Below are 144,179 nucleotides of genomic sequence, written 5' to 3'. Positions count from 1 at the left end.
CGACTTTGTAGTTGTGTCATCGGACTTGCGGCCTTATGTGTTGGACACTCGGGTTAAGAGAGGGGCGGAGCTGTCAACTGATCACCACCTGGTGGTGTGTTGGCTCCGATGGCGGGGTAAGATGCCGGTCCGACCAGGCAGGCCCAAACGTACTGTGAGGGTCTGCTGGGAACGTCTGGCAGAACCCCCTGTCAGAAAGAGTTTCAACGCCCATCTCCGGCAGAGCTTCTCCATTGTCCCGGGGGAGGCGGGGGACATTGAGTCCGAGTGGACCATGTTCCGCGCTTCAATTGTTGAGGCGGCCGATCGAAGCTGTGGCCGTAAGGTGGTTGGTGCCTGTCGTGGCGGCAATCCTCGAACCCGCTGGTGGACACCAGCGGTAAGGGATGCCGTCAAGCTGAAGAAGGAGTCCTATCGGGCCTTTTTGGCCTGTGGGACTCCGGAGGCTGCTGACGGGTACCGGCTGGCCAAGCAGAATGCGGCTTTGGCGGTCGCTGAGGCAAAAACTCGGACATGGGAGGAGTTCGGTGAGGCCATGGAAAACGACTTCCGGACGGCTTCGAGGAAATTCTGGTCCACCATCCGGCGTCTCAGGAGAGGAAAGCAGTGCACTGTTAACACTGTGTATAGTGGAGACGGGGTGCTGTTGACCTCGACTCGGGACGTCGTGAACCGGTGGGGAGAGTACTTCGAAGACCTCCTCAATTCCACCAACACGCCTTCCTTTGAGGAAGCAGGGTCCGGGGACTCTGAGGTGGGCTCCCCTATCTCTGGGGTCAAAGTCGCGGAGGTGGTTGGAAAGCTTCTCGGTGGCAGGGCCTCAGGGGTGGATGAGATCCGCCCGGAGTTCCTAAATGCTCTGGATGTTGTGGGGCTGTCGTGGTTGACACGTCTCTGCAGCATCGCGTGGACATCGGGGACGGTGCCTCTGGATTGGCAGACCGGGGTGGTGGTTCCCCTTTTTAAGAAGGGGGACCGGAGGGTGTGTTCCAACTTTAGAGGGATCACACTCCTCAGCCTCCCGGGTAAGGTCTATTCAGGGGTGCTGGAGAGGAGGGTCCGTCGGGAGGTCGAATCTCGGATCCAGGAGGAGCAGTGTGGTTTTCGTCCCGGCCGTGGAACAGTGGACCAGCTCTACACCCTCAGCAGGGTCCTCGAGGGTGCGTGGGAATTCGCCCAACTAGTCCACATGTGCTTTGTGGACTTGGAGAAGGCGTTTGACTGTGTCCCTCGGGGAGTTCTGTGGGGGGTGCTTCGGGAGTATGGGTTACCGAGCCCCCTGATACGGGCTATTCGGTCCCTGTGCGACCGATGTCAGAGTCTGGTCCGCATTGCCGGCAGTAAGTCGAATTTGTTTCCTGTGAGGGTAGGACTCCGCCAAGGTTGCCCTTTGTCACCGATTTTGTTCATAACTTTTATGGACAGAATTTCTAGGCGTAGCCGAGGCGTTGAGGGGGTCCGGTTTGGTGGCCTCAGCATTGCATCTCTGCTTTTTGCAGATGATGTGGTGCTGTTGGCTTCTTCAAGCCGTGACCTCCAGCTCTCACTGGAGCGGTTCGCAGCCGAGTGTGAAGCGGTTGGGATGAGGATCAGCACCTCCAAATCCGAGACCATGGTCCTCAGTCGGAAAAGGGTGGAGTGTCCTCTCCGGGTCGGGGAGGAGGTCCTGCCCCAAGTGGAGGAGTTCAAGTATCTTGGGGTCTTGTTCACGAGTGAGGGTAGGTTAGAGCGGGAGATCGACAGGCGGATCGGTGCAGCGTCTGCAGTGATGCGGACGCTGTATCGGTCCGTTGTGGTGAAGAAGGAGCTGAGCCGAAAGGCAAAGCTCTCGATTTACCGGTCGATCTACGTTCCTGCCCTCATCTATGGTCACGAGCTGTGGGTCATGACCGAAAGAACAAGATCCCGGATACAAGCGGCCGAAATGAGTTTCCTCCGCAGGGTAGCCGGGCTCTCCCTTAGAGATAGGGTGAGAAGCTCGGTCATCCGAGAGGGACTCAGCGTCGAGACGCTGCTCCTCCACGTTGAGAGGAACCAGTTGAGGTGGCTCGGGCATCTGGTTCGGATGCCTCCTGGACGCCTCTCTGGGGAGGTGTTCCGGGCATGTCCTACCGGCAGGAGACCCCGGGGACGACCCAGGACACGCTGGAGAGACTATGTCTCTCGTCTGTCCTGGGAACGCCTTGGGGTCCCGTCGGATGAGCTGGCTGAAGTGGCTGGGGAGAGGGAAGTCTGGGCTTCCCTGCTAAAGCTGCTGCCCCCGCGTCCCGACCCCGGATAAGCGGAAGAAGACGGACGGACGGACGGCGTCAATAAATTTGGCAATCCGTCAATGATGGCCGTCCCATTTTGGTGACGGATTGACGAATGACGATTGATGGCGGAAACATTAAAGCTTATTTTGCTGAACAGTCGACGAATGACGGATTGAAATATTGACGGATTGACGATGACGGAAGGGTGTGCCGACTGTTAACAATTGCCGAATGACGGACGCTCAAAATTCATTGACGCGCCCAACCTCACTGTAACTAAAATAAATGTTCACGTAAAACCATCTTAAAGGGTCTGTATCAAGGTATTTTAGGCACAGCTTGCAATAGGCATATATACAGTATGATTATATCTTACCTTTGGCATAATGGCGATGATTTTGGCGGCTCTTCTTCCAACCAGGACGCCTGGTTCACTAAAACCCCGCCTCTGCTGTGTGGCTGCCACACCCCATTAATAACGTCACCCCCCCAAAACGGTAAATATGGAAGAACATATTGTATTATCTAAGAGGATCAGGCCAAGCAGCGAGCTAGCAACAACTCTTGACTTATTTAATGACAATTTGGGACAGTTACTGTCAGCCATTTTGGTACTGGGCAAAGTTAACCAGGCAGTCCTCTGAGAAATGATGATCACAGACAAACAGCTGCCGGGGGATCTGCCGTTGAGGTAGCCGCGTCAAAGCACCTTTTTTCCGGTTACGCTTGTCAGGCGTACTGCCTGACTTGGAAAAAAAAAATCTAATGAGTGGAACTCCAGCCGGGGATGCCGGGGCTTTAGACAAGGTGGCCAAATCATAGTGCCTCTTTTCTGGATACACTTGTTTGGCTGCTTGGAGAAAATGGCTGTGTTTAGTCTGCACGGACTGTACTGGGGTGGGTCTTCACTTTTCTACGTAGATAAATGAAGACCCATTAGTTTTCTTGGGTTGGAAGGGGCTGGTGCTTGAAGAGCAGGAATGCTCAGAGATGGGTAAATGGAGGAAAACCCACTTTGGTGGTGTTTTTAGTGAGGAAATAACATTTTATTATGGCTAAAGGCTCAAAAAAGTTGATTTTGCATACTGTAGGATATTTAAATGTGAACAAAAACTAAATCACAGCTATAATCACAGCAAGCATGGTAACACATTTTATTTTGAATAAAAAAACATAATATTGACAATATTTACTTTTTGACATTAGAAATTGTAAACATCAAAAACCTTTGCATGATAGATCTCACAAAATGTAGTTGAGATGACAAAAAGCAAAGAACAGTATAATAGTGGTAAGACTACTGTATATCAAACCAATGTTTGTATTAACCTAAATTAATCAAATTCAATATTTGACACATTAATGTTATTCAATACAAATTTTGGAGGGTTTGGAAAAGTTGTTGAACATAGCAGTTTCGGTAGTTGAATGTTAAACATCAGCCTTTTTTTGTACATACATTGTTGTTTGTGCTACTACATACATACTTCATTTGGTTTGTTTGTTGGTTTATTCCAGCCTGCAGAATGAATTGGAAAGTGAAAAAGATAACAGTTATGCAGTTATGTTATGCCATTCATTTGTACTCTGGACGCATTTGCATCTTATTGGGGAGTCTCAGAGCACCAGAAAAAGTTGCTAGATCTGTTGCTAGTTGTTGTTGTATTTTTAATAAAGAGATGCTCGAGGGTTCTATTTCCATTTTCCAAACTGATTATTCCTCACAAGGGTCGCAGAGCTGCTGAAGCCTGTCCCAGCTGTCTTCGGGCAGCAGGCGGGGTACACCCTAAACTGGTTGCCAGCCAATCGCAGGGCATACATAAGTCAAACAACCATTCACACTCACAATTACACATAGGGGCAAAAACACATTTTATCATGGTTTATCAGTAAATCTTTCATCCCTGTGGCATGAGACAATAATTCTTCAAACACAATTTGAATTTCCTTCTTCTCATTGCTTTTCTAGATGAGGTCATCCGGCCACTGCTTGAGCCTGTTAACGATCCTGGGTCAAGTAATGTCTTCATTCTTGGTGAAGTAGAAGAGGAGATCAAATCTGAAATCATAGAGCCACACCTCCCTTTGAAGCCTAGAGGCCTTGTTGAATGTGTGGCCATTCTCAACAATCCAGAGGTAAGACATCTCTGCTTAGTTCGAAACCCAAATGAAGTGTTGGTACATCTTTTCAGGGTGGGTTGACTGTTAAATATCTGAAAACAAACCGTTTTGAAATTAACTGTAACTGTATTGTACTTAAAAGTTAGAAGTGAAGTGTACTTAACAAATGTATTGTTCTGGATTTAAAAAAAAGTTTTCATAATGTTTGAAATGCACAGCATATCTTGAGGAGACCCATGACAAATAACGACATGTTTTAACAGCAAGGGCCTCATTTCCTGAGTGATGCTGAGGTGATGATGCTGGTCTACTCCAAACACATTCCTGCTTACAAACTGGAGGCAATCATGGAGAGGCCTGAGAGAGGTGTAGCCATACGGAGACAAATTATATCAGCAAAGCTTTCCTCTCCCTCTGCACTCTCGTCATTGCCATTCACTGATTACGACTACTCCAAGGTGAGATCATTCACATGCAACACAGTCAACACAAGTCTTCTTTACTGCATGTTTTACAAAGCCATGACTGTGTCTTGCAGGTTATGGGCACCTGCTGTGAGAATGTGATTGGATATGTGCCCGTGCCGGTGGGTGTGGCTGGGCCGCTACATCTGGATGGGAAGCAGTTCCAAGTTCCTATGGCAACGACCGAGGGATGCCTTGTAGCTAGCACCAATCGAGGATGTCGGGCAATTGCAGTAAGTTTTGTAGTGATATTACACACACACACACACACACACACACACACACACACACACATATATATATATATATATATATATATATATATATATATATATATATATATATATATATATATATATATATATATATATATATATATATATATATATATATATATATATATATATATATAGCACATTTGGCGCTTCACAAAGGGGAAGGTGCAACAAAGAAAGCCCAAGACAGTTGAACAGTTATAGCAGAGAGACGCGTGTTAGACAAGAATGGGACAGCATTCCGATTTCTAAACTTGAGAAACTTGTCTCCTGGATCCCCAGAAGTTTGCAGACTGTTGTAAGAAGAAGAGGGGATGCCTCACAGTGGTGAAAATGGCCTCGTCCCAACTTTTTTTTTAGATTTCTTGGCACCATGAAATTTACAATCAACATATTTTACCCTTAAAATTATACATTTTCTCAGTTTAAACTTTTGACCTGTCATCTATGTTCTATTCTGAACAAAATATAGAAATTTGGCACTTCCACATAATTGCATTCAGTTTTTATTCACAATTTGTCGAGTGTCCCAACTTTTGGGGAATTGGGTTTGTATGTATGTATATATATATATAAAATAGTGCTGTCAAAGGTAAAGCATTAACTGATTAATTAATCACAAAAAATATCGCATTAATCATGAATTAACTTAATCACACTATTAATTTTGACCATAGATTATCCTTTAGCGTGACAGCGGAAGGATATGTTTAAGGTAGCACAGGTTGTTTGAGCAATAAACATAATTACATGCATTAAAGTAAAGCATTTAATAAATGTTTGCATATAACATTTAGAATATTTGTTTACGTCAAAATGTTGGGGTAATTTTTTCCCCTTTTAAATTATGCAAGTAATTCATTGATTAGAAAAAGAGGAGGATGAGCGTGTGCAGTGGATCAAAAAATGTTGAAGACGTCCTCATAACATTAAATGTCAAAAGGTTTAACACATAACCGGTGCTCTTCAAATTTGGCGGGGAAAAAATATTGATAAAAAAGTTTAAAAAAAAAATTAAAAAGTAAATTTTTTATTAAGTGATTAATCATGATTAATCAAAATTCTAAAATGTGATAAATCTGATTTAAAAAAAGTGATTGTTTGACAGCTCTATATATATATCTATATATCTATATCTATATATATATATATATATTTATATATATATATACAGACGCTCCCCACCTTACGAACGAGTTACGTTCCGGACGATCGTTCGTAAGGTGAATTTGTTCGTAAGTTGCTTCAGTGCTATATTTTGTATTATAATTTATGTTTAAAGCCTATATAAGTATATTGAAGGTTTATATAAGTATGTTTAAGGCTTGTACAAGTAACCTGCATTGGTTTGTACTGAAAAAAACTTAATAAAATGGAGAGAATACGTACAGTACTGTACTGTACTACGTATGTTAGAGAGAGAGAGCGAGACACACACACACACAGTATGTACATGTACGTAATAAGATAAATAAAATGAAGTTTAACTTACTTTTGGAAGATGTACTCGATGCTTAAGGAGATGATGGAGGAGGAGGAAGAGGAGGATTTTATATCATGAGAGATTCTTCGTCGTCGCTGGAATCGGCTTCAAAAGTTATTTCCTGCTTCATGGGGACCGGCGTTTCTTCCTCCTCCTCCTCGCCACGTTGCTCAGCCTCCAATGAGCTCTCACAGCGCCAATCGTCGGTATTAGCGGCGGAAAGAAGCACTACGCGCAATACAAAATCTAACTTACAGCATTTCTTTCTGAACATTTTTCGACATACTGTACGCGCAGAAATGTTCGTATGTACCGTTGTTCGTAACTCGAATGTTCGTAAGTAGGGGAGCGTCTGTATATATATATATACACATATACACATATATACACATATATAATAAGCAGGTTCGTATCGCAGTTTGCGTGGCAAATTTTGTAGCTTAATTCACATTGACTCACAAAACTGCGCAGAGACAAAAGAATTGTTGTGTCTGTCAGATGCGAATGAAATAGAAGTGAACGCGAGCATTTTTGTCATTCACTTCAAAAGGCCTCGTTATACTTCAGCGTCAGGCTACAGCGGAGACGTTACGACGGAGCTCCGCTCGTGCGTTTGCCTTCATACCTGTGCACAATACACATTACAATACACATCAGGTTCTGCTGCAGTTTCACTCCAAGTCGGGGTGTCGCTCCGGCTGCTATTGGCTAGGACTCCACAGAGTGGAGATTCCTCTGCATTTTATGGCCAATTTTCCTTTCTGTAACAAGTCACACAGCCAAGGGGAGCGTTGGCTCATCACCATGCCAATTATTTAATGCCAATTTGCAACGGTTAATGTCGGCCGTACCTCGCCAAAACATAAAAGCCCCGTGCTTAGAGAACACAGTTTTGTTTTTTTCGTCAACACATACATACACAATCCCACACAAACGTGATCTCCCAGTGGGTTTGCGCCTCCTTCGCTTACACAGTTGCCTTCATGGAAACTATCCGGGGGCAGAGAGAGAAAAAAAGCTGAGTACGCCATCAAACGGACCAATCACGAGCGATCTTACGACCCGCCATCTACGGTGTACCAGAATTGGAGACGTGTGCGCAGCACCCGGCCACGAGTTACGTGGCACTTCAAGTTAATGACTAGCGTCGATCACGTGATGTACGCCGGTCATTAACGGAAGAGCAAACGCAGAAGTATAAACCAGGCTTAAAAGCCAACACATTATTGTCAATTAGTCTCTGCCTGCAGTGCACGGGTTCAAGTGGTCAGTATGAGCACAAGGAGAGAGGGAAGGAGTAGAGGGGGGAAGAAAGAGAACAAGTTGTTTGCAAGGGAAAGCAAAACATATTTGGAAGCAATACAGAGAAAAGTAGTAACTTAGAAAAATTACTAAAAGGACATACATTGACGACAATACAATAAGTTGAAAGTCAAAGTTTAACTGAAAATTATTATTTTTTTTATTTTGAATTTTTTTTAAACTACATATACAACAAATAAAGGAATGTTTTTAAAATAAATTTACCTTGATAAAATTACATTGAAGCAGATCCATTTAGCTTCACTTCTAAACAAGAAGATATAGTTTACTGCTATCAACAAAACATTTATGAAACAAAAAGTATTCTTGAAAAAAGAAAAACAATTGTTCATTATGTTGTCACATTTTTATCGTTTAATACAACTGTAAGTGTTGCTCTGCAACTATTAGATTTGTTGATTAATATTCATAAAAGTTTATTAGTTTGTTGCTAATGATTTTCATGTTGTACATTGCTAAATTATTTTATATAATAATAGCTAATGTGTTAATGTGACCAAGAAGGTATATGTTAATTCATATGTTAACTTTGACAGTGTCGTGTTGTGCTATTATTTTCACCTGTTAATGCTAATGCTAGAGCTCATTCTCCGAGTTAGACTGACATTACAGAGACGATAAAAAGAATGAAAGAAACTTGGTGGGTATTACCCGACATTTCACCTCTTTTCATGGCAAACGGCCAACGAGGTATTTATTTGTTGTTCTCTTATTTACGTTGTTGACACTGTGCGTCTAATTCAGACATGGGCAAACTCCGGCCCGCGGGCCAAATACGGCCCGTTATGCGTTTCAATCCGGCCCGCCAAACTTATCCAATAAGGCTCGAAAAATTTATGTATTTTTTTTTTTTTGTTCAGCTCAGTGGATGAGTGGTTAGAGTGTCCACCCTGAGACTGGGAGGTCGTGGGTTCAATTCCCGGCCGGGTCATACCAAAGACTATAAAAATGGGACCGATTGCCACTCTGCTTGACACTCAGCATTAAGGGTTGGAATTGGGAGGTTAGATTTAGGTAAGGTTTTATGGCGTTATTTCGCTTCTTTAATTACGAGGGCGCAGAAAATAAAATCGCTGGCGCGGTCTCACGTAAAGTGAAGGACTGCTGTGAGTGACGGGTGCAGCTGGAGAACGCGCTCTCCAGCTGCAGCAGTACGAGCAGTGGATGACTGGTGTTGGGATCCACTTCCCTCAGACTCCTGTGCAGATTATGTTTTACACCAGAGTCACTGCTGTGTAACTTCTACACACCCAGAAAATATGATCACTGGGTCGGGGTCTCACTGATAAGCTCGTTTACGCACAGAAAGGGGACAGAAAGATACGCAGGGCACATTCATAACAACGTTTGCAAATTTATTAAAATAAACGGGAGAATGGCAGTAAGCTTAACTCAAGATAACTGATTCATAAAATACAATTCTTCCTGGATTTGGACATTTACAGCAGGAGACGGCAGGGTTTTGTGTTGAACACAGCAATAATGTCCTGATAGTCCAGAGAATCGGTCAATTCTTTTTTGAAAGAAAGCAGGGACAAAGAGTTCAGTCTATCAGTCAACATTGTGGCACTGTTGCGTGTTTTGATCCTTTTGACTGCTGAAAATAGTCTTTCTACATGTTGTCATGGGTGAGGTGAGGAGCGCGCATGCAGGAGACTGTTGATATTGGTGAATACATCCCCGGGGATATATGAGCGTTTCCTCATTGGCTTTTGGCTTCTTTTTGAGCTGCCGCACAAACACCGTGTGCTATGCGTCCCCCACGGAGATGGAAAAGTGGTCAGAGGACGGATTGGATGTACGCGCTTTGTCCTCAGCGCGTGACAGGCAGCAGCGGCTATCATGCAGCCGCAGGTGTCACACGTACTGTGGGCCCGGGTTAAAAATGGGTGGGCCAATGGAAAAAAATTCTTTAACTTTACGCCTTGAATTGAAATCTATTAATAATAGATGCAGTCACCAGGTTTGACAGATCACAGTGTATGTGCTATTATAATCTATTTACATTTCTCCTCCCACTTTGCCAAATAGTGTGTAAATGCCGCATCTTATTCATTGAGGCAAACGTACTACCTGGATTAGGGCTATTTTATAATAATCATAATAATAATAATAATACATTTCATTTAAAAACAGCACCTTTCAGAACACCCAAGGTCACTTTACAAAGCATAAAAACACAGCAAAAGTTGAGCTAAAACAATAAAAATGAAGCTATTGGAAAAGCTGTTTTAAATATGTGGATTTTGCACATTTGAAAAACGCAGTCCTGAGTGCACACTATAAGTAAATTGGGTTGTACATTTATCTGTGTGTTTTTACTGTGCTATGAGGTCCAAATGCTCCTGGTCCGGCCCATCTGTCAAAATTTCAAACCCATTGTGGCCCGCAAGTCAAAAAGTTTGCCCACCCCTGGTCTAATTTGTAGTTTTGTTGCTCAAATGAAGCCATTAGTTAGGTTTCTATCCAAATGTTTCGATGTTTTATGTGAATTTTGTGAAAATGTGCAAAAACGGAAATGCGACTTATGCGCGTTTCCATCCGCTCTTCTTTTGCGAATCTGCGCCGCGAGATAACTTTGTAGTGACGGAACTTTGGGGAGTTCCAGGTGGGAATGTTGGTTTTGACGGACTGAACGGAAGTAGTTTGTCTTGTTGGCTTCCCTCCCACATGTAAGTGAAGTGTGTCGTTACATTGAAAGCTGATGTTAATAAAGCCATCTAAAATTGCATTGTTTTTTTTCTTTAATTAATTATAAAAATAATCGTGTTTCTTCATCTCCCCAAACATATCTTACTATATCATCCGGCATTTATTGTGACTACAAACGTGCGTGTGATGTAGTATCGGTCAAAACGTGCAACGTAGTGACTTATTCGCAAAACCTGTTTCCATCACCAAAATGCGCATTGTCTTTTTTTCCGATACGCTTCAAAAACCACCCCCACCAAGCGTCAAAACTTTTTTTGCGAATTTTGGGCCTTTTTTCGAATTGCTGGCATTTCAATTCAGTTTCGTTTTTGCAATTCTTGAAAATTTGAATATAAATAGGTGGATGGAAACCTAAACTGCTCCGCAAAGAAAAATAATGATAAGCCTAGTTTTTGCTGGAAATTTTTGAATGTCAAATCCTCTTCAACCCTGCTTTTGACTCCTATACAAAGCGACAGCTTTAGGTTCATTTTATAGTTTATGTCTTTAGGCATGAGTTTTTTAGTTTGGAAAAAGTGGGATTTGTGTTCTATAAACACAGCGAGGAACTGGGACACTGTACAGTAATTGTTTTATCTATTGCTCTTGCTTTCTTTTTATATGTGTTTATATTATTTTAAAAGTATGAATTAAGAATCTTTAAAAAAATATTTCATTTCATCAAAATTTCACTATTCGTGGATTGGCCTCCATGAATAGCCAGGGTACACTAAATATTGCGAATTTAACTTATTGCCGGAGTTGTCTGGAAGTCTGTGATGGAGGGGGAGGAATTACTGTAATTCAGAACCCGAGGTTCAACTGAATACCTTTTGGGAGACCAGTTTGGGGACTTTTCTTGACAGACTTTGTATAGCAATGTATATAAGGATACCTCTTTGCAGCACGATGGCTGACAGCTGAAAACATGCATGGTAGGTTAATTGAACACTCTAAATTGTCCCTAGGTGCATGGGATAGGCTCCAGCACCTCTGCAACCCTTGTGAGGAATAAGCGGTTTGGAAAATGGTTGAATGGATACCTCTTCACGTCATTATCATTTGAACAATGAAAGAATAGAAGGGAGCCAGTTATTACTGTTGTATTTTGCATGTCTGACAGGCTGTGCCTTCTGTACTCTGTAGCTTGGAGGCGGAGCCAGGAGTCGCATCCTGGCTGACGGCATGACCCGAGGACCTGTGGTGAGGCTTCCTTCTGCCTGCCAGGCTGCTGAGGTTAAAGCCTGGCTGGAGAGCAGAGATGGTTTCCAGGCCATCAAAGAAGCCTTTGACAACACCAGCAGGTAAACTGAGCACTATTGCCGACATGTACAGTGACGTCTCTGTATTTGGGGCCAGTGGGCCGGATCCCACCAGGTGGCGCTGTTGAGCACTCTGCAGGCTCATAATCGGTCTTTATAGCTAATAATTTAGAAAATTAGATTTTATCAAGAAGAAGAATATTCAAATAAATACCAATCATGTTTGTAAGGTAATTACGTTATAAACATGTACCTGTATGTATAATACAAAGCCAAGTTCAATGGTCTAACTTTCTAACAGGACTGATAGGGCCGGCCCATGTGCATGTGGTTTAAGTGGATGAACCACTCAAATCATAGTGCGTATGTCCAAAACGGCACTCAATAGACAGCCATGGGGCCACATTAACTGGCACCATCATTCAATTAAAATACAGGACTGATGTCACGTGACATCAAGACCCAATCAACACGCGCTCAGTTTTGGCGGATTGCAGTATACAGCAGCAAGCTAGATTTGTTTTCATCGGGAGCAAAAAGACTATACTATACGTAATAGCAAACCAACAATATGAATGAAGTCGATTCGCTCAAGAGCGAGAGGCAGCGCTGAATGAACGGAGGGGGGGTTGGGGGCACTGCTATAAGTTCCTTTTGGAGCAAACAAGATTTATTAAATTAGTCTTTTTAAAATTAAAAAAAGTGCAAATATATCAATTTTACCAACTCAAAATGATTATTAATAATCTTTTATTTGTGTGTATAATTATGCCAATTTTGTAATTGTAGAGTGTAATAATTGAAATTGTAATTGGATTTTGATTAATTGCACAGCCCTATTTTGAACCATTCATTCAGCACTTCATTTATATAGCGCTTTTCCGCCGGATTGTGATCTTAAATTGAATTTGAATTTATTGTGTAGGCTTTACTGCTTGTGAATGTAAAGTGCTGACTGTTGTGCCCCACTCGACTTTTCATGCCAGAGATGCCACTGGTCATGTACACACATGATACACAAGTTGCGTTTTCCATGATAAAGCATATCTGTGGGTGACGTTTTGGCAGGTTTGCTCGCCTCCAGAAGCTGCTTGTGTGTCTGGCTGGAAGAAATCTGTACATTCGTTTTCATTCTAAGACAGGGGATGCAATGGGAATGAATATGATCTCAAAGGTAAACTAGTAAATGTGTGAGATTCATTATGTCAGTGTCAATGAAATTTTGTCGTGACATTGTTTAAAGCAGTCTGGCGTGAAAAATGTATGAAGTGTACCTATAAACACACCCTGAAAGTGTGCCGTGCCCTTTTGCAGGGTACAGACCAAGCTTTGAACAAACTTCAACAGCACTTTCCAGAGTTGAATGTTTTGTCTGTCAGTGGCAACTACTGTACAGATAAGAAACCAGCTGCAGTCAACTGGATAGAAGGCAGAGGAAAATCAGCAGTCTGTGAGGCCACCATCCCTGCTAATGTAGTCAGAGAGGTAAGTTGAAGTCCACCTTGTTCGCTAGATATTTTGCCTCTGATAAAGTAGTCCATTAAAGAAGATATACAGTTGCAATAATTGGTCATAACATGTGATCTTCATCTATGACAAAGACAACAACAACATTTGCTTATATTGATACCACACACACAAACAAATGTATTTCCATGTAAAGAAAAGACCGCATCTATGGGTCATTTGCACTAAATAACTATACAGGACACACAGTTATAATGCCAATGTGTGTGTGTGTGTGTGTGTGTGAATGGTTGTGGGTGATAGAAAATAGATTTGTTGGCATTTACTTAGGTTGACCACTGTATTGCAGGTTTTGAAGACCTCGACAGAAGCTCTGGTGGATGTGAACATAAATAAAAACCTTGTTGGCTCAGCTATGGCTGGCAGCATTGGTGGATTTAACGCACATGCAGCAAACCTGGTAGCAGCCATATACATTGCCTGCGGACAGGTAAATAACATTACATCTCTCTATGATCATTTGAATTGCAATCCTATAGTGTACCTTTATGTGTGCACCCCAGGATCCCGCCCAGTCAGTGGGCAGCAGTAACTGCATCACCCTGATGGAAGTGGCAGGCCCGACAGGTGAAGACCTTTACATCAGCTGCACCATGCCCTCCATAGAGCTCGGCACCGTAGGGGGCGGAACCAACCTGCCTCCCCAACAAGCTTGCCTCCGGGTATGCTCACATAGCATTAGTATAATGTAGCTCAGACATGTTAAAGTCCGGCCAGCGGGCCAAATGCGGCCTCTAGTAAAATTGTATCCAGCCTGCAGCCTCTCTCATCAAATTAATAACATTTGGTACGTAGACCTGTCGAACAGCGTATAAAATACATGCTAAATACAATTTCAAATGTATTTTTTATTTACAATGTCTAATATAAAAAAAATCTCAGTTGAGTGAATAAAATTTTGTTTTATTACTCAGGATCGAAACAACTTCTGAATAAGATGACTTACTTCCTTGATTTTTAACTTTAAACTTTTTGCAAAGAGGGCCAAATCTGGTGAGGTGAAAATGTGTGGAGCCTACCATTCGGCTTTAGCCTGGCATTCTTTTATTTATTTATTTTTTACATGGAATACCAATAAATCTACACATTTAGCAAACCTGTCTACCTTTCATATTTGACTTTTGGGTACATTTGAAACACGACATATCACTGTTTATCACAATAAAATAATTTTTGGCTCACCAGTGCAAATTACATTTCAAACACTGGCAATTAAATGTTCTCAGAGCATTTTATTTCAATAACAGGGAAACATGTTTAAAATAAATCACTTGACACAGTGCAGGGTTCATTTGAACAAAATTCATTTACTGAACTGAGGGATTAGTTTTATTAATTTTATATTAGTCGTTGTTAATGACAGACAAGTTGCCTGCATTAATGTGAAGGGTGATACTGAGATCTGGATTGCAGCACAAAGCCACCATCTCTTTGCAATTGAGCCAGGCAACTATTGCATGTTTCAGTGAAAAAAAAAAGGTCAAATTTTCACCTTTTCTATAACTGTTGGCCCTTGCTGTTAACTTATTCACTGTAGCCGTTTTAGAAATTGTCCAGAAATGGTCACACTGGGTCATGGAGCTGGAAAGCATGCTGCTTCCTTCTTGTGGATACATGGGAAATTGCATTTAGCATGTATTTTATACACTGGTCGACAGGGCTACGGGCCAGATGTTATTAATTTGATGACAGAGACTGTAGGCTGGATACAATTTGATGACGGGCTGCATTTGGCCCCTGGGCTGGACTTTGGATATGTCTGACGTAAGACTAAAGTAAGAAAAATGTCTGTGGCTTGAAATCTGTTGTTGCCGTGAGGGGTCACCATGAAGTGTGTGTTGTGCAAATGTAGTTACACACATTTTTTTTTTTTAATCCCTCAACGTAAGAGCGCATACGATGACAGTTGAGTGAAAGCATTGTGTTATTACTATGTTTTTTTAAATTAAAATAAATTAAGAATACACGTTCATGCATGACATGCGCATTCGATGATGTCGCAATGCGTCCCCGCGCACAAAATGGGGCCCCACACGGACAATGCTGCCCCCCACAGATAATGGTGCCCAACGCATTATGCATACTCTGCCGATGTGGTCATTAAGAATCTTCGACTCTGAAATTTTGTCTGTGCGTGTGTCCAGATGCTGGGCGTACAGGGGGCCAGTGAGGCTTGTCCAGGGGAGAATGCCAGGCAGCTTGCTAAAGTGGTGTGTGCTACTGTGCTAGCTGGAGAACTGTCACTCATGTCTGCTCTGGCAGCTGGTCACCTGGTCAAGAGTCACATGGCACATAACAGGTCAGTGTTTGTTTGCGTGTGTTATTGTTTCATTGTTTAATATGGGTAGTTTGCTATTAACTCTTTGACTGCCAGACGTTTTCAGAAACGGGATGTCGCCAGTGCCAGCCGATTTAAGCATTTTGACTGATCTTTCAAGGTCCACAGAAAATGTTGTGTTTGGACTATGGAAACACACATACTACCAAATGAAAGATTGAACTCTCATCTTTCATCGGAAAAAAAAGTTTGTTTCTACCTTATTCCGTTCTTCAGTAATCAACAATAGAAAATGGTTCGTTTCACCGAAATGCTCTGTTTTGAAACAAAAAGCGGAGAAAAAGAGCTTTTTGTGAAACGAGACGTTCCACTTTCCACCTTTTTTCCGGGGAATAGCAAGTAGCAGACTGTACCCATTACTCCGATGAATATGCATTGGACTCGGGGCACTCTTCGTCGTCCGATTGAACGTCCGCTTGAGCGTACTCGGTTGTGCTCCGCGTTTTCTGGTGTTAGCATCGCTAGCCCGTGAACCTTTATGACGTCGTCATAGCCGCCGCGTCAGCGCTTCCAACTTCGGCGTCAACCTCGGAGTCACCATCATCATCATCATCGATGATGATCATCGTCGTCATCAATGTGCTCTTTAGCGTTGGTCGATGCCTTTCGTCTTTGAAAAAAATTCCCAAGTGTGAGCTGCTTGCAACCGGTCGCCATTGTTCGCTTCTTCAGCCATCTAGCTCCGCCTCACGTCTTCTACTGCCGCGTCAATGCTTCCAACCTCGGAGTCACCATCATCATCATCGATGATGATCATCGTCGTCATCAATGTGCTCTTTAGCGTTGGTCGATGCTTTTCGTCTTTGAAAAAAACTGCTCGAGCGTGAGCTGCTTGCAACCGGTCACCATGTTCTCTTCCCTTCCCAGCCATTGTCCCCTCTAGCTCCGCCTCACGTCTTCTACTGACGCCTACCCAATCTTGTCAAAAGAGAGTCATTGCTGCCATCTAGCATCTAACATCGTATGTTGGGGCCAAAAATAGTCATTAGGCTAACTTGATCTGCTTGAAACTTTCACCACAGCTGGCCAAGGCTTTCCTCCACCCGTTTCAATTTTTTATTTTTTTTAAAAATGGATGACATCTTTTAACGTCATTGGCGGCCCTCCGTAGGTTTTTACTTGACGTCTTTTAACGTCCATGGCAGTCAAAGAGTTAACATTAAAACAATTTTAGTATTTCAATAAATTCGAAAGGACATCACAAGCCTCTTAAATCCTAAACTTATTTTAAGTTGGTGAATTCTGTCTTTAGATCCAAGGTGAACCTCCAAGAGAGTGTGGGAACCTGCACCAAGCAAGCCTCCTGAGAGCATAAAGGCAGCATGGCTCCCCTCCGTGAGTCCTGCAACTGGCTGAATCAGCTAGTCCAGGATCATATGGGGGAAAAAAGGGACTGAAATGATTGCAGACTTAAAGTGCTTTGAAAACAACACAAGTATTTTTTTGTCTGAACACGCTGCCGTCGGTTTCTCTTTGACCATGAAATGTTTTTATTTTCATCTGAATTGAGTGAGGTCTTGTAAAAAAATATACAATAAATGCACATCATCACCTTTATTAAAAATAATAATAATAATAACTGTGTGAAAGTTGAATGTGGGTTATATCAAAGGCTGCAACGGACAGAAACACAATGAACTGACATAAGGTATAAATGCAATTTGCTTTAGTGCTGTGTGATATTGACATTTTATTTTCCTGTGCTCAATCCAACTGATACAATTGTGTAACTGTTCGATTGATCGTAAATCGATTACTCGTACCTGAAGAGTAGTGTAGTGAAATAGAAAGGTAACTGTTATGTTACCATTTTGGACACAAAATTAGACTTCTAAAAATAATAATAATTAAGTCGTTTTTTTTGCGCCCTTAATTAGCGATTGAACTTGATTTCAGAATGACGTGCTGTTGACATCCAAGACACCGCAACCAGAGTGACTAAAAAAAGGAGTCAAGTCGGCAGTCACACTGCGAGACAATCCTGGGAACAATTTCAAATGTCAGCGTATTTCAGCATTTGGAAAGATTTTATTTTGAAGCTGGCCTCAGCACTGGCTACCTGTTTCGTCATGGATAGCATGAACAATTGTTACTGCTTTTAGGTTGAGTAGTTTTGCTCACAGTGTCTACACAGAAAAAAATTCTGGAAACAAAGTACTTAATTACATCGTATGTTGGGAACGTTTTTTGTTGCCGTTACAAGTACCCCCCTGTTAGAGAGTCCTTCGTCAAGGAAGTTCGGCAGACTGTGTCGTAGTATAGTAGTTCAATCAGACGATTGGGCAGGCGGACCAGCGCGGGTCGTGGCCAGTGGCGTGGGTCGATCGTCCTCCAGGTAGACGGGTTACAAGCGGTCGATGGATACTAGGGGTGTGCCCCCAAAAAATCTATACTCATAAAAATCGCGATTCTCATTTAGTTCGATTTTAAATCGATTTTGCATGCCCCAAAATTGATTTTATTTAAATTATTTTATATTTTCTTGCCCTTGTTTGTGTGTGCTTTTATTGAGAGCGCTGTTCATGTGGTACACGATTTGGTCACTTGGGGGTAGTGTGTTTCCGCATGTTCTGATACACTGTTAAGTTGTAGCCACATTACAGAGAGAAGGAAAAACGATCAAGTTATTCCAATAAAAGTTGTTGACTTTTGCAGCGTAGCAACAGCATATGCGGTGAGTAATGTTAAGATGCTTCTCTGTAAACATTCCTTTTTTTTCCCTTCTTTTTTTTTTGAGAGAGCTCAGTATTGTTCATTCGGTATTTTACCGATTCGACATGTCATCATCATTGCTCTCTTTTTTTCTTCTTTTTTTAATATTGTTTATTCGGTATTTTACCGATTCGACATGAAGTCTAATTTATTTTTAAAAACAATGTCATCAGACAGACAAAAAAAAAATTGTGGAAATGTTGACATCTTCAAATCATTAAATAAATAAATAACATAACTTTTTGAGCTCGAACAACAGTGCAAGCAGACACGTTAGCCCACACACATTGTTATGGCTCGAGTTTGTCTTTGTTTATTGAACATAAGACCACAGGTCATAAACCTGGAACAAAACAAATAAAACATTACGGGACATTACGAGAATTGCGCCTCAATGTGTCCGCGGAAATGCCCCCACACAGTCAAGTGGAGCGCTTACGTGAAAATACGGTAAATCTAATACATGACTGGGGCGGCGGGTAACGACTCTAGTGAGCCCAATGTAGCGGAGTAGCGTTTCTTCTTCTCATATCTACTCAAGTAAAAGTATAAAGTATTGTGTAGTAAAACTACTCTTAGAAGTACTTTTTTCCCCGAAGTAAATGTAACTCGTTACTACCCACTTCTGCCGGCCGATGCACGTACATATTGATGTTCTATTATAACAACAACTGTTTTACCTCCGTATGTGTACCTAGATTGTGGAATGTCACGTGTTGTTATGCAAACCCCAGCATAACTTAAACATAAACTGACCAAAAATAAATCGATTAATTCTTCACAGACATGACGCAACTGAAATAGGGATGGTTAAAAACAACAATAACTGAAAATATCATGTATTTGTTTTTAACATTCAAGTAATTCAAAAGCACCTAACTATGATGATGAGGGAGAAAGAAAATGGTACAAGCAAGCATCTATGCACAGCACAAGGCGATTTACGTCTTGCAACGTACCAAGTGACAAGTCTTGCCCTTGGGGGAGAAAAATGGCCAGAGCGTGCACTGGATCCTTGACTCAGAGCTGTTTGGATTGAAGTATCATTTTGGGCATAAAGTACATAGCTACAAGACGGCAGTGCGTTGTATACAGCGTATGCAGTGTTTGCATAACAGCATGAAGTTAACCGCATTCAGCAATGACTCATGCACCCTTCCTTGTTATTGTTTTGCATACATGGCAATTCTGTGGGGAAAATGAGTATTCAATATTAAGTAGTCAGTGTTATATCATTGAATTTTGAAAAAATATGTACTATTTAAGTATACATATAGTGTAATCGTATATATGCCGTATTAGGTTTGGTCACTGGAACAATGTAAGAGTTTTTTCATTTTTTATTTTTAACACCTTAGATTGGTCATTAATTTTGGAAAAAATAAAACACCCATATACAATTTCAAGCTTCCCCCCCCCCCCCCCCCCCCCCACACACACACAAGTCTGGTCAGTCCACACGTGTGGCAGTGTTCCAGCACACCTGTCACTGAATGAGGATAAGCGGTACTGAGATGGATATCAAGATCTGTTGCTCCTGAAAAAAAAGAATTACTGGATGACAGCGATAATGTTTGTCAGTTCTTCCTACAATAAACTTGATTTTCCAAAAAACATTCAAAATTGACATTTGTACAATAGTTAGTACTAAAGAGAAAAATGTCCAGCCACTGTCAACTTTTGTGAAATGTAATGTTGTATGAGAGCCATTGAGCGGAGCAATATGGCCGCCATGACGGTGGTGTGAGTGTTTTGCTGGAGGCTCAATCTGCATTTATGTGACTCTAATAAGTATCGTTAAGTTATATCTTTAATCTTGATTGATCAGTTACTTAGCTACTATAAAACATTGTCAAATCACAATTGAGCTTACATTAGTTACGGAGCGTACCTGCTCTTATTTGCTAAGTAAGGTGATGGATCACAGCGGGGGACTCCCATGTCCATTTGCAGGATTGTCTTGTGAGCTTTCTCAGTGGTCCTGACATCATTTGATGAACGTCAAGAAACTTCTGACTTCTGTCGCATTTGTGGCCGTTTGTTGATAGATGTCGGGCCTACTTAAGACTCTTTGGTGTCTGTTTGGCCGAAAATTTGTGAAGCAAACACACTGAGGAAGGAAAAGTACTACCAGATGTGCCCAGACAAATAAATACTTGTAATTTTCAACCCCCCAAAAATAGTAATCAAGACAAAAATCAACACCTTTTGTCTCTGTGCAAAGAGAATATTTCTTGCCTTTTTGAAGTCTTCCTCCCAGGAACAGTCAGTCTGCAACGAATGACAGATTGACTGATGGTGGCGCATTGTGTATGTCAGCTCAAACTGAAAAAGAGACATAACATCTCGGCAGACAGACAGGCATGTATGCCGCATGTCAGCATGGAGCGTCCCAACAAACAAATTGGGCTTGTTTTGAAGAGATAAGTGCCGCTGCCTGCTGAGATCAGAATAAATATGTCTCCATTCAAGCCCATTTGCTTGAACTTTAGGTGAGGATTCATTGTCTATGGAGAAATGATTCCTGCTGCGTTCCCCAGGAAGCTCAGTGGAATTATTTTCTTACCAGAGGCTGGGATTTCACCCATAAATCCACAACCTTTCGGAATGTCCTACATCTTGCTGCTCTTGGAGTCGCTGCTCCATTTTACGTTCTGTCCTCATCTGCTAGGTGTTGTAGCTTTTTACAAACCTTGTTAAATTATGTCCAAATCAGATGAGTGAAGTGGCATTCACTTCTGTGTGACATCCTATTTGTAGCTCTCAGCAAGAAAGCCAGCATGCTGCTGAGGCATACTTGCAATTCAGTAACTGGTCCAGTTTTGCCTTACAAGACAGTCAGGCAAAGTCATAATTTCAAAATGCTGAAAAGTTGCAGTACAGACACCAAGTTTTCCGTTGCAGTCAACTTTTAGGCATTTTTTAACCATCTGGACCACGGGTGCAATGCTGAAGGGCAAAGAAAAGACATTTGCACTGACATTTACAGATTTCCTTTCCCCTCTTCTCCCAATACGATTGACCTGGAATTCTGACCTAGTTGGAATAATCAGGAGCAAGAGCGAGATATTTCTAATTATCATAGCTGATAAATAATACAAGCGTTGAACTGCAGATTCACTGCCTGAACTCATTCTAGTGCAAGACCTTAAACGATGCGATTTAGCTTTTTGGTCTTGGACCCAAGCACATACGAACGATTACATCATGATTTTCGACTTCATTCTGTTGTGTTTTGATTCCGGTGAGTCAGTTGTTTGATTGCCATCCCACCACAGACGTTTCCAATGACCACAACGCAGTGGGGCTCATGGTGCCTGAGGGTTTAATCATTTGTGAGTTATTAGCAGCAAATACTTTTTGTAATTGCTTTGAAGGGAAAATGTCAATTTCAACACATCACAACATGAGAACAATTATTTTGGTCGCTTGTTTAGAAAATAACTGCTCTGGAGAAGCAATATATAAATGTTAGGGTTTCAATATATAAATGTTAGGGTTTCAAAGCGAAAATATAAAAAAAACATTCTTTATGGTATCATTTTGATGATGTTTTTGGTTGTATGTAAACATTTCAAGAAAAGCAAAAAAAAAAGTGGCTACTATATTTTTACAAGCTCATTCATGAGTAAACTTTAGGGCTTATATTATTTGTGTTTTTTTTATTATTATTTTTTTTATTATTAATAATAAAAACAATTTTTTACATCTTTGCATGATTTCTGCCACAAAATTGTTCAGTGAACAGGAATTGTAGACAAAAACTGTACACTTAAAAATGTGTAAAAATGTGCACAAAATGGACAGGTAGTCCCCGTCTCTATCCTGACTGCTCAGTACATATTCCAAATAATTTAGGACAGAAAATACCCTAAAAAAGTGAGACAGCTTCTCCCACATTCTCCTATATTGTTATATTCTCAACTGATTCAATTAATATATATATCTTTTTTTTTACATCTTCCACAGTACTAGTTTGAGGTGGAAAACAAACTGTCCAAGTCAGTATAGTAGTGGACATTTATTTTAAACATATATTATTATATCAAATTTTTATATTATAATAGTATATAATTGAACGCCATTTATTGTCATTACACATTTTACAACGAGATAGGAGAGGTTCCCCTGTCTCTGTTCAGTGCATACATCAAGTATATTAGATATAGATTATAAATAAATAAATAAACAAAGTGCAAATTGTTCAAGTGCAAAGTAAAAAATAAATAAATAAATATATGTAAAAAACCTTCCTTTTCAGAAAGGCATATCAACTTGATTTTTATGATTATTTTATTTTATTTACAGTGTTTTTATTGGTTCTACTGTTTACTGCTTTTTAATATATTGGTTTTATTGTTATTATGTTGTTGTTTTATATTGTACCAATTTTAGCACTTTGAGGTTTGATTTCAAATGTAAAGTGCTGTACAAATACAATTTATTATTATTATTATTAAAAATAAAAGATACCGATGACTTCTTAAAATTATCGCTTAAGTAGCCCCCCCCCCACACTTCCCCCCAGATTATTCAGGAAACATCATGAGGAGATGATTAAGGCAAAAAAACAAACAAACAAAAAGATTTAGGCAATTATTTTAGGAGCGTGACGATATGTAAGATGGAATGTATAAAAAGTATCGCACAGGATGTCAAGTTTAGCATATCTGCAGAGTATTACCCATTATAGAGAAGCTTCACTTACAGAATGCATGGCTTGTATTTGACCACTGTTGTCAGGGCCAGCCCTGGGCATAGGCAAACTAAGCGCTCGCCTAGGGCGCCATCTAGTGGAGGGGGCGCCAAATTGCAGGGCAAAAAAAAAAAGATAGGGTTTTATAAATTCATGAAAATGTCTGATTGGTATTGTGTGACTAATAGGAGGTGAAGAACACTGTGTAACTGCGACTGGTACCACAATTTCAAGGCAAATGTCCTCTTTTTTTCAAAAATGTGAATATGGTCACCCTAGTAAATGACTTAAATACGGTAAAAGGATACACAAAACATACCGTTTGAGTTATTAACAGCATTTTTTTGTTTATTTGTATTGTAGCTCATACAGTTTGTTCACATAAAGGAAGGTTGAATAAAAGTTGTGAACCATCAGTTGGAGAGACCACCTTTATTTCAACTGAGGATGCTACAAAATGTTATAGAGCATATATATTTTATTTATTTTACATTATTACATTACATTATTTAAATATGTTATTTAATACCGCATATATATATTTTATATAATAAATATTTTTTATGACTTCTAGTCCAAATAAATATGAGATCATGACCTGGCACCCTGAATCTGACCTGCTGCTGCTGTTTACAGTGAATGGTAGGGGGAGGGGTCGTGCATCATCTCAGAGTGTTAGCGCTATTGATAGATGGATGGCTTATGTTGTTGTCTAAACATCAAAAACCTTTACAATGACAAGGTCCAAGCCCTCAGGTACTGCATTAAGAAAGCGGTGAAAGGAGGAGGAGGAAAAACGGGCCCAGGGTAGAGAGAGGCATGTATGTCAGTCAATCAGAATTGTCTATAAAAATAAACATCAAAATAGCATAAATTTCCGTCAATTTTTCAAAGTTTCCCGACAATTGTTAACAAAATTGGCGTCCGTCATTGACCTCATTATTATTATTACTTTTTATATATATCTTACACAAATATATTGTACATAGTTTGAAAACATTTTGTAGTTAATAATGTCAGCACAAATCGCACTAAACAGTTGTATTTCACTGTACTACTTATGTACACTGTTGTACTTATGCTATTTATTTGTATTACTTGTAGTTGTCTGGGGATGGGGGTGGGGGGTGGTCTACAATCTACGCTTAACGCCTAGGGCACCATATCACCTAGGCCCTGCCTGTTGTACTCAATCATTGCACCTCTGAACACATTAACCTTAAGAGCAATATTTGGGTATGGATGAGCTAAACAATGTTTAAAGCGATGTAATGAGGCAACTTGAAGTCTGGACTGGCGCGTGTTGATGAACGGTTGCAGCCAATAGGAGAACAGGTGGGCGGGGCATAGCGGCTGATTCATTGTACTATAATGTAGTACGGCTGCTGGGAGTCGACGCATCTCCCGCTCACTCTGTTGGCGTCCTGGAGGCTCTGGTTCATGGATTATCTACTTTCCCTTCAAGTACGACATCAGCTGGCGGTGTTCCCGACACATCTCAGTCAGAGTTACAGCGTAGAGTTACAGGTACTGTTTGTACCGCTTTTTCCTTCTATTTAGCCCCTTTTGGCATCAGTCACAAGAGGCATGCAGAGCAATGATTGGGACTGAAGGGAGAGCCTACCGCAGGGGAAAAGCAAGCATGACTGTCGTGTTGCATGCTTATTTTACACGGCGACATTCTTGGTGTGTGTTGCGGAGAGTTGCGGTGCTGCATGCGCGCAGGCGCTGCATAGTAGTGGCACATGTTTTCAAAGTAAGAAGAGCACGCAGGTGGAGATTAAGCTCTCAGCACCGAAGCAAAGAACCTGCGACCCACCACTTCTCTTCGTTGGGTCTTTGTTTTTCCAGTGTATTCTTTTCTAAATAGTCTGGGCAGAATTCTGCCATATTTTATCGCCCCCCCCCCCAATTCTCCAACACATTAAAATGCTAACAATAGAATAATAAAAAAGAGCCCTGCAGGTGGAAGAGAACATGACTGTCTCAAGGTGACATTTAAAAGGTTGATGAGTAGAGGCAGCTCCCTGAGACCTGGATACACCTCACACACCTTTGTGGGAGAGAGCTGTGCATGCTTGCCCAATTGGCCAGATTTTCATTTCAAGTTATATTTATGAGCAGTTTTAAGTAGCAAAATATTGATATTATTTATTTTTGACAAACCCATCAACAGTGGGTTTTGCTTCCAACTGGATGATACCTGTTCAAATATTTTACTCTGCTGTAATCATCAGTAACCACTCTTTGAATTTAACTTCATCGCTTGTGATGTATAAAAGTCTCACACTGAGGTCTAGACCTACATCATGTTGAAAGTGCTTAAAATATATTTTTTGTTGTGATTTTAAACAAATTAGAAAATGACTAAATTGGAATGTCTTGAGATGAGTGCAGGGTGCATCACCACTCACTGTAATTTACCAGCTTACTGTGATCCTATAGGATAAGAGTAGAACAGTGATGAAAGGAACTTAATTTTAGCTACCATCTTCTTGAATTTTGGCCTCATGTAAAAAAGTCACTGCACCATCAAAAAAAAGGCATCCTCATCACCAACTTCTTTCACAAACCACAAGAGGGCCCCATTTCGGTTCAATTGAGTTTTGCTTCTTGGACTGCATGTACAACTTCTGATATATATTACAAGCACGATGAGACATTTTTCCTTTACATTGATTAAATTATTGTATATTCTACTTTCTAAAGTTGGAAATAACATCTCTCACCATCTTCATTCGGTATTTAAAGAGCATACTCCAAAACTTGTCATGTTAAACATAATCTGTACACTTTATTTATTTTTCTGTCCTCCACCAGTATTTCCATCTCTCGGTATTCATTCATTGCTCAGCTGAGTTGGATTTCTTTGAGAAAGACTTGTAATAATCTGCGCTGGCATCACCTTGTTATGATGACAGCTAAGCAATGTCTGATGCAGACGGGAATGTGTGTTTTGCAAAGGTGCAGACTACAGTAGTCTGGCAATATACTGCACATGCACTGTCAAGTGATATTAGGTGGATTTGTTGCCATCTTCACCACTGAAAATATAATGGAGTCATAAGTAAATTTCTAATTCAGGTCCTTGGCACACTGAATTCAGGAATGAAAGGATTTACGGCAAGTTATAGTTATTGGCTGCTTGCAAATACAGAAAGTATGGTGACATAATGTTGTGACATGTAAATAGATCAGACCTTTGATTTGAAGAGGTGTCTTTAAGTCTCACTTTTACATACAAGAGCATCTTTTCAAATGAGGATAACGTCTTCGAGTGGTGCTTTCAACGAGCACTTGGCTATTTCCTAGTTTTGTTGTGGGAACTGCATCAAACATGTGAGCGATTCGACCCCAATGCAACCACAACAGATTTTGACATGTTTACATCATTTATTTAACAAAAGCTGCACATAAATGTGAAACAAAAAGGTCAACAAAAAGTGACATGACATATAGGTTGACTTGAAAAACTCAATAACTAATGATAAAATAAAGAAAGTAAAGAAAGTGGACGGAAACCTCAGGTGGAAGACACCGAACAAGCTAGAAAAACAAAACACTCTAACCTGTACAAGGCATAGGAACAAAACAGTAAAGCACAGTAGTAATGTAAGCAATTGCTTATTAAATATTGTGATTGTTTTTTTTTTTTTGTTTGTTTGTTGTTTTTTATGATTGTTATTATCGCAACCTATACTCAGAAACTAACAAACCTAACCCTGAGCATATTGAGGCATTCCTCAGTAGCTTAAATATGCCTCAGTTAACTACTGAATATAAAGATACGTTAGAGGCGCCACTTACTATAAGCGAGTTGTACAGTGCTCTAGATAGTATGCCTAATGGCAAGGCACCTGGCCCAGATGGTTATCCGGCTATATTTTTTAAGCACTACTGGTTAATGCTTGCTCCGCTATTCTTAAGAGTAGCAACAGAAATGAAAACTGATGGTTACATACGTCCACACATGAATACAGCAGCAATTAAACTTTTATTAAAGCCAGAAAAAGACCCCACCCTTCCATCAAGTTACCGTCCGATTTCACAAATTAACACTGATATTAAAATGATCACTAAGGCTTTCACATCTAGACTAGAAACAGTAATCTCGACAATCATTCATAGCGACCAAACAGGCTTTATTAAAGATCGTCACTCTACTAATAATATTAGGAGGCTCTTTAACCTTATTAGCATGTCACAGCGGCATGATAAGAAGGCAGTTATTATATCGTTGGATGCAGAAAAAGCTTTCGACAAAGTTAACTGGTCCTTCCTCATTGCTGTTTTAAATAAATTTGGCTTTGGGAAATCATTTATCCACTGGGTGTCAGTATTATATGATTCTCCCAAAGCTACAGTTACTACTAATGGGATTATATCTAAGAGCTTTATTTTACAGAGAGGCACAAGACAGGGATGCCCACTATCCCCTTTATTATTTGCAATATTTATTGAGCCACTTGCAATAGCCATACGCCAAGAAAGAAGGATTCAAGGAATTCACTCTGGGGTAACAGAACATAAAATTAATCTATATGCCGATGATATTTTACTTTATTTAGAAAACCCGGCGATTTCGTTAGGGGAAGTATTTAACTTAATAACTAAATTCTCACAGTTATCAGATTATTCTATTAACTGGACAAAATCAACACTTCTACCTATTACAGAAAAATTCATGGAACCCTGCAAGCCAGGACCCACACTACTCATTTCCTATAGGTAATTTAAAATACTTAGGCATAAAAATCTCACCTAAATTAACTGATTTAATTCATTTAAACTTTTCTCCACTTCTGGATAACATTCATAGTGACTTGGAACGCTGGAATAATCTTCCTATTTCTTTAATAGGACGAATAGCCCCCATTAAAATGAAAGTATTTTTTCTCAATGATTCCATTTAAACCTACGGCTAAATGGTTCCAGTTGTTGGACTCAGCTGTTACAAAATTTTACTGGAATAAAAAAAAAAGCAAAGATTAGTCTATCTACTCTTCAGAAAAGTAAATCCAAAGGTGGTCTAGAGGCACCAAATTTTATGTACTACTATATAGCCAACCAGCTACAATATATTGTTCTATGGGCACAACCCAACAGAGATACTAACTGTTGGCTGGAACTAGAACAGAAGGATTGTAATAACCTCAGACTTCTAGATTTACTCTTTATTACAACATCAATTAAGCGACATAATTGTTTTAAAAACCCAATGATTTCCGCCACCCTGACTGCTTGGTGGAAGGCATTAGAAATGACAAAAGCCCAAGTGGAGCCCTGTGGGCTTTCTCCCCTATGGCATAACCCCGACTTTCGAATTAACAACCAATCGTTTTATTTAGGTGTGTGGGAGCAGAAAGGAATTACACATCTCCACCATCTCTTCTCAGATAATATGTTTATATCATATACATCCTTGCTCCAAAAATACAAAATAACAAACGGAAAATTTTTACATTATCTGCAAGTTAAAAATATGATAAAGAAACAAATTCCAACACTTCAGGGTACGCTCCAACCGCCGGTTTTAGCTAAAGATATTACCAAGCTTTCTCCGACAACAACAAAAAAACTTTCAAAAATATATGTTACTTTCATATACGGATAAAATGTCTTTACCCATCTTAAAATGGGAGACAGACTTGTCTATAGCTCCGGAATCTGACTTTTGGATTCAAGTTTGTGAAAATGCATTTAAAATGACAAAACACACAAATTTACAACTTATCCAATATAAAATTATCCATAGAACATACATTACTCAATATATGATGAAGAAAATGGGACTCTCCGACTCCGACATTTGTCTCCAGTGTTTACAAAACACTACAGACACTTATTTTCATGCTTTATGGTTATGCACTCCGGTTATGTATTTCTGGACTAAAGTCTTAGAAAAACTTTCCGCTATTTTGGACTGTAGGATACCTTTATCTCCAAACTTGTGTTTGCTAGGTGACCTAAAAACAACTGACTTACCACATAAACAATTTCAATCTACACTTGTAGCCCTTACTATCGCAAAAAAAAAACAATTCTTGTTAACTGGAAAAATAAACAAACTCTGAATATCGACCAATGGTCTAACCTCCTCATAAATCACATTTTAATGGAAAAAATATCGGCCTCAAATAAAAAACAAATATCAAAATTCATAGAAATATGGTCTACGTATATAGAATATTTTAACCTAATTCTGGTTATTTAATTCTGCCTGTTAGCGAGAGCCACCACATCGTGATAACTTACATTGATGTCTCTGCATTTGGCAGTTTGTGTTTTTATAGTCAGGAACCCAATTGCTGCCAACAGGATCGAGCAGATTCACCTCCAATGGGCACTAAGGGCTAATATTCGGATTCACTGCATGCCAGGGGACTAACTCTACAGGTGCTGTCCCCCTCTGGCTGGGCGTGGGCGGGTCTGCCCCTCTGTTGGCTGCTGGGTGGCGGCTGCGTCTTGGTCGTTCCCTGGGTCTCGTAGTGGGTGCTGTGTGTCTCCCTGGTGTTCGGGGCGGCGCCGCCCCGGCGCGGTGCGTCGCTCTGGGCCCGGCGACGCGGTTCGGGGCCTGTGGGCCGCCGGGGTGCCCCGTGGTTCCCTCTCCCCTCCCCCTTCCTCCCCCTTGCTTCCTCTCCCTCTTCGCCTCTCCCCGCCCGTCCTCCGCCTCCCTGTCCCTTCTCCCTCGTTGCCCTTCCTCCTCCTCTCCCCCTCTCTCTGCGGCCCTGCCGCTGCCCTTCCTGTCGTCTCCTTCCCCCGTCCCCTCCCCCTCCCTGTCCGCCCTCCTCCCCCTCCCCTGGGCCGGGGGTTCCATCCGTGGCCCGGGTCTCGGCGCTCCGGGGGCCGGGTGGGTGGTTGGGGTTGGGGTGGATGGCGGGGGTGGATGGGGGTCGTGGGGGGAGCGGGGGTTGTGGGCCGGTGGGGTGCCTGGTGGGCCTGCAGTGCCCCGTCCTGCTGCGTTGGGTTGGGGGCGCGGGCCGCGTTGGGATGGGGGGCGCTCCTGCTCCTGGGTTTGCTCTCCGGCCAGTGGCCCCTGTGGGGCCCGGGGGTCGTCCTTTGGCGCTGCCGCGGCCTGGGGGGCCCTGAGGTGTTGCGCTTGCTCTGTCCTGGCGGGGGTCGACGGCTCCCCTCTTTGGTAGAGATTTTCATGCATGCCAGATCCACCAGCATCTATCGAAACTCAGACACAATCTGTTTCTCCCTCAGGTCATTGAATCGGTGCAGGCTGGTGTCTGTGGATCTCACTCTGCTTCGTATGTCCTTTCTACCTTTCCTCAGTTTCTCCTTTGGGCCCTTGAGGTCTCCCTAATTTGTTGGAATTTAGATGTCTCTGGGGTTGGTGAAGGACTCTGGTTAGTGGCCCGGTGGGTGGTGTCTGGTCGGTGCTGGGCTTCGCTTTTCTTTCTTTTCTTTGGTCCCTCTTTGGGTCTCCTGGCGGCCCCACGACTCTGGCTGGATTTTGAAGTGTTCGGTTTAGGTGAACGGTATGGGATTTTTTTTTTACACGCACACACGCACGCACGCACACACGCACACACACACGCACAAACACACATCCACATACAACAACAACAAAAAAAAGGGAGAACAATGATGATGACATGTCAAATGATCAATACTGAGCTCTCCCAAAAAATAAAAATAAATAAATAAATAAATAAATATTATGATTGAACTGTGAAGTGCATTTGTGGACAGTGTTTTCAATTTTATTGATTTATTTAACCTTCATTTAACCAAGAAAGGCAATTGAACAGATTCTCATTTGCAATGCCAACCTGGCAACAGACAGCAGAGTAAAACAAAGTCAAAATACAAATACATAGTCAACTAACAGTACAGTGTGATATAGTTACATTATATTGGACAGTCACATTACATCATAATACATGGCCAATAAAAGGTTCAAAACATGCTAAAAGAAGGTGCAGCAAAATGGAATCAGTGCACAGAGTGCTTTGCTGAATGAAAGCAACGTTTTTGACATACTCATGTAATATTGCGGTCGTGACGTTATCCCAAGTGACAAGTACATGCATAGGTACATATGTTCTCTTTTGCACACACTACATTAATGTCTGAGGGAAAAGTAGCAGCATGTCCGCCACTGCTGCAGATTATTTTGTCATTCATTCAAAAATGAGAGTAACTTAAGCCACTAAAAGGTCTGTGAATCACTGTAATTTCAAATACAGTACCGACAAAAGAGTGCAAAAAAATGGAAATGGGTGCACCGTTAAAATCGTTATGTAACTGAAAAGCCTCTGACTACAATGTCTGTTGTAAGAGTTCAATGCTGCGTTTTCCTTGACTAAGGAGATTTCAAGCTTGTGCCCACGTTGGCCAACATGAACCTCATTAGGCTGACTAGTGTCATAATTCGAGGATCGCAACATTTACCCAAATTGCCTGCACTGGCTTAAGACCAAGTTGATTATTGTACTAATGTGTAGACAGCCTGTTTTCACCCAGCAGATTTGTAGGCAGTGCATCGTCGCACAACATGAAAACAAGTACAATAAAAAAGAGACCGAAACAGAATGATGAATGCACATTGCTCTTTGGTTTGGAATTTTGGGTGGTCAGAGTCACATGTATCCAGTCTAGGTAATGTGCTTGCTTACAGAGACATTTTCTGAAATAGTCTTTACAAATATGCACTGCACACTATCGATTAAGAAGCCAGTTTTCCATAATATGCCCCCTACAAAGCTTTGTCTTTTGTTATAAAGGTCCTGAAAAAGTCCTGTACATCAATATCAAAATAAAACTCACACTCAAGTACAGTAGGATGGATGTGGCGACCCACAAGGGATCGATTCACCTGGGACCAGCTGTACCTTTAAGGGAAGGGTGGGAGTATGATGTTTCTTGGATCAAAAAGATGATAGAGATCAAAGTGTTGTAGCTTGTTGCTTGCTATGTGAACTTTTTTTTTCTTTCCCCCCTGCGGAGACTAAAAGAGACATGACTTACCTTCATCTCCTCAAAAATCCTCATATCATTGATGCCCATTCAAATGCATTGGAAAATAAAAAAAGATAATTACTCCAAAATTGACGACAAAATTCGACTACGTGTTTTTCACGAAGAAAGGGTTGGCTCCTCCAACAGCCCAAATAAAAAAAAATATGGAACAACAAATCTACAAATAGGTCAATATGTGCAGGTCCACTATATAAATAACAAATAGGGCATAACACATAGCCCATCTGTATCTGAGGGGCTTAAATGCTGATTTTCGTGCAAGCACAAGTCTCTCACAGTGCGTTTGCCAGTTTGGCAGATCGTTTTCTAGGCTGGGCATTCCAGCTCATTGGTAAGCTCACTAGAGGCCTGTCCTGATAATGATTCTGATCATTTAAATCAGGTGTGATGGAGGATGGAAACATCTAAAACATACAGGACTGAGACCTGTGCCTTACACAGTCAGAAAAATGGTGCTAAATTTTCACCTTTTACTCATTCACTGCCATAAATTCATTAAAAACAAAACAAAAAGAATTAAAAAATTAGAAGCAACAGGTGCTAATTTTTTTACGTTATGTTACGTTTGTACTTTTAAGAACAAATTTATAATTTGGGATTAATTGTGAGTCAAACTAGTGAAGTCATGCGATTAATTACGATTAAAAAATGTAATCGGCTGTAAAAAAATTATTGTAATTATTATTATTATTTTTTAATAATCTTTTTTTAAAAAGTGTCAGGCGATTACAATTCTTAATTGTAATTAATCACATGACTTCACTCACGATTAATCACATATTTTATATCTGTTCTAAATGTACAATAAAAAAAATCTAGGTTTTCATACTCTTGTTAACAAAAGTGGGAAAAAAATGTTAAACTAATAGAAAAAGTTCAAATGAATTTTTGACGTTTATAGCCGTTAATGGCAGTGAATGAGTTAAGGGTCCAATGGTTTGTCACTTGGACAGTATCCTAAAGGTACACCTATGCCGCTTTCCATTAAGCACAAGCTATTGACTCGGAGAGGCAGCCAAATGAATGAGACTTCCATTTGAGCTCCTCATACAGAATGAATGAGCGCTGGCGGTGAGCTCCGTGTACTGGTTGCAAAATCATGACTGCAATATTTCATCCATGGTCCATATTAAATTGTAAATATTAAATATTCAATGCCGATGTAAAATGCCTTTATTGTATTTTTGTCTTGACGGTGGTTGGCCAGAGGTCGCCTGTGTCTCGCTGGTTTAAAGAGCTTCTGTGTATTTGATGGGCTGTCCTTTGTAAGCTTCTTAACCTTTGTCACCACATCATGTAATGGCAATTCATATTTTGAATTCTCGCAAAAACCGTGGCAGTAACTTACCACTTGTGAAATGTTATGGCAGAACCCCACACGCTGCGTGTGTGCAAGTTTAGGCAGTTCAATTGATTCCACCCTCATCCCACTGCACCCCTGTCATAGAAAAACAACGGAGATACTATTGTAACCTTTAAACTGGGTACATAGGACCCTTAAGATTTGTACCATTTGAAGGCAAATATTGTATGTACCATAGGGTACTTTCTATGTACCATAGTGTACATATTTGTACTCTTTATAGGCAAATATGTACCTAAGGGTACGTATTTTCAGTGATCACCGACCACTGAAGAGGAATAAGAATTTAAGTGACACCTGGTATAACTGCAATTGAAAATGAAGGGAAAATGGTTCTTTGTTAAAATGTCAAAGTCAGGCTTCTTATTTCAAGACAGAAGCACAACCCTGTGAAGTCAGTAATACGAACTGAGAGTCAAAGAGACACCTCGTACAAAAAGCCGGTCAAGCTGGTCATTGCCTAGTTGAATGAATTACAAGTGATGGTTCATTGCCTCAACATCTGCTGGCCACTTGCTGCTGTGACCCTTCCACAACGCGCAACGCATCGCCTTGACTCATTTGCCTCTAGCTGATGAGCGTTCCAGGCGCACGTTAAAGATTGTTGACTAGGTGTGACATTCAGACTGGCTTGCCGCTAATTTGATTGCCAAGATGAGAAGTGCCTTCCACTAAAGCAAAAGGCCACCTTCTGTATGATCTTTGCCAACTGTTCTGTTTAAACAGAAGGTGACTTTAACGATGTTGACAACTGCTGCTCTGATTAGATACAGTAATGACGATTAAATTATTTGAAGATACCCCTGTTGGGTTACAATTGCCTTGACTTCCAATATCCAATTACTCTGGGTGAAAATTTACATTTTTCTTCATCCCATTTTGAAGAAATGTAACCCTTGTAGCTGTGCATTAGGCAGCAAAATCCATTAGCCTAATGAACTGATCACCAAGGGCAGCGGCATTCTATTTATTGTAAATGTAGAACTTGTACTTTTAGAGACCTGTACTTCACATTCTGCGGGACTTTTCATACTTGAGTAACCGACTGTTGAGACAGATTCACCAGCCTCCGAAGGTGGGATGTTAAACGAGGCGTCATCTGGATCACATCCATTTGGCACATTTGGTAGTAATATAAACATATGGAAAAGTCATTTAAAAGATTAAATGACTTTTCCATTATATATGATTAAACCTGAGTATTAAGGCTTGTCGAAGTATGCACTCACAGTCCTCTTTATTAGGTTACTATCAGAAAGGTTTAAAATGTTTGCATGATGGAAATATGACACCATTAAACAGTTTATGTTTATAATATATTGCTGAAAGCATTTTTTAAAACATGAATAGCACGTGCTTTATATACTTCCTCTTTGCTTTCCATTATGAAACAATTTCCACAATCCATAAACAAAATGGTTAGGATGTTTAAAAAAACAAACAAACAAACAAAAACTTATTCATGTGCTAATGAATGAATAAGTCATTTGATAAGACTACAGGCCCTATTTTCATTCCTGGCACAAGTTTAGTGTAAAGCGCATGCTAACTGTGCACATACGTGGACTTTTCTTTCTTTTGGTATTTTAGTAGACTTTCCGCAGGTAGAATTGGGTGTAAATTGTGGGATGATAAGTAGCTGAATCCCGGCTAATCATAGCAACAACCCAAACTTAACTTTGCAGAAGCAGAAATTGACTTGCTGGTCTGTGCATGACATACATACTGACATATTGTGTGTTTATACTGGTAAACTGCAAGATCTTCCCTTTTCAGATGATGTACTCGGTCGGCTGTGCATGTGATGTGGGCAATTGACTTTTCGCAATCCACGCCCAAACCACGCCCCCAAACAGCCATGGTTCTTCAAGCTCATTATAAAATCAACTCCCAAAACTTTTGTGAGCTTCAATAAAACCATACCAAACAAAGGTCTAACTATGAAGGTAGAATTGGTGCAAAAGAGACACATACCAGTAACATGAGGCATGTGCCCGTACATTAGTGCTGTCAGTAACGACTTAAAAAAATAATAATTAGTCGCCTATTGATTATTCCATCGATTAATCGACTAAACGCTCCACCCCCCCATAAAAATTCAATATATATGTATATTTTTAAGTCCACTTAGGTTGAACGTGAGTTGAATTTAGTGGATAGAAATACTCACTGTTCCTTATCTTCTGCACACATATGCACATATTAAACAAACACCAACAAAATTAGCATTAGCCCTGAATAAACTTGAATCACTTACTTATTGTACTTTTCCTGAAAATCACTTCATAGTGAAGGTATTATTTGATTACTATATTAAGTGTAATCTTTGCGTGTTCAAAAATAATTGAAAAATGAGATCTGATGAAGAAGCTTCTTTTGCAAAAGATTTATTTTAGGAGCTCCTAAAAGACACAAGACATGCTTACATTCAAAGGTGATGTTAAGCCTCGAGTGTGTCCATATGAAAAACACACAGTCGCTTTATAGATGAAAAAAGCATACTCCTCCTCTGAGGCTGGACAAAGGGTTAGCAATTATAATAGACAGACAAGTGATTTATTGACATGTTTACTCCAGTTTCGTCCAAAGCCGGAAATATATGACTAGACAGGTATGCGACCTAGACTCCCTCAGACCCACAGTGTTATCAACTTGAGAACATGCCTCCCATGTGCATTCCTATCTCACCAGCTGGAAGGGAGTGAAAAGTGTTATTCATTACACTACAGTTATATGTCCAATATATTTCACACAAACATTATCAGTTATATGGCATCTATATACTATAAGTAGATTCATAAACAGTAAAAATATGCATAGAAAATGTTAAATGTCTTCAGCCCCTCAATGAACAAAATATATTTGTTCAAAATAAAGACATTAAATCCCTTAGAAATAGTCTAGAGAAAAATTCCAGCCGGATCTTCATCTGATGTCGCCACCGCGGTCATAGCTTTAGAAGTTACAGATTCTACCATCATATAAGACGACTTGTTTTGTACATCTTGCTTTTCAATGGCTGTGGCAATAAGCCGCGTGCACAACGATCTCAAACCAGGAATACAGCAACAACCGCAAGTTGTCAAAAAAGCTGAAACCAAATTTTTATATCTTCCAAAAGCATCCATCCAGTTATCCAAATTGACGTATCGATACCGGACTGCTCTTTCATTTTTTTTATTAAGTGTCCGGAGTCCCTCAATGGCATTGGTTAAACTTCCACCCGGTGCAGTGTTATTAGGAATAAAAGTACAACATTGTTCTGCGAACATTGAACAAACACCACCCCTTTCTGCAAGTAACATATCAAGGGCTATATGATTCTGATTTAGTCATTTTAGGTTGTTCTGTCTTACTCATAGTTTTATCAATGCAAATTTAAATTGGAAAATAGGGATCAGTTCCAGAGAACCATGCCCACAGCATTAGGCCCTAACAAAAGGTGTTATTTATGGTTACATTAGGTGGCCGGATATTACCTTCAGGAAGAACAAAAGTTAATTCGAATTGATGTCCCATTCTTCTCAATGTTACTCTCTTGCTAAAAAAAAACTGCCTCACCACTGGACGGCCAGTATCGGCCACTTTGGGTGGTAATGAAGGTGCTCCAGTCCAGTCGTAAAACACTACCTGTCAAATACCACCAGTACTTGAGCCAAAGGCCCCCCTTCGTCGGCCCCCCACTACTAAATCCCTTCAAAGATTTAATGGGGAGTTTGACAGATGTGTTTGTGTTAGGAGCAACGGTCAGGACAATTGAGTTATTATACGCCCAGTTCATTATCCATTGGAATTTGGGTAGAAATAACATTTCTTTTATCACGATGTGTTGTATTCAAACTCACGTCAAGGGGTTTCATGAAAAACCAAAATGGCGCAACAATTAACAAGAGAAAAACCGTCATAATGCAGCAATTAGTAGCAGAGTTCTTCATCGAAGCCATCTTGAGAAGAAGTTCTTTTGTCAAAGGAGAAGGATGTTTGTCAGTCGCTGGTTGATTTTTTTTTTTTGAGGCGTTGTCAGCCTTTTTCAGAACCCTGGCTCACTGCCAGAGATCGCAGGAAAGGTCACGGGACTTCATTCCCAGTGTGACTCTATCCTTGTGAATTGATGAAAAAGGGGCATGTTACTCAAATCACCATTGAGTGATTTCTCCTTCATACAGCAGATTGACACTTGGTCAGCTTTGCCCATGGAAAAGGCACTACAATGAATCTCCTTCCAGGACCTCCTACGCTGCAGCTTCCCTCCTTGGACAGCTTGTCAGGTAGACACTGGAAACGGCGTGGTGGGGCTCGGTGAGATGGCTCCAACTGGTGTGGGCGGAGATCATCAGATGGTTGCCCTTGGTGGCATTGTTGAACCAGAAACAGCCGGCCTTGTAGATGAGAGATGATACCAAGTATCTCCTTTCCGATACAAGCGCACCGCACAGGATGTACGCTCCTTGACCTTAAATGGACCTAGCCAACGAGGACAAGACCATTTCGGTTTAGTTACTTTCAACCACACATATTCACAATCATTTATTTTTGAAGGAACATCTGTTTAGCTTAGAGAATGTAGACACTATCTCCTTAATTACTGGGGGCCTCTCAACGTGTGACTCCCCAGCGGAACATTGGGGGCGGGAAACAGCCTGTTTTTATGACCCTCAAAAGGAGTCCAACCTTTTTATATCTTAGGAAGTTTTTGTTTTTTCAAATGGGTTCGTCTAATCCAATATTCCTAAGAAGCCCTTATAATAGTAGATAATGATTAATCAAATATTTTACCATGATATTTACTGTTGTAGATTTAGCATAAATGTACTTTTTATCATACATCAAATTTCTGTATTTTTTACGCTGTTTTTTATTATAGCAGTGTAAATCATTTAAAAACAACATCATCTTAACTCAGAACTATTCATGTCCGGCCGGGCCATAAACAGTCTGAGAAGAGATTTATATATATTTATACCTTTAATAAACACTGCAGTCCTACAGTTCATTTTTACAACTTGTCTCATAAAATAATGTCCACCAGGTGTCCCAATGTTCCTTCCACACCTAAATGGCAAATTCCATGGGCTCTAGAAATTATACTTTTCAATTGTTTCTGAAATTGAATATACTTACCTTATTTTCTGCTATTCGGGTTGTCTTTTGTCATCTTTGTAGAACTTACTTCCCTCCAAGTCAAATCCTCTCCATTCTCCATCTGTGAATTAATTCACTCACATACTATAGAAGTATCACCTCATTCAGACTAACTTATAGTCCTATATTGATTTAATTTAACATGAACTGTTTGTGTGCATACCTTCCTTCGTGACACACACAGACAGACCAGTAACTGATTCCCTCATCTGACAAAGATCAATTTTGATCATTTCAGACCTGAATGTGAAAACTGCAGCCGCTTACAAATTGCTGCTTCAAAAAGGGAAAAAAAACTGACACCTTGTGTCCTGTTGATAATAAAAATAAAAATGGGGGAATTTGGCCAACACCAAGACTACAGGAGCAGATCCTGCTTAGTCTTGCAACAATTCCTAAAAACAAAACCCTTGGAGGCGCAAATTTGAATTCTGTCCAGGCAACACAGGGTGAGGAAAAAACAAACTAACTGTAAAATAAGATAAAAGATCAAAATACCTACTTCAAATAAACCAAAAAGTAATCTTAAAATGCTAATTATCCTCCCCTCTTCTACATAGTAGCGGGGCTTGTAAAACACACTAGGCAACTTTGCAGATCATGACCCAATTAAAAATCAGTGTCTCCTTAATCAAAATTAAAAAAATTTAACCAGCAATTTTGCCGTAAGTGTTCCACATCTGAGTCCAATCCAGAAGCTAAAATTTAAAAGGAAAATGGGCAAAAAATTAGAAGACCAAATTCAACAAGCATCAAACAACGCAAAATATAGTATTAAAGATTAGAATACATTTTATACTACCCTAATTCACATAAGCCGTTCTCAACTTCCGAAACTGCGTTGCTATAGATCACATCTCCTTTACCGACACAGTACAGAGTGCAAACTGTACTCAAAACAGACCAAAATATGACTCAAAGGCCGATCTCAGATGACTCGAACTTTGAGTCCACACTGGAGTTCATATTCCTTCCTGTCCTTGTTGATAGCAGTTTATGCAGGGCAAAGTTCAAAGCAGGCCTTAGCTGTCACTGGAGACCGCTGACAGTTTCATCAGGACGGCTGTGATGAGAGTTTGAGATGTCTGCTCAAAGAGTTGATGGACATTTTGCTCAGATAATTCATAAGAGTCATTGAACAGTCTCATGGCGAGCGGATTTGCAGTATACCATCCTTTTCGCAGTCCGTGTGATCACTTCCCCCCCCCAAAAGTGACCATTGTTCAGTTCGCCGTCCACTCTGTGCCCAACAGCCAGGTTATTCCAGCACGTTGGAGACACCCAAGAACAACACCTCTCGTCAAAGATTGAACCTGCCTGAAACACTTATACACTCGGAACAGACAGAGGGAGATGAGATCATAGCAAGAGATTTATATGCTTGTTATAATCAAAAAATAATAATAATTTTCTCAAAAAATATGTATTTTGTAGTTTCATCTAAATGTGTTCTACATTATAGCAAGTAGTATTACTATATTTACGCATATGTCTACCATAGACTCCTTCTTCATTACATGTTACCTTAAATTATGCCTCCACATGGAGGGAAGTCTCAAATTCCAGGACTTCTCAGACTTCTAGAATGGGACTCAGATAAGGACAAAGGTTAAATCATTTTCACACCTACGAATAAGTTATCAGAGATGCAGGGGAAATCAAAAAATCAAAAATGAAAAGTCTATTTCAATTAAAATTTGGTTTTATTACTTATTCAACTATATTAAAATTTGGTTTTATTACTCATTCAACTATAAAAACACAGACCAGATTTAAAATAATAATAATAATAATATGGATAGTGGCCTGTAGTTATCATCTAGACCTCTTTATCTTTCCGCATTCTTCTCTTACCTAGAAAAAAGAAAAGCTCCCATTACAGGACACATTGCCCTCTGACTCCTATTTTCCACACAAATCCCCCTCCTCTCTTCCAAGACACAGGGAAGGAGCAGAAAAAAGGGGGAGGGAAAATCACATTCAAAACCTATTTTTTTCTACATTCCTATACGAAAAACAAACGCCATTATCACACCAGTCTTTTCTACTCAAAAACAACACCAAACATACAGTTAAAGATTTTAAAGAAAAACAAATGAAATATCCATCCACACATTTCTTATTCCCAATTACAGATTCAGTTAACTTCCAAACCACCCGGATAGCCCCCACTTTCCTTATCTAGGTCTCATTCGATTACTCAACAATTCTCTCAACTTTTTCAAACTTTTGGGGCACATACGCACACACATATCAACTAGAAAAATTCCCATTATAATCACACAATTGACCCTAGTCATTTTATAACAAAAAAAAACATTCTCTCCTAATCACACAAGTCACACATGCTCCAGATTAGTACGCCATCTAGAACCAATAGACTGTGGAATCTCCGCATGCCGAGCCAATTCCAATCCAAAAATTTTTGCCTTATTTAATCTATTTTCCGGGTCATGTCTCATTTCCAACAATTTTAAGCTGGCGGAGATTTTAGCCTAGCATTCGCCACGCGTTCATCTAACACGTTGACGTTAGCCGAGCCGTGGCTAGCGGACTCGCTCAACAGTTTTACGAGCAACTTTCACAGAGCTACCCAACGCAAGCATTCTAGCACAAACCAACATTTGGTCCACGACCCCACACCGTCTAACTTTTCTTCCATTCGAAGAAACTATAGATGTGTTTTTCACGGAGGTAATCAGCATCTGGCGCTGTTTACACAATCAACTTCTACAGACTTCATTAATGCAATCAGACATGTCTCAGATTTTAACGGTGGGAACCAACCTTTATCACAATTAGTCCGCATCCATTCATTTAAAAGATTTTTCATCTTCCGCCGTCGCCGTGGTGGCAGCGCTTCAGCCATGACGAGTGTTGCGGCCGTGACTTGTTCGCTTAGCGACAAGCTTTGAGTATGGACCGGAAGTTTACGCAAATCAAACCACCCTGAGTCTCGTTCAAAAATGTCGTCCATTATATGTAGTAATTTAGTCGTTTATAATATTTATAAAGTCAGTGACGTCTCACTTATGATACTACAATACAACAGATCAAAACTATTCTCATTAATCCCCCCAAAAAAATATTATATATATATATATATATATATATATATATATATTTTTTTTCTTAGAAAAAGAAAAAGAAAAAGAAAAAACGAAACAGAAATTAAATATCTTTTTGCGCGACTTAATAAATACTTATCCGGATCTTCGCGGGCGGCTTCTTCACAGCTCTCGCTTCCAATGTGAATGACATCACACGAGCGGCTTAATTCATAGCTCTCGCTTCCAATGTGAATATCACACGAGCGGCTTAATTCGACACAACACACACACCCCGCGGAATTATGTCCCACGGTTTTTAATAACCTACAGCACACACACCGTGTGAATGATACCACACGGGCGGCTTATCCTCTCCGCTCACTCCGTAAAATTATTCGGAGGGCTTATTCATACCAAAATAAAAATAAAAACAAGACAGCCTATTCCACCGCGGAACCAATCTCATATGCCGTTTCCGAACGGCGGAGCGCTCCCACTTGACGTCACTTCCGTATTCAACGGGCCAACCCATGCATGGTTCAATGTCGTAGTAATTGTCAAAATCGAGGACTTTCGCGTCCCTCCGTAACAAATACGACTTTAAAACCCCCCTAACTTGTTCACAGATCTCAAATACAATTTGGTACGGACGTAATGCAGCTCTGAGTAATCCCAAACAAACAGAATTTCTCTACGTGGATAATTTGTCCACTCACCTTGTTAATATTTGCGCATTTAGAAATTCAGTTGTCCAAGATCATCACAGCTGTTGCAAAAACGTCCCAATTTGTCGCCGTCGAGGGTCACCAATTGAAGGTATTATTTGATTACTATATTAAGTGTAATCTGCGTGTTCAAAAATAATTGAAAAATGAGATCTGATGAAGAAGCTTCTTTTGCAAAAGATTTATTTTAGGAGCTCCTAAAAGACACAAGACATGCTTACATTCAAAGGTGATGTTAAGCCTCGAGTGTGTCCATATGAAAAACACACAGTCGCTTTATAGATGAAAAAAGCATACTCCTCCTCTGAGGCTGGACAAAGGGTTAGCAATTATAATAGACAGACAAGTGATTTATTGACATGTTTACTCCAGTTTCGTCCAAAGCCGGAAATATATGACTAGACAGGTATGCGACCTAGACTCCCTCAGACCCACAGTGTTATCAACTTGAGAACATGCCTCCCATGTGCATTCCTATCTCACCAGCTGGAAGGGAGTGAAAAGTGTTATTCATTACACTACAGTTATATGTCCAATATATTTCACACAAACATTATCAGTTATATGGCATCTATATACTATAAGTAGATTCATAAACAGTAAAAATATGCATAGAAAATGTTAAATGTCTTCAATAGTCCAACATATGACAAATCCCATTAGGTCAAAATATTAATGCACTTAAATAGCGCTTTATCTTCATTCCGTTTACTAAGTCTGACGCATTCGCTTGTCTTGTTCAAACATATTACGTTGTTGAAGCCTACAATGGCCATCGATGCAGCATGCTAAGGGTACCGCACACACGCACAGAAAGGTTTTTCAAATAACTTACTTTATGCTCCAGAATCCGACGCTGTCACTCTGATGTAATTTCTTTCGTTTCATCCCATTCAAATCCATAAACGTCACAAAGTGAGTTTGTTTCTACTGCCAGCGTCCGTGTTTTGTTTGCTAACTCCCTTGCATCTGTTGTTAAATGCATTGTGGCCAACTGGGTCAATTTGGCTTGTTTTTTGCACATTTGGTGGCGTAAAACCATAGTACAATAGTCCAAATAAAGATGACTTGACTTATGGCAAATCCTGCATGGCCGAGGGCAGGAGTGAAAGAAAACAACAACTCGGCGGAGTCGCTTATCTGGAGGAGTCTTGCTGTATGTTTAACATAATAGATACCGCCTTCCTGTTGCTGACGCACATAGTGCCACCATTTTATGTGTGTCAAAGCGGCGCCAATAAATTCATTAAAGCTCTTTTATATATTTAGCGATTTTGACGTAGATTGTTTTGTTACAAACATAAGACATGTAGCGATGCTAATTTTCTGCTAAGAGGATTCACCAGCGAGACTCATCATCAGCTGTGTACTTCAGCATCAACGGGTGTTTCGGCCATTTATCACAAGACACGCAGAGGCAGGCCTTCCACAGGTTGATCAAACTTGGGTGTGTATCTCAGCAGTATTAATAGTCTCTTTAATACCCAATGGCGTTAGCAAGATCTAAAAACATCACATGGAGGTCTCTTTGATCCATTTTGGTTGCTGTAATCTGGTGCTAGATGATATTGGCATGTTCCAAGCATCCTGAGAAACCCTGGATACCAGCCTTCGGCACTGACGTGTCAATAAAGTTGTTTTTTTTGCAAGAATGAAGACGGGACATGGATGATGAGTTCTTCTCCTTGGGGATCAAGATACCTCCAGCTCTTTGCCATGCCATTGGCATCACTCCCTTCAGCCATACTGTCCTCATCAACTTCTATAGGTACTTCAAAGTTTTAGTAGTGTTCTTATAAAATCTGTACGGGACTCCGTTGGGTCCTGGAGCTGATGCTGATCTTAGCTGTTTCACCGTTTTTTTCACCTCATTCCATGTGGGAGGCCTTGTATCCATTTGGTGTTACGGTGCCTGAATGGGCGGCATGTCCTCAGGGATAGTGACTGGCTCTTGCCTTCGAGCATCGGAGTAGGTTTTCTTCAGGTGTTCTTCCAGGTCTTTTATGGGCACATGAGGCTCCCACTATTCTCTGGGTCAAAAAGACTTTTGACGAAGCTGTAAGGATTATTGTAGAAGAGGATTCATGTCCGTTCTTTCCGTTTGTAGTCGTCTGAGGTACTCTGCTCTTCGCAGCCTGGTGAGTTGTTGCTTGATTTCTATCTGCTGATCTTCAAGCCCCACTCTTTCCATCTCTGTGGCTTTCCTCAATTGCCTTCTCTCTTTCACAAGTCTGTCAATTTCCCACTGCCTCCTGGACTTTGGTTGGTTTAATGGGCCTTTCTGCTGTCTTGTTTCTTTTTCGCCAACCCTTTTGGCACCATAGCTGTAAATAATGTTTCCTATATTGTCCAATTTTCTTTCCACAGGGTGCCTCTGCTGTTCCAGAAGAACAGGTCAGAGTCTATAGTTTCCGACTCTCTCTTCTCACTGGATCGGGGCCTGGGGTTTCCTCCCTTCCATCTTTCTTTCTATTGCCAGCTGTACTTATCCAGGATCTGGGCTGGAGGCTGATATTGGCTGTGATTGGTTGGGTTCTAGATAAAGCCCTTCTTTTGGCTGTTGCTGCTTGGGCTCTGCGCTGGGAGATGACAACTTTTGCTGGCTCCACTCTGAGCTGGAGCACGCTGGTAGTAGTGGATGTCTGGTCTGTGGCCTAATGGTTGCAGTCCGATCTGTGCAACACTGAGCTTCACCCATGCTACACTGCCAAGAGGCTTCACCAGCGAGACACATCATCAGTTGTGTACCTCAGCATCAACGGGTGTTTCGGACATTTATCACAAGACTCCCTCTGCTGAGGCAGGCCTGCCACAGGTTGATCAGACCTGGGTGTGTATCTCACGGTTATTAGCTACTTTAGCTGCCCAGGTGGTATCGTTTCTCTCCAGCCACAGCCAGTGACTCGTCCTCTCAGCAGTATTTATAGTCTCTTTAGTAGCCAGTCAATGGTCTTGTCCTCAAATTCCAAGTTCCTTCAGAAGCTTCAAGGCCTCAAGTCAGTAATATTTTTAAAGTTGATTTAATTTATAGTGCCTTTTGACCACTAAGCATGTAAGCAAATGTACGTGTACAGTGGTCCCTCGCTACTTTGCAGCTCACTTATCACGGATTCACTATATCGCAGATTTGTATTTGGGTCCAAAATGTATACGTTACGGGGTTTATCTTGGGTTGTACCTCACTATTTTGCAGGTTTTTTCAGAGATGATGTTGAAAAGAACATTTGAGTTGAGCTTGAGTGTTCCAAGTTTCCCAGGTTCCTGTTTTTGCTTGTGCTGCTGTTTTTGCTGCATCTGCTTCTCATTATTTAAGATTGTCAATCATTTATTTCTAACATTTGTGCAGCTTTAGGCAGTGAAACACAATAATTCGTATGTTTTGTATCACATAAAAAGTTTAATTTAATGCCAAAAGTGTTTCAGGAATAGTTTAATGAGCTAACATCATGCATCGCTAGATCACTGGGAAAATGTTTGTGATGTAGCCCAATAATGATTTGCTTTCTTCTTCAGGTTTAAAAAAACAAAAAAAAAACCTTTTCAGCCAACCAACAAGCTATCTTTAATTCAAATTGTTAAGCTTTTTGTATTTTCCAATGTTATATAATTTTACTCATCATTTCTGTCTGCACTTTTATTTAAATTTTTTCTGAAGATAAGTTAAGATAACTTTAATAAGTCCCACAATGGGGAAATTTGCAATTTAACTGTAGGCCAGGTTAAAACCGACACACGAGGCTACAAGCCTCATTAAGCAGAGTTTATTTGCACATTTACTCATCAGGGCATAATGTGGGAAATAACCTGCGTAGCTCACAGCGTCCATTATGTTCAGCTTCATTAAATGACAACAGAGGTTTTTACTCAAGCAGTTAGTGTCAAAAATCTGCTAATGTATTCACAAAGAGCCACTCTGATTAAGAAAAAAAGAATGTCAGTGCTTTAACAGGTGAGAATTAGATACCAGCAGAAAAAAAACTTGTTTGGATGAATATGGCTAATAAACATTTTAGGCAATACTGTAGCTTAGTTTAGCCTCCAACTTTCTCTCTGTTTTATTGAAGATAAGCCTGAATACTTTTTTTTTTGGTGGGGGGGGGACTCTTTATTTTAAGCCTGAATACTTTGTGCAGTATTTTACTTTCAAACAAAATGTAACAAAATTTGTAATAGTTGTTTCAGACATTTCCCTGGAAACTGAATAAGTGCTTTAGTTGTCAGGATGAGTGCATTATCTTTGTTAGTCATTTATTTGGAAATGGAATTTTGTCTGTTGTTGAAGTTTCTGTGGGGATGTTGGTCCTCTGCGGATGTTTGATATTTAATGTCTTTTTCCAAGCCATTTCATGGAAAAGCTGCTCAGCATTTGTCACTAACTGAAATGCAGAAGCGGATGAAATATTAACAGCCTTGAAATTATGAAACAAGATTATTGTTTACTTGCTCCGTTACAGCTTGGTTGGCTTGCTGCTCCCAAACCCCCAAAGTAGATCTGGGGATGGCATAAGATTAATTTCTCTTGAATTGAAAGTAAAAGTGAATAAATAACTTTTGCACCTGCAATGGTACCCAGTAGGGTAGAGAAGTTCACCAACGCCCAAAATCCCGACTCTACATCAGGCTCCATGCATTATTTACTAAGAAAATGTTGAAAAATGCCCTACAAATGAAAACATTTCAATTAAAAATTTAACTCCTTGGTGTATATGACCAAATGTGGGTTTTATTTTACTTTTTTTTTGTCTGTTAGCAAAGCTACACAATAAAAAAAACTAAACCTTGATGGAGGTTCACTCACGGAATCCAATTCAAGTAAAACAATTCTCTCTTTTTTTTTCCAAGCCATTCTTTAAAAATAAGTTCACTTGCCACAAGGTATTATTCCTGTAAGCTAATATTTGGTCTCTTTCTAACAGATGAAGTCTACAGAAGTGGACCAAGGGCTTTTCACAGACAGCTACTGCAGAGTGTGCAGTGCTCAGCTCATCTCCGAGTCCCAGAGGGTCGCTCATTATGAGGTGAGGAAGACTCCAATAAGACACACTTACAGTATACAGTGGTTCTTAACCTGGCTTCGATCAAAACCAAGGGGTTCAGCAGACCTCGAGACACACACCTGAATCAAATGATTCGTGATGGTACACCCTGCTTAACCTATCTGTGTTATAGGGAATTAGGTGAACTTAGTAGCCTTGTGGCTTTTGTGATGGTACATCGTGTGATTTCTTTATTATTGTAATCCTTTCTTACTATTTCGAGCAATAAAAGAAAGTAGCCAGACAAATATGTGCAATATGAATTCACATGTATTATGGAACGTATGGTGTTCCACAGGGTTCAATTCTGGGGCCTCTGCTGTTTTCATTGTAACTACTGCGCCTGGGTTCCATCTTCAGAAAACGGCTTTGGTTGTCGAACAATTCTAGTCCAGCACAACTTGCTGTCAAGCAAAACTAAAGGAACACTTTCTATAAGTGTTAAACGGCATGAAACTGGGGAATACAAGAACACAACACTTTTCGTATTCAAGGTAAAGAGAGCCAGATTCAATGAAAGGCTACTCTTCCTGTTCATTTTGTTCACCAGTAAACCCTACACCTATGTATTGAATTTGAAAAAATAAATAAATAAATAAAATCCACATTTTACGGGTTTGGTGAATGCGCATAGGAAACTTGTGGGGTTCCATTCCTCCAAGAAGGTTAAGAACCACTGATTTAACATCATACATCTTAAGGTTATCTTCACCTCTAGTAGGTGCGCAAACACATCAATCACCTCTGATCTGCAATGATGCCGAGTGTAACATCTTGTTGGTCTTCTTCCTTCTGCTTCAGTCTTGACAATTTTCTCTGCAGCTGTTGCCACTCACTTGGCTAGCCACTTGAGTCAAAAGAGTGAGTGGAAAGATTGTGGGAAATTTTACTGTCAGATGACTCCAACTACAGTATGCACACACTCACACAAAGAAAACCTTTAACAATCATTACGATAGATACCCACATATAAATTGATTAGCTGTGAAATCTGATCATTGAGAAGGAGAAACAAAATAATTGTGTTGTTTCAGGCTCTGAGCTTCTCGCTGGCCTTTGTTTGTTGCATCCTGAGTCAACTTGCTTATTTTATCTATTTATTTTCTTAAACTTACTTTCCTGCAGAGGTATGTGCTCATTTCTATTTAAAGTATAGTGGTGTGAAATGTCCATTGGTAACAGGAGAACTGCTTTGTTCTTCAGGACTTTGGAGGAGACAGGGAGTGGCTGTGCCAAACTTAGAAATTAAATATTCATTTTGTTATTGTGTGATGAATGCTGAACACAGGACCTGGCCTTTTGCCTCCCGGAACAGAGGCTTTTTGGGATTCTGTTTGAACACAGTTTGGATCTAATGCATCTTGACATTATTGGGTCATGGTGGTGATGAGCAAAAGTGCAAAAACAAAACAAAACTTTCTTTGTTTTGTGTTTCTGTTGTTTGCATTCATTTGCGTTTTTCGCAGAAAATAAAAATCAATATAGGCTAACATGTACAGTATAACAGAGCGCTCAACTCAAAGATTTCAATAGCAACATCAGTTTTTTATTTTAGTTTTTTTTTTTTACATTGTACTTTCGCAATTAAGCTTGTCTGATGTAGTGACAGTCATACCACATCTCTCACCCAAGAAAGATGGGATGGGTTCCAGCTCACCTTGTGAGAATAAGTAGTATAGAAATTGTATGGACAGATGAAATAAAAGTGTTCAGGGAATAATACATTCACCAAATTTCATCCTTCTCTAACGGCCACCATATTGGGCAATGTTGACCGCTGTTGGAATTAACATCACAGCTGCTCATGCTTGCATTGAGAATGCCATGTAAGGAGCAGAAAGGAATTACACATCTCCACCATCTCTTCTCAGATATGTTTATATCATATACATCCTTGCTCCAAAAATATAAAATAAACAACGGAAATTTTTTACATTATCTACAAGTTAAAAATATGATAAAGAAACAAATTCCAACACTTCGGGGTACGCTCCAACCGCCTGTTTTAGCTAAAGATATTACCAAGCTTTCTCTGACAACAACAAAAAAAACTTTCAAAAATATATGTTACTTTCATATACTGATAAAATGTCTTTACCCATCTCAAAATGGGAGACAGACTTGTCTATAGCTACGGAATCTGACTTTTGGATTCAAGTTTGTGAAAACGCATTTAAAATGACAAAACACGCAAATTTACAACTTATCCAATATAAAATTATTCATAGAACATACATTACTCAATATATGATGAAGAAAATGGGACTCTCAGACTCCGACATCTGTCTCCAGTGTTTACAAAACACTACATACACTTATTTTCATGCTTTATGGTTATGTACTCCGGTTATGTATTTCTGGACTAAAGTCTTAGAAAAACTTTCTGCTATCTTGGACTGTAGGCTACACTTGTAGCCCTTACTATCGCAAAAAACCCAATCCTTGTTAACTGGAAAAATAAACAAACTCTGAATATCGACCAATGGTCTAACCTCCTCATAAATCACATTTTAATGGAAAAAATATCTGCCTCAAATAAAAAACAAATATCAAAATTTATAGAAACATGGTCTACGTATATACAATATTTTAACCTAATTCTGGTTCCTTAATTCTGCCTGTTAGCGAGAGCCACCACATCGTTATAACTTACATTGATGTTTCTGTATTTGGCAATTTGTAACTAATGGTTGTGTTTTTATAGTCAGGAAACCAGTTGCTGCCAACAGGATCGAGTAGATTCACCTCCAATGGGCACTAAGGGTTAATATTCGGATTCACTGCATGCCAGGGGGTTAACTCTATAGGTGCTGTCCCCCCCTGGCTGGGTCTGCCCCTCTGTTGGCTGCTGGATGGCAGCTGTGCCCTGTCCGTTCCCTGGGTCTCTTGGGGGGTGCTGCGTTGCGGGGCTCTCCCTGGTGTCCGGTGCGGCGCTGCCCCGGCGTGGTCCGTCGCTCTGGGCCCGGCGACGCGGTTCGGGGCCTGTGGGCCACCGGGGTGCCCCGTGGTCCCCACTCCCCTCCCCCTTCCTCCCCCTTGCTGCCTCTCCCTCCTCGCCTCTCCCCGCCCGTCCTCCGCCTCCCTAGTCACCCTTCCTCCTCCTCTCCCCCTCTCTCTGCGGCCCTGCCGCTGCCTCCTGCCCTTCTTGTCGTCTCCTTCCCCTGTCCCTTCCCCCTTCCCTGTCCGCTTTCCTCCCCCTCCCCTGGGCCGGGGGCTCCATCCGTGGCCCGGGTCTCGGCGCTCCGGGGGCCGGGAGGGCGGGTGAGTTGGTGTTGTGCCCGCCCCTCCTGGCACCTCGCAGAAGGCATTTCCCTCTGCTCCGGTTCACCTGCTCCCAATTTTAATGCACCACACGCACACACTTGTATATACACTGGGTGGGGTCACATACAAGGTTTAGGGGTAGAGTTCGCCAGTCGGCGAGCTGGCGAACTCAGTAACAGGGTTAACTCTCACTATTTATGCTGGAGTGACGACCGGGGCCTTTCCCTGCTGGGCCTGGGGTTCGGGGGTGCCGCCCGTCCTCCGGTGCCCCCATCTCCCCTTCTGCCCCCGGTGTTCCGTCCCTCCACGCGGTGGGGGATGGGGTGGGCGCGGATGCCCTCTCCGCTCCGCTGCCCGGCCCCTCTTCGGCGCCGGTGCGGGGGATCTGGGGGTCGGGGGCTGGGGGGCTGCCGGTTGGTGGGAGTGGGGTCGGGGGGAGGGGTGGCTTGTTTGGGGGGTGGTGGGGGGGGGGCTAGGTGGGGGGGGGGTGCTGGGGTGGGAGGATGTCTGGGGATTTGGGGGCCTGGGGGCGGCTGGGGCTGGGTTGGGGTGGATGGGGGGCGGGGGGGTCGTGGGGGGAGAGGGGGCTGTGGGCCGGTGGGGTTCCTGGCGGGCCTGCAGTGCCCCGTCCTGCTGCGTTGGTGTGGGGGGCGCTCCTGCTCCTGGGTTTGCTCTCCGGCCGGTGGCCCCTACGGGGCCCGGGGGTCGTCCTTTGGCGCTGCCGCGGCATGGGGGACCCTGTGGTGTTGCGCTTGCTCTGTCCTGGCGGGGGTCGACGGCTCCCCTCTTTGGTGGAGATTTTCATGCACGCCAGATCCACCACACCAGCATCAATCGAAACTCAGACACAATCTTCCTCAGGTCATTGAATCGGTGGAGGCTGGTGTCTGTGGATCTCACTCCGCTTCGTCTGTCCTTCCTTCCTTTTCTCAGTCTCTCCTTTGGTCTCTTGAGGTCTCCCTGATTTGTTGAAATTTAGATGTCTCTGGGGTTGGTGAAGGACTCTGGTTGGTGGTCTGGTGGGTGGTGTCTGGTCGGTGCTGGATTTCACTTTCCTTTCTTTTCTTTGGTCCTTTCTCGGGTTTCCTGACGGCCTCACGACTCTGGCTGGAAGTGTTCGGTTTAGGGAAACGGTATGGGATTTTTTTTTTAAAGGTTTTAGGTGAACTAATGAATGCCCGCATGCACGCACGCACATACACATACACATACACATTATCACCCACATACAAAAAAAATAAAAATATATTTATTAAAAAAAAGAAGAAAAAAAAAGGAGAGCAATGATGATGACATGTCAAATCGGTAAAATCACCGAATGAACAATACTGAGCTCTCTAGGAAAAAAAAGAAAGAAAAGAAAAAGAGAATGCCATGTAACCAAAACTGGAAAATCAGTTACGTAGCTATGTATGCTGCAGCAACTAGCATAGCTACGGATTGATGACATGATGGTTTGAACCCAAAAAGGGGAAAAATGTGTTCATACAATCATGACTGATTTCAGAATATTGTGTTTAGACTAGTAGGGGTAGATACAATGTGTTGTTAAAAAATGCATTTAGTTCCCTTTAAAATATATTTTATTTAATTTGTTAATACATGCCAATTAAATAATAACACCAGTAATCAAATGTCTTTAACTCTTTCTCATTTTACTCTACTCTACAGTAATTATCATAAGTGACTATGAGGACCATTCACAAGAAAAGTTAACACTATTTTGCTTGGGGCCCCAAATTGGTCAGGGGTGGCCCATGATATACGTAATTACTGTATGTGTAATTAAGACAATGCTGCTATGACACTTCAGTTAATTAACTGAAAATATTCAACTTCAGAAAAACTTCTTTTTGAAACCCATCAAACCTCCTGCAGCTTCCCATAGTATATCCGAGTAGCCTCTGGATCATGACTCAAACACTTACTGTATGACTGATGTTAATTTATGCATCTGTCTTGTTGCATGTGCTCAGTTTTGTGCTCTGAATCCTCTCAACAGGCCGGCCCACTACAGGACTGCTTCTTTTGAACTGGTGCTTGTTAATAGAAGCAGGAGCGTCGTCATGTAGAACATGAAGTGCGGGTTCAGTAATGACCTGTATGGTTGCTGGTAGAATATTAAGCAACACTTAATAGTCACTCCCTTGAATGTAAGTAAGGGCAACCACTGAGTTTTAGACTTTTACCACTAAACTAAGATTAAAGTTGGATGAATGCTGATGAAAGTATATTTAAGTGCTACAATATAACAACGGAGCTGCATTTTGAAACGCCTCAACTTAGGTGTACAGAATGTTCAATTGTTCATGCAGGCACACTGCACTTGCTTATGCATGCCATATTGACATTTCCATTTTAGCAGGGTCCTGTTATAGCAGGGCTTACAGAAGTAGACATACTGAATGCACCTTTTAAACCTGCTTACCGTTCAAAAAGGTTGAAATAAACCTCTGGAATAAACACCCTGATGAGGCGTCCAGGGTGTAAGTCAGCTGGGATAGGCTCCAGCAAACCAGAGATTCTTATTGAAAAATAGTGGTACAGGAATTGGATGGTTAGATGGAATAAATCTTCTGCCACTCTTTGGAATTTTATACTGATGGTATGGATGAGGTGGAAAATAGTGTCACAGTACATGAAAACATCCATCCATCCATCCTCTGTACGGCTTCTCCTCATTCAGATTGCAGATAAGATGGAGCATATCTCTCATGATTTTATGATAAAGGTGTTGTACACCCTGGACTGGTCATGAGCCAATCACAAGGCACATACAAACAAACAACCATTCAAACCCATACCAATGGAAAAATTTGGGTCTTCAATGAACCTGACAGCCATGTTTTTAGAAAAAGTACAAAGTACACAGGATTTTCATTTCATTTTTGGGTACTTATACTTAAAGGTGGTATCTAACTAAGGGGCGAAGGCTTGCGACGGTGTGTACACAGCGAATGTTGTTTTTTTCGTCAGGGTTTGTTAAAGGTTGCAAAGATGTCGCCAGACACTCGCTCAGTTTTTCTTGTTGCAAAGAAATTTTGAGCATGTTCAAATGTTTCAGAAAATTTGATTTTGAATATTAATGGCATATAAACTTAGTCAGTGTTAATAAAGTTATTTTTTTGTTATAAGTTGATCTGTATTTATTTCTATTTCTTGTCAAGTTCAAGTGTGAGGATCCCCAAAACACGGAAACGCAAATCAAGTTTAAGAAAATTTATTGCGACACACAGCTGCAATAATACAATACAATGCAACAATAGTTCACTTGCGAATGCGAGGACTAACGAACAAACGTATGCTAACAATTAGCGGAAGTACTTAACATAAGAAGCTTGCAATAGCAAGAATAATAAACAACAGAAAACGCACGTCACCAAACACAGAAAAGCTCTAACAAAAAGAGCTTGCAATATGGCAAGAATAAAAACTACAGAAACAGAAATCTTACAAAAAAAAAATCAAACAAGCACAAGGTCGAGGCGAGACGGGAATCAAAGGCGAAGATGAGGAACAGGTAATTGGGAGGTCGAGACTAGAGGGGATCAGCATGAAGATTAGTCCGACAAACTGGTGTACTCTCAGCTGATCGTAAATGTGCAGGCTAATCAACACAAAACATAAAACTGGTGTGTGGATGGCCAATGGTCAGACAAACAAACACAAATACTGAGAGCAGGCCATCCAACTCAAAACATAACGTCTCTTGTATTTCATTCATGTTGATAAGGACACAATGTTATTTAGAGGTCTACGTATAACTATTTTATTGACAAATACTATTCATGGTGGCGGCGGATATTTGGGAGTGTGAAATATTTTCTTCTTCCTAGGGGGCATACCAGAAAATAAATAATTGAGAAGCACTGCTCTGGAGTTCAGACATTTATCAATTTGCTTGCTATTTTGCTGCAATGTCAAATGGTAAATGCGCTAGCCGTGTCAATCTTAGGTTAGCTTAACAATTAGCATGGCTATCTCCCTTCATCAGAACAATACTTACCAGAAATTTTGCAGTACAGTACAAAATTTGACTGCAGTCATTGTAAGAATAAAAAGTTTTCAGTCAAATGATTTTTTTTTTTTTTGCTTTAACCCATACAGCATCCAGGGTCTAAATTTGTTTCTCTTGCCTCTGCATCTTTTGATAGTCTGCTTTATATATTTTACAACACATATAATTGTACATTTATCAAATAAGAGCATGTGGCTTTGGAAGTGTTGGAGCATGTCAACTACTGACTGTTAAGCTAATCTACATTTTCGTGACTACTCTGTTTAACCTTTACAATTGTTAGTTTGTGAGGATTCGTGAAGCACAGCTGTTCGCTACTAGTAGTTGGGCTTATTTTATATCATTTTGTAAGCACACACAAAGTAATCTCCGCTCCGAAGTTCTGGTTGAAATAAACTGACTGAAATTGTGCATTTATATTACCTCAAACAAGTTATTAACAACCTAGCCAAAAATATGCAGCATGCAGGGACTATTGATTTGTAAGCATATCCAGATACCATAACTGCTTGCTGTAGTGGGACAAGTAGTAATAACTCGAAACGTTGTTGGATAACCATTGATGAGAACGAAGTTGCTCAAATTGTCCGCCCCCCATCCGACTAATGCCCGAACCCAAGTGCATAAGAAAGCAATGTTTTAGCCACAACCCACCCCGTCCCCACAAAAGGAAAACTGAAATGTTTAAAAATATTTTAACCCTATATCGCCACAACTGTGTACTGTACTACACAGTCCTTGCACGTGTTTCAGTAATTTATTTGAAGCACACGGCAAATTCTGTAAATAGAGTAAATTTAGCTATTTAGGGTGGTACCAGATCAACTCAATTTTAGAGTAATATTTACACTTGGAAGAGAGTAAAATAAAGAATTGGAAAAAAATAAATAAAAGTCACTCAAGGGTTGAGGAACGAACTCACGACCTTCAGCTTGGGAGACTGCCGATCTACTCACTGAGCCACACAGCTCCTGCTGTGTGTTAGTATATCTTAGTACTGTATAGTTAGTATATTATATATATATATATATATATATATATATAGTTAGTCTACTCAACCCTTGGGTGACTTTTTTTTTCTTTTTCAAATCTTTATTTTACTCTTTTCCAAGTCTAAATATTACTCTAAAAGTGAGTATATTTGGTCCTACTTTAAATAGAGTCAAATTTACTCTAAATAGAGTTTATGGACTGACCTGAGGGAGAGTCGGATTGCTGGGACCTTTTGTCAGTGATGAGAAAGATAAAAAAAAAAACAGTGATCAGTGATTTAGTGAGTGTATGTCGAGTTTTATATACATTGGACTTTATAATGGTGGATGTGTTACCTAGAAGAAACTGTTGAAAACCATCTTGGAGGGGATGAGGGCCTGGACGAAGGTTTCTGCCATAGGCATGAGGTGAGGGTGAGATTAGGAACATATTGACCAAATTGAGTTCACCTTTCAGCTTCACCACAACAGACCAACACAGTTTGTTTCACTGCAGATGCTGCACCATCCCATGCGTTGAACTTCTTCATTTTTCCCTCATTTGTGAACAAGACCCCAAGATACTTCAACTCCTCCACTTGAGGCAAGATCACAGCCCCTTGGAGAGCGCACGCCACCCATTCCGACTAAGGACCACAGTCTCTGATTTGGAGGTGCTGGTTCTCATTCCAACTGCTCCACACTCAGCCACTAACCACTCCACAGAGAGTTGAAGATTGCAGTTTTATGAAGCCAGCAAAACCATATCATCTGCAAAAAGTAGAGATGCAATACTGAGGCCACCAAACAGGACCCCCTCAACGAGTCCATCCCACGCTGGAAAGAAATCTGACTTGCTGCCGGCAATGCAGGCCAAACACGTGGAGTGAACATACTTTCTCAGGGGGGTTTGGTACCCCATACTCTCTACTCCCGTCCCAACTCCCCTCAAACGTCTTCACCAAGTCAAAACACATGTAGACTGGTTGGACGAACTCTCATGAACGAGATGGCCAGTGACTTCCAGTGGCTTCACTTCTCCCGACAGCGAGAAAGCAGCATTGACTGTCCATTCATATGTAAGTTGTGTTCATAACCACCTAAGTCAGTTCAAACCCAGAGACAGGAGATCCTGCCTCATAGTTCCCAAACACTGTTTCCTCATGGGAAGTTGTGTTTGTGTAATTTAGTAATTCTTCGACGTATCTGCCGCACCGATTCACAACGTCCTGAGTCGAGGTCAGCAGTGACCTCAAATGTTAACAACAAAAATGCAATATCACTGCAGTCTGTTGCAAATCCATCCCATTTGTCAGATGGAGAATACAAACCTCATTTCCCTGATCACCTCTCGATTACTTCCTATGTATCATTAGCCCTCTGAGGTCTGCTAATAGCTGCAAATGGATAGAGTGAAAGAGATATTATATATGCGCTTGTCTGCATTTGCATGAATGATGCTAACACTGCTGCTATCGATCAGATTTATTGGCTTGGGAGTTAATGGACTGGAAATATTAGTCTAGCAGCTACTGTTGACACAAATCTACAAAAGTAAAAACTGCTGGTGTAATGAACATGCACTGTATAATGGAAAACATAATCAAAAGTAAAGCTATATGCTGCCATTTTCTAAATATTTTTCTCAGTTGATAAAAATGGAAAAAGATAATTTCTCTTGAGGTATCTGTGTTCTCATGACTAGAACGGTGGAGAGAGCTGGTTCAAACATTTTGGTATGAAGTGGTTGAAAAGGTAAAGCAACACCACTGACTATGTAGACTTTTTTAACTAACTGTATAAGAAAGTGCCAAAGTATACAAAGCAATTGAGAGCAATTTTTTTTTTTTTAAATAAAATTAGAAAAGGTATTTTTCTCAGAAAAGGCGGTTAGTGCCTCAACCAGTTTTTTCTGAGGATGTGTTTTTCCAAACCTATTTATTCCACTTTGGTGGAAAGAAAAAAAGTATAGATTTTAGTGCAGCCTACTCTTTTTTTTTTTTTTTTTTTTTTTTTTACATTACCAAAATCTAATTTTTCATCTCACTGACTTTTGGGAGAATTCACCGTGAGATTGAATGAAAGCTTTTAAACCTTTGAGAGATACGGATGAGATATAATATTGCGGGCTGTCAAAAACCAAACTCAGTGGAATGAAAAGTCCTCAGGCTTAGTAGGTTGACATGGTGATGTTCTTACAGAAACATAATACATTTACACAACATGAATTTCTCAGTGTTTACCACCTTTTCATGTCTACATGTCATGAATGGGACATGAATATGTCAAGTCAGTGAACATTGAAAGTGTCTTTGTTCTAACATGTTAAAATTGTCAGTCATAAGGAGGCAGAATCAGCCTGCCATGCAATTTTTTATTTATTTTACTAATTTGCTTACTGCTATACGCATACAACAATACCATCATTATACAGTAGCCCTTTTTTGGTCGCATGAAAGTACTAACAACTTACCTCACTTTTGTGGAGAAAATAATAATCATATTGCATTGTGATATACAGTATTGTAGCTCAGTGAATCTGCTAAAACTGCTTTGACTCATGGTGGATGGTTATTGCTTGTGAGGGTTTCAGTTAAAGACAAATGCTGCTAAAATTGGTTTGTGAGTTTGGAGTGTTTTACGATTGTATGGGAAAAGGAGAAATCAAGTGTAGACCGTTCACGTGTGAACCTGGGACTTTGTTGAGGACTGGAGCATGGCAGTCTCCTGGGAAGGAACAGAGGATATTGGTTGTTCAGCATTAGAATAGGCAAAGGACCAAGTAGTTGTCTCCATGGTAAGTCACCAGAATCATGACAAAGAGCTGCAGGGGTAGGCACAGGATGGGGAGGACTCAAGCCTAGTAGTTAATGAAATCAGATCCTCATATCTGAATAGAGGTAAAAGTAAAAGCAGTAAAAATTGTCTGAATGTTGCTGCAGTTCCTTACAAACCTTAGGGAACACTCACACTAGGGCCATTTCTTCCATACTGTACTGAAGCAATTACTGACAATTATTCAAGGCTTCAGAGACCGGTGGGGTTTCCCCCAATGTGGAGGGGCCATTGATGAAACACACATTGGGATTTTAGCCTCAAATGACAGTCCAACAGATTACTTCAACTGGAAAGGATTCTACTAGTTTTGGGAAACTCATCCGTGTATGAGAGGGGGTCAGAGTGGTACACTGTTCCTCCATTTCACAGAGAGGTTTGGAGATGTTAATGTGCCCATAACAATGCTGGGAGATGCAGCATATCCACTTTTGCCATGGCTACTGAAGCCGTACCCTGAGAACCAACAGACAACACCTGCGCAGCTTTGTTTCAGCAGCCGTCTCAGCAGAGCCCGAATGACTGTGGAGAGGGCATTTGGGCGTCTCAAAGGCAGGTGAAACAATATGACTGCGACATCAACAATGTCAACACTGTCATCACTTCCTGTTGCGTGCCTCACACTTTCTGTGAGGAGAATAGTGAAGTGATACAGATGTGCACAAAGACGGCAGTGAGGGACGGCTGTGACCGTGTCAGTGTGTCAAGCTCAGAAGCCAGAGATGGTTTGTGCGAATAATTTGCAAGTCTATATGCTGCTCAAAAGTTATCTTGTGACCTGACCATAACAATGTGCATTGTGTACCTGTGTTTATGCTGCAAATAATATGCAATTGAACCATGAGAATGTATCTTGGCTGGTTCTTTAAAGGTCCCATAGTATGAAAATGCACTTTAGTGGGGTTTTCTGTCAATAATATGCATCCCCGGCCTGTCTACAATCCTACCAGGCATGAAAAAAGTAAGTCCGCAACTTCTTTAGCTTTCTCCTCCATTCTAAAATGTCTGCTTCAAACGGGCAAATTTAACTTCCGTGACTTAGTGACGTCAGAAAGACACGGAAAGACCCACCCCCTCGGGTTAGTGGCACCACCTCTGGTAAAGGTTTGTCACGCCCACTGAAATTCGAGAAGCTGGCTGCGCCTTTCTTTTTCTCTCCCTGCTCGCAAATGCTCAGAGGAGAGGGGAAACATTGATCAGGAAAAAGTGGTTGCTTCCTTCGTCCCATGTCATTGAGAAGACAGTGGATTAATTTTATTTTTGAAGGACGTGTACCAACACCATTTCTCAGAGGACTGTTTCGTTAGTGAAGGCCTGCTCAGAGCTGGATTTGCAACACGTTTAAACATAATGGATCGGTCCCAACAGTGTGACACGACTTCAAACGGGAAAGATGTAAGTTTTGATACAGCCCTTCTTCATAACTTTTCTAATAAGAGATGTGCACCTTCTACCATATTACTGGTGTATTTTTAGTGCCCAAAGTGGGAGCTAAATTTGTCGTGTGGAGGTTGTTTGGGTACAAGAGGTCAGATATGATAAAGTAGACGGTGGTTGGATAATATGAAGCGGTTGCATCTTGTTTTGTCAAGATACAATTCGCAGTGTTTAATTTGCTGTGACTGGCAACTCGCCACCTAGTTGAAATGACTTTGTGATGCTAACCGGCCGCTAAGTGGTCTCGACGAGACGGCTTGCACGTTGCGACCGCGCAGTTGCCTAAATGTGCACATTTTTGTTATTCATAACCGCTTGTAAATGCCTACAAGCATTCACGGCAAAATAACGTTCGCGGGAGGTTTGCCGGTTACGGCATAATAACCATTGCCTAAACAATCACAAACTAACACCACAACATAGTCTCTGTAGTAACGTTATGCTACTTTTTCTCATGGTACAACGTTATGCCACTTTTCCACATATTAAAATAGTTCTCAAATGTGTAAAATACATGACTGTATTTTTCTTTTCTTCTGCTCCTATGGCCAGTCGTTTCCATTCACAACATTAGCCCGCGGCTACCATGACCGAAATCACTGCCCCTTCGAGAGAGAAGGGTATGGCTTAGGCGTGGCCTGGTGCAGCTATTTACATAAAAGGGAGACACCCGTAAAACAGGCTGTTTTGAACAGAGCGTTTTTTGGCTGATTTAGGGACAGCAAAAATATTAGATCAAAAGTCAATTTTGACAAATGCATGTCACAGACATGTCTTTTACACATTTGAGAACTATTTTGGTATGTTGAAAAGTTGAATAATACGAGACTTTTAAACATTTTTGTGTGAAAGATTTGGTGAAACTGGTCTTTGCTTAAGATACAACAGTAATGGAAAAAGGTTAAAGACAAATGTTCTCTTTGTCATTAACTTGATGACTTCACTGACTTGATATATTTTTCTACTTTTCATCTTGTTTATTGGTGTCACTGATTCTTATTTTTACATTATATTATATTATATTTTATATTGTTTTATATTACAAGAGAATGATGGTGATTAAGGGAATACGGTGCCAAAAATACTTTATTGTGCAAAATAATACAAATAAAAACAGTGAATCTAAACAGTCACAAAGATTGATAGGTTACGTGCGCCTGTTGTCCATGGCCGAGAAAATATTTTCCAGAGTGGTCGACGGCTCCCCTCTTTGGTGGAGGTTTTTTATGCATGCCAGATCCACCACACCAGCATCTACCGAAATGCAAACACAATCTGCTTCTTCCTCTGGTCGCTGAATCGGGGGAGACTGATGTCTGTGGCTCTCACTCTGCTTCATCTATCCCTTCTTCCTGGAAAGCATCGGTGATGTTCTCGTAACATAAGTCCAAGATGTTTCCCCTTCTTGTTGGAATATCCACATACTGTTGGAATGATGGTAATACATTTTCCAGTCTGCATCCGTTAAAGTCCCCTAGATAAAACAGTGGAGCCCCCGGGATATGCGGCTATCATCTCCGCTGCTGTGTTGATGTTAGCACTGGGGGCTACATAGATACAACTGACCACAACAGTGGGAAATTCCCGGGGGAGGTAGAAATGATGGACGGACAGGCTCAGCAACTCCAGGTTGGGTGTGGACAGGGTCAGCAACTCCAGGTTAGGTGTGCACACTTTACGGTGTGCTTTGATGTTGTTACACCACCTGCTGTTGATGTAAAGGCAGACCCCACCGCCTCGCGTCTTCCCCGAGTGCTTCGTCCTGTTGGACCTGATGATGGTGAAATTGTCGAGGCTCACCTCCGAGTCGGGGACAGAGTTATCCAGCCAGGTCTCACAAAGGGCGATGATACAGATGTCCCTGAAGGCCCTTTCAAATTGGCACCTTGCGTGTAGTAGGGCCATCTGGTTACGGAGTGAACGTACATTGGACTTGATGATGGTTTGAAGAGACATCTCCTTATCCGGCTCCGGATACCTCCACGCTTTCCCCTTTTCCTCGGGCGAAGCTCCGATGGTAGGACCACGACAGGCTTGGTGTTACTCCACAGTGAGGCTCGATGTAGCAGAAGTTCATCTCGGCTGCAGGTGAGTAGCCGGTTGCCGGTGTTGGGATGTAGTGCTAGGCTGTCGCAAATCAGCAATAGGATTGTAAGGAAGGTGGCAATCACCCTGCAGCTTGTCATAACTGATCAGTCTGTCTTTAGCCCATATATAGTGTGGCAGTTAACCATAGAACACGCACATCAAAACGCAGATAAAAAGACGTAGAGTACAGTCAGTGCTGTCGCAGCAGCCCGTGAACTATACAGTATTGTATATGTTTAGACTTATATGCAAATGTTTTTCTAGATTCTTTGGAGTACCTGAAGCACATGCTGCCCATGCTCAGAGGAAGACAGGAAGAAAATAAGAATGTCATCCAAATTAAGGAAAAATCATATGTTGACCACACTGTCCTTTACTACGGCATGCTCAAACCCAATGGCATGCCAAGAAATGCCACAAAAGAATACATGTCATTGATGTGCGATGACGCTCATGACTGGTTAGACACTGACTTTTCTGGAGTTGGATATAAAAATATGAACCAAAAAAATTGAATATTAGCCTTTATTTAAATTAAAATTAATAAAAAATTTAATTAATAAATGTAAATTTATTTTTAAAATTTACATTTTTTTGACTTTATTGAAATGTTTGTTTTCAAAGTTTTACACTGTTCAATGTGTGAAAAAAGGCTTTTTAACTCTTTGACTGCCAAAAACGATAAATAACGTTTAGTAAAATCCTACGGAGGAGCGCCAAAGATGTTAAAAGACATTCACCAAGTTTTTTTTTTGGAAACGGGTGGAGGAAAGCCTTGGCTAGCTGTGCTGAAAGTATCAAGCAGATCTAGTTAGTATAATGACTATTTTTGGCCCCTAGATGGCAGCGATGACTCTCTTTGGACAAGATCGGGTAGGCGTCAGTAGTAGAAGATGTGAGGCGGAGCCAGAGTGTTGAGGGGACAATGGCTGAGAAAGCGAAAATGGCGACCGGTGGCAAGCAGTTCACGCTTGATCGTTTTTTTCAAAGAAGAGAAGCATCAACCAGTGCTAAAGAGCACATTGATGACGACGATGATGATGATGGTGACTCCGAGGTTGACGCCGAAGTTGGATGCGTTGACGCGGCGGCTATGATCACGTCATAAAGCCTCACCTGCTAGCGATGCTAACGCCGGAAAACGCGGAGCACAACCGAGCAATTCTGCTCAGGTGGACGTTCAATCGGACGACGAAGAGTGCCCCGAGTCCAATGCATATTCATCGGAGGAGTGGGTACAGTCTGATCACGGAGAAGACACTGGTTATGGACTACGATGCCACCATGAATGGAGCGGATAAGATGGATCAGAACATCTCTTACCACCTGGTATAGGAACTGAAGGACAATGAGGAAGCCAGACGTAACACCACCGTAACGTCACCGTAACGTCACCGTATCATGATCCTGAGAGTAGACTTGATGGCAACATGGCCAAACACACACTGCAGTATATACTTGCTATTCCCTGGAAAAAAAAGCCAGCAAAAAAGTGTAGCGTCTGCAATCGCAGTGAAACTAATCTGTTGTGCAAATCCTGCTGCGTCCCCTTGCACGCAGGGGAGTGTTACAAAAAGAAAAACTGTATTTGAAACATCCACACAATTGTAAATAGTACCACGGTTGCACACATTTGTAAATAGTTTGCAAAATTGTTTTGTCAAATTGTTACACTGTTGAATGTAAATAAACGTATTTTGCTATCAAAAAACACTTTTTCATTGTTGGTGGTAGTGTTTTACAGATGTAAAGCACTGTTTAGGTGTTTGTGGCATCATTCATGGAAAAAAAAGGTGTCAAATTCAGTAGATTGCATGAAATAATATCGTTTCACAAAAAGCTTGATTTCTCCGTTTTTTGTTTCAAAACAGAGCATTTGGGTGAAACTTACCATTTTCTATTGTTGATTACTGAAAAACGGAATAAGGTAGAAACAAACTTTTGTTTCTGATGAAAGATGAGAGTCCAATCTTTCATTTGGTAGTATGTGTGTTTCCATAGTCCAAACACAAAATTTTCTGTGGACCTTGAAAGATCAGTCAAAATGCTTAAATCGGCTGGCACTGACGTCATCCCTTTTCTGAAAACGTCTGGCAGTCAAAGAGTTAAGATCAAGTTCATTGTTGTATTTTTTTTGATGATCTCTCTCTCTCTCTCTCTCTGTCTCTCTCTCTCTGTCTCTCTCTCTCTCTCTCTTGTCTTGCCGTTCGTTATATTTAATATGTAATTCAAGCCCTAATTATAAAATTACGCACGTCTGGTATCACAACTGCATGTCTGATGTTCTAACAAACCATTCTACGAGTTACGATTACTGTAATTTATTGGAGACAAACATAGTTATCTCAATATGAGTGAATGGAAGAGGTCACCCGGACCGGTTCAAGATGGTAGCTAAGTCTGGACATCCTCAACCAGCCAAGGCTTAATCTAGTGGTTATGTAAGTCTACTTTGCTTCTACTGTGCATTGCACCAATGGAGCGCAGCACAGCAGCCTGCCGGCAGCAAACTTTTTCCGGGCTGACTCTCGTCACTGCTCGCTACAGAGCCTGCCGGCCGTCGCCAAAGTCGTGCAACTACAGTGTATACAATAAATTAAACATTAAGTGTTTACGTAATATGTACTAGTGGATGCATTTTTAATGATTGTGGTAAAAAAAAAATATATTGTGATTCCACGCATAGATCGCCGGGTCATGTGTTCCCATTCACTTGAATGAGAGCTCCAGCCACAGCCCTCAGCCTGGAGCCCCATCACCCCAGCCCATGGTCATGGCTACCGCCTTAGGGATGGCGGCTTTGTTGGCCGCCGGAGGGCTTCGGACGTCGGAGATTGAGGATGACAAGAGAGAGAGGCGGCCAAATGAATGACAGTGAGCTCGCCATTCTGAATGAATGAGCGCTTGCGGCGAGCTTTGTGTACAGGTCGCAAAATCAGGATCGCAATATTTCATCCATGGTGGTGCATATGAAATATAAACATGATTCAGTGTTGCTGTAACATGCAAAGTGTTTGTACTGTATATATTATAATTTTGTCTTGGTGGAGGCCTGTTGTCTCAGTGGTTTAAACCCGGAAATTGATTTTTCATCTACTATATGTGAAAGCTTCTGTGCATTTGATGGGCTGTACTTTGCGAAGTCGCCGCATCATGCAATGGCAATTCATATTTTGAATCCCCACAAAAACAGTGGAGCCTTACCACTCGTGAAATGTTATAGAACCGCACATGCTGTGAGTGTGCAAGCTTGGACAGTACAATTGATCCCGCCCCCATCCTGATGCGTGCCTGTTGTCATGTAAATGCAATGGAGGCCGTCTGGTGTCATGCCGGGCCATGCGGTGTAGTCTGGTGCTGTGTTGTTCGGGAGTAGTGGAAAAGTGGCATTTGAGTTGCTTTTTCTAGGTGACAGTAAGACCACATATTTCATACACAATTATTAAATATATTAGACGTACTGTTGAACGTCAACATGCACAGTACTTGAGTAATTAAACACATATTGTCGATATAAAGGTAAACATTTTATGTGTGTGTATTTACTGGAGGTACTCAGTGCAATACTTCTTCTTACCCATGTATTTGAACAGAAATTGCACAAGTTCAGCTATTTTACTAATTTAAGTGATGGAATCATTGACAATATTGGATTGAAAAAGAAAATGAATATAAAGCACTGACCAGATAATTAAATGGAAAATAATGCATGATCGTGGGTGATAGGCGGTCTGCAATTGTCCAGGTCACATGGACGGCCGACTACAGCATCTGAAAGGGAAGAAATTGACCCCAGCGAGCCAATTTCTACTTCCACAATGTGCGTGTCCACCACTCTGATTTTAATGAGAATAAGGGGAGCCGCTTAGATTGGCCAGTTGCTGCATTCCATCTCACAATGGAGCACGACAAATCAAAACGCTCTATTCTGTCTGTGTTAGTCAAGCAAAAATACCAAAAGAAAGAGAAATAACCCATTTAGACTGCACTTTGTGCTAGACTTGCACTAGGCATGAAAATCAGGCTCTTAAGTCATTCTGCGCTGTACACTCGTCATCTCACCAATCCCCTCACAGCTGACTGGGGGGGGGGGGGTTCTGAGTGAGAGCATCTGCACAATTGAAGCATATTGCCGTGATGTATGTATGAAGTCTTGATCGCCAATGTGTGGTTCACATGAGTTCACATTCACATGAGTTCTTGCAGCCCCAGCTGCCTCGCGTCGATGCTTTGGCTGGCTCAGGGCGACGTGTAGCACCCCTCTTGCCCCTCTGTAATTTTGCTCATGTTTGACAAAATGTGAGTTACGTAATATAAGTCACTTCGTCCTGCATTTTCAATCTGTTTGCCTTCTAATATTTACCACCCAAAAGATAGAATATTAATGTTTCGCATCATCTTAAGAATGTGAAATTTACTGGGCTAGGTAAAGTCCTTAACATCCTTTTTGAAGATTATTATCTACTTGTAACAAGTGAAGCATCCCAACCCTTAATAACATTATACAACATTTATAATTTAATATTGTTTATCTTATGTGTTTATACTCACATATTGTTGATTAAAAGCATCATTTATGTCTCACTTCACATCATATCATTTGTATTATAAAATAGCAAAGATTGAAGTCGTAATTTATGTAAAAAAAAATACTGTATAATTATTACAAAATTCCTATTGACTACTTACATTGATTTCTGGACAAGTCAATTTGGGCCAATTCATGACATAAAAAGTCATACAAACTCAGGCTAATTTTATTCATAGTACAAATCTCTATCCAATTATATCATCTGTTTTGATATGTAGGTGGTTTGAATTTTTTTGTAACATAACTACAGAACATCATGTAACTTGTTAGGAACTCAGATTTTGGAAAGGTGTGATACTGTTTTGGCTGTTGTGTGCAAGCCTGATGTTGACAAAGAATGCTCAGGGAGTTTGTGTGTACTCAGAGACATAAAAAATAAAGGGAGAAAATTGGTAATGACTGTATTTTCCAGACAATAAATCACACTTTTTTTCTTTTTTTTTTTTGGGGAGATCTCAGTATTGATCATTTGAAATGTCATCATCATTGTTCTCCCTTTTTTTTTTTTTTTTTTTTTTTTTGTGTGTTTGTGCGTGTGTGCGTGCGTGTGTGTGTGCGTGCGTGCGTGCGTGCGTGCGTGCGTGCGAAAAAAAATAAAAATAAATAAGAATTCCCATACCGTTCACCTAAACCGAACACTTCAAAATCCAGCCAGAGTCGTGGGGCCGCCAGGAGACCCAAAGGGGGACCAAAGAAAAGAAAGAAAAGAAAGAAAAGCGAAGCCCAGCACCGACCAGACACCACCCACCGGGCCACTAACCTTCACCAACCCCAAAGACATCCAAACTCCAACAAATCAGGGAAACCTCAAGGGCCCAAAGGAGAAACTGAGGAAAGGTAGAAAGGACAGACGAAGCAGAGTGAGATCCACAGACACCAGCCTCCACCGAATCAATGACCTGAGGGAGAAACAAGTTGTGTCTGAGTCTCGATAGATGCTGGTGTGGTGGATCTAGCATGCATGAAAATCTCCACCAAAGAGGGGAGCCGTCGACCCCCGCCAGGACAGAGCAAGCGCAACACCTCAGGGCCCCCCAGGCCGCGGCCGCGCCAAAGGACGACCCCCGGGCCCCGCAGGGGCCACCGGCCGGAGAGCAAACCCCGGAGCAGGAGCGCCCCCCACCCCAACGCGGCCCGCGCCCCCAACCCAACGCAGCAGGACGGGGCACTGCAGGCCCACCAGGCACCCCACCGGCCCACAACCCCCGCTCCCCCCGCGACCCCCCCGCCCCCCCACCCCCGCCACCCACCCCAACCCAGCCCCAACCGCCCCCAGGTCCCCAAATCCCCAGACACCCTCCCCACCCCAGCACCCCCCACCCCGGCACCCCCACCACCACCCCCCCACCAACCAAGCCGCCCCCGCCCCCCGCCCCCACCCCCACCAACCGACAGCCCCCCAGCCCCCGACCCCAGACCCCGGGGACACACCGCACCCAGGCATCCGCGCCGAAGAGGGGGCCGGGCAGCGGAGCGGAGAGGGCACCCGCGCCCACCCCACCACGCGGAGGGACGGAACACCAGGGGCAGAAGGGGAGATGGGGGCACCGGAGGACGGGCGGCATCCCCGAACCCCAGGCCCAGCGGGGAGAGGCCCCGGTCGTCACCCCAACGATCTAAGTGAAAAACTAACCCTGTTACTAAGTTCGCCAGCTCGCCGACTGGCGAACTCTACCCCTAAACCGTGTGTGTGACCCCACCCAGTGTATATACATAAGTGTGTGTGTGTGGTGCATTAAAATTGGGGGCAGGTGAACCGGAGCAGAGGGAAATGATATCCCCCGCTGCTCCGATCCATCCGCCCCCCAGGCATGTCAATGAGTGTATGTGGTGCATTAAAATAAATTAATGGGGGGGGGGGGGGTGCACACGGACAGGCGACCGCAGCACTGCTTCATACCGCGGCCGCCCCAACCGATGCCCCCGCCCCCCCCAGTTGTGTGGTGCATTAAAATTTGGAGGGGAGCTGCAGGGCGGAGACGGTGTCTCCACCCCACCCCACTCCCCCCCAAAGTGTGTTATGTGCCCTAAAATGTATTGTGCAAAACTAGTGCAGTGAGTTAAGAGGAGCGACCAGCTGGGCCCCCCCCAACCGGGCGGGGGGGGGGAGGCGCACCCGCCCACCAAAACCCCCACCCACCCCACCGGGACCCCGGCGGGGCTTGCCCCCCGGATACCGGGGCCCGCCCGAAGTGCCCGGAGGCCCACCGGAGCGGGGCGGGCACAACACCAATCCCGCCCACCTTCCCGGCCCCCGGAGCGCCGAGACCCGGGCCACGGACGGAACCCCCGGCCTAGGGGAGGGGGAGGAGGGCGGACAGGGGAGGGGGAGGGGACGGGGGAAGGAGACGACAGGAAGGGCAGGAGGCAGCAGCAGGGCCGCAGAGAGAGGGGGAGAGGAGGAGGAAGGGCGACGAGGGAGAAGGGACAGGGAGGCGGAGGACGGGCGGGGAGAGGTGAAGAGGGAGAGGAAGCAAGGGGGAGGAAGGGGGAGGGGAGAGGGAACCACGGGGCACCCCGGCGGCCCACAGGCCCCGACCCGCGTCGCCGGACCCAGAGCGACGGACCGCGCCGGGGCGGCGCCGCCCCGGACACCAGGGAGAGCCCCGCAACACAGCACCCACCACGAGACCCAGGGAACGACCAAGACGCAGCCGCCACCCAGCAGCCAACAGAGGGGCAGACCCGCCCACGCCCAGCCAGGGGGGACAGCACCTGTAGCGTTAGTCCCCTGGCATGCAGTGAATCCGAATATTAGCCTTTAGTGCCCATTGGAGGTGAATCTGTTCGATCCTGTTGGCAGCAACTGGGTTCCTGACTATAAAAACACAACCATTAGTAACAAACTGCCAAATGCAGAGACATCAATGTAAGTTATCACGATGTGGTGGCTCTCGCTAACAGGCAGAATTAAATAACCAGAATTAGGTTAAAATATTCTATATACGTAGACCATATTTCTATGAATTTTGATATTTGTTTTTTATTTGAGGCCGATATTTTTTCCATTAAAATGTGATTTATGAGGAGGTTAGACCATTGGTCGATATTCAGAGTTTGTTTATTTTTCCAGTTAACAAGAATTGTTTTTTTAGCGATAGTAAGGGCTACAAGTGTAGATTGAAATTGTTTATGTGGTAGGTCAGTTGTTGTTAGGTCACCTAGCAAACACAAGTTTGGAGATAAAGGTATCCTATAGTCCAAGATAGCGGAAAGTTTTTCTAAGACTTTAGTCCAGAAATACATAACCGGGGTGCATAACCATAAAGCATGAAAATAAGTGTCTGTAGTGTTTTGTAAACACTGGAGACAAATGTCGGAGTCGGAGAGGCCCATTTTCTTCATCATATATTGAGTAATGTATGTTCTATGGATTATTTTGTATTGGATAAGTTGTAAATTTGTGTGTTTTGTCATTTTAAATGCATTTTCACAAACTTGAATCCAAAAGTCAGATTCCGGAGCTATAGACAAGTCTGTCTCCCATTTTAAGATGGGTAAAGACATTTTATCCGTATATGAAAGTAACTTATATATTTTTGAAAGTTTTTTTGTTGTTGTCGGAGAAAGCTTGGTAATATCTTTAGCTAAGCCAGGCGGTTGGAGCGTACCCTGAAGTGTTGGAATTTGTTTCTTTATCATATTTTTAACTTGCAGATAATGTAAAAAATTTCCGTTTGTTATTTTGTATTTTTGGAGCAAAGATGTATATGATATAAACATATTATCTGAGAAGAGATGGTGAAGATGTGTGATTCCTTTCTGCTCCCACACACCTAAATAAGACGTTTGGTTGTTAATTCGAAAGTCAGGGTTATGCCATAGGGGAGAAAGCCCACAGGGCTCCACTTGGGCTTTTGTAATTTCTAATGCCTTCCACCAAGCAGTCAGGGTGGCGGAGATCATTGGGTTTTTAAAACAATTATGTCGCTTAATCGATGTTGTAATAAAGAGTAAATCTAGAAGTCTGAGGTTATTACAATCCTTCTGTTCTAGTTCCAGCCAACAGTTAGTATCTCTGTTGGGTTGTGCCCATAGAACGATATATTGTAGCTGGTTAGCTATATAGTAGTACATAAAATTTGGTGCCTCTAGGCCACCTTTGGATTTACTTTTCTGAAGAGTAGATAGACTAATCTTTGCTTTTTTTTTTTTCCAGTAAAATTTTGTAACGGCTGAGTCCAACAACTGGAACCATTTAGCCGTAGGTTTAAATGGAATCATTGAGAAAAAATAGTTTATTTTAGGTAAAACTTTCATTTTAACGGTGGCTATTCGTCCTATTAAAGAAATAGGAAGATTATTCCAGCGTTCCAAGTCACTATGAATGTTATCCAGAAGTGGAGAAAAATTTAAATGAATTAAATCAGTTAATTTAGGTGAGATTTTTATGCCTAAGTATTTTAAATTACCTATAGGAAATGAGTAATGTGGGTCCTGGCTTGCAGGGTTCCATGAATTTTCTGTAATAGGTAGAAGTGTTGATTTTGTCCAGTTAATAGAATAATCTGACAACTGTGAGAATTTAGTTATTAAGTTAAATACTTCCCCTAACGAAATCGCCGGGTTTTCTAGATAAAGTAAAATATCATCGGCATATAGATTAATTTTATGTTCTGTTACCCCAGAGTGAATTCCTTGAATCCTTCTTTCCTGGCGTATGGCTATTGCAAGTGGCTCGATAAATATTGCAAATAATAAAGGGGATAGTGGGCATCCCTGTCTTGTGCCTCTCTGTAAAATAAAGCTCTTAGATATAATCCCGTTAGTAGTAACTGTAGCTTTGGGAGAATCATATAATACTGACACCCAGTGGATAAATGATTTCCCAAAGCCAAATTTATTTAAAACAGCAAAGAGGAAGGACCAGTTAACTTTGTCAAAAGCTTTTTCTGCATCCAACGATATAATAACTGCCTTCTTATCATGCCGCTGTGACATGCTAATAAGGTTAAAGAGCCTCCTAATATTATTAGTAGAGTGGCGATCTTTAATAAAGCCTGTTTGGTCGTTATGAATAATTGTCGAGATTACTGTTTCTAATCTAGATGTGAAAGCCTTAGTAATAATTTTGATATCAGTGTTAATTAGTGAAATCGGACGGTAACTTGATGGAAGGGTGGGGTCTTTTTCTGGCTTTAATAAAAGTTTAATTGCTGCTGTATTCATGTGTGGACGTATGTAACCATTAGTTTTAATTTCTGTTACTACTCTTAAGAATAGCGGAGCAAACATTAACCAGTAGTGCTTAAAAAATATAGCCGGATAACCATCTGGGCCAGGTGCCTTGCCATTAGGCATACTATCTAGAGCACTGTACAACTCGTTTATAGTAAGTGGCGCTTCTAACATATCTTTATATTCAGTAGTTAACTGAGGCATATTTAAGCTACTGAGGAATGCCTCAATATGCTCAGGGTTAGGTTTGTTAGTTTCTGAGTATAGGTTGCGATAATAGTTATAAAAAATTTGATTAATTTCTTCTGGTGATTGTGTACATTCACCAGTTGTCCCTTTAATAGCCGTTATAAGAGATTTTTCCCGATTGAGTTGAAGTTGGTTTGCAAGAAATTTACCTGATTTGTTATTATATTCAAAGTTGTTGTATCTCAATTGTTGTATTATAAACTCTGTCTTTTTAGTTAGCATATCGTCTAACTGTATTTTTGTATTTTGTAAGTCAGTCCATATTTGGTCATTTGGGTTTATTGCGTACTCATCCGTCAGTTGTTTAATTTTATCTTCCAAGTCATTTTCAAATTTTTGATCCTGTTTCTTTTTATAAGATGAATATGATATAATTTTACCTCTAATTACTGCTTTCCCAGCTTCCCAGAGAAGAGATGGCGATAGGCCTGGAGAGTCATTTATTTCCAAAAAGTCTGCCCACTCTTTCCTTATAATTTTATCAAACTCTGCATCGTTTAGCAGAGAGATGTTAAAACGCCATGTTGGTGGTGGTTTAAAGGTAAAATCAACTTGTAGGGAAAGTGAGACTGGTGCGTGGTCGCTAATAATAATAGGATGTATTTTTGTAACAGTCTTATCAGCAATAGAGTTATTTGTAAGAAAATAATCAATTCTTGAAAAAGACCGGTGTACAGCGGAAAAGAAGGTAAATTCCTTCTTATTTGGGTTTTTAAGTCTCCAGCTGTCGACGAGGCCAAAATCATCCATATATTCCCCTATTACTTTAGTAGATTGTAATCGCCTTATACATGTTGTGTTATTAGAACGGTCTATTAATGGATTTAAGACTGTGTTAAAGTCTCCTCCAATAATAATAGTAGAGTTCGCTGCTAAATCAAACAGCTGAGAGAAAAATTCATGGAAAAAGGCCGGATCATCATTATTAGGGGCATATAAATTGCCAAGTGTATATATCTTATTAAATATAGTTATCTGAATAATAATGTATCGGCCCTCTGGGTCTGTTATTGTATTATTTAGAGTAAAGAGTAAATTCTTATGTATGAGTATACAGACTCCTCTTTGTCTGCTGTTATAAGGGGCAGAGTATGCTTGGCTAAAATTCTTATCAATAAGTAATTTTTCTTCAGATTTTTGTAGGTGGGTTTCTTGCAGGAGGCAAATATCTGCTTTTAATTTTAAGAGATGGTCTAAAGTTTTTATTCTTTTTGCCTGTGAGCGAGCGCCACAAACATTCCAGGAAACCAGAACTAATTTATGCATACAAACAATATAGGCTCAGTCCTGTGTAAATATCTGCATAGGCCATTTGTCAATACTGGCATGTTATAGGATAGAATCAAAGTAGTTAGGTGATTTATATAATTTGTGTAAAATATAAGGAAATGTGTAAGTAAATGTAACAGTGAAAAAACGGGTAGGGATGTGAAAGTGAAGGACGTTAGTGGGGAGTTAAACAACATTATAATACACCAGTAACTGGTAACCCAAGCGAGATTTTTTTGTTTTTGTTTAAATCTACTTTTAGATATAGTTATGTATTATTATTATATTTATAATATAGCGTAAACATAATGAGTATTCATATTTTAGGTTTTATAACCACATATACATTATATGTATATGTATATGTATACGTATACATCTAATAATCAAACAAAGTTTAGTTCCATCGATGCTAATTAGAACAGCCAGGGAGTGGAGTTGGGGTTCCGGAATAGTTGGCCATCGATGTATAGTTTATCAACGACCATCATAGTCCGTTTACCCTCCTGCCTATTTTGTTTCATTATAGGAAACAGTACCTTTCGCCGCTCATTAATCTCTCTAGGGAATTGGTCATTCATTCCGAATGAGGTCCCTTTAAGCTCCCGTCCTTTACTTTTAACAAATACTTTTTGTTTAAAATGCTCAAATTTGGCGATAATAGGACGGGGTCTATTGCCCCTACGGGCTCCAAGCCGATGTACCCGGTGAAAGGAGATGTTATTTACCGTCTCCTGAGGAATTTTTAACGATGTCGTCATAAATTTTTTTATCTCAACCTCTGGATTGTCAGAGGTGTTCTCGGATATACCTGAGAATATTAAATTATCCTGCATGCTACGGGATTGAACATCCAGAATAGTTTCTTTTAGCATTTTATTTTCCTTTTTAATGGTTTCTAACTCGGCTGAAACAGTCACGAGTGTAGCGTGTATCTCGGCATTGTTGCGTTGGAGATCATTTATTTGTTGGCTGAAGAATTCCATACTTACCTTAAATCCTTTCACCTCCTCGCAGATTAGGGAGAGGACCTCTAACTTTTTATTTATGGACTCCAGCATACTGACCGAGACCTCCGTAGTAGTTAGGTCGTCCGTGTCCGTCGCTGAGTCATTCTTTCTCTTTTTAGAGGGTTTCTTAGACGGTTTCTCGACGGAAGAGTCCTCCATCGCGCAGTTGTAAAAATAACCGTCAATGAAGCGTTCGAGGTCCTCCACGTTGGATGGTATTCCAAATCTGTCGGATGAAAGAGAAAAGAGAAAAGCCAAGATATATGATGGTTAAACTCGAATTAGTTTAGCATAATAGAGCTAGTTCTATCTTAGCAGCAGGGCGCTGCCATGTTGGGGTGTCCCGGTCTCGCTGTAGGTCTCGCGATAATCACAGCATCTCGCGCATGCGTCTCCGTCTTAGCAATCACACTTTTTTTCATCGGTTGGCTGTTCCTGCGACTTACACTCCGGAGTGACTTATACATGAAAAAAATATACCAGGGGAATATAATTTCACAGACAGCCACAAGAGTATATATATATATATATATATATATATATATATATATATATATATATATATATATATATATATATATTTACTTAAAATGTATGCGACTTATACTCCAGTGCGATTTATGTATGTTTTTTTCCTACCTAATTATGCATTTTTGGCCTTGTGCGATTTATAATCCGGTGCGATTTATAGCCCGGAAAATATGGTACTTAAAAATAGAATGTAAATAAATTAAGCAGTTTTTACCACTTTTCTGCTGCGTCAGCATACTGGTGTACACACTTTGTGATATGTTTTTAAAAGGGTGAATATGAGGCTTTGTAAAGCACTTTGGACAACGAATGTTGTAGATGAAGCACTAAATAAGTGCACACAATTTATTACTTACCATTTTGATTAGATTTTTGTTTGTTGGATTTGATGTGTCTTTTGGGAAAGGTAAACAGTAAATGGACTGAACTTACATAATGATTAACTCATTCGAGTTGATCCAGAACTTCTTTTTTAAGTTAACATGAATGGCAAATGTCGAGTTTGGGGGCGAGTCCGAACATAATGCTTCTATAAACTGAGCCGGCCTAAACCTGACAGTAAGCCACCACGGCGCCACAATATTAGTTATTCTTAGCAGATGATAAAGAATACATGCTCTTATTGTTATATTATTTGTTGTTCGGCCATATGTTTTTAACTATCCATTGCACAAAGTGATAAACACCATGACACAGATGCTGTTTGTTAGCCCGTCTATGGCTTTTTACATTATGTATTAATATAAAAATAGCAGACTTTAAGGCAAAGTTACAGTGTCATGAATAAACGAACAGCCGGCTTGCAAATATTACACCAAGAGCACAGCGATGACTCACCAAAGAGGTCACAACGGAACCTAGGACAATATCTAAAGAACTGCAGGCCTCCTTTGCCTCCATAAATGTCAGTGTTCATGACTCAACAATAAGGAAGAAAAATGACATTCATGGCAGAGTTCCAAGATGAAAACCACTGCTGACCCAAAACAACGTAAAGACTCGTCTTAAAAAAACAATGCAGTATATCTGAATGATTCTAAGACTTCTGGGAGAATATTTTATGAACGGATGAGACAAAAGCTGAACGTTTTCAAAGGTGAAAGTCTAGATATGTCCAGCCTAAGTGTAATACACCAGAAAAAGTCATCATACAAACAGTCAAACATGTTTGGTGGTGGTAGTGTAATTGACTGGGGCTCAATTGCGGCTTCAGAACATCAACGACATGCTATGCATTTCACTGGGTGTCAATTACATGCACATTTTTGCTTTCCGTGGGCCGGCCCGGTCCCTATCACCCACAAATAACATGCATTAAAATGACGGGGAGGTCGCAAGGAGTGCCAGATCCGGTCAGAGTTGTAGCACAGGGAGGAGCGACAGAGGGTATAACAGAGTGAAAGGTCTTGGACAAATGGGTTCAATATCTCCTACTGTCACTGATACAAAAATTGAAGGCTGGGCTGATGGATAAGTCAATTTCAACTGGATCTCAGAGGGAGACACTTCAATTAGTCTCCCACCACTTCCCATGAATATAAATAGTTCTACAATAAATATTTCCTCAGGGAGGGATAGCAATAGTAGGCTATAGGATCACATTTATGCTCCACCAGCTTCTATTTTTGAGGAAATATTGAGGTTTAGAGGGGTTTTACAGTATGTTTTCAAATTGAAAGCAAAAATAATACGAGGTAAAATGTGCCTGTTCAAAAAGTCATTTGAATGTTCAATTTTAGCAATTCTATGCAAATATGGTAATTCATCAGAAACCCTTAAATGATGGATATTTATATAATATCCATATGTCATGTCAACAGTACCCAAGGGGGAGTTTTCAGTAAGTGGAGATGAAGGCTGTTAACTTCACATTATTGGTATGTGTCTTCAGGTTAGATTCTATTTTCATTTTATTTGGCAGTTTAATTTATGGCCTCCTAAAGGAAATCACCTAATTTACATATAACTTTATCTGCAAATAAGAAGTTATTTGACCTGACACTCAAAGTCCCTGATTGACACTGTGTGTGTTTGTGTTAGTGCACTGTTAGCAGAAAGGCATGGAACATTCTGGATACATTTTGAGGGTTTTATGGTACAGTTGCGCAAACAGTCATAGTTTGAAAATGTTTTCAAATTGTTTTGACAGCATATTAGATACAGTTGTGCTTGATTTATGAGCACAACTGTAAATGTACAAGGCTAAACGTTGCTTAATGACCTAAAAATGCTATGAACAGTCACCAAAATTCACATGCACATCTCTACTCATGTCAACTTCAATCTCTCCAAAAAAAAAGAAAAAGAAAAAATGGTCACACTATTTGGGATTTTATGGGCATTAAGCCTTTTTCTTACCATCCTGTGCGCTCATAAGTGTATGTAAACGTTCAAGCACAACTGTAGCAAGAGTATATGCAAAGCAGAAAATTCTGCTGACCTCATCTGTTTAAGGCTTAAAGAATTGTAAATCAACTACTGTTCGTAGGTAAACTTTATGAAGAACTCTGGTTATTCCATCATTTGAAAAACATAGTGTTTACCATTTAGCATTGCATAGTACACTGATATTTTTTCCTTGTTAATTCATGAATTATGTTTTGTACCTCAGTGGCATAATATCTAGTGCAGACAGCTCTGTATAGAGGTACGGTTGGAGTTAAGCCAATTTTTTTGGGGGCTGTATGGTGGCAGTGAAACTTAACTCACTTTCACAACAAGCAACAATTTGTCAGATGGAACTTCAGAAAAAAATCTTCCAAAAAGAGGCTTCTAGATGTATTTTTAAAATGAAGTATTTACACTAAAATTTGAAGTTTACTTTCAAATTAAACATAAAACAACCAGAATTACACAATTTCTATTTAAAACAAGCAAACAACATTGCCTTAAGAATGGCCCGCTAGCTTAATGCTAAACAGGCAGGACAAACACTGACCCCTGCTTTTGACAATCTGACATTTGGTAGCGAACGTGTACATTCTGTTTTTGCTTTCTCGCGTAAAAAAACAAAACAAGGAAAGACCTCAAATGTCTCCTTTCCTCACTGGACAGAACGTGTCACTCTCCACAACATACGACCGGCAATATCGGTGTCTGCCTGAAAACGTGTTAGGAGTTGTCGCACACGCCAGAAAAAGTTTAAATGAATTAGTTACAATGCACATTACATTTTATTTAAGTAGGTTATTCAAATAAATATAATAGCATGCTGTTTGTTGAAACCGGGTTGACTTGTTTGCATCGCTGCCAATCCGTACTTAGATAATTAAATTAGTAGTTATATTTGTTATGTTTCATCCCACAGTAAGAGATAATTTTTCACAACTCATATCAACTTTAATTTAATCCAAACTGTTTGTATCTCACCTTTGTGAAGTTTGTGAAATGTAAAATTTATATACAGTAGATAGAAATGTTTTCATTTTCCAAGATTGCACTACACACTAGTGTACAAAAATATTTTTGTCAACACACATTTTTAACCAGACTAAAACTAGACTAGACTGGACTATAACCCTCATTAATAAACAATAACTGGGACTAAATCAGTATGCATTTTTGTCGACTAATGAAAACGAGAGGAAAATGTACGTCACTTAATAAAAACTGGATTAAAATGGACATTTTAGTATATAAGCAAAGACGAAACAAAAATTACATGATTTTGTAAAATCTTGTCTGTGCTAATCTGTCACTGTCACTTGACACACGCCCTTTCAAATCTGCAAACAAGTGCAACATTCACAAACACAAAAGCAAACTATAGTTATAACGTAACATTAATCCAACGGCTATAATGTTACAACAATAATGTTAACCCAACCGCTAACTAATGCTGACTAATTTACTAGCTCGTACCATGGATCCATTGTAGCCACTTTTGATATACTGTAATTGTGTGTGAAGTTGTTTTTCATCAAAAAGATGAGAGAACATTTTATGTGATATAGTTTTAGATCCAAAATTCAACATTATCTGCTGACAACAACAAAAACATACAGGGGTAAAATGATTGTCCTGACTAACACTAGACTCAAATGTTGACAGTTTTTGTTGACTAAAATTAGACAAATAAAATTATGTTTTCTAGGATTAAAATTAAGACGAAAATGCTAGATTTATAGTCGACTAAAAGTTGATTAAACAAACGGGATGAGGTTAACTAACTATGATGAAAACTAACAAGTGTGATTAAAACTGGACTAAAACTGAGACTAAATTAAAAAATGCCCGATAAAATTAACGCTACTACACAGTAGGGGTGTGAATTGCCCAGTACCTGACGATTCGATTCGCATCCCGATACATAGGTCACGATTCGATTCAATACCGATTAATCCTGATACAAATCTATAAATTGATTATTGCGATTTAAATTATTTTTTTAAACTCAAATTTAGAAAATACTAATCAGTAAACTTGTACATGTACACCAGAGGTGGGCATCGAGGGCCGGAGTCCTGCAGGCTTTGCATGTTGCCCTTCTTCAACACAGCTGATATATGATCAGCTCATCAGCAAGCTCTGCATAAGCCTGATAACGATCCTGCTGATTGGAATCAGCTTGTGTTGGAAGTGAGAAACCTCTAAAACCTGCAGGACTCCGGCCCTCGAGGACCGAGATTGCCCACCTCTGATGTACACTGTAAGATTTGTATGAAAATGTATTTATTTATCTGAAAATTCAGGCTTATAACTGAGCCACTGCATTTAACAAACCGGTTGCAGTCTGTTTCATGTTAGAACAGCACTGAAATAAAATATTAAGGCTTAATGTTTCATTAATATAACATTCTTTCACGCTTAATGTGTGAATCCTAACCCTATGTAAGACGTTTTGTTGAATATTCCCATAAAAAAGATTGATGTTTAAAAATCGATTCAGCCGCATATTAAATCGATTCGAGAATTGCGCACTGTAATATCGCAATATATTGCCGAATCGATTTTTTTCTAACACTCCTACTACACAGAATGTAGAATACACTTTGTTATTGTGACACCATTCATTCATATTTGGATGGTTTCAAACAAAGCATCTTATAGTAAAATAGAAAATAGTGGGATATGTAACATCTCTAGAGTGTGATTTTGTATCATGCAATAGAGAGTTTTTATCTGGCTCAGATTTTACGAAATCAGTAAACGCGACAGACTGTAAAATAGATTTCTTCCCCTTGTGTATTATGTCCTTGGGAAGTCATGTCGGCAATCGGAACTTTAGGCTCCTTCATCTGTGCTTTCTCCTTCATGGTGAAATAATATCACAGCTCTGAGTCAGTAAGTAAAAATTGCTTTCTAACTTTCATTTTACTTTCTCCTCTGTTATTTGTATCACATCTTGTGATATCAACAGCGTTTCTTGTAAAGCTGATTCATGCTCAGATAAAACTAATTTGTCATCTCAATTATTTGACCAAGGTGGCGCCAAGATCAGATCCTTTGCGATCAATGCAAACTTGTAAGAAGACACCTGCTACACTCTCATTGAACTGCGCTCTAATTATCAATTCAACATTGTTTCAGGCAGCGAGCGGCAGCGAGTTCATTTAATTGAGTTGTCACTGTTTTATTGAGGCTCTTCCCTATCATAATAAAGATGCATGCAAGATAAATATATAAGTTGTGTGTAATTGAAAGGGTCAATAGGCAACTGCAAAATGTGACTTTCACAATTAAACATGCTTAGTTGCAGCAGCAGCACAAGAATTCAACATGTATTCACAAATAAACCATGGCGTAAACAGAGCAGCAGGGCTCTCATTGTGGTAACTTTCATGACAATATACCGTGCCGTAATTTGTGGTCGTGAGTATCATCACTCTGCTGTCACAGCGCACTGATGTCTACAGCTTAAATTAGACAATACGGAGCTTAGGGTCAGATGGTGAAGAGGATCAAGTAAACCACTGCTACTAAATAATGGACTACTAAATATAAATAACTCTAACTAACGCAACCCGCTCCCGGCTACTGGTCGAACTCCACTTTGATGGTTTTCAAAACAGTATATTATATCATAAATAAATAGAGATGATCTTTTCCAGGGTCAGACTGCCATCATTTTAAAACATTTAACAGTACTAGGAATTTTCCAAGTAGTTTTAAGCCTGTAAGGTCAAACAAGTATAAAAATAAATCAACACATTATAAACAATTAATCACAATTAACACAGTAATAATTAACCATAATAATAATAATTATTATTTTAATTTTAATATGAATCACAGAGTGGGTGCTTAATGTTTAAAAGGGTTCTTCTGCTTCTTTGTAATAATTTTTTTCCAAAAATCACCATTTTGAAACATACTACTTGTCACGAAGGGGTGGAGGACCCAAATGCAGGGAGGCAGGAGAACCACAGCAGGGATGCATGTAGTACTGAACACAATTTATTTAACAAAAACACGAACAGGAGTACTAGGTAAATCTCTAAATAAACAAAACCAACAACGTTCTGATAAGACCAAAAATCAGTAACAACAAAACACAAGAGTAGTGACAGTGACAATAATCCAACAAAGACTGAACGAAACCAAGAAACTAAATACAAGCCAACTGACGAGACATCTGGACAAGACACAAGTGGCTGGGGGAGATGATTGGATGACACAAGGGAACAGGATGACGAGTACAGGTGGCAAACAAAACCTAACAATCAAGACAGGACACAAAGCCAAAACAACAAACCTAAGCATGATATACACAAATCACAACACTACTGCTTTATAAACTTCTGCTTTAATTGACCTGTATAATACGTATAATGTTTATTATTAAGGACATGCTCAATACTTCATAGGTCAGTTCAGCAACGAGGACAAAGAACACCTTGTAGTTTTAGTAGATGCCTTTTTGACTTTTATTTTGTTTTACTTCTTGTATTTTGTATTTGATTGTTTTTATCTGCCTTTGATTGTTTTCATCGGTGTGATTTTACCTGTGAAGCACTTTGTGACCCTTTTGTCTGTGAAAGGTGCTATATAAATAAAATTTACTTACTTACTTACTAGATGTTCAATTTAATGATTTGTTTAAGTTAACATTTTGTGAGGAAATAAATTGGCAATTTCAAATCACATTATACACAACTCACAAAATGTTAGGTATATTTGGTTTTCTGGTGAAATCTATTGAAAATGTCAAAAGTTCACGCTACAGTGAAATCATATCCTGAAAGTAGGACATTTAAGTAGAAGGATGCTTTCCTCATCTCAAATAATTCATTGAAAGAAAAATGAACAACAATGGTGGGTACACCACAACAAAAATGTCAACGTCTCAATAACTCGCCACTTGCCCTTGAGCATCAATTAAAGCTTGACGACGACGTCTCATGCTGTTCACAAGTCGACTCAATGTCCGCTGAGGCATGGCATCCCACTCTTCTTGAAGGGCAGCCCTCAGGTCATTGAGGTTCTGGGGTGCAGAGTTGCCAGCCTCTACACGGCGACTCCGCTGATCCCACAGGTTTCCAATAAGATTCATGTTTGGAGAAAGTGCAGGCCATTTCATTTGAGGTACTTCGGTCTCCAACAGCTGTTCCCTGATGATGCCATCTCCATGAGCTGGAGCATTGTCATTCATGAAGATTGTTCATGTAGGAGCACAATCACTGGAATAATGTTGTTATTCAGGTAGTATGGGCTTGTCACTGTACCATTCACAAAGTGTAGGGCAGCTCTGTACCGACAGTGGCTTTTGCATAGCGCTCTCCAATATCGTAGGCGGCCATCATTTCTGTTCACCGTGACTCGACTTTCATCAGAGAACAGCACTGAGGCCCACTGGTCCCTCATCTAGCATAAATTCTCCCTCACCCATGCAAGACAGTGATGCCTTTGCCTGGTGGTGTGGTTAGGTGCCCTTGCAGGTCGTCTAGCACGCAGTACACACTGATGTAAACGGTTTTGAACGGTCTGACGTGACACTTGCCTTGACTTCCTCTACAGTATGAGACGTGGTCTCTCAGTATCTCTGTTGCAACCTGCTGAATATAACTCTCCTGTTTGAAGCATCACAATACTCACAGTACTGTTGATGCATTGTTAGGTGTCGTCTTGGTCTCATGATGTCAAATTGTGAACAGCATGATGAGGATGACTGTTTAAACATCAGTTCAGGTTGTTGCTGGGGTCGGGTGCGCCTCCTGGCCCCGCCGGGTTGGGAGAGGCCCTGCTGGTCACTCCTTTTAAACTCACTCCACTAGTTTTGCACAATACACTTTGTAAATAGGCACATAGGGCAGCTTGTTGGGGGTTTTGTGGCTGGGAGGCGGCGGGGGCTGGGCTGTGGTGGGCTGTGGTGGGCGTCAGAGTTTGCTTTCCGGCTGGTGGCCCCCGTGCAGCCTGAGGGTTGTGCCCTGGCGCTGCCGAGGCCTGGAGTTTCTGGGGGGTCTGTCCTGGCCGGAGTCGACGGCTCCCCTCTTTGGTGGAGGTTTTCATGCATGCCAGATCCACCACACTAGCATCTAACGAAATTCAAACACAATCTGCTTCTTCCTCTGGTCGCTGAATCGGTGGAGGCTGATGTCTGTGGATCTCACTCTGCTTCATCTATCCTTCCTTTCTTTAGTCTTTCCTTTGGTCTCTTGAGGTCTCTCTAATTTGTTGGAATTGATATGCTTCTGGGGTTGGTGAAAGATTCTGGTCTGTAAAACCTGTGTGTAGTAGGTGGTGTCTGGTCTGTGCTGGATTTCACTTTCCTTTCTATTCTTTGATCACTCCTTGGGTCTCCTGACAACTTCACGACTATCGGGATTCTGAAGCATTCGGTTTAGGTGAAAGGTATGGCATTTTTAATAGGTTTCAGGTGAATTAATGAGCACAAACTCCCACGCACACACATATGCAGACACGCACACGAGAGAGAGCAAAGATGGTGACATGTTGAATCGGTAAGATTACCGAATGAACAATACTGAGCTCTCTCAAAAAGAAAAAAAAAGATTAAATTAATCTGATTAAAAGATTAATTACATTTTAGAATTTTGATTAATCACAATTAATCACTTAATTAAAAAGGTTTTTTAATCAACATTTTTTGCCCGCCAAATTTGAAGAGCACCTGTTGCTCGTTAAAATTCTTTCGACATTTTATGTTATGAGGACATATTCAACATTTTTTGCTCCACTACACACTCTCATGCTCCTCTTTTTCTAATCAGTTATTTACTTGCAGAATTTAAAATGAATAAAATAATCTGAATGTTTTACGCACACATTTATTAAATGCTTTACTTTAATGCATGTAGTTATGTTTATTGCTCAAACACAAACTGTGCTACCTTTAACGTCACCATCCGCTGTCAAGGTCAAGGATCATCTGGGGTCAAAATTAATAGTGCGATTAATCTGCGTTAATACATGATTAATGCGATAATTTTTTGTGATTAATTAATTAGTTAACGCTTTAACTTTGACAGCACTAATATATATCTATATATATATAAAAATTAAACACTATGACCCTTAGTCTAGTGCAAGCACAGTCTAATTAGCCACTACTACAAACACAGTGTTTAAAAACTATGCAAATAATACTGATCTGTGATCGTACCAAAAAAAAGTTTTTGATGAGAAAAATACTTCACACAACCATATACAATAACCATATACAATACTGTGTTCTTTTATCACCAATTACATTTTTTATATTTGAAGAACTGGGGGCAAGAAGGCATGACTGCCCCATTTGAACACATCCAGTACTTGTGAGGCTTCTGATGTAATGCAGTAGGAAGTGGCAAGATGAGATGAAGATCCTTTGGCAAACATAGCACATTTAAAATGTGCAGTATGTAGCAATGGCTATACGGTTCGTAGTACTCTACGTAAATCATTGATATCAATTTGGCTGCCTTCTATTGCTTTATTCATAACACTTTCTTTTCTTTCTTGCAGAGTCGAAAACATGCCAATAAAGTGCGACTTTATTACATGTTACATCCAGTGGATGGAGGCTGCCCTCCCAAGAAGCTCAGGACAGACAATGTAAGTTATTTATGATATATACATCACGTCCCTCGTCTGAACTCACTGAGAAACACGTGTTTCATGTCAGTTCTTATCTGGCAGAGTCACATTAAGGGTTTTATTTTGAATGGATTTTTAACGACCTCCCTCAGTGTCTGAGTAGCTAAAAGGCTGGGGGCTACTATTCTACTTGTAGTCCCATACATGAGAGTTAAGCATTAACCATCCTACATTTAAGATGTTTTTAGACAGATGTTTCTTTAATTATACTTTTTTTTTCTCCAGCTTTTTAAGCAATATATATATATATATATATATATATATATATATAGCTTTAGTGCATGTGGACATCACACCAGCAGTCACAGCTTCAATCAGCCAATCAAGATCAGGATCAGAGAAATTGTTAACATGTTCAAAATTTGAGGGAGACACCCATAACGGTTTGAGAGTATAAAGAGGGATTGAGAGTGTCTTGCAAGTATCTATGCAACGTTTTACAATACTGAAGGAAGCCTGCCGAAAAAGCAGCACCCTCGCAGGCCTGTGCCGTTCAGTGAGAACTATAGAGTGGTGGTGCTAACTTGCTTGCATGGTGCCATGTACAGTATGTGTACAAACTTAGTAATAGTAAAATCCTAAATTGATTTGAAGACAACTGTTGTTGTACAAAAAAACTTAATAATACCTTGAAGAAAAGAAAAAAGCGAATGCTATATTTAATCAGCCTGCTTTAATATTTTCATGTACAGTAAGTGAGCAACTGCATTATACAATAAAAACACTGAAATCTGTATGGAATCATGAACAACCATTTACAGTAAGAACCCCAATGTTTCACGTTAGGTCTGCACAATGTATTGGTAAAAAAAAAAGTAGATATCGTGATATTGGCCAATGCAATGTGCATATCGCAGACATGCAATAAGTTTCTTATTGAACTTTCTGCTTTTATCTGATTTTGACTAGTCTAGGGTAATTAAAATTAACTATGTAGTACAGTGGTGGCCAAAGTCGGTTCTCGAGGGCCAGAGTCCTACAGGTTTTGGATTTTTCCCTTCTCCAACACACCTGAAGCTCATCAGCAAGCTCTGCATAAGCCTGATAACAATCCTGTCATCATAGGAAACAGGTGCGTTGGAGCAGGGATACATCCAGAACCTGCAGGACTACGGCCCTCGAGGACCGACTTTGGACACTGCTGAAGCAATACATTGAGCTTGCTTATTTTGCTGCATGAACAAAAATCTTTCATTAGATGATAATTTCATAATATCATTTCTTTAGGTACATATTAAATATTGCAGTAATATCGATATTGCTACTCTCAACAGCTTTATCGTAGGGCTGGGCAATAAATCAAATTAATTCCATTCATCGTCATTTTAAAAATTGAATCGTTTAAAATTTGCTACATCGCGAACTTGAATTTTGTCTTCTGGAGTATTAAAAGCTGTTCTTATGATTTGTTACATTCAAATGTTATTGTGAGTTGTATTTTTGCACAAGTAGCAGAATGCTGGATGAGTTGTTAACAAGACATGTTTACAATAGCTGCCAACAACTTACCGTAATTGTGGCATTTCAGCACAAACTATGAATGTTAATTTTTTCTTTTTTTTTTTTTTAATTTTCACCTTATTGTTCCTTTCATCCTCTTGTTTCTTTTTTTTTTTGTGTGCCCTGATCGCTAAGTTTCCTTCATGTTGATGTGCTATAGTGTATTTTCGTTGATAGAGGCCAATAAGCTGTCTATCAGAGGTGGGGGCCACCAGTGGGGCAGGTGAGGAGCGCAGAAGAAGCAAATCTTTATTGCAGGCAGGTCACAAATTAATGAACGTAGGGAAATATTGCAAGTGGCTGCTGCAACATATTAACAACTGCACAGCAATTAAAAACAAAAAAAACTTTGAATTTGTTATTTTTTTCCAATTCCAGCCTTTCCTGCCAGTCCTATGGCAAACTGGCCATAGGACTGATACTGGGGCACAGCTCATTAATACTGAGGCACGTGCCCCAGTAAAAGGGCGAGTTGATTGGGCGTGTAGCAACCACAAAGTGGCAGGTACATGAATGATGATTAACAAATCCAAGTCACGACACCAATGACATTTTGCATTTTAGCAGGCATTTTTCTTTGAAAGGCTATTGCATGTAAAACTACATAGAGAACCAAACAAACCAAAACCATGTCACAGACTCAGTTGACCCATGAAACAATGGGGTAAAAAATGATATTTTTGATTGCATGGGACTTTTTAAGTACCAGTATTGACAAAATGTAACAATGGATCAATTTGAACCCTCCTTTGTCACTCTAGATTTATGTTAGGTCTGATTGCAGCCCTTGTAAAACGGACACATTTCTTGATGAGACGGGACCTTCCTTGTAAAATTACACAGATGTGATGTGACCAGGCTGTGCATATAAGGTGGCACTGTCTAAAAATACACACGGCAGTATTGCCTCCAGAGACTGAGACAGTGCGTACATTCTGGCATGGCCCAGCATCTGGACCTTTTTGAGTTGATGACATGTGACAACTGTACACGCTGCTGGTCATTTTCGTTGCTGTGATAACCTGCTTTCGGTCGGTTGGGGTGGGAATGTCGGTCAACTTGTGTTTACACCATTTTACATTTTATAGGTTGGGTGATGGCTGAAATGGATGAAACAAAAAAAACATGACGTGCGATGTCGGCAAATATAAAAGCAAAGGTGGCATCACCTAAATGAAATTCTAAAAACATATGAAACCTCAGAGGAACAGTTAAAACATTTAACCCACAAATGCTCACAATGTATATTATTTGATTGTTGCATGGGACTGTTAAATTAATTTAGTTTAGAGCTATAAAAACTGAAATGATCCCTTCACCTATTCTGATCCAAAGGATTAAGTCCACAAGTGTATTTTATTTTTTATTATTTTTTGTTAAATAGTGTCGTTTTAAGTTGCCATTGTGTAGCCTTGGTATGTTGTTGTAATTAAGAAATAAAAAGTGAAACCTGAAAAAAAAGTTTATTCCGTTATATTAAAAAGACATGCCTGCACATATTAATGATGAACTTAGCCTAGATGTAAGTTCATCCATGAGGTGATGGGTCGGGAAGAAAATGAGCACCAGGGAAAAATAAGTACCAAGCAAACAACTTCTGGTGCTCATTTGAGGACCGCGCCAACATTTTTATTTGCACCCCTGATTATTACTATTATTATCATCCTATTATTACAAATGTGGTAGGTCTGTCTAACGGTCGAGACGGTCCGGGCTCTTATCTTGGCTTTGCATATTCTCCTCGTGCTTGCCTGTTTTTTTTCTCCGGGTACTTCCACTGTCATTCCAAAACTTAAAAAACAATGTTAGGTTGGGTGCAGATGCAAAATTTCCCTCATTGAGCGTGAATGGTGGTTTGTCTATATGTGCCGTGCTATTGACTGGCGCTCAGTCTAGGTTGGATCCACTCAATAGTCATTTGGGATACGCTCCAGCTAACCTGTAACTAATGGATGGATATTGTATTTCAATATGTCTGATGACTACTTTTTCTTAAAGTATGACTGATTTTGTTTGCACTAAACTACTACTGAAAGCTTTTGGTGAAAGATTGATTTTTGGTTGTGCCACAATTGGCATGTAAAGAACATTGCCTGTTCATTCGTCAACAAGATTAAATTCATCTTTTGCTACACACGGTAATAATTGGCTTGACATAACAGTTGCTATATATTTTATGCATCAACAACAAGTTTGCTTTCAACAAATGTCCTTTCATATCAAATAAAATCATCAGGGGAATTATTGTTTTGTGCAAGGCTCATTTTTATATATTAATTTGTATGACTTTAATTATCACAGCTGTGATCTTTGTGGCAATGTCGAGGTGGCAACAGTCTCAAAGAAGAATGTATTTAAAAAAAAAACATTTTTAAAAGTATTTTTCATAATTCCATATATTTTGAATCGGTGTGTTGTAAACGATTAAAAAGAAAAAAAAGGGGAAAAAAGGCCAAAATACCTTGAAGAAACAAACAAACACTGGGAACAGACTCACTGCAACTGTGAAAATAACATGACAAGGTTACATGAAAACAGGACAGGAACAAAAACAGCAACAAGCCTGGACCGACAAAGACAGAACGAAACCAGCAAAAGAGCCAACGAGGAACACCTGGACAAGACGTGAGAAGCTGAGGAGGCAGATTGATTAACAGACGGCACAAGGCTGTTGACAACAGATGGAAACAAAAACCTAACGAGCAAGACAAGACGTGAACATGAAACACAAGAAAACAGGACATACCATGAAACTAAACTAAATATAAACAACACAATAAAATAACACACGATAAAAACACAGATCATGACATCAGCAGTGTCTAACGGACATAGAGTCTTTTTGTTTGAAGCTCTCATTTATTATCCATCTCTATCCACTTTATAACTATACTTTGAAAGCAATTATTATTCTTGTCTATGCTGTTATCGCTTGCGTTGTTAATTGATGTATAATTTAATACTTTATCAAGCAGCAATGATATCCACTGTAAGTAGTCATCAGTGCGGGCTGATGTGATTATTTTTCCATCAGTTTATTCAAATGCCGTCTTCCGTTAAATCAAGCCTTTAGTGTTGCCACTGGATCACGGTGGGGAGACGGAGCAGTCTTCCTGGAGATGGCACAGGTGTCCGACGCTGCCTTGACGGAATAAGAAGTGACTGGAGTCTTATGCTTCATTGCCCTGACATTCCCTTGAGCAATTTCTCACAGATTGCACACTTGACACACTAACATTTTTACGAGGTGCTCCCATTTCATTTCTATATTCAAATAGATGATGCATATTTTAGGTGAGTAATATTAACACGAAAGGGGCTGGCCCAGCAATATTATATATTGGACTGTACCTTATTACAATTCTTTTTTTATGATTTTTGAAAAACTAAACTTAATATTCACAAGGTCCACCGCAATTCCAGTGCTCAGAAAAGCACACAAAGATTTGTTTTAATCTAGTGCACTGAATATATTAGGTACATTGGTACTGAGTCAATGCCTGTAGAAGTGCTGCTAACCTTTCACACTGGAATCGTGGAAGCTTAGCTCTATAGAAATATCTGCATATGTATGCACACATTCAGGTTAGAGGCCAATTAATCTCCCATCAGAAAGCAGGAACATTTTCAACTTTGTAAGGATGCTGGTGTAATGATGCAAACTGCCATTTTTAGACACACTTCAAGCTGCTTGTCTCAATTCTACATTCACCTTCACCAGGCTTTATGTCACAGCTACTTGGCTGAATATTCCTCAATGCTTTTTAGGAGATTTTAATGGACAATGTTAATGCATAAAATACTGCATATTTCTGTTTGATGAATGTTACTTGTATGTCTTTCTATAATGAGCTGTGTTCAATCTGAAAACGTTGTGCACTCTCCCACTCAAGTGATGAGCAACACCAACAGACAACTCATTTGTCAGTAAACATATTAGCTTTGATATGGTTCATTAGAAGAGCTGAGCAGGCAATTACCACAGCTGTACATTTTGCTGAGTCAGTGTAGCTGATCAGAAGTCCCTCAACTGGGTCATCCAGTGGAAGCCTGCCATTCACTATTCTTGTGTATAGATATCGTCAGCTACAGACACATTCTGGGTTAGGGCTATCTTTAGTTTTTACATATGTATGGCCATTAATAATGTGCAAATTGCTGTGTAAAATATTGATGTGGTTAATAATTATTTTAAGATAGCAACACTTCTTCCTGACAAAAATATGAAACCATATCATGGATAATTGCATGACATGATGAAATCACACGAAGTAGCCCTGTTCGATTAATTGTGACACACTATATGAAGTTGGCATTGAATTGATCTCGTATAGTCTTAGTACCATGTGCTGTTTAATACGCGTGTGTGAGTGCTGTAGTGGCCAGTCTGAGCAGTGGTTGCCCTTTCCTGAATGCACAGAAATAGACTACTTTGTCTGCTCAGACTGTCTTTTTATCCTTTCTTTGCAGGGATACCCTTGTCCTCCGCTGTCCTATTTCTTGTACATGTGCCTCAGGGGAGATGCACATGAGTAGTCAGTGTTTCTTGGCTTCCAAATAAGGCTACTTACTTATATTCCATGCAGAAAGCCAGACTGTAGGCGCTTTTCCAGCTTTTCCATGGCAGGTTCCAGAACATCCTGGCCCCTCTCTGCCCCGGCCTCGCTTGGCCCGGTCTGGCCTCTGCTACTCACAATAGCGCCAACTGGCCAAAGAATTACCAAAGGCGTCAATTGAGGCGGGTTTATAGCAGGATCAACTGAACTGCCACAAGATTGAGTTGCCTTGTGTATGAAGTGTGCTATAGCAAGTCCCATCTATTAATATATCCCCACTTTTATTTTCATTGTAGACCATGTCCTCTTTCTGTAGCAACCTGCGTGTTTCTTGACTGACACTGTGTAGTGTGCTCTCATTCACTGCATTCAAATGAATGGATCCAGCTACGTTCACTTGGCTCACAAAATATTTTACGGCAAATTTGACTTATTTCACTGGTACATATGAAATTATAGCATTGTTTTAAAACACAATATTAGTTGCATTTGTTGTATTTCTATGACTTGGCAGCGGTCGGCATTTTCTTGTACACATAAAATCAAGAAATGGGCAGTTGAGCTCCTTGCCGCATCGCTTAAAGAAACGCCTACATCTGTCAGCCAATCAGATGACAGCGATGTTACAAAGCCTCACATATTGTATATTATCATTATTTCAATTATTTCTGAGACAGTAGAAGTCTGGTCTTGCTTTTGTCACTGGAGGGAGGTTGTTAGTGTCTAAGTGTGTAACACAGAAAACAAATGTAGGACACTGCCAAGGACAGAAAGAAGTGATTGTGTGTGTGTGTGTGTGTGTGTGTGTGTGCGCGCATGTGCATGTGCGTGCAAGGTGAAGGGGCGTTTTTGAGTCACAGTGAACCACAGAATAACACACATTGCAAAAGAGTTGTGTGTATACAGTATATCTTCTCACACATATTGTGTACAGTATCTCACGGTTAACGATGGCGAGATGTCACTTTCCTCTCAGAATTTTTGTATTAATTTTGTTATGTGTGTGTGTATATATATATATTAAGGGTGTGAATTGCCTAGTACCTGACAATTCGATTCGTATCACGATTCATAGGTCACGATTCGATTCGATATTGATTAATCCCGATTCAAATCTATAAATAGATTTTTGCGATTTTTTTTTTTTAAACTCAAATTTGGAAAATACTAATCAGTAAACTTGTACATGTGCACTGTAAGATTTGTATGAAAATGTATTTATTTATCTGAAAATTCAGGCTTATGACTGTGAGCCACTGCAAACAGGTTGCAGTCTGTTTCATGTTTGAACTAAAATAAAATATTAAGGCTTAATGTTATTAATGCTATATATTGCCGAATCGATTTTTTTCTAACACCCCTAATATATATATATATATATATATATGCTCAAAGCAAATACATTTTTAATCAGTGACTTAATTTGAGGAGCAAATTTCAAGGAGCTATTTTTTTGCAGGTTAATCCCAGGCATCTGATGCAAGGGTTTAATTAAAAAATATGCCAATAACAGGGGAGTTGCAGGGCTGTAGCTATTGAATATTTTAGTATTCGATTATCGTCCTGAAAATTCGAAAAAAAAATCGAATGATCAAATAGTTGGATAAAATCTGTTTTTGCATGATTAATGGACATTTATAAATACGAAAGAAAAAATAAAGCATTTTAATTAATAAGGGATGACCAATTGGTTTCCTTTTTTATATAATCAACAGTTCCTCTTTTTTTTTTTTTTTTTCAAATTGAGCGTAGCAGCAAATTATTATCTTGTGTAGAAGCATTTTCCGTGGGGCAATTTCAAACAAATATACATTTCAGTTTAGATTGAACATTTTGGGTATCAAAAACATGAGGCATTAATTTAAGAAAGACATTAACAGTCTTTATGCAACTTCACTAGGCAAAATTCCGAATTTGATTTAATTTAGTTGATGAATATGAATTTGAATTGACCCCACCCCACAGAATGTTGAATTGAATTTGAATGACAGAAAGTAGAATTGAATACATTGAAATTTGGATAAATTAATTCTCATCACTTACTGTATCAAGAGGAATGAGACTCTTAACATACATTTTTCTTAAAAAAGAGACCAAAATTAAGAGTAAGTATCCTTAATGTTGCAAAGCTTTGCGTCATCATATAAACATTCCTGTGACACTCGTACACACAACACTATGCAATGAGTCATTCTCACTTGAATTAGAGAATAATGACTGGGCATTCATTTTTAACTATCTATTTTTTAAGAGTGAAAAAAAAATAAAAAATAACAGTCAATTTGATACGTTAAAAAGTTTTTCCAGAGAAGCGTGAGAACCCATAGATGAGAGAGTCTACACCTTTATAACGATGGGCTTGAGGTTATTAAATTAGTCCCAAATGCTTTCTGTTTTTCTTTTTTTAGGATTAGGATGCTTATGCTCACCCCCTTACAGTTTCTGTTGTTAAAATGATAATTTAATCACTAGCCTCATTAGCGAAGTGTCACTTGATCACCTACTGATATTACTGGGCGTCTAATGGTGTGGAAACACTGGCTGTCTGCCAAAATCAGTCTATTGAATGGCTAATTATGAATAGATCCTATCCTTAGAAAGCGTTTGCATTAGCTGTTGCGCCTTCCAAACATGTAGGCAGAACATCAATTAGCATGAATTGGCTATGTTGTATATTACACACAGCAAAGCATGGACACAAGTCGTCTTCTTCTCCTTCTTTTTCTTCTTCTTCTTATCGTTATTATTATTATTATTATTATTATTATTATTATAGCCTACAAAATATATTTAATCCGATATACTATAGTTGGGTATATTGCCTCACCATGGTTAGAGCAACCCTTGTTTTAACAACAGAATTCATTGTTTGTCAATAATGTTATCGCTTAGTAGTCTTATCTTGTATAGTTAATATTTAATTCTTCAATTTTTTGTCTATCTTTGTAGAATAAAGGTAAACGTTAGAGAACATCTGCTGAATAATTAGAGGGTTTTGAGCTTGCTAAGTATGTAAGTGCAGATCAAATCTTCTTTTAAGAAGGGCAAAAGCATGTTTTATGGCAACAGCTCTTTCAGAAAAATAGGTATTTGAGATTCCAGCACACAATTCACACCAGAACAATAATTTACTGAAAGCTTACAATTCATTTTTTTATGTGGTCTTGTTTTTTGTCACATAATGGGGGTCACCCGTCCATGTGCGGCCATTTTGCTGGGCACCACAAGTTTAGACCTCTTTTTGAGGGTCAAGACTTGGTTTTAGAGATTAGGTTTGAATTGGGTTATGATTGAGGTTAGGGTAAGGAATAGGGGTAGGCAATCATTTTTGTTGGTTGGGGTTAGGGGAAGGGGCTAGGAAATGCATTATGTCAATGAGATGGCCCCACAAAGATAGTAAAACAAACCTATGTGTGTGTGTGGATGATACTTGACACGCACTATTAATCAACCTGCACCAAATAGCTGTGTGCTTAAGAAAATACTTTATTTTTGTTCATTTTACATCATAAAGGTGAAGAGCTCATTATCTGAGGTCACCTCAAGCTGAGACACTGCTGAAGTGAAAGGAAACTCATGCAGCTACCTACTGTTCACTTGTTTAATCTACACTGAGCACAGACATGGGTAAAGGAATGACTGATAATGGGATTCTCTTCGCTTCACTTTGTTGTGGCCCCTGGTCAAAATGAAAACAGGAGTTGTTTACTGCATAAGGGGCTATCTGTGTCCTTTTTTTCTTCTTCTTGATAATGGCTGTATGATGATAATGACTTGGTGCGAGTTGCACAGATGGAGGCCGAGGACTGTCATCTTGATCGGCTCCACTATCACAACATAACACGGATTGCCGCCTTCATCTCTATCCCAGCAGGAACTAAATGATTAAGGCGTGAAATTCTACAATGCCGGCTGCATCCGAGTAAAAACTTGAATGAATGCCAACGGTCTTTCCTTTGTTTAATGGCTTCTTGATAGCTGTACTATGAAACAGTATGAAAATATCAGATCAGAACTACTGTATTAACTGTATAAACCTTAACCATTTCAACACATTTTATTTACCAAAAAAAAGTCAGTAACCCTACACGTTTTTTATTAATATATTATATACATTAAATTATTTACAAGTTATAAACAGTTTTTAATACAGGCTGTGTTTGGAAATTACCGGGAGGGGAGCATGTTCTGCCTCTCCCAAACACACTCTCTCAGTGCTATAAGGGCACCAGAGAGGAATTTACGTAGCCAATGAGTTCCGGTTGAATGAAACATAATGATAATAATAATAATTATTTTTATTATTAGTATTACACAACACGGCTCAAGACTGCTCCTTAATGGTGAAATTTGAGTGCAGCAAAATTTTCACGTGCGATGTATAGGTACGTGTGACTAATACATTTGCAGATTTTTTTTTTTAATTCTTCTTATTTTTTTTATTTCTTGGATATTTTTTGTTGCTGACACACATATGGTCCACACTCCCTTCCCGCTTACCTATCATTACGAATTTAAAATTAGTGGAAATATGAATATTTAATTTGCAAGTTGATGTGCAATTCGTGTGTCCCTAAATTTTCTACTTCATCGATTACTAGTCTCCTATTAAAAAATAGTGCTGTCAAAGTTCAAGCTTTAAGAGTTCAAGCTTTAACTTTGCAGTTAACTCTGGAGTTAAAGCTTTAACTCTTTAAATTTGACAGCACTGAAATAAATAAACAAACAAAATTTCACTAATAATAATCACAATAATACTAACAATCATAATCATGTTTGTCAGGCTGGCTGGCTGGTTAGCAAATCCACCTCACAGTACTGAGATCATGGATTCAAACCCAGGCTCCGCCTTCTGCAATGTCCTCTGTGTGCGTGTGTCAAAACGGGGGCTTTAGGACCCAGATGCGGGAAGGCAGAGCAAGGAGGCAGAGGTGTAGTCCAAAAAAAAGGGATTTAATTTCTATTAACAAAAAGGTTTCCAAAGTTCAAAAACATAAAACAAAGCATGAACTTGAACAAAAGAGGGAACAGAAAACAGGCAGCATGACATGAGGACAAACATACATACCACAATGCACCAACACAGACAGAGGAGAGACAGCAGACTAAATACACCAACACTAATGACGCAACAAGACACACCTGGACCAGCGCGAAGACTTGAAGCTGCCGCGGAGCCGGCACGGAGTCCGGGGGCTGCCGCGGAGCCGGTACTGGGGCCGGAAGCTGCTGTGGAGCTGATACGGGATCTTGGGGCTGACGTGAAAACGGGACGGAAACCTGGGCCCGACGCGGAGCTGATACGGGATCTAGGGGCTGATGTGAAAACGGGACGGGATCTTGGGCCTGACGTGAAAACGGGACGGAAACCTGGGCCCGACGCGGAGCTGATACGGGATCTAGGGGCTGACGTGAAAACGGGACGGGATCTTGGGCCTGACGCGGAGCCGGCTCGGGGACCTGAGGCTCCGACGGCCGACGTGGCCCGGGGACCTGAGGCTCCGACGGCCGACGTGGCCCGGGGACCTGAGGCTCCGACGGCCGACGTGGCCCGGGGACCTGAGGCTCCGACGGCCGACGTGGCCCGGGGACCTGAGGCTCCGACGGCCGACGTGGCCCGGGGACCTGAGGCTCCGACGGCCGACGTGGCCCGGGGACCTGAGGCTCCGACGGCCGACGTGGCCCGGGGACCTGAGGCTCCGACGGCCGACGTGGCCCGGGGACCTGAGGCTCCGACGGCCGACGTGGCCCGGGGACCTGAGGCTCCGACGGCCGACGTGGCCCGGGGACCTGAGGCTCCGACGGCCGACGTGGCCCGGGGACCTGAGGCTCCGACGGCCGACGTGGCCCGGGGACCTGAGGCTCCGACGGCCGACGTGGCCCGGAGACCTGAGGCTCCGACGGCCGACTTGGCCCGGCGACCTGAGACTCCGACGGCCGACGGGGTTCGGCGACCTGAGACTCCGACGGCCGACGTGGTTCGGGGACTTTGGACATCAGCTGACGTGGTTCGAGGAGTCCGGGAGCTGCCGCGGAGACGGCACGGAGTCCGGGAGCTGCCGCGGAGCCGGCACGGAGTCCGGGAGCTGCCGCGGAGCCGGCACGGAGTCCGGGAGCTGCCGCGGAGCCGGCACGGAGTCCGGGAGCTGCCGCGGAGCCGGCACGGAGTCCGGGAGCTGCCGCGGAGCCGGCACGGAGTCCGGGAGCTGCCGCGGAGCCGGCACGGAGTCCGGGAGCTGCCGCGGAGCCGGCACGGAGTCCGGGAGCTGCCGCGGAGCCGGCACGGAGTCCGGGAGCTGCCGCGGAGCCGGCACGGAGTCCGGGAGCTGCCGCGGAGCCGGCACGGAGTCCTGGACCTGCCGCGGAGCCGGCACGGAGTCCTGGACCTGCCGCGGAGTCGGTACGGGAACCTGGGGCTGCGGCGGCCGACGTGGCTCAGGGATCTGAGGCTGTGGCGGCAGACGTGGTTCGGGGACTGAGAACAGCGGCAGACGTGGTTCGGGAACTGGGAACAGCGGTGGCAGACGTGGCACGATAGGGACTTGGGGCGGATGTGGCTGACGTGACACGATAGGGACTTGAGGCTGCGACGGTAGACCTGGCAGGATAGGGACTTGAGGCTGCGGCGGCAGTCCTGGCAGGGAAAGGGACATGAGGCTGCGGCGGCAGTCCTGGCAGAGAGGCTTGAAGCTGTGGCGGCAGACCTGGCAGAGAGGCTTGAGGCTGTGGCGGCAGACGTGGTTCGGGGACTGAGAACAGCGGCAGACGTAGTTCGGGAACTGGGAACAGCGGTGGCAGACGTGGCACGATAGGGACTTGGGGCGGACGTGGCTGACGTGGCACGATAGGGACTTGAGGCTGCGACGGTAGACCTGGCAGGATAGGGACTTGAGGCTGCGGCGGCAGTCCTGGCAGGGAAAGGGACATGAGGCTGCGGCGGCAGTCCTGGCAGAGAGGCTTGAAGCTGTGGCGGCAGACCTGGCAGAGGACTTGAGGCAGCGGCGGCAGGCGTGGTAGGACAGGGACTTGAGGCTGCGGCTGAGCCGACACGGGGCCCTGGGGCTGCGGCGGAGCCGACACGGGGACCTGGAGCTGCGGAGGCAGACGTGGCTTGGGGAGTTGCGGCTGGCGACTCCGAGCGCCACCATCTGAAGCCCAACGACGCCCAACTCCCTTAATCAAAGAGAACAGCAGGTCCATTTGGGCGGCCATGGCGTGCTGGAGCTCCTCCTGGCGCGACAGGCGCGCCTCCTAATTCCCCATCATGGCTTTCAGCACTCCCGCTGGGTCCTTCTCTGGTTGGTGCATTCTGTCAAAGGTGGGGCTTTAGGACCCAGATGCGGGAAGGCAGAGCAAGGAGGCAGAGGTGTAGTCCAAAAAAAAGGGATTTAATTTCTATTAACAAAAAGGTTTCCAAAGTTCAAAAACATAAAACAAAGCATGAACTTGAACTTGAACTAGAACTAAAACTTGGGAGGGAACAGAAAACAGGCAGCATGACATGAGGACAAACATACATACCACAATGCACCAACACAGACAGAGGAGAGACAGCAGACTAAATACACCAACACTAATGACGCAACAAGACACACCTGGACCAGACACAAGTGGCTGAGGGCACTGATTGGACAACACAAGGAAGGGCAGGGTCACAATTAACAAGACAAGGAAAACACACAAGGAAAGCAGAAACTGAACATGACAGAACCAAAACATGACAGCGTGTAGGTTTTCTCAGGGCACTCGGGCTTCCCCACACATTCCAAAAACCTAAATGATAGGTTGAAATGATTGAAAAATCGAAATTGTCCGTAAGTGTAAGTGGTTATTTTTGTGTGCCCTGTGATTGTCTGGCAACCAATTTAAGGTGTACCCTACAAGTGCATTGGGGACAGGTGGGGCAGTGACCTTTGAGTGGAGCAGTACTTTTTGGCACATCAGGATTTTTCAATCAAACAATTCATTAGACAGCAGACATTTGTAATACGTTTGCAGCACAAAGGCGTAGTGCCTCCGGTGCTGTTGGCGTCTCGCTGAATGCTGAATATTACTCTGTTATCATCATTATGTGAATGTTATAAGTCAATGTGTTTTAATTGAAACTGTGTTTGAGGGGGGCACACCTTTTTTTTGACATTGTCAACAAGTCATGACTTGTATTTAAAATTGCACAGATTCTAATGTTCAGTTATTGGTAAGATTTCTTAACTATATATTGCTGTGTTTTTTAGGGCAGCGACGAAGGTGACGTGGACAAGAATAAATGCTGCACACTGTGTAACATGTCCTTCACATCAGCTGTGGTTGCAGAGTCACACTACCAGGGTAAAATCCATGCCAAGAGGCTAAAACTGCTACTTGGAGATCAGCCTGTCATCACAACCAAAGGTATACAGCCAAAAAACAAAACAAACAAAAACCTAATCCTTGAACTTTCCAAAAGGCCCCCTTATATGCAGTATTCTTAGCATCATGTGGTACAATTTTGTCATTTATTAATTTATTTTTAGTGTGGAGATCAGTTTGGTCCCACACTGTCCATTCATAAATGATACAAAACGTCATTTAATAAAACATAACATTTGCAGCATCGTGTATGCTTCAAACTACGGTGCAACGACTGACTGTGCGTCCTCGGTGGTGCTACTGACACTGTGGGAGGTGAGAATGGCACAGCGTCACTCTACTAGATTATTCTTGCAGAGAAAATTGAGAAATGAGTGTCCAAATGGGAGATACGTGTGTGTTGTGCACTCTAACATCACGTAACATTGTTTGTGCTTACAAATGTGTTGCCCAGTTATTAGTGAAGGTTACATGTTTAATTTGTTCAGTGACCCTGTTTTCTTTTAATTGTATTTTTATTGATTTAAAGAAATGTACTGACAGATACAGTAGTTTTTCGCGCATACACAACCCACAAACAATTCAGCAGACAAACCGTAATCTGCTATATGAGGAAGATCATATGCTAAAAAATTAAAATCTTTGAAAATAAAAAATAAAAATAAAATACAAATATGATATTTGATTCACAAATCCTTCTTCGTTGTTGAAAGGTCAGTGATTGAGAGACTGTGCATAGGTGGACCTACGGCCTACACAAAACGTGTGGCATATACATATATAACTATTTTGAATATGTGCTGACATTAACCGTTCACTGTCTCAATTAAAGTAGATGCAACAATACATTAAACAGTGCATCAAACATATACCGTTGATACTATTTTGCATAATATATTTGCATCCAATCGACAAATTCCATAGTTACTGTGTGTCAAACTGCAGCATAACCAGGTCATGTTTTGACTTGTGCATAAAACAGTGAGACATTTTGGATTTTGATGGCATGGGAACTTGAAGATTAGTACAGTCAAAAGGGGGAAAGTAATGGGGAAACTGGGAGACAAACAAGTAATGAGTAATGACTAAATTGAGATAATTGTATTTTTGTGTATGTATACTATACAACTTAATGTATCCAAAGTTTGAGTAGAAATTCAGAAAGATATTTATTTATTTATTTTACAGCTTGAAAACACGTCAGAAACAATTCTGGGACAATCCTGGTCACTTTGTGTCATAATTATCCATCCATCCATTTTCTATGCCACATGTCCTTGCAAATGACACGTTGGACTGGTTTGTAGTCAGTTTCAGAGCATGGACAAACAACTACTCATTCTCACAAAGTGTAGCAAAGCATATGGAAGAATATGCCAACACCACAGAGGAAGGCTAGGCCTGAGGTTTAAGACCCACCTCAGGCAGAATTGCGAACAACTCCAACACTGTGCTGATCCCATCAAAAGTTGTTTCATTTTGTAGTAATGTGTGGCGTCTTGTCTGATGTAAATTCCCAAATTGGTTAGTTAAAATGTTGTCATTTTTTGACCCATTTCAGCTCATAAACAACTTAAAAGTAGCTAGTGTTGTTGGCTGATTTGTCCTAAGCGGTCCTTGTCTATATTCACCAGCTGACTTATACCACAGGGTGCCAGAAGTTGGCTGCAGGTGTATTCTACTAACAGCTGCACACCTTGAATAAACTTTCTGATTGGCAGTTTGGCGGATATGAAGCCATAGTATTGTCACAATGAATGAAACAATCTTTAATATATTCAGTGAGCATGCGCACATGCACATCACTTATTTGCACCACTGCTGATGTTTATCAATATAGTGTTTTTTTATGGCAGCTTTATCTGAAATGGGTTTTTTATCCTACCTGTGTCCTTTGTTGCTACTAAAATTGCAATTGATTGAAAAGGATATATACTGTATCTCTTGCCTTCCTTATTTGTTATTTTACTTTCCCTTCCATACAAGCACAATAACAGCCTTTGACCTTTGGAAAGACTCTTCAGGATCACTTCAAAGGCTGAATGAGTCAATTAAAGCTCATGCTAAATCTAATGCCCCCCTCCCTCCCGAAGAGCTGAAATGAAAGAGCTGAAAATAAATTTTTGGATTTCATTCAGTTTTGTATTATGCATTACATAATCCCTCTTAGCTTGATTACCTGTCAATTTATGTCGGGATAATGCTTCTCTTGCAGCATTTATAATCAAGTATTTGTTGTTGTTATTCATTTTTTTTCTGGTCTCTAAAAGTCCTTTCATTTTTATTTTACTTTTGAGTTCATGTTCAAGCATGATTGACTGATACACCACCGACCTTGGCCTTTTCCACACAAAACTACCAACAAAAATATAACAAAACGAAATGAAACCCAATGTAATAATCATATTGAAAATATATATCTATTTTTGTAAATGCAGTAGGTGAATGGTAATTGAAAAACAAAACAAAATATTTAGCCTAAACAATGCACTATTAAGGTGGCACGGTGACTGACTGGTTAGCACGTCCGCCTCCCAGTGAGATCGAGTCCGGGCTTTGTCCTTCCTGGCAGGAGTTTGCATGTTCTCCCCGTGCCAGCGCGGGTTTTCTCCGGGTACTCCGGTTTCCTCCCACATTCCAAAGACATGCATGACAGGTTGATTGAGCACTCTGAATTGTCTCTAGGTGTGATTGTGAGTGTGAGTGGTTGTTCGTCTGTGTGTGCCCTGTGATTAGTGGGCAACCAGTTTCAGGGTATACCCCGCCTACTGCCAGAAGCCAGCTGGGATAGGCTCCAGCGACCCCCGTGACCCTTGTGAGGAGTAAGTGGTTAAGAAAATGGATGGATGGATGAATGCATTATTAATAAAATGACCACAAAGAAGTTCTTAATGTTTGTTTTTCCGTGTTTATTCTAGGTTTATTTGTGACCTCGTTTGAATTTTGGCTCTGTAATGCCTCAGCAATGAGGTGGTGCTTTTATTTGCAGAAGACAAATCTGCTTTGGCATTTAACCTGCAGAAAATTTAATAATTTGAATTTGGAGTCAAGTGAAAATGGATTTGAATTCTGATATCAAATAGAAATTGAGATGAAAGCATTAAACAAGTGAAAAACACTTACCCTTATTTGAGATCACAATAGTACCAAACCACAGACATTTTTCTTTTCTTTAATAACCTGATTATTTTGGCAATGACATATCCCGTTGACAAATTTTAGATGTGATTCCTTTCAAACACATGTTGATTTACAGGTAAGGGATGAGCGACTCAACGACTGGATCGGTCGCGTGACTTTTACTTGAACTGACAAGGGCACATCCTGTGTTTAGTCTGCTTTGAGGTCCTATGCACATTTTCGTTTGACACACTGTAACGGAATATTCTGATGGTGTCCTTCAATTTGTGCCACACTTAATTCACATCTGATAATCATGACAATCAGTAATCCAGGAAACTGAGACAGAAAAATAACCACAACATCTTGGCATGGGGGAAAAAAAGCAAGACACATTTGAGTGCGTGTTACAGTCTTGTTTGGTTGTCACATCGCCTATCAACATGTCTTAAAGTCGACATTATTTGACCACTAAAATAAGAGATAATTTACACAGATGATACATCAGTATTCTAACTGTTGAGTGTCTCTAATCATGTGAAATAACAAAATCATTTTAACAGCAACAGATCTGTCATGAAAAAAAAAATTGCATTGAGATAAATCCAGGCTTTTAATTTCTACGTCATGCTTGATTGATTACACCATCAGAGTTTTTGTTGTTATTTTCTTTTTTTATGCACCATCTCTTGGGATTCTGTGTCATCACAACAATGCCTAGCCAAGCATTTGTTTTATCTCCTTGTTCACCCTTAAAAGTCATGAAGGTGTTGCTGTCAATGCCTCAATAATCCCTAATGAGACAATCCTGCCCCTCTATCGGCATGGAAGAGTCTCAATAAAACAGTGTATGCCTGTTTTCCTCAGGACATATTTTTTACGCTTTACTCGGTGACATCAATTCCGAGCGTCAGTCTGAAACTGATAGGGTGACAAATTTCTGTCAATAGAATGACATTTTTGCAAGGATGATAATATTACATAGCACTACATTCAGCTTTGGTGACCTAAAAGACCCCTGTCCTTTTACTCAGGCATTCTGAATGTGTGTTCACTGACCTATATATAGCATAAGATGATGCACATTATATTTTTTGTTAAAATCAAATCCAGGTAACGGAAAGTTTTGCAACTCAATTGTTTCAGATTTTACTGTCTGGACTTGTAATAATGCTTATTATCATTTGGGTGTTTGTATGCAACTGTAGCCATGTGTATTTTGCTCCCTTCTATGTGGAGTGTAATTCCTATAATCATGACGGATTACAATTGTCAAGGCTGGAGGTAAAGTAGCTCCCACAAATGTCACTTCCTTTAACATCCATAACTTATCTTGGGGAAGTATTTCCACCACATTCATTTAACGAGATGTAATTCTGAGAATTTGATTCCCAAAATTCTTATAGCTTATAGTTCTTATAGCTTTTTTTTTTTTTTTTTTGCTTCACATTTTTGGAACAGTTACAAATGTATGACTCGACATTTAAATCATATCAAAAGAGAAAGTAAAAGTTCAATTATGTTTTTAAATTACTCTCTGTGTGGAGAAGTGTCCCGCATTTTCACTCCAGCACTTGAGAGGATTATCTTTTATAGAGTCCGGAGCCTCTCCGAAGTACAGTGGAACCTCAGAGTTTGAACGTCTCAGGACTCGTACAAATCGGACTTCAACCAAAAAATATGAGTAAAAAATGCCTCGGAGTTTGAACACCCAAGCACAGCAAGCTAAACCGAATGTACCTTGAAAACGGGTAGCCGAGTGAAGCCGAGCCAAGCCGAGAAATGCTGAATGCTCACGTTGCGGTAGTTGAGACGATGCACTGCCCGTTTCCAGTCAGATCGTGAATACTCCAAGAGGTGCTCCATACTTCTGAGTGCAATTTTCTTCGCCATGGGCCCAAAGAAAGACAACAGTACCAGTGGCAGCAAAAAAAAAAAAAACATACAGTGCTACGAACCACAGTGGAATTAGGAAGGAGATTATCACGCCGTTGTAACTACCGTGACTACTTCTTTAAATACTGGCACAAGGACCCCCCTGGGCTTAGTAGTAACCAAATGCCTAATGTAAAATACACAAACTCAGCACTGAACTAAAGCTAGCATTAACAGCATTTATCTTCCACTGATGCCATCACACCACAACAAAAAGGTAAGGTATTTTGTATTCTTTAAATACTTTACTGTAAATGTAAAAAACATAAATAGAAATTAAAATCGGAATTTTCTGTTTTTGGAGCTTGGGAACGGATTAATTGCATTTACATTATTTCCTATGGGAAAAAATGTTTCGAAGGTTGAACAATTCGGACTTTGAACACTTCGCAGGAACCAATTATGTTCAAACTCGGAGGTACCACTGTACTCGTATATGGTAGCTGAACTTTATTTTACCACAATTAGTGTATTTGGTCCTCCTGGGATGCGTCTTCCTTGTTTTCATTCTGTTTGTGTCAGACTGAAGTAGAGAGTCCAGATCAGTTTTTCAAGACTGCCGGAGTCATTGGTGCTCTAAAGTTGTTCACGCTTGTGTACCCCAGCATCCTTTACTTCTTTGACAGCAAGCAAACAGGCCCCTTCACTCTGATGTCATCTTCAGGAGACAAAAACTTCTTTATCTGGGGTCAAAGGCAACTGTGAAAATAACTGGCTTTTCTTGGTCTTGCTGCCGAGTACAAACCTTTCCTAATCTCTGTTTTATCCCCTTTTCTGCACTGACAATAAATATGATTTCCCTGAGCTTCTCTAAAATATCCTTTATTGTGTCAGCCCTTTGATTACCTGTGGAAGACCTGAAATAGTTGTATACTGTCCACTGGGGTAGCAATCTCAAAAGGCGCCTAATTGAAGTTCTTCAAGCAGTGTCCAGTGCTCTGGCTTCAAGTCAAAGAGATGCTTTCCCCTCTTGGAGTTACTGGAAGCAGACAAAAACAGCTAGCCTCACTGGATTACTGCTTTTAATTCTGTAATATTCAAACAGATAAAATAGAGAAATTGGAAGAGCGATATAAGATGCCGATTTAAGAGTGTTACAGCATACCCCATTTGCCATGTTGACTAGTGTCCGTATTAAGGTGCAATAAATGTGTGGTCCGTCTATTTTCTAAACCACCTGCCCTCATTACATTACGGTCATGGGTGAATTGCAGTTTATTCCAGCTGACTTTGGGTGAGAGGCGGAATACAACACTGGACGACACCGTGAGGCTGTCAGTCAGGTCAGTTCGGGTCAGTCGTGGGATTCAACCAATTGGGCAAACTTAATTACACATACATGAATTATCCTCACGTCTCATTTTGGCAAAACACAAAACCCCACACACATGATCAAATAATCAATGCATTGTAAAATAATTAAAAGCCAATGTATTTCTTTGTTGGTGTTTTTTTTTTTTTTTAGCCATGTCCCCAAAACAAATTTAAATTTCTGTCAGTTAAGTTTTCGTCTTAAATTCTTTTGTCTCTTTTGATACATGGTTGATTTGAGTTGGAGGCTTTGTTCCTTTAGGTGTCTCCTTTTGTTTGAACAGACTATGAACAAATTGAGCATAGGGCTTAATGTTGCAAGCTTTCCTTTGTCCCCTCTGTATGGGTTAAATTAAACCAATTCTGACATCTTACAGCGGCTCAGCAGTCAAAGAAGTCACTCAGTCTATTGCCAAAGACGTTGATTCAAATCGCACGTAATAGCATGCCGTTGAAGCGGTCAACAGCTCTGACTCACTTAGGGTTCAACTAAGACAAAAAAATATGATGCATTGCAGTGAATTGATGTCCTCATTCACAATTACTGGACTTCAAATACATAAGACGACAGTAATAGAGTTGGGTGGGCAGCACATTCACTCACGCATGGTTGCATTAATTTGGTTAATAGCACCATTTGACACTGTAGAGACCTCACTGCAAACAGTATGTGTTCAGTTTTACCATGGTAACCATGCATTAAGACACAAGTGGGCAGAAACGGGAACAACAGGCTCTTTATTCCATTTGTCAAGTAGCATTGAGGTTTTCCTCTTCAGGCATTTAATGTAGATAGCAGCTTATTTTACACTTGACTGCATGAGGACGGACAATGGGCATTGTTACTTTGCAGCAGATCAGAGCTTATTAACGCTCTTATACCTCGTTGTCTGTTGCATGCTGCTGCCGTGCTTGCACTTTGAAAATCCAACATAGACGGTAGGGTGTGTTGCTGTTGGTCTGCTATTTGGTTGCAATTAGTTTTTCTAGCTCACTGATCACTTTTAAATCTCATTAATGCACCTTTTTATTTGTTAAAATGAAATAAAGTAGTGCCTCGAGATATGACTAACAAGATATGACTAACAAGTTTTTTGGATGCGTTTTGTTTTTTGCTTTGACATGCAAGCTCAAACTTGAGAAACAAGTGCTGTATTGCGGCAGCGAACTCAAATCAACTAAATTCACATCACAACAGGGAGCAGCCTGGCAAATAGGTCTATGGAAAAGTATTCAAATAAAAAGGATTCAAGCTGTTTATTGTTTATTAAAGGATCTTCAGGCAGTTTGTCACTTTTCTTACCCGTGACTGCCACAAAGGCAAAGTCTGGCCCAAAGCGTAACTGCAGCATCTGTGTCAGGTTTGTTTGTTGTGCGTGCGAGTACGTGCACGATGTTAAAGCGACAGCCACAGTTGACAAACGAAGACATGACTTCAAATGAGGTGAGAAAAACACTACCCCCCCACACACACAAAGAGTGTGCTGGGTCCGCACACCTTACTATAAAGGGAAGATAAAAACTCATAGGTGCAGTCAGAGTAAAACAGTCAGAGCTCTTCGTACTCATCTGGGAATTGGTGGCGCATGCATGATGTAGAACATTACCTTTTTAAACGGCACAATGCACCTTTAACGTTCCCAGTTGAAGTTAACTGTCAAACTACACATACAACACAAATGACAAAAGTCTTTCAAGATTTGATAAGAGAACTTTGTTAGGACCAGCTCTGCTAGGGAAAAGAGGACGTATGTAACACAATCCAATGATTTAAAATAGTTAAATGAAATTTGACAATTTAATTGGGGATTTGTCGGAGGTTTACAATGTGTTTTACAAAGGGTGTTTGTGTTTTTTTCACACAGAGTTTGGATTACGTATTAACAAAGACTAGAGTCAAGCACAGAGTTTACAAAGACTGGAGTCATTTGCAAAGAGTTTACAGAGATCAATGTGACCTTTGTCTCAAAATATCACAAAAGCGCACACTGAACAAGAGACAGGTCAGCAGCAGTGCAGTTGGCCTCTGTAGCCAAGTTCCAGCCGCCACAAGCAAAAGAAAAGCAGCACTTTTATTGGTGGGGATATTTGATTGGAGGGGACAAAACCAATCTACCAATCAGGAGGGGCAGATCGCACAGCCAAATTTGCATTTGCAGACAAGGCAGAGGAATCAAACATGTGAGGGGAGTGGAAACGTAAGCGGGCCCAAGTCAAGCACCGTAACAACCTGCAGCTTGTCTTTATGCCACCTGCGTTCAGCTTTGTGGCATTCCTGTTATGCTGTCATTCAACCAGGGCTCAGGTCTGACTTAAGACCACTGAATTCGGTAGATTATGGCAGCATGAGTGGGTCGTAGGTCCATTTTAACCTTTGGTAGAGATAAATATACTTTCTCTCTCTTTTGTACATACAGTACTGGGGTCCATTTCACAAAGCATGTTCAACAAACACCTGAATAACCCTGAACAGCGAGTTGACATACAATGAGAGATGAAACTCTGCGTTTTTGGTTCCAGGACAGCTGATTTAAGGTAGTTTTATCAACGCAGAGTAGTTTCACCTGGAGTTACCACTACACTAAAAAAAGACCACATCAATGGGGCCCAATTCATCGAGTCACCATGGCAATGGGGAAGCAGAGCGTGGCGCCGCCCTCTGCTTCCGCGTTTGTTTGTTTTTTACCCCTCTCAACTGAAAATCTTAATGCGGTCATATGGCGAATTTGAACATGCCCTTAGAAAAATGTGCAACACCGCAGCGGCTCACCATAGAGGGAAGTGGCGTGGGAAAACGTTGCTGTTCGGGTCAATAGTTAAATTAAAATAAGCCCTTTGCAATCACAATAATGTTACAGGGTAAACCTGTTAAATGGTAGCTCATTAATTCATTTCATTTAGGTGCAGTCCTGCGGGGGAGAAGCGCACTTGTCTTCAGATGAAATATAAAAGCATTATTCAAACGGTTATCAGGAAAAAAACGGAGCGCAATACACAATATATGCTGGGATGTGAGCGCATGACAACATACGGCTGGTAATGTTGCAAATGTAAGGACGGATTAGGTTGTGTATGTAGATGATGGACTCTGATGTGAAATGTTACCGTTCAAAAAAATAACTGTCCGGAAATAGCAGCATGTCTATATAATCATGTCTGATAACAATCCTGTGACAAATATTTAATACTTGCACAATATTGCGGCACCTTCATCAGAAGGGTCATTGTCAAAAGGACATGTCATGTTAGTGACAAAAGTAAACTTTACGCTATAGACTATAGGCGTATTTACGCAAAAAGTTGCCACAGCGGACTGATGAATGAGGAAATGAAATGTCGTGTGTGAAAGGAGGCGGGTGCAGGGAAAAACTCGAAGTTCATTGTGAAAAACTTGCTACCAAACTTTGTTTTACTGTCTTTGTGGGGCCATCTCTTTGACATAATGCATTTCCTAGCCCCTTACCCTAACCCCAACTATCAAAAATGATTGCCTACCCCTTTTTCTTACACTAACCTCAACCATAACCCAATTCAAACCTAAACTCTAAAACCAAGTCTTGACCCTCAAAAAGAGGTCTAAACTTGTGGGGCCCAGCTAAATGGCCTCACATGGATGGGTGGGCCCCAAAACTCTGTGAAATCCCGAAATGTTGGCCCCACTATGTAACACAAACAAGATTACACACACACACACAGATTTGAGAAGAACCATGAAGAACCATTTAGTTACTTCCCTTTCTGAATCGGAAGACGCAGAGTTTCCCACATTTCAAGGTTTCTTGACCCAGGGTTCTCACTAAACCTGCTTTGGGAAATAGACCCCTGGTCTACATATCCGATTCCAATTTAATTGAACTGTTTAGTTGGCCATGCCTTCCTTGTCTTACAATGAGCTGCAGTCAAGTCTCCAAGCATTGCAAAGCAAACAAATCCAAGAATCTGAAACCAGCATTATACGTGTTACAAAGCTGATGCAAAACGTAATACAAAGTTTTGTCCTGTTTTTGCTCAGAGGCATCTTCCAGTCCTGTAAAGAGCTCTCCAGACACATCTCCCATGACCTCCCCACGACACCGACGCGACTCAGATCGCTACTGCCAACTATGCAACGCTTGGTTCAACAACCCAGGCATGGCCCAACAGCATTATGATGGTAAAAAACACAAGAAGAATGCTGCCAGAGCAGACCTGCTGGAGCAGCTGGGCAAGACTCTAGACATGGGAGATATGAAAGGTACTGAAAGCTTGACTGACCATTGAATTCTGTGTCTCTAGTGTTAGTTTCACTGTTGCATAACTATCAATGTGTTCAATTTCTTGAGTCAAATCCCAGTCTACGTTTCAGGTCTCACCCTTAGATAATAACAGAGGTATGTACAGACTTTATGCATGTGTAGTGTGTTTTTAGGGCCCGAGCAGCGACCGCTTTTGTCTCCGGCAGCGGTTGGCAGGAAATCGGCTTTTTGCCGACAGAGGTTGATCACTGTGATGGAGCTTGATGTGGAAGCGGTGGGAGCTTTGAGCAGGCTGGTCTAGGGATGTGGGCGCCGTGGGACAGGCAAAGAGGTGTTGCTGTAGTAGCCAGTGAAAGAGAAAAAAGGAAGAGAGCACTTGGCTGTCGTCTTATATAGTTTCCGTCCCTCCCCCAGGCGGGGCCTCTTGTGGAGGGGAACTCCCTCTTTTGGGTCAAAATTGTATTTGTCAAAATTAATTTAGAGTTGTGAACATTTCAACCTGTGTCATAAACATAATGTTCTTATGTGTAGCAACGTATTCACACCTGGCTGAATTATCGGCAGGCGTGCTTATCTAAACACGTGATAGGTCTTTTTAAGTCAGAACAATGAATGTTATTACTTAATCAAGATGTCAACGTGATGATCATAGTGGTTGCTATAATTCTAGCATGGCAGAACAATTACATTTGGTCAGGCGTTGTAGATGTTTCAAAGGCAACTTAGCTGTAACAAGAAGGAATACATTTTTACGTTTCATGAAATTTATTTACACGCTTTCTGTTGGTCTTCCGGAATGTCAGCAGGAGACATAGTCACAGTTGATCCAGTCAAAGGACAGGCGAGTGTTGACTGGGGTCTCGGCAGTGTTGGGCAAGTTACTTCCAAAATGTAACATATTTTATATTACTTTTTACTTGCATTTGAAAATAATAAGTTTCTTTACAATATTACCATCTGTGTAGAGTAATGAGTTACTCAAGCTTAAGTTACTTTAAAAAAAATTTGGGGGGGGGGGGAATCAGGGATTAATTTATTTAATCATGATTTTGAGATTTTAAAAAGAAAATGAAAAATTTTCAACCATAGCTGGTAAAGTTAACTTGTAATGAGGACCTTTAACTATACAACGTGTGGTACTGTATTTGCTAGAAAGAAGAAAAATTTGTAAATATAACGAAACGAACGAAGGGTGGAGGGTGTTGTGGGGTGGGAGGGTTCCTTACAATAAAGTGGCATATTGTACATTTGTTTTATTGCTTTCACACTTGTCTTTTGTTCCATTTATCTTATTACTAGATTATGCAAAATCTTAGAATAAAAAAAATCAATTTATGAAACCCCAGTTTAGGGCCTTTGATGTTGGTTAGTCATCTTAAAATGTGGAAAATGTTTGTTTTAGTCCTCACAGTACATAAAACTGGCTGTTAACACTCAAAGCTAAGACTGCTTGATCAAATAAGATGATTAAGTAATAAGCATCTTAAAATAAGCGGAATGGTCTTGTCTGACAATCTTATTTTAAGTAAATATATGAGGAATAAGCGGTTAAGTGTCATGTCTGGGGAGATCTGGCTTTGGTTGAGGGCCCTGAGTGGGTTCCCGCCCTTCCGCGGGTTGACCAATCCGGGCCCTCAGCCACTTGTGCCTGGCCCCAGGTGTGGCTAGTTACCCAATTAGTGTGGGTGCATTTAGTTCCCGGGTGGTGATCAGTCCGTGTGGGATCATTGCCGCTTGTCACGGTCACCCCTGGAGTTCTGGCTGTCTGGTTGATTTTGTATCTTTTCAGTTCCTTGTTTATTTTATGCTAACCAGTTCCTCGGTTAGTGTTTTTTGTAAAATAAAGCACGCCAGTCTCGCCTGCACTCCTGCTGTGGTTCTCCTGCCTCCCTGCATTTTGGGTCCTCCACTCCACACGCCGACAGACACCACGCCGCTCCGTGACCACACCGTAACATTAAGAAAATGGATGGATAACTTGTCAGAGCAAAATAAGCAAATTTAGGTTAAATTTAAGAAATTATATCTTACTTAATAGTCATATACAGTATGACTATACATGGAGTGGTGGTTCCAAGCTAAAATGCACACAAAGACAAAAAGAATAGCAGCTTTGAGTGTGTGTTGACGGGTGGCCATAATGCCTGCTGGCATGCACACGGGGTTTCAAAACTGTTTGAGCTGGTGATGCCTCTGATGCCACTAAGACTGATTCTCAATTTTAAACACTGATATGTTTGATACTTCATTCATTTAGGGCACTGCGTATTTAGTACCGTACCAGAAAGGACACATGATTGACTGTAGTAGCCAATGAGGTCAGTAATACAGTATGTCTCAACTGGCTTCTGCTGGGTATGGTAATGTTATGCGTTTTATGTGCCCAAAAAAAAGAAGGTCATCTGAATACCTCAACATAGCATGTCTCCCTTACTTTCAAGTTTGGAAGGCCTTCCTGTGTTGAGTCCACTTGTGTATATTAATTCAGGCTTTTTATGCACCGTTGAACTGAAGCTATAGTCACTGTAGAATCGACTAATATGTCACAAGCTGTTAATCTGGAGAAGGGAGGACGTTGTCGCTTATGTCACAATATGTCAATAACAATTACACAATCTCTTTCCAGCTGGTGGTACACTAGCTGCCAGAATACCAGAAGGACCCTAGAGGTGTTAAAAGGCATTCAGATGTGACCATACTGACCGAGACTGACAATTTGGTACAGATCAGTGGATTGATTCTTTATGTTCATATAAGTGGGCTACAGCTGGTAGAGGGTAAATGGGTTGATTGTCTACTTGGCTAAAAAAATAATAATAGGGATGTGAGTTTGTTCCAGTTTATGTGCTGCATGTTATTTTTCTTCTCATTTATTAGAAGCTATTATTGACTAGACATTAGCCAATTTGCCCTTCTGCAAGAATGTTTAATGCTTTTCCAACATCCTATGATATATTAATTATGGGTAAATATCAACTCTACTTGAATGAGGCAAATTAATTATCTTGCTTGTATCAATTTTTAATGAAGTGTTAAATCATCCCTTCAGACTCAAGACAGCGTCATATGTTGAGGAATAAAAATGCGGTTGGCAAAGCTGGTTGGTGGTACCGTAGCTCTCTGTGAAATAAGCAAAGTAGTGTTTGGGTTTGGAGGGTGGGGTTGGGGGGGGGGGGGGCTTGTTTGTGGAGTGGTGGCTGAAGGAGGCTGCACCTGCTGCCAAAGCACTTTTCTCTACGTCTGTTCATCTTCTCTGCCACTTTTGATGCCTTTTTATGGTTTATCTGATGCTGCACTTCCCTCTATCTGACCCCAGCATCATCTTCTCCATCTGCTCAGCATTGCTGATAAAATGTGCAGCCTGACTCTGCAGATGTGTACATGTGATGAAATATTTAGTAGCTCCTATGAAAAAGTTCCATTACACGTATTGTTGTAGAAATGGTCATCCAGAGAAAGCTGGAAAGGTCAAATGGGAAATTATAGAGGAAAAATGGTCAGAATATTTTCAATGGTACTATTTTGTTCATGTGTTTATCATTGAACAGGGGTCATCTCTGACTGAAGAGGTGTTTGTTTCAAGAAATAACTCAATAAATGACACTTACATATCTACATATCTTTTCTTGTCACAATTTCTCAATTATTTCTGTTAGCAATTTATTTTATTTTTTCTGTGAAGTAAATGTTGCTTTGTGACTGGGACGTGAACATGACACTATTTTGAATGAAGAAATTGCCTATTCAGTGCAGCCGTGCAGGGTTATAACAGTTTTGGATTTGTCATTATAGTTAGTTTTTCTTTTCTTTTGAGTTTTGTTTGAGATATATTAGTGTTAGTATTAGTTTGTTTTTGAATTGGTGCATTTCTTGTTTACAAAATTAAAAAATACATAACAAAAAGTATTTTGTCAAGATCAAGCTTGTTTCACGTCGACACTCTTCTTCTATTGTTGCCTCTTTGGCAGCTGCTGCTTTTGCGGCGTAGCAGAAGAAACTTATTTACTAATCAACTAATTTTGCTCCCCAAAAATGTATAAAAACCTTCGATTTTAAATATTGCCATGGTCCCGAAAACGTTTTTATACGTTTTTTTAATTGTATTTTTTATTTTTATGCTAGAGCATACAGAAGACTCTGATGCAGTCTCTGACCTGAAGAGGTCGCTTGAAGCAATGGCAGTTATTACAAAAAACGGCCAGCAGATGGCAGTAGAGTATAAGAGATCAAACAGGGACATGGGGCAACAAGCTCTTTTCCCCAGTGTTTTAAACAGATTTGTGAATAATGATGAAACTTAGCTATATTCTAATGCTAATTGCTGCAAAATGGAAACCGATACAAACATACTTTTTTTTCTGATGCAATAAGAAACTATTTTTTCTTTTGGCAGGTTCCATGTTTTGTTTAGTTTTTTTAATAGCAAATGAACACAATATTCTGTGGGTCTTGCAAAATCAGTCAAAATCCGGTAAAACAGCCGGGAACAAAGGGGGTTGCTTCAGTGAAAATGGCTGGGACGGAATGAGTTAACAAGGTCTTCTTGTGAAGGCAGCAGTAAAATCAAGGGAAACAAATTAGGGTCGTATTTTGTTTCCTGACTTGTGTTAAGTAGAATAATAGAGGATCGGATAAAGGCTCGTTTTCCATGTTTCAATTTACAATTTTAAATGAGAGACGGCATATGTACTGACACAGTTGACTGAAAGTGTTAATTGCTTCATGGGGCTTCATCTGAGCATCACTAACTAAGGTTAAGGTCCCGTCCAGACAGAAGCAAAGCCGGCTTTGTTCCTCAAACAAATCTCGTACACACAGAAGCATTTCAAGACTTGATGTCTAACGGCTGTAATGTATATTTCAAGTCTGGAGTGGCGCTGTAGTGCAGCCACAGGGAGTTAACGGAAAGCGAAGAGGACAAACACTTTTTTTTCCCGACTACGACACAGCTATCCGCCATTGTTGTTGACAGACTGATGGTTCGCGCACAGTCACGCGAGAATTGGCGACCATTACGTCATCACTGGAGGAGTATCTCGCATATGGTGTCCAGACGGATACGGGGCGCGTTTTGAAATCTTTCCACTTTGGAGTTTCAAAAGTGATCGGTTTCAAGCTAACTGAGCCATTGTGTAGACGAACGGCCTAAACGGGAAGAAACTTTTGAGGATATATTGAAACTGGCTTTCGAGTGGACAGGGCCTAAATACACACCAACTGACAAGAAAATGAGAGCCACCTGGGCAAGACACACGTAGCTAACTGAGCTGATTGGATAGCACAAGGGACCAGGATGGCAAGCACAGGTGGACCTGATAAAATTTGATGAGACATTGACAAAGGGAGACACAAGGAAAACAGTTTTTTCATATGATGTGTTGATTGTGCCGTGTGGCTGCACACCACACATGGTACGTTCCAAACTGTTACTCCCATGATTTTTTCTCATCACGAACACATCATTCACTATGGTATGGTAATTTGCAGGATCAATATTGACGCAAGGTCCTATTTTGTTGGCGATTGAGGGGAAACTTCAAAGAAAATGACAAACTGAGCATTGCGGGAAGGGTGTTTTCGTCCATCAATGTAATCGTCAATCCGTCAATAAATTTGTTAATCTGTCAATGACGGATATCCCATCTTGCTGACGGATTGACAGATGGCTGATTGATGATTACAATGCGGTTAAGCTTGAAATACCGACAGATTGACGGTGACGGAAGGGTGTCCTGACTTGTTGACAACTGCCAAATGACGAACACTCAAAATTCATTGACGCGCCCACCCCTGATAATTTATGTACGAGTGAAGAATGAAAGTAAAATGCAAAAGAGGTAAAAACTTTACAGACCTCAAATGGAGAAGGCCATTCATAATGCTTTCCACATAAACAATGCATGGCTATCATTCAGAGAGAAAATAGCAATAGAAAGTGTGTAACCCCAGCTGGTGATCCTACTTCCACCCATTACCTTGGCAGAGAAGAGTGGTGCATTACTTCATGGCTGTTGTCTGAAGCATCTTTTTTGGGAGTGTCCCAGAGGAGGATTTTAGTCTGAGTAGCACCACAAAATGCTCCTTCACAGCTTCACTTCGGAAAGAAAACTCTTTCAAAAGAAAGTAAACTTGTGTTGTTTTTTTTTACCCAATGGAAAATAAGAACATGTTCTTCATGCACATTTTACATTCAGAATTATGTATAATTATGTTAAAATATCTTATAATGCACCATTAGCATTACAGATTTACCAATAACTTTAATATATGTCATATGTTATTTTATTTATGCAGTACTCTCAGCACATCAGCAACCTCCATTGACAATCACATTCAGTTAATTGAGCATGCATGTTTTTGGAATTTAAGAGGACGCCGGAGAACCCTCACAACAGGGCCTCCCAACACTATTTTCTACAATGGTTCCAAATTATGATGCAAATGATATTTTTCAGATTTTTATAAACAGTCTATGCAATTGGAGCTCAGCAAAATTTTCAAGGCATCAACTGATAGAGAATATTTTTTATGTTTTAAACAACAGTAATTTGTTGAATTTGCAGCAAAAAGAGATTGTGTTTGCTGAAATCAAAAGATTTTTCAATGAAAAACAGGTCAAGTTCCATTTTAACGTAGGACCTCTTATTTGATATCAGTTTTTGCAATTCTAACATCCATTGAACATGTGAGCCTTTGGAAAGCTTGAGCTTGAATTTTTTGCCAGAATGTCAGAATAGTCTGGTGACAGGAACATAGACTTTAGCCAAAGTGAAGCCAGGTCTAAGTTGTGGTGCAGGTGGTATAATATGATTTGGGTAAAATTGCACTGGGCATAAAAATAGCCCTTCATTTTAAGACCAGTCTTTGTACAGCTTTTACACCAATTATATAAATATAAGCCTGAGAGGAGGAAAAAAAAAGAGTGGTCTTGATAAAGGCCTGATACGGAAGTTGTCTACAGCTGCAGTCCCAGTAACTGTGTAGTATTGTGTTGTACTGGAGATGGAAAGAATTGAAGACACCTCGGAGGGGAAACATTGATGAGGCCAGAAGTCTTCCGAGACAAGACCATGAGGGAAGAGCTGCAGGTGGCTGGAAGTGATTGATACTCAGGCTGCTGTGTAATCTTATATCCTTTCAAGAATAGTTTGAGAAGCAAGCAGTCAAGGGCCAACACGGAACAGGGCATCACATCTTGCTGCATAACTTATGATATAACAGCTCGGCTTTGCCTGATGGGGTGCATGCATCACCGAAAACTTACACTATAGTGGTTTAGAAGGAAACACTTTACTGAAATTGGAAGGACAAAACTAAATTCCGGTTTAAATTTTTCATTGATAAAATTAGTTTTAGATGTGTTTTCTTAATTTGAAGTAACATAACATGGAAGTCCAGAAATCCTAATGAAACTTTATCTTCTTCCTCAACACTTTATATTTATAGGCCTATAGCGCTGCTACATAGCCGGACATTTTCATACTGGATATAAAAACACCTGTGTTGAAATGCCAGGTTTTTGTGATGCAAAATAAATCATAAGTCACTTCAAAGATTTTTAAACTATTTACCTGACCTGTAACCTGTACAATTTTTTAAAAATGCATTTTTGTGAGGGGACATAAAAATAAACAAATCTGATATACAAGTTTGCACACCCTCTTACAAGTGTGATGTAGCTGCATTTATAATTAACCAGTCACATTCAAATTGTTAGATAAGAATCAGTACACACCGACCACAATTTAAAGTGCCTCTGATTAAACACAAACAGATTTCACTTGTTCTAGTTGACCTTTTGGTAGCATTTTTATTTATATTTTTTAAAAAGCTTGAAGGTTTTGTGCTAACATTAACTGAAATCCCTCCACCTTGACTACATCCAGAAAACTGCTTTGGGAGAGACCACAGTAGTCACAGTCTGCTGAAAAGACCCAAGGAAATGCAGAATTGAAGCGTTTTGTCATAAGTGATATGGTACGACTTGTTCTTGTGTCAGTCTTGTTCATTTAGAAGCTCCATAACAATGTTGCTAAACAGAAAATGTCACAATATTTTTTTAAATGTCATTTCAACAATGCTTACATGAGTGTTACAGTTTTCTCAGCTCTCTCTCATTTTGTCTGCATTACACTGGCACCGCTTTGCATGATGCGGAAAATCGGCAATTGCAATTCATCTCAGGTATGATAAATCACCTCCTCTGAAGTGGATGTACTGTTTGTGTACTTCCAGGTCTGAAACGAAGCTATACCTGTGACGTTTGCAGCGTGACACTAAATTCGGTGGCGCAGTACCACGCACATCTGCAAGGCTCAAAGCACCAAAACAAGTGAGTTGATCACGCTACTGTGGGGTCCAGAAGTAGAGCTCATTTGCACGCTTTAAGTATTGATGCTGATGTACGTAATGCTAAATGCTACTTCTTATTTTGGCATGAAAAGGGTTCTGCTGGCTTTCATCTGTGTCCTTGAAATCCCCTGCTCCTCCAGAAGGCCTGTGCATTTTAAATACAGTGCATTTCACATTGCATGCATAAATTACAGTGGTGGGCCGTGGTTTTCAGACCTAGGCCTTCACTCAACACACATACCACATCCCTCATCCCGCAAATAGATGACAGAATTTGGATCGGCAGAACATTTTCACAGCACCAACAAAAACTTAACACAGAAGCAAAACAGAACGGAGACCAGTAGCCGCAGTGCCTGGCGATGAAATCATACAGTCAAACTGATTACCAAGTGGTTATTTTGCCGCGACCGGCAACTTTGTCATGCTAACCCCTAAGCTAAGTGCTCGCGAGGTCAAAATAATGTTAGCAGGAGAGTTGCTGGTCACTGCAAAATAATAACTGCCAACTGTTTATGGTCCATTGCATCTGTCCATCCGGCTCTATTAACGCAGTCAACTCAAAATCTCGTCACACAGTTAACAATCATTTCTCTCATAACATGTCTAAGAATAAAAATAACTTTAAAAATAAAATACATGATACTCACCTGAGATGCCTATTTATAGAAGAACTCTATTCTCTTTTGCTAGCAATGTTGATTTGGTCAGAGAGTTACAGTATGTACAAATAGTTGCTGCCACTGTAAGTGGTGAATAAATCCTTTACTGGATTGAAACAGGCTAGCCAGCTACAGGCATTGTCGGAATAATCTTCACAATGTCCAGTTTTTTTCTTTTTTTGAAAACCTTGAAAAGGAATTTTCAGTCATGTACACTTCGTTGTCCTCTCCTCGTTTTATGTAGGCTACTGTAGTGTACTGTAGCTCTGAACAAATCAGAGGACGGAAAAATTCTGACGTCCCCTAAGGTCTGTGAGCGGGCTTTATTTTGTTTGCTTTGTGTGTTCAACTTGTAATCTGACTGATTCAGATTCTTAAAAAAATAAAAAGTCTATCGTGTTGTTTCAATTGTACGGGACCTTCAATTTTGAGTCTGAAGCCGTTGGGAAGTTAGACACTGATATAGCATCACATGGAAGCTGAAATCTGATTGGACAAAAAAAGAAAAAGATAATCCACTAACAACTGCGAGATGCACAGTGTAACCCGCGGTGACAGATCATCCATGGACGGCGCTGCTAGATAGCAAAAAAAAAAAAATTGGAGAGCAAACAAAGGGACTGGAAGTCCACAGCCTTATTTTATTAATAGGAAACAAAAAAATGTCAAATGTAGGCTTCTTGGTGCTACCACACATCACGATTATGCGTAGAAGTTCATGGCATTAAATGCATGTGTTGAAAGTGTTGTTTAATGTACCTGATTCTTGATTGTGAATTACAATTATTGAATAAAGTTGTTTTTTTTAAATACACTGATGGCCAAACGGAAAAAGTGCTGCATAGGGGTAGCAAAAACAAGGAGGTGCAACCTTGTGACGCGGTGCCATACTGCGGATTGTTACAACGGCCAAGACATGCTCTGAAATGAATACAAAAGACTGTTGGAAATAAACTTACAAATTTATGCAAAGTTTTAAACTTAGGTCAGGGCTTTTGATAATGTTTAGGCTTGGAGGCCCAGACGGCACGCCACTGATGAATTATGAGACTATTTTAAAATTTTAGATGGTCCCGATTTTCTGGGGGCACCCTGGTTATGTTCAATGCCATTACAGATGAACTTCTCCTCCAGCAAAATCGTTAAACCAAGTATTTTCTGTTGGCTACGATTTGGTCAATAACTAATAATATTTTTAATCTTTCAAAAGCTTGTCGTATTTTCCCCCGACTGTGAACAATGCACAATAACATGCTGTCTGCAAGTCTGCATCTTTTAGGCCATTGCGGAAGAAGCAAATCGTCCTCCTAATTTACAGTACTAGTGGTATTTAACACTTTATTTGTGGGCCTATACAATTTATTAGCTTTATTATGATAATTTGAAAATATGTGCTGTTGTATTGTGGTATAAATTTGAATATAAATATGGAAATTGACAAATATGACTTGTTGTTAGAAAGATTGTAAGTGTGCTTCCTCCGCACTGTCAATATGTCCGTAAGCACTAAACCACTCACGATTTTTATTTTATCGTATTGTAATGTAAAAGCAACCAAAGCAGTGCCATCTGCACATTTTGTGTTATTTGATAGATGTTACATGGCTTGCTTCTCCAGGAATTAATTCTTCCTGTGGGGCAGTTTCTTGTGGCACACGTCCACAGGGATGCCGGCATCACCATACGTGACATAGTGTTTAACAGCTCCATGCTTTAGTCATGCATGCCCGCACTGCTTCTTGGAGCCATGGGGTTTCCATGAACATCTGCTGTTATAGTCACTGTCACACACAAACACATACACGCACACGGAATGCACGAACAGTACCTTATACTCAGCAGGCTCCCACAGGGAATTCAAACCACACGCGAACCCCCTAGGCCACCACGCACTTCCTCCACAACCAGCCTGGTTTCACCTCCATGTAATCCACAACTAGGTTCCTTTTTTCTGGGTCATTTGCTTATTAATGTAACCTTACATTAGAAATCTGTCCTTTATCAATTTTGTATACTGTGTAGATCCGTGGTGTCCAAACTATAGCCCGGGGGCAATATGCGGCGCGCCGTCCATTTTTTGGAAGTCCACGGTATATACTTAAAAATATCTTTGGAAATGACCCACAATGCTATTGAAAAAAAGCAAAGAAAACATGCGTGTGTGTGTGTTGGGGGTAGGGGGCTCGAAATGTTTCTAGATATGCAAACACACAAATTTACAGTAAAATGTTTCTGCTTATTGTCTGGCCAGCTTATTTAAGATTGCTCTTGTTTTGGTTCTGAATGTGAAGACGGGTTTCAGCTGCTACTCAAAGGAGGGGCAGATATATCCCAGGGGGAGACAGGGCCATGCAGTATCCCAAAACCAAGAAAAAAATCCTAAACTATTTGCCTTTTTATCTTTAGCAATGGCAGTTTTTCAAAATATAAACAATGAATAATTGCTTGCTTGATTGGTTTTACTGTTTTTAATAAGTTAAAGTAAAAAATAAAATAGAAGTTACACTTGCATTTTTCAATTTTTCTGTATGCGGCCCACTGAGGAAAAGGTTTGGACACCCCTGGTATAGCTTGATGGATATGTACACTAATCATAAAAAGTTGGGGACTCAATTTTGGTTGAAATTTCTGAACAAGGGTGAACTATATTTTCCCTATGTCAAAATGCATTGTTCAATTTACAAATCAAACATGTTTAGACTTGTACTCTTTTTCTCCTTGTGAGAGAACAGCAAGTTGTACAGAAGTGATGAAGCATTGAACAGTTGGACATGTGAATTCACAAGTATATTGAAGGTGAAATGAACAGGGATGTGATTTTTCCGCTAATTCGCGGAATTCCGCTTTTTTTATCTCCCCCCCCCAAAAAAAAAATCAGATTTTTTTTTTTTTTTTTTAGTAGTTCATTGTGTATGCACATGACTCCGACAGATAACATCTTCTGCTATAACAAAGACATTTGTGGTATGCTCTAATATGAGTTACTTTTCATTTGGTCATGATACAATTATTTGATCATGAAATTTGAACTCTTCAACATTATTTATGTGTTAACTTAGTAATCACATTAGTTAGATATGATGATATTCTCAGTGATAGTTTTTAAAAGCAAAGGCAGTCCAATGTTTTTGAATGTGACTGATTTTGAGTTGACTAAAACTGCCATTTTATATGGGATAGTTCAATATACATTGAAAATTTATGCTGTTGTTTTGTCTATTTCTTTGTCATGTGAGTGCATTGAAAGTACTTAAAAACACGGAAAACCCATGAGCTCCGGGGGGCTTCGCTAGCTAGCCTAGCTGGGTGCCAGCGGCCCCCAGACCCCCGGCTAAATTTTCAGATAATTTCACTTTGGTCAAATCACATCCCTGAATGAAATTCTGCTGTAAAGGCACTGGCGTGCAATGCACAGTGGACTGGATGCCAAGGGCAAGTGCATGAGTATAATGCCTCCTAAGGCTGGATGCCCCCTTGTGTAATGCGGATGCCCCACGGAATACAACTGCGTCTGGTGTATTGACTAGCCAAAGTAATTGTGCTGCCCACTCAGATTTTTTTTTTCTTCAATGGTGGGATGGATGGCAGGGCAGCAGAAGCCCCAACTAAGGTGGATGCCCGGGGATGCCCCTCACCCCCTCCCTTTGTACACACACCACTGCCAAAGGTTAGATTGAAACTAGCCAAATACAAACGTATAATAAATTGTGATCATTTGTGGGTAATGTATCTTACAGATCAACTTTTTGTAAATGCAATTGCCTGTGCAAGTTATCACTACTGTAAAATGTGGCACTAAAAAAACTAAAGCCCCAACTAAGGTGGATGCCCGGGGATGCCCCTCACCCCCTCCCTTTGTACACACACCACTGCCAAAGGTTAGATTGAAACTAGCCAAATACAAACGTATAATAAATTGTGATCATTTGTGGGTAATGTATCTTACAGATCAACTTTTTGTAAATGCAATTGCCTGTGCAAGTTATCACTACTGTAAAATGTGGCACTAAAAAAAACTAAAGCCCCAACTAAGGTGGATGCCCGGGGATGCCCCTCACCCCCTCCCTTTGTACACACACCACTGCCAAAGGTTAGATTGAAACTAGCCAAATACAAACGTATAATAAATTGTGATCATTTGTGGGTAATGTATCTTACAGATCAACTTTTTGTAAATGCAATTGCCTGTGCAAGTTATCACTACTGTAAAATGTGGCACTAAAAAAACTAATACACTGATATGGGTTTGCATTTCCATCTATAGGCCTATGGCTAGAAGGACCAAACTGAGATGCAGTTGGGGTGGGAAGACAAAGGAAGATTAATCATATTATTTTGTTTGTTTTGTTTTGTTTTATTCATTTTTTACTTTGGGACACATTATTAGAGGTTACATCGATCATATCATATCATTTGCAACAATGACATCCAAAAGAAGGGTGACGGGTAGAAGCCATGGCTTATTAGTAACCCGTCCCCATCGATTCTTACTATACGCATCAGTCATATATACATTGATTATGATGGTCATTGATTCATATCGTTATCAATCCCAGACTTAAGTCTGCACACTCCTCGCACAGTTCATCTTGAGTAATGTCCGTGTATAAGTTGCAGCCAGTACCAACCATTTGGAATTGGTAAATCGGTCTCCAACAGGCCCACCCAACCAAGCGAGCAGCCAAGGCGAGCGCATGCTCGTTCACCAGTAGCGTCTTTGCTGACCTTGGATCAGCTTTCACACATGTTGTGGCTTCCAGATAAGTAGATCGGCTTGCATTCTGCCCATTGCGTCTACAGCAATGTTCACTCCATTCTGGTCAGCTCAGCCACCGGTCCACCACTGTTGCCAGCATCCGATGATGCTTAGATCTTGACACTCCATAGTGCCCAGCAAGGACACCAGCTGGGTAGGCCCCGCCGGCCCCATCCCGGAACCATGTTTACCAACCCATTGTAAATATTTACAGCAGATACATTGCAGTCACAATACAACCTTATCACGACAGCCTTGCATGTTACATCAAATGTCCAAACAGAAATAGAGCCAGACAATGTTTACTTTCTTACACCAACAGCAATACATGTAATCAATGCAGGTGTATAAACAAGAGTTAACCTTGGCAGTGTCAGCAAGTAATCTTATGCTATATTTACATTATTCAAATCATAACAGCTCCAGTTTTGGGTTAATTAGAACATTTTTACAATACTTTAATTTAGGTAAGACACAATCCACAATTTAATGATGTGAGTTATTGATAGCAGTTATTGTCTCTCAAACTCCGCCAATGATTCGTATTTTCGTCTCTTCTTTAGTTTGAATGAAGATCTGACAGTCTTTTGTCCATGTGTTCTCGATAAATCCATTCTTTTTCAACTGTCGCGCCCTTCTGGCAATGTCAGTATTTCGTTTTGTGAGATATTCATTGACGTAGACATGTTTACCTTTAAGCTTGTAGTGATCTCTCAAAAGAGCAATCTTTTTCTTCCTGTCAACAAACCTCATCACAACTACAGGTGGTCGTGTCCCCCCAGTTGCAAACAAAAAGCACATCTGAATGTGCACTGGATCCACAATTAATCCCGAATCTCTGAGTTGAGTTGTCACTTGCTGTTCGACAGTCTCGTTTGCTGAAGCTTGGTCAGAATCAACTGCACTTGTGCTGGCTGCAGCTCTGGCCCAAGGACGGTTTAATCCTGATACCTGTAACTAACATCGTTGATACGAAGATTCTGTTCCAGTCATCCACTTTTTGTTCCAAGGTGACAATGCGTCAATCTTTTTCTTGTGTCTCTTTCTTCAACTGCTGAATTTCCTGCAGAAGTGGCTCGATGCTCTTCTTCATTTCAAGTGTTTCGGTGAACATTCCTTTGAGTTTTGCAAGAGAATATTTTATCTCCTCAGTCTCATCAGCTCTTTTTCCGCCAGGCATATTGCAACAATGTAGTTAAAAATCCCAATGTCAACAAAATAGTTAGAAGTCACGAGCGAGTGCATGAGCGAGTACAGATGCGTCCTTCCTCGACAGATGCGTCCTAAAATAAACTTTCCTCATCAGCTCTGCAGATGAACTCACAGCAGGGCACACCAAGTCTAGCAAAGCACAACATTTCTTTACAGTACATTTACACACGCAAAATATGTTTAGGTTTTCATGCTCAATTATATTATATTATATATATATATATATATATATATATATATATATATATATATATATATATATATATAGGAACTGCAAGAAGGTCCCCACTTGTGGATGATGTAAAGTTGGCCACTGTGAAATGGACACTTGGAGACCACCTTCCACCCCTGACTGTGCGTCTGTGTGACGCCACAGGTTAGGTCGGTTGGTGCTTTTAAAATTAAAGATGATAAAAATAATGGATTCAATAAATTAAATTCTACAATGATTCTAAGGGTTTGATATAAGCTGTTATATTTATGAATAAAATCTGATGACATCTACCACAGATATCAATCAGCGGAGTGCAGAATCTGTCTGCCTTCCAGAATCCACCAAAATCACGTAACACCACCTGCGCCATAACTTAGACCTGCTTTTAGCTAGTCTATTATGTGTGCTGATTTGTAAAATGCTACAACAACAAACGCAAATCAACTGTGTATTTTTGTGTACCTCTACTAGCAGTACAAACACAGACAAACAATAGATTAACAACAATGGTCACTGTGGTAACGCTTATTATGAATGATACGAACACAAAAGCTGGGGCGTTTTGTAGATATACTTTAACAATATTCGTGGAGCCACATTTTTATGTAACTATGTTAGCAGCGTCCTCCTGACATGCGTCACTATAACGTTAAATCAAGAGCTGCTCGCCACATATTGTGCAGAACGGGAATGCATTGTTTTTTGACTCATTTTGCTGGCTTGTGGATTTAGTATCAGCGCTATGCAAACGAAATAAGCAAGATTAGCATCTTGTCAAGCATCAAGAGTCCGTCATAGACAGTTGTAACAGAGAAAATCCGATCGCTTATTAAAATATTTTTTAGCCTTTGATAATAAGTAAACCGGAAGTAGAGTACGTTTTATTTGTATTCTTTCAACTGTGCAGTCCGCTGCGACACAGTCCAAAGTGGCCTAGTACCGGTCCGCAGACCGGTGGTTGCAGACCACTACTATAGAAAGTAACATTCACTTCCTCCTGGCTTCAGCATACATAGAATACTCAATTTAAAAGTAGTTGAATTAATAAATATGTGTTGTGAGGGCTTATGCTCCCTAGCACCTGTGTTATGATGTTGCTATGTTGTTATGATTATGCAGCTTATAGGGTCATTGTGTTATGGATGTATTATACTTTTAGACATTACAATGTCCTTTATGATGATAACGTTAGATGATGTGTTAGCTACTCATAGATTGCCTTGTGTCCTTCAGTCCTTAGTTTGTTTTCGTCAATAAGGCTGTTTATTTTTTGTCCATATTGTTGTATTTTGGTCTGGACTGGAAATTTATAACATAGAAGATGTTCTCAATTACATTAAATAAGGTATAAAAAAAAAATCTAAATTTATGAGCAGCACTGTATTGAGCCCCCTTTTAAACTCGTGTTGCGGGGAACACGGTCATGCACCTTTACTACTGATTCCTGTTGTGATACAGTACAGCATTTGCATCACTGAACAACAAAAAACAGGTCCACACTCAAAGGTGCAGTGTTTCTATAGCTTGGCTGAATTATTCAGAGGCTGTGGGGGCTAAACAATGATTCACGCTGCTCACCACTGCAGCAAACCTTCAATGACCATTTAGATCGCTGACATGCAATGGGGTTCGTTCAATTACTGAAAGACCCATATTACCTATCTATGTCTTTTACTGCTGATTTCATTTGACTTGAATTGCATGAATGTGTCATGTTATAAATCTGTCAGTAATTTCAAATGTTATGTTATCGCTTCTATCTATCTATCTATCTATCTATCTATCTATCTATCTATCTATCTATCTATCTATCTATCTATCTAATCTATATGAGAGAAGCTGATAGCAGGGATAGGGACTACAGTATTTCTTTGACATTGCATTCCAGAATGAAAAATCATTTTGTGTAATTGAATATGAAATTTAAGCAAGTATAGTTTATTATCTGTGAGCATAAGCTCTTCAGTTCTTCTATAAACACAATTATTACATTTTTGTCCAACCAGTTCAACAAGTTACACTTTTTTTTTCTGGCAAACTTTGATTGTATTTAATTGTTTTATCCAGCAAGTCATGAATGCCATCCATTCATCCATCCATCCATCCATCTATTTGCTACCGCTTATCCGGGAAGCACAGACTTCCCTCTCCCCAGCCACTTCGACCAGCTCTTTCGACAGGATTCCAAGGCGTTCCCAGGCCAGCCGGGAGACATAGTCTCTCAGTGTGTCTTGGGATGTCCCCGGGGCCTCCTGCCGGTGGGACATGCCCAGAACAAAACCAAACTCAGGGACCGAACAGCCCGTAACAGGGGGCTCGGTGCCCTGTACTCCCGAAGCACCCCCAACAGGACTCCCCGAGGGACCCGGTCAAACGCCTTCTCCAAATCCACAAAACACATGTAGACTGGTTGGGCGAACTCCCATGCACCCTCAAGGATCCCGCTGAGGGTGTAGAGCTGGTCCACTGTTCCATGGCCGGGACGAAAACCACAGTGCTCCTCCTGAATCCAGCAGACCCTCCTCTCCAGTACCCCTAAATAGACCTTACCAGGGAGGCTGAGGTGTGTGATCCCTCTATAGTTGAGACCACCACCACCGGTCTGCTAATCCAGTGGCACTGTCCCCGATGTCCACGCGATGCTGCAGAGACGTGTCAACCACGACAGCCCCACAACATCCAGAGCCTTTAGGAACTCCGGACGGATCTCATCCACCCCCGGGGCCCTCCCACCGAGAAGCTACCTCAGTGACTTCGACCCCAGAGATAGGAGAGCCCACCTCAGAGTCTCGAGACTCTGCTTCCTCAAAGGAAGGCGTGCCTGTGGAATTGAGGAGGTCTTCGAAGTATTCTCCCCACCGATTCACAATGTCTCGAGTTGAGGTCAGCAGCACCCCATCGCCACTATACACACTGTTAATGGTGCACTGCTTTCCTCTCCTGAGACGCCGGATGGTGGACCAGAATTTCCTTGAAGCCGTCCGGAAGTTGTTTTCCATGGCCTCACCGAACTCCTCCCATGAGTTTTTGCCTCAGCGACCACCGAAGCTGCATTTCGCTTGGCTAGCCGTTACCTGTCAGCTGCCTCCGGAGTCCCACAGGCCAAAAAGGCCCGATAGGACTCCTTCTTCAGCTTGACGGCATCCCTTACAGCTGGTATCCAACAGGCACCGACCACTTTACGGCCACAGCTCCGATCGGCTGCCTCAACAATGTAGGTGAGGAACATGGCCCACTCAGACTCAATCTCCCCCACCTCCCCCAAAACAAGGGAGAAGTTCTGCCGGAGGTGGGTGTGAAACTCTTTCTGACAGGGGATTCTCAGTCATGAATGCATTAAAAGAAACTAGTCTTGCAGTTATATTTATAATTGGTTTATTTACATATGAATGTGTAAAAACATGTTTGTTAAGCAAAAAAGCTGATTTACCACATCAACTTTTAGATTTTAAAATTACATCGGTACACACACAAATGATGAAGTGTGGAAATTTGGTCTTCCAACTGACCATATTTTCAATAGCATTGCCGCTTTTTTTCCCAGTGTCATTGGCAGACCACGAGTGTATCTGCAACCTTTGTTTCGTGTCCTCTCAGGCATGGCTGTCAATACAAGCTGATGGGGAGCAATCAACCAGCTGCATCCTGCTGCTACAAATAGCCAACACATTTGTAATGTTTGTCTTCCATTCAGCAAACCCAACTATCCCCTTGCACTGCCTAGCAGTTGGATTAGAAAACATACTTGACTCATTTAGCTATTTTCAGAATTTAAAAGTTTATATTTTGTCTAGAATTAATTTGATGACTTAATTATTTTTCATGTACAATTAATACCTTTAAAAACACATTTTGACTAAAAATGACATCACAGGTGCTCAGCACTCAGCTAACGACAAATCAAGGCTCACCTGTTTTCTGGATTTAGTCATGTAACATTAGCAAACTGAGCCATGATTGGTCGTTACCTGAGCCCTGAGCACACATGATGTCATTTTTTATTCTACAGTAAGTAGCAAAATTGTTTTTTAGAGGTATTAATTGTATATGAAAAATAATGAAGTTATCACATTAATTTTAGACAAAATTATATCTCCTTACTCCTGAAAATAGCCAAGTATCTCATTAATACTTTTTTTCCCCACAATTTGAAGATGTCTGTGAGACGCTTTCATGAAAAAGATTAAGAATTATAGAATACTTTACACACCCTATTTTTGTCTTGCTGAAAGGAGCCCATTAGGGCTTTATATATAAGTTATTACCCCGCCGCATGTACTGCTGAATACAGCTTTCCTTACCTGAAGTTAGGGATTTGCGATTATGCAGACAACTTTTAATTGGAGGGCCGTGCCAAAGTAGGGGAAAAAATCAGCACACGTAATGCAGCATATTTTCGCCAAGCTTACCTGAGAAGTCAAGGACAGAAAACTTTAGATTTACTCTGTCGTCTGACTTCACACTTAATGAGTGCACCCAGAAAGGGGTATTGCTGATAGTTATTTTGTATACCAGCAATTAAAAAGTCGATTTTCCCATTTTGCATGATGTTTTTTTAGGGGTGCCAAAGTTATTAGTGCGTTCATTTTGAGTCAATTTAAAGTTCCTTTAACGGCACTAATAGGGACAGACAAAACTTTTACTTCTTTCTGTCCCCTTTCATTTGCTTTACTTTGAATTTAAATACTGCTTTATATTGTATTTTTTCTTTTAAAAATGAATAAAATAAATTGATTGATTGATTGATTCATTGATTGATTTTTTTTAACGAGCCATTAATGACCGCCCCTTACGTGGAAAGCCTGTACTGGGGGAATTCCAATCACAACACATCAGACACGCCCACGTAATGAATTGAATAATAATGCAGATATTTGTGGAGACTGGGGTTAAAGAGTATTTTACAATTTTTAAAATATGCACAATTTCACAAGTTACTTCATGTTAAAGATAAGATAGCTCTTAATACAAAAAGAAAAACACACTGAGCTTTCACCAATGTCTTACAAATGCAATTATGCCATCTAGTGGCAGAAAAATGACCTCAACACAAATCAATATCACACTCGTTTTTTACAGTACAGTACATCTTTTTAATTTTAACTCAATTTAATGAATTATTATGAAATTATCGTATCAATTACTAAAAGATGAAGCCATATTTCTAATAGTTTAACTTTTTTTTCACATTTATGTTAACAAGAGTATGAAAATTTAGGGAAATAAATATTCTTGTCCATTTAGAACAATGTAAAATTTGTAATCGTGAGTTAACTATTGAAGTCATCCGATTAATTACGATTAAACAGTTTAATCGCCTTGGGTTTGAAGATGTACAGTATGTGCTAGTATTTATGAATGGCAATGTCAGTAAGATGAGGACGGTATGGAACATTGATGTCTTAAAAAAACAAAAAAACAGCATGTGGATTTTCCTGAGCACTGAAGCAGAAAACAGCTGAGTCCAAGACAGGGGCATTTTCGGAGGTAATATTGTTCCAGCACTCATCTCCCGTTTAATGACTGTGATTTACAACAGCACACAGCTGGAGCTCTGCAAAGTGCCAGGCCATTTTCACACGTAGGAACCATTAGTAGCTCAGAAAGTGGAGACAAATTTCCATGACAAGATCATCTCCTAGGCATTGGCAGTCACAGATGAGGTTGGAAGAATGACAATGCCACCACATGCTTTTGACTATGCAGCCTTATTTTCCTGATCATCAAGCCCTGTACACTATGTACTGCTTTTCAGAGCTGTCTCTACAAGCCAGGATATTGTTACCCTCCAAGGTGCTTCTTACAGTACTTTTTATCAACACGTGGAAAGAACATACAGCCTAAGAAATAATTGTCATATCAAACTGTCAGTTTAAGTTAGATATTGCAACCAATAGAGTAAGAACAAGCATTTTTTTTTTTTTTAGCCAGACATCTTATTGCCCTGCATTCGACAAACAATCTAATATACTGCATATACTTTTGGGAACTTGATGCAATTAGGTGGTGTGGTTCGTCTGAACTGTTGGTCAAGGCATATTTCATGTTGTTCTCTCACTAATTAATCAATCAATCACTTTAGACTGTATCTTTCAGTATAACAATTAATTTATGTACTACAAATACATGGTCAAATATAAACACAGTATCTACTGGATTTACACATGCATTCCTGAATGAAGCTGATTAAAAGCCCAAAAGAGTATAGTTTCGCTACATTGTTGGATAGTTGGTAAAATCTGTCAACAAACTCCAACAACAAATCTTTCAACAAACTGTCTGTCTGGCAACATATGCTCATTTATATGAAATGATCCTCTCTGGCTGTTCAATTTTTTTTTGTTTTAATTGAGGTGTCAAAACACTTTGCTTTTAAATGTGCTGGACTTCAAATAAGAGCTTTGTTTGGAAAAGCTTAATAGCAATGATGATGATGATTATTATTATACCAAGCAATGTCAATCTAACTTAATTGACTGGTGTATTCACTCACAAGAGCTGGGTAGCCGTAAATTAATTTGATTAATAATAATAATAATAATAGTAATAAAAAATAATAATAATAATAACCAAAATAACAATAACAAAAATAATAATAATGAAAATAATATAATAATAATAATAAGCACTAAAGACTTTTTCTCCAAAGCATTGCTAGCTACAGGCATCTTATGAGCTAGCACAGTAAGTGACCTGCATAAACTATTGCAGTAACTTATCATGCGTGTACTGTATGTCCCTTTGTTTAGTTGTTCCATGGTTCTGTTGTCCCTGCCATTTGATCCCCTCTAAACTCTCTTCGTTCCAAACACTCGCTCCATTGCTCATCATTCACTTGTCTCAGTGTCTCATTTCCTTCCTCTATACGCCTTGATTAGCGTGTGGACGTATGGTTGGACAAGTGATTGATTAAAAAATACTCCAGCATGGTGGCTAGAGCTCCATTCAAGCCCTGCAATTGTACAGCCAGGTACATCGTTTCTCCTTAATGTAGACCAAGCAGATAATGGGTGTAGTTGGGACATGGTGAAATAAACGAATATGCAAATTAATTTATCGAATTTTGGAAAGACAATTTATTTAAGCGTGAACCCATATTAGATGTCGTCAATAGGCTTTTCTATACATATGATTAAGTCATTTTGACCTCGGCTTGTAATTTAAACAGCACGACTTTGGACAATTTGCCACTATTTTATTTTAACTAGTGCAAATATGTGCTAGTTTTCCTGTCATTGTGGTAGTATATTTATGCACACAGGAAATTACACAGAAATAATATTGTAAGTAGCTTCTACCAAATTGTGACACAATTCAGCTTATTATATCATTTACTGTATTGAGAGCAGTTTTGGAAGTGGAGCAAGTTCGGGGTACGGAAACAGCTAAGAATAGGAGGTTGAAAGTCATTTAGTTATTAATATTTTTTAGATTGTTTATATTGGTAAATATGTATGCAAATGATAATTTGCCTCCCGTAGAAAGAATGACCTTACTCATACTTCTCACAGTTAAACACTCTTGCTGAAACATGTGACTGGTCAGACCCCAAAACAGACAGAGCGCACTGGAAGAGTAATTGAAAGTCTTTATTCTTATAAAATACAAAATAATAATAAAAAAATGCAAATAAAAATGGTAACAAATTGCTATCAAGCCATATAATTGTGTTAGAAGTTTTGGAGCAATTCAAAAGGAACACGTTATCTATACGCCCCAAAAGGAAAGGGACTGTATGAACTGTATGTAAAGCAATCAAAACAAAACAATTGGTCTTATACTCCTTACTGTTTTGTTAACTTAAGTGCATTATATGTGCATTAGAAAATCCCTCAATCCATCGTTTCTGGAAATCATTTTCCTCAGCCTTCTCAAGCACTAATTGTTACTTTGGCATTTGTTTCACAGGCTGTAACTGTACAGTAGGTGAAGATTTTCATTTCAATTTAATACATAGATATGATTCTACCTGTGTGTGTATGGATATACAGAATATAAACATTTGCTGCTGCTGCAATAAGATGTACAACAAAGTTAATATAATGTAAATGTAAGCTAACCTGCTTAGCAGTAAGGGTTCCAAAAGGGTTCTTAATGAATAGCAGAGGTTCTACCCAGAACTATGAGCTTTTGAGGAACCTTTTTTTTGAAAAAAATAAATATAAATCTTCAAGGGTTCTTTTGAAGCTAAGGGTCCCTGTAAGAACTGTTTCAATGAAGAGAACATTTTTTGGAAGAAGGGGTTCCTCAAGGTGTTTAGTGTGTGCAGGACCTGAAGCTGGCTGCCATGTTGGTTGCCCTGTGAGAGTTGAATGATGGCTTTGCTACCGGATATACGCTCCGCCCTCTTCAAAACAGGTGTGACATATCAGTGGTGATTACTACTATTCACATGTGAATTTGTATTACAAGCTGGATTGAAGTGAAACCTCAAGCTATCAGAAACCTCAAATTATCAAGGTAAGTTAAGTCTTATTTTAGCAAGTGTGACTCGAGGACCCTTATAGAGAAAGGTAGACTTTTTTTATATTAACATTTGTTGTTGTTTTTTGTAGACATGAGTTAGAGAGTTTGGACAAAAAAAGACATGTACCACTGGCTTCAACAAGTGGGTTAGGGTGCGTATTGAACCTCCTTTTCCAGTAGGTTATTTTTACTGAAAAGTATTTCAACGTTGTTGAAAGTAATTAATATGAAAACCTTGTGGGGTTCGCTGACTTTCACCTGATTTTGTGCCAGTGGAGGCTTTTGTTATAGGAGTTAGAGGACAGGCTTATTCAGTCTGTTTCACTGTCGCCATTATGATGTGCTAATAAATAAATAAATGCATACTGCTCTCCTTCGACCATGCATGGCTTTACTTTTTATAAATGGCTTCATCTGGTGCAGTATGTATGCCTTGTATTGGTGCTACTAACTGTCTTTTTTTTTTTGTTCTCCCTTTTTATGTCATGATTGCTGGAGATGATATGAATCCACCTGCTAAGGACACCCTGTACCGCTGTCATGTTGCTGATTCCACTGGACCTGTGTTTGTCTCTGTCCTGTCCTCCGTACGGGACCTACATAATAGCTTTTCCTTAGACAGTCTGCTGTCCTTATGAATCATTGTTCGAAGATTTTTAATTAATAAAAACAAAAGTTTCTCAGTGTCAAGAATAATGATGAACACAATAAAAAACATTTTGATCTATAGAATAATGTGTGGTTCTTAATACAAACCCTTTATTTATTTATATGTGTATGTGTATATATATATATATATATATATATATATATAAACTCTTTGTGCAGGTTCTAGATAAAACCCTTGAAACATAAAAGGGTTCTTAGTACAGCTTACTGTGTTAGTTCTAGATGAAACCCCAGCAATATAAAATACTTCTTTGTGGAACTCTCTGTGAAGGTTCTAGATGAAACCCTTGTAATATAAAATGATTCTCAGTGGAACTCCATGTTTGAGATCTAAATAAAACCATTAAAGGGCTCTTTGTTTAACCTCTCATACAAGGTTCTGGGTGGAACCTTTCACAGATGGTTCTGGGCATAACTCATGTTCTCGGTAGAACCCTTTGGAAGGGTTCCAGGTGGAACCTTCATAAACGATTCTAACAAAAAACAAAAAAGGGTTCTCCTATGAGGACAAGCTGGGGAACCTAAGAAGATTCTAACAAGCACTTTTACTTCTAAGAGTGTAGATTAGGTCTCTTAATGATAGGATAGGTGACTTGAGCAGGCCGTTGTGTCGCTGTAACCTGCCCTGGCTTGGCGCCTTCCTATCTTATCTGCACTCTGGCGCACTTATCCAGTCGAAAACAGTTAAGAACATCAGGTCACACATTTTCACATGGGCAAGGCTGAGTAGTGAGGGTGGGCGGCCAAGACATTATAAATGCAGAAAGCATTTTGAATATATTAGACCTTCTTCCGCATACTAAGGGAAGAGAGCTCCACAGCTGTGTACTCGATCTTGTTGGCATCTAGTAAATGGTTCAACTGAGTTATGCAGTCTTCTGGTCGTTACTGTTAATATAATATCGCGAGCATTAAGATACAAGAACCGGTGAAAGTTCCCATTGGAACTTTACAACTGATTTTTATGATTTTGTTCTTATCATTAATAAATCCTGATGTTAAATAAAGTGAATGTTTTATCAATGAATATATCGTTAATGCAACTTTTCCTCCCTCTGTTCCTCCGACAGTCTGAAGAATGAAATATGTGTCCAGTGAACGTGAGACAAACCAACTCCACTGAATTGATGTCAGACAAGCTGTGATCAGCTTGCCCTGCTTTTTTTCTGCCTCCACTCTACAAACTGTCTTCATTCCCTCGTCTGTCTTTCACTGTCAGTTTGGCCTGGAAAAGGAAGGATTTTTTTTTTACATGATTAAAATCTACTGTTTGCATTACAAAGTTATACTGTAGTACCTTTTTAACTTTATTTATTTACTTATTTATTTATTCTGATAGTAATTGTGTTTTTTTCCCTCATTTATTTTATTTAAATGGCAATAGTAGATTTCAATTGTGATTACATGCTCTACTTCTTATGCAATGTAAGAAATTACAATTGTTGTTGAATTGTCTAGTGATAAACAAAATGAATTATACAGCTGCAGTTGAAACCTTAACCACTAAGATCAGGAAAAACTAGTGACATTCCTCGATAACAACAACAAAAACGACGAGGGTGTGTAAATCCTAACCCATCCCATTCTTTTGCTCGTAAAGTATTTTTGTAAACACATTTCCACTGTGATTTTGGCTACACTAGACACCACTACTATGTCTGAATTTTAAGTTATTTTGTGTTAGCTTGAAAGTGTACTATGTTAATAATCAGTGCATTCCAAGGGTACAGTGGAAAAGGGAGTTTCATGTTTTTTACGCATATTCCAATTTTTCACACATTCCATATTCGACTTCTAAAGGTTAACTTAAGACTCTAAATTGTCCTTAGGTCTAAACATGAGTGTGAATGATGGTTTGTCTATTTGTGCCCTATGTTTGCCATCGTAAAGTACCTTGCCTCTCGCCCAAAACCAGCTGGGAAGGGCTCCAACTTACCCGCTAACCTCTTGAGGATGGTTTAAACTCTGTTAAGGAAATGTGTGAATTCAAGGGGCGTTGTGTCCATTGGGATTTTCGGGAGTTTTCCGAATGGCCGTTCCATTTCCGGGCTGCTCAAAGCCCCCCCGCCCTCTCTGTCGTCAAATATTCCTGGGACAAATTTTTGTTCCAATATGTCCCTGGTCATATCATTATTTTATTTCACATTAAACCCCACAATAAATTCAATTTGAATATTAATTAGGATTGGAGGTGAGTGGCCAAATGGAACAAGCAGCAGCTAGGAAGATTTGTTAACATCACACTGTTATCACACAGGTCAATGTTGTTGTTGATTTTTTTAGATTATTATTATTATTATTATTATTATTATTATTATTACTTGAAAGTCACTTTCCACTGCCTTTTCAATGTAAATCCAGTTTATGATTTACAGTGCAGGTCACAACCTAAAATTATAATAGGAAACAAGGTTTCTTCAGGGCGGCACGGTGGCTGACTGGTTAGCACGTCTGCCTCCCAGTGCAGAGGAGGAGAGGTCGAGTCCGGGCTTCGGCCTTCCTGGCTGGAGTTTGCATGTTCTCCCTTTGCTTGCGTGGGTTTTCTCCGGGTACTCCGGTTTCCTCCCACATTCCAAAGACATGCATGGCAGGTTAATTGAACACTCCAAATTGCTATAGGTGTGATTGTGAGTATGGTTGTTCATCTCTGTGTACCCTGTGATTGGCTGGCAACCAGTTCAGAGTGTAGCCAGCTGGGATAGGCTCCAGCGCCCCCTGCGACCCATGTGAGGAAAAAGTGGTTAAGAAAATGGATGGATGGATGGAAGATTTGTTTGTTTATTTAGAAAATGTTTATTTACTTTGTATATGTGGTTAAATAAGGTTGACTTTGAAATGATTCCTCTGGTTAGGACAAATTCAGTTTAGTGTTGTTTTCATCTCAGGGAGATGCACTGTACTTTAAGGGGCTGCTATAGAAAAAATGCTCATTAGATTTTCAAACCTCTCATTCCACTGCAGAGACTTTTAGAATGTGCTTATAATGTTTAACGGATGAAATCAACAAACTATAAAGGTATCAAAAAGAATAAAGGTGATTGTTGAGTATTCTAATTTGATGAAATACATTGTGAAATGATCAAAGTCAACAACTTCACAATATTTTCACATTGGAAATTCTTTAGCAAAACGAGGCATTTCTTCCAGTTGTGTTCCAGGTGTATGAACAGCAACGCTGTGGGATAAAAATGTAGCTTTCACTCATCTGTACAAGCATTTTATTTTCACATTTATTGGCAGCTGAAATCATTTCAAGCTGATTTTGTAATGTGTGTTAAGGGAAGACAATATAATGATGGCTAAACCAGTGTCAAGTAAGATGCTATTGTTGGCAATACAAATTAAACTTTATATAAATGTGTTTTTATATTGCAAATAGAAATTGCATGCATGAACTGAATTATTGCAAGTTGGGGAAAAACTGGGGGGAAAACTGTGATTTGCTTATCTCATTCAGAGCAAGCATAGTGGCTTTTTAATAGGTATTGAATAGGCCCACATCTCTCTCCCTCGAACCCACTTGTGCTTTGGGCAACGTGCTTCATTGTGTCTGAGAAATACAAAATAAAAGACACTTTCAACTACACAGACTCCAGGTCCTTTTTTTTAATTACCAGAACAACATAAAATGTGACCTCTGCATACTTGAAAATATAATATTTAAAATAATAACAGTCCAGCAATATTTGTAATATAAAGTCAAAGTATAGTACTATAAAAGTACAGGACATCCAAAAGTGACCGAAATATGACAGTAGCATACTTCTGGACCAGCTCGTTGAAGAGACACCCACTAATTAAAGCAACTAAAGTACATTTGCATTTGTAATAATCCATTTCATTTGTTTCTGTGCCGGTCTTTCAAAGTATTGCTTTTAAAGTCTACATCTGGAGCCCCATTTCGAGGTATGGACAGGAAAATGGACCAAAAATATTGTGAAGTTTGATTGATATTTGGTGCCTCCATTTTCGTGTCTAGTCTTGTATTTGCCAAAACAATTCCGCTGGTTAATTTTAATTCTCGACGCCATGCAGATGTGACGTCACCAAGTTAACAAACTGTCACTGGCACCCATTAGTTACTATTGAGTGATATGCCAGATCGCTTCCCTCTGGATGTAAATCAATCGCATCTCAAAGTCAGTCCTAAGATAATGTCGTTAAAAAGTATACTGCCATACGGAATTAAAAAAATAAAAAGGTAAAAGAATTCCTCAAATTATAGAGGAAATGTTGCACTCTTTATTTCCATTGCCTTGCTCAGAGTTCATTAAGTACATTAAATTATGTTATGCCTTTTCCATAGTTGTCGATTCACTTACTTCTGTAGATAAGGCCATATACCGTATTTGCACTGCATTTATCATTTCCTGTGCACCACTCTTTTGACCATATTTGACCTCATGGCATACAGAAGGTGCTGGTCCACATTCTGCCACAATAAGTTTAGTTTGTAACTTTGAATCAGTCTGATCAGCATGACTGTCAAATTGTTAAATCTATTTGAGCACATCCGTCGCCATGGGCAGGTCATAGGGGTCCGTGCCCGCCCACAAAAATAAATGTGCTCCCCCATTTGAGGCATGGATCTCTAAAATGGTTCTCCTTTTTTATGATTATATTTTTCATTCATTCTGTTTCGCACTCTTTTGTCCGAGTGTCAAATAGCAATGGCGGCGTACGTCCAAATAAAGTTTCTACAAAATTTATTAAACTGGAAATAATTTTTGAAAAATGAATCCCAAAGTTATGTTAGTAACAACCAAATGAGTAATATAGAGCAAACTTGTCATGACAGTGGGGGTTCCTTTTAAGCCTGGGCTGTGTGCTGATGTGCAAAAATAAGTTACATTGCTCAAAAAAATTAATAATATTAAATTCATTCAACTTAATTAAGCTTGTAGAGTACACAAAAAATCATGTTGTTTAATAAGAACTTGCCTAACTTGAGAGGTCTTGTGGCTTTTACATGACAATGACTAAGTTGAAATAACTTAAAAAGATTCACGCAAATTGTTACCTCTTCTTTTTCTTTTTAACCTTGAGCCAGAGTTGTTACATTTCACTTACAGGTGGCTTGAAATGCTGTGGCGGAGTTGAGATGTATGCTTCCCAACAAACACATCAAGATACATTATTCTGATTACATTTTAAATGTGATCACCCCATCATGAGGAAAGCGTCATAAATTAATCGTTTTTCAATTATAGAACAACAGTTGCATGAAGCTTGGCTATTACTGTTCTATCTGACCTTTAAATGAGCTCTTAAAAAATGTTTTGCGTACAGAGAACATTTCTCAAGCTATACTGCCATGAATCATCTTTCATAAAACACAGACGTGTCTGAGACAGTATACAGTAATTTATCAAATGAAAGTATAACAACTGTATTGTGATGTTAGGGTGATTTTTGAAAAATATAACAACAATATGTTCTCATTTATCAGGTTTATTATTATTAGGTAATTTAGGGGGCTGTGCCCATTTAACATTGAAGTAGGCACATGTTCTGTTATGTTTTACCATATTTCCTGTCTTCCCGTGCAGCTTGTTGTATCCTCCTGACTGTGTGAATTACAGTGTGTCTAGCACGTAGGTATCCTTTTGATATTGAGAAATTAGGTATCCAGAGATGGTATCATCTTGAATATACTGGCTGAGTAAGATAAGAACTATGAAGAGTTGGAGCCTGCAGGCTGGTGAACATCTGAGCCGGGGAAATCTGTGGGGGTTGCAGCATTTCTTACTGTGCCTTTGAAGAAGACCATGATTATTTTAAGCACCAGTTCTGTGAAATGAATATGTTGATCCCCCCCACACACACACTTCCATTGGTAAGGGTGAAAAATATAGGTATATATTTTGAGAAACTCTGACCATCAAGCACAAGTCTCCTGCGTGTACCTCTGGAATTGCTCTTTCCCAGGAGTGAAGATTAGAATACAATATTAGAGGATTTGCAAAGCTTGGTGTGCCTGTGGTAGAATTCACTATTTGAGAGCATGTGCAGTTATCAGATTTTTTGTTGTTTTTTAATCTTCACTCAATCTTAGAGGTACTTAGAGTACTATCTAGTATAATTTTCAGTTCCGGTTTCAACCAAGTTATAATAAGTAGCATTGTAGTTTTCTGAGCAGAACACTTAGTGAAAGTGATCTTTCTTTATATGCGATAGATACTGTAATCTATTCATCTCAGCTCCGAATGCTTAACGGAAACCAATTTGAGGCCAAATAAGGGCTCTATTTTAATGAATTCTAAAATTAGATATGATTCTTTTGTAGGATCTTAAGCTTTAATCCATCTTCGGATCCATCTCGTTACAGATCCAGTAATGCCTATTCATGAAGGAAATTGATTCTCTCTCTCTTTCTCTCTCTGCATACAAAGTGGCTGAAAGTAACTGTATCTGGGAAAAAATATAAATACATATTTAATGTCATGTTAATAACATATTTTTGCCATCACATTTTCCTTTGGATAGAGTATTTTCTACATCGTCATACTTTAATTCTGTGACAAAATCTATTCATGAGGTATTCTACTGTACAGACGCTCCCCAACTTACAAACGAGTTACGTTCCGAGCAATCGTTCGTAAGATGAATTTGTTCGTAAGTTGCTTCAGTGCTATATTTTTATTATAATTTATGTTTAAAGAGAATACGTACAGTACTGTACTACGTATGTTAGAGAGAGAGAGCGAGAGACACACACAGTATGTACATGTACGTAATAAGATAAATAAAATGAAGTTTAACTTACTTTTGGAAGATGTACTCGATGCTTAAGGAGAGGAGGAGGAGGAAGAGGAGGATTTTATATCATGAGAGGTTCTTCGTCGTCGCTGGAATGGGCTTCAAAAGTTACTTCCTCCTCCGTAACTTCAATGTAGGAAGAAGTTGAGGGTCGCGGAGAAGAAGATGAGGGTTGATGAGTATCTTCCTTGGAGGATTTACTAGAAACTGGCCGAAAGAAGCGATCTAACGACGATTGCACAGTTTACTTCTTTTTTCATCATAAATGATGCGGTAGCACTGCATGGCATCATTCAATTGATTTGCAACCTTTGTGCAACGTTCAATATTTGTGTCTTGCTGCTCGAAGAGTGCGATGGCTTTATCTATGAGCGACAGGCGTTTCTTCTTCTTCCTCCTCCTCGACACGTTGCTGAGCCTCCAATGCTGGGTGAGCTCTCACAGCGCCAAGCGTCGGTATTAGCGGCGGAAGGAAGCACTACAGTACTCGGAAAAAGGTGCGCAATAAAAAATCTAACTTACAGCATCTCTTTCCGAACATTTTTTGACATGCGCGCATGCGCGCAGACATGTTCGTATGTACCGTTGTTCGTAACTCGAATGTTCGTAAGTAGGGGAGCGTCTGTATTCTCATCATGCAGATGCACATGCACATGATTAAGCCTACAAGGATGTTTGGCACACACATGAACCCTATTCCTGCTATAAGGAAAAACTTACGTTACACATTTTTTAAGTGTATTTGGCTATGTTTTAGTGCTTAACATTGGATCTGTTTGAATGTATTGGAGTCTGGTCCTGGTGAGGACGCAGTTTGCATGAAGTTTCCCACTTAAGTTAGGAAAACTCCTGCCCAGGGTCAGCTATTCACTTATAAACATTGTATTTGTTTAGGAAAAACACATTATTTTCATTTCCAACAAAATAGGAACAAAACTTGTTACACTTACATGCTGTGACTGTTGACATGAGTACTCTTTATTGTCTGACACATAAACCAAATTAGTTATTATTGTATATGGTAGTATAACTTAGAAATATCTGAGATTCAATGTAGCTAAAACAAAACTGCAATCGCCTTCCCACTTGGCCTTCATATATATATATATATATATTAGGGGTGTGAATTGCGATTCGATTCGTATCACGATTCATAGGTCACGATTTGATTCGATGCCGATTGATCCTGATACGATTCTATAAATTGATTATTGCGATTTTTTTTTTTTACTCAAATTTAGAAAATACTAATCAGTAAACTTGTACATGTACACTGTAAGATTTGTATGAAAATGTATTTATGTATCTGAAAATTCAGGCTTATGACTGAGCCACTACATTTAAAAAACAGGTTGTAGTCTGTTTCATGTTTGAACAGCACTGAAATAAAATATTAAGGCTTAATGTTCCATTAATATAACATTCTTCCATGATTAATGTGTGATTCCTAACCCTAAGTAAGAAATGTTGTTGAATATTTCTAAAAAAAATTGATGTTTAAAAATCGATTCGGCCGCATATCGAATCGATTCGAGAATTGCGCGCTGTAATATCGCAATATATTGCCGACTGCTGCACTGGAGTCTCTGGCTGATAATAATGGGCGCACGACTGAGAGGCTGCTGCAGGTCTCCGGACCTCGTGGAGGCCACGGCGTGCCAGAGTCATATATATATATATATATATATATATATATATATATATATATATATATATATACATACATACATTTTCTTAACCGCTTGTCCTCACGGGGGGCGCTGGAGCCTATCCCAGCTGGCTTCGGGCAGTAGGCGGGTACACCCTGAACTGGTTGCCAGCCAATCGCAGTATATATATATATATATACATACATACATACATGCATACATATATATATATATACATACATATATATACACATACATATATATATATATATATATACATATATATATACATATATATATATGCATATATATACATACATATATATACACATACATATATATATATATATATATATCCATCCATCCATTTTCTTTACCGCTTAGTCCTCACAAGGGTCGCGGGGGGCGCTGGAGCCTATCCCAGCTGGCTTCGGGCATATACATATATATTATATGTAAGTAACTAAATTTTAAAATCGCATCTCAAATAAACCGGAAGCCAATGCAAGTTGGCTAGTATCGGGGTAATATGATCAAACTTTCTCGTCCGTGTCAAAAGTCTAGATGCAGCATTTTTTACTAACTGCAGACTTTTAAGACTGGTCATAGGAAGACCAGAGAGTAATACGTTGCAGTAGTCGAGGAGAGACGTAACAAACGCATGAATTGTAATTTCTGCATCAATTCTCAATTGTGATTCTTCATTATTCATTTTTACATATTGAAACCTGTTATTTTAATAACTGTTTAACCAGTTCAACGCAACACCTCTCATGCCATATTGGTCACATTTCTGTAAAAGTAATGGGTGATTAATAGTATCAAATGCTTTACATAAATCAATAAATACACCTACAGCGTGTTGCTTTTTTATCCATTGCTGTAGCTTTATTTCCTACAAATTCCATCACTGCCAATACTGTTGATTGCTTGTTTCTAAATCCATACTGATGGTCATTTAATAAACCCAAGTATTTTAGAAAACTGGGGTAACAAGAAAACAGGTCTATATTTTGACACAATATGCTCTTCGCCATTTTTTTACACTGGTATCACTTTTGCTATTTTCATTTTATCAAGACAAATACCCGTCGAAAAGGATTTATTGCAGACATAAGTAAATTATTCGATTACACAATTAATTACTTCTTTTATAAGTGACATATCGAGATTGTTAGAGTCAGTTGGTTTTTTTTGTTCTTAAACTTTCTCACAACTTCTAGCACATCACTCAAACAGACCCCTCCAAGAAGCATGGAATTGCAATTTTTTGCAAGTACAATCACAATTATTTTTTCTTCATCGCTTTGTGCAACAATCCCTTTTGCCAAATTCGGGCCCACATTGACAAAAAAAAATCATTAAATTCATTCACAATCGTCTCTGTATCATCAATAACAGAATTGTCATGTTTCACAATCTCTCTCTTTTTGGACGATTTTTAATGAGCTCATTCAAAACAATAAAAAAAAATAATGTAATTAATTATAGGATTTTTAAT

The 144,179-nt window shown here is 40.3% G+C and overlaps 2 protein-coding genes and 2 long non-coding RNA genes across 6 annotated transcripts in view; 3 read left to right on the top strand and 1 right to left on the bottom strand.

Moving 5' to 3' along the window:
• The window catches only part of hmgcra (3-hydroxy-3-methylglutaryl-CoA reductase a), a 28,641-nt gene extending 11,323 nt beyond the window's left edge, over nucleotides 1-17,318 (top strand). Inside the window, exons 11-20 of the mRNA XM_077561915.1 lie at nucleotides 4,225-4,391; nucleotides 4,640-4,834; nucleotides 4,915-5,073; nucleotides 11,759-11,916; nucleotides 12,943-13,048; nucleotides 13,189-13,359; nucleotides 13,691-13,831; nucleotides 13,905-14,063; nucleotides 15,546-15,700; nucleotides 16,992-17,318. Coding sequence (XP_077418041.1) covers nucleotides 4,225-4,391; nucleotides 4,640-4,834; nucleotides 4,915-5,073; nucleotides 11,759-11,916; nucleotides 12,943-13,048; nucleotides 13,189-13,359; nucleotides 13,691-13,831; nucleotides 13,905-14,063; nucleotides 15,546-15,700; nucleotides 16,992-17,046 — 1,466 coding nt within the window. The 3' untranslated portion in view covers nucleotides 17,047-17,318. The remainder of the gene's footprint in view (nucleotides 1-4,224; nucleotides 4,392-4,639; nucleotides 4,835-4,914; nucleotides 5,074-11,758; nucleotides 11,917-12,942; nucleotides 13,049-13,188; nucleotides 13,360-13,690; nucleotides 13,832-13,904; nucleotides 14,064-15,545; nucleotides 15,701-16,991) is intronic.
• A 7,215-nt stretch (nucleotides 17,319-24,533) lies between these two features.
• Nucleotides 24,534-137,854, top strand: zmat4a (zinc finger, matrin-type 4a). Of its 3 annotated transcripts, none has more exons than XM_077561771.1 (7): nucleotides 24,534-24,674; nucleotides 47,335-47,436; nucleotides 84,802-84,891; nucleotides 99,224-99,380; nucleotides 109,717-109,938; nucleotides 118,175-118,271; nucleotides 135,341-137,854. In XM_077561771.1, the coding sequence occupies exons 1-7, from the start codon at nucleotides 24,588-24,590 to the stop codon at nucleotides 135,366-135,368; spliced, it is 783 nt and encodes a 260-aa protein (XP_077417897.1). In that variant the 5' UTR covers nucleotides 24,534-24,587; the 3' UTR covers nucleotides 135,369-137,854. The 3 variants fall into 3 exon arrangements, with proteins under 3 accessions (XP_077417897.1, XP_077417896.1, XP_077417898.1); XM_077561770.1 differs by lacking the exon at nucleotides 135,341-137,854 and adding an exon at nucleotides 118,384-119,987; XM_077561772.1 differs by lacking the exons at nucleotides 24,534-24,674; nucleotides 47,335-47,436; nucleotides 84,802-84,891; nucleotides 135,341-137,854 and adding exons at nucleotides 98,700-98,809; nucleotides 118,384-119,987.
• On the bottom strand, nucleotides 36,029-42,503 carry LOC144049182 (uncharacterized). The gene is made up of 2 exons (XR_013293508.1): nucleotides 41,431-42,503; nucleotides 36,029-38,704 (listed from the first exon to the last, which is right to left on the bottom strand). It is a non-coding gene; the product is annotated as an uncharacterized LOC144049182 (long non-coding RNA).
• Nucleotides 126,355-135,329, top strand: LOC144049123 (uncharacterized). The gene is made up of 3 exons (XR_013293483.1): nucleotides 126,355-133,595; nucleotides 133,691-133,753; nucleotides 134,100-135,329. It is a non-coding gene; the product is annotated as an uncharacterized LOC144049123 (long non-coding RNA).
• Nucleotides 137,855-144,179: the final 6,325 nt, after the last annotated feature.

The sequence above is a fragment of the Vanacampus margaritifer genome, chromosome 3, assembly GCF_051991255.1.
Source record: "Vanacampus margaritifer isolate UIUO_Vmar chromosome 3, RoL_Vmar_1.0, whole genome shotgun sequence".
NCBI classification, from domain to species: domain Eukaryota; kingdom Metazoa; phylum Chordata; class Actinopteri; order Syngnathiformes; family Syngnathidae; genus Vanacampus; species Vanacampus margaritifer.
The sequence above is the reverse complement of the archived record's forward strand: the minus strand, read 5'-3'. Positions and strand labels throughout refer to the sequence as shown.

Excerpts from the sequence above, each read along its gene's own strand:
- zmat4a (XM_077561770.1), top strand. The coding sequence starts at position 24,588 with ATGGATTATCTACTTTCCCTTCAAGTACGACATCAGCTGGCGGTGTTC. Across the intron at positions 24,675-47,334 it reads GTTACAGCGTAGAGTTACAG|ATGAAGTCTACAGAAGTGGA; the intron begins GTACTGTTTGTA and ends TCTTTCTAACAG. Across the intron at positions 47,437-84,801 it reads AGAGGGTCGCTCATTATGAG|AGTCGAAAACATGCCAATAA; the intron begins GTGAGGAAGACT and ends TCTTTCTTGCAG.